The 144,179-nt window shown below is 39.7% G+C and overlaps 11 protein-coding genes across 11 annotated transcripts; 4 read left to right on the top strand and 7 right to left on the bottom strand.

Moving 5' to 3' along the window:
• Positions 1 to 6,391: 6,391 nt before the first annotated feature.
• LOC102705647 (alpha-galactosidase 1-like) lies at positions 6,392 to 11,513 on the bottom strand. The gene is made up of 15 exons (XM_015839479.1): positions 11,224 to 11,513; positions 11,038 to 11,096; positions 10,062 to 10,118; positions 9,946 to 9,980; positions 9,692 to 9,795; positions 9,530 to 9,605; positions 9,247 to 9,305; positions 9,065 to 9,130; positions 8,163 to 8,246; positions 7,953 to 8,017; positions 7,765 to 7,847; positions 7,557 to 7,647; positions 7,304 to 7,356; positions 7,041 to 7,184; positions 6,392 to 6,759 (listed from the first exon to the last, which is right to left on the bottom strand). The coding sequence occupies exons 1-15, from the start codon at positions 11,415 to 11,417 to the stop codon at positions 6,658 to 6,660; spliced, it is 1,272 nt and encodes a 423-aa protein (XP_015694965.1). The 5' UTR covers positions 11,418 to 11,513; the 3' UTR covers positions 6,392 to 6,657.
• An 18,418-nt stretch (positions 11,514 to 29,931) lies between these two features.
• On the bottom strand, positions 29,932 to 34,346 carry LOC102705362 (acetylserotonin O-methyltransferase 1-like). Its single transcript, XM_006658459.2, has 2 exons — positions 33,552 to 34,346; positions 29,932 to 30,234 (listed from the first exon to the last, which is right to left on the bottom strand). The coding sequence occupies exons 1-2, from the start codon at positions 34,344 to 34,346 to the stop codon at positions 29,932 to 29,934; spliced, it is 1,098 nt and encodes a 365-aa protein (XP_006658522.2).
• A 10,198-nt stretch (positions 34,347 to 44,544) lies between these two features.
• Positions 44,545 to 47,558, top strand: LOC102699601. Its single transcript, XM_015839132.1, has 3 exons — positions 44,545 to 45,118; positions 45,499 to 46,004; positions 46,449 to 47,558. Exons 1-3 carry the CDS (start codon positions 44,545 to 44,547, stop codon positions 47,556 to 47,558), a joined length of 2,190 nt encoding a protein of 729 aa, XP_015694618.1.
• Positions 47,559 to 53,352: 5,794 nt separating this feature from the next.
• On the top strand, positions 53,353 to 54,458 carry LOC102705090. Its single transcript, XM_006658458.2, has 3 exons — positions 53,353 to 53,432; positions 53,630 to 53,733; positions 53,849 to 54,458. The coding sequence occupies exons 1-3, from the start codon at positions 53,353 to 53,355 to the stop codon at positions 54,229 to 54,231; spliced, it is 567 nt and encodes a 188-aa protein (XP_006658521.1). The 3' UTR covers positions 54,232 to 54,458.
• Positions 54,459 to 56,847: 2,389 nt separating this feature from the next.
• LOC102699322 (60S ribosomal protein L44) lies at positions 56,848 to 59,245 on the bottom strand. The gene is made up of 4 exons (XM_006657603.2): positions 59,149 to 59,245; positions 57,439 to 57,618; positions 57,296 to 57,370; positions 56,848 to 57,196 (listed from the first exon to the last, which is right to left on the bottom strand). The coding sequence occupies exons 1-4, from the start codon at positions 59,149 to 59,151 to the stop codon at positions 57,137 to 57,139; spliced, it is 318 nt and encodes a 105-aa protein (XP_006657666.1). The 5' UTR covers positions 59,152 to 59,245; the 3' UTR covers positions 56,848 to 57,136.
• A 226-nt stretch (positions 59,246 to 59,471) lies between these two features.
• Positions 59,472 to 62,621, top strand: LOC121054988 (putative disease resistance protein RGA4). Its single transcript, XM_040526300.1, has one exon. It carries the CDS (start codon positions 59,472 to 59,474, stop codon positions 62,619 to 62,621), a length of 3,150 nt encoding a protein of 1,049 aa, XP_040382234.1.
• Positions 62,622 to 64,653: 2,032 nt separating this feature from the next.
• LOC102722874 (two-component response regulator ORR7-like) lies at positions 64,654 to 66,526 on the bottom strand. Its single transcript, XM_006657602.2, has 5 exons — positions 65,910 to 66,526; positions 65,569 to 65,615; positions 65,399 to 65,476; positions 65,153 to 65,223; positions 64,654 to 65,038 (listed from the first exon to the last, which is right to left on the bottom strand). Exons 1-5 carry the CDS (start codon positions 66,193 to 66,195, stop codon positions 64,951 to 64,953), a joined length of 570 nt encoding a protein of 189 aa, XP_006657665.2. The 5' UTR covers positions 66,196 to 66,526; the 3' UTR covers positions 64,654 to 64,950.
• Positions 66,527 to 84,504: 17,978 nt separating this feature from the next.
• On the top strand, positions 84,505 to 87,710 carry LOC102722592 (mitochondrial pyruvate carrier 4-like). Its single transcript, XM_006657601.3, has 6 exons — positions 84,505 to 84,646; positions 86,080 to 86,205; positions 86,592 to 86,690; positions 86,811 to 86,863; positions 87,177 to 87,250; positions 87,337 to 87,710. Exons 2-6 carry the CDS (start codon positions 86,154 to 86,156, stop codon positions 87,386 to 87,388), a joined length of 330 nt encoding a protein of 109 aa, XP_006657664.1. The 5' UTR covers positions 84,505 to 84,646; positions 86,080 to 86,153; the 3' UTR covers positions 87,389 to 87,710.
• Positions 87,711 to 97,225: 9,515 nt separating this feature from the next.
• Positions 97,226 to 100,558, bottom strand: LOC102722311 (probable aquaporin PIP2-1). Its single transcript, XM_015839619.2, has 3 exons — positions 99,842 to 100,558; positions 97,731 to 97,871; positions 97,226 to 97,633 (listed from the first exon to the last, which is right to left on the bottom strand). Exons 1-3 carry the CDS (start codon positions 100,454 to 100,456, stop codon positions 97,520 to 97,522), a joined length of 870 nt encoding a protein of 289 aa, XP_015695105.2. The 5' UTR covers positions 100,457 to 100,558; the 3' UTR covers positions 97,226 to 97,519.
• A 31,815-nt stretch (positions 100,559 to 132,373) lies between these two features.
• Positions 132,374 to 133,859, bottom strand: LOC102722029 (aquaporin PIP2-5-like). Its single transcript, XM_006657600.3, has 3 exons — positions 133,216 to 133,859; positions 132,968 to 133,108; positions 132,374 to 132,865 (listed from the first exon to the last, which is right to left on the bottom strand). Exons 1-3 carry the CDS (start codon positions 133,828 to 133,830, stop codon positions 132,755 to 132,757), a joined length of 867 nt encoding a protein of 288 aa, XP_006657663.3. The 5' UTR covers positions 133,831 to 133,859; the 3' UTR covers positions 132,374 to 132,754.
• Positions 133,860 to 140,839: 6,980 nt separating this feature from the next.
• Positions 140,840 to 142,239, bottom strand: LOC102721748 (aquaporin PIP2-4). The gene is made up of 3 exons (XM_006657599.3): positions 141,565 to 142,239; positions 141,319 to 141,459; positions 140,840 to 141,223 (listed from the first exon to the last, which is right to left on the bottom strand). Exons 1-3 carry the CDS (start codon positions 142,171 to 142,173, stop codon positions 141,113 to 141,115), a joined length of 861 nt encoding a protein of 286 aa, XP_006657662.2. The 5' UTR covers positions 142,174 to 142,239; the 3' UTR covers positions 140,840 to 141,112.
• Between the last annotated feature and the right edge of the window lie 1,940 nt (positions 142,240 to 144,179).

Genomic DNA, 144,179 nt, shown 5'->3' with positions numbered 1-144,179 from the left:
TTCGTGACGCATTTGATGCACAGGAGGACAAAAGTGTCTAAGAAAGGCGAATTGGTTGGACAAGATATACAAGCTAAAAGAAAGGTGGGCTGAATGCTATATGTCAGATGTTTCCAAAATAGGGATGTCAAGTACACAATTAAGCGGAAATATGAATAATGCTCTAAAGGGCCACTTGAATTCAGATCTTCAGTTCATTAGGCTCATCAACCGTGTGGAGACGGTCATCAAAGATAAAAGAGCGGGAGAGTTACAAGCTAAATATGAGTCTAGAAAGAAATGACCAGGGATACTACCGGTGACACCTATGTTGATACAAACAAGTAAGCTTTACACTCCAATGATATTTGAACTATTCTAAAGTGAATATGAAAAATCCATGCTAGCCTACACAAAAAGTTTATGTGTAGAAAATAAATTTATCACCGTAATCAGATCTTTTGATGAGACATTTACATCGGAAGAGGAGTGTAAGGTTCTTGTCAAACTTATTGATCAAACATGCTCATGTATATAGTTGCCAACCCTTTGGAGAATTGGTCCACTATGTAGACATGCACTACAACTCTTCATTTTGGTGAATACGAACGTGATACCTTAAAGAAGCATTTACGAAGTGATGGACTTGTTGTTAGTGATATGCCCTAGAGGCAATCATAGAGATGGTTGTATCCCACACTATGTTTACTTATTTATTATGCATTGTTCTTTCAAATAGATAATTTATTACTACCTCCGTTTCATAACGTAAGATGTTTGACTTTTTTGATTGCAACGTTTAACCATTCGTCTTATTCAAAAATTTAGTACAAATATAAAAAATAACAAGTTGTGTTTAAAGTTATATTCTTTTGATAATAAAGTAAGTCACAAGCAAAATAAATGATACTTCCATAATTTTTTGAATAAGACAAATAGTCAAACATTGCAAATAAAAAAGTCAAACATCATACATATGAAACGGAGGGAGTATTGATTAATGAATATGTGATTCGTTTATGACTCTTTATCTATCCTATAGTGCACAAACATGATTTACTCATTGGACAAATCTAACGGCTGAAATTATTTGTATCAAATCGGACGGTCAACGTTCCATCTATTATCCTTCTATTTATCGGCTCCCAAAATCATGTGCACTTTTCATCTATACTCCCTACATCAAATTTAATGCATTAGATCCAACATTCAACAAGTCATAAAAAGGTCGGAGGTAGTAATACAAATACCACCATGTCAGATCTAGGTCAAATCTTCGTCTAATCGTTCGTTTTTTTAAAGATTTTATGCAATCATAGAATATTATATGTCATTCTTATAGTCCATTAACTAATAATGAATCAAATTCATAAATAAATATTTTTTATATGTATATATATCAACACGAATGGTCAACCATAGACCCCTAAATCAACGACGTTAAATAAAAATAGACCGGATATTAATTAAACGATGTTAAACAAAAATAGACTAGATATTAATTAAATGATGTATTATTTATATGTTTATATATATAATCTAATATTTATATGTACGTTCGAGTTGACAATATTAAATAACAAGAGATATTTTCACACGGTAGTATTTGTAATACTCACTCGGTGTTTTTTATATGTATATATCAACACGAATGAATCAACAGTGTCAAATAAAAAAGGAACGAGTATAAAATAAATTTTATTATATATACGTATATATATTATTTAAATTATAAACATGTGTGTATTTAGATTGACTCATAGGTAATTGTTGGAGCTATTTTTTGACACAGCAGTATTTATACAACTCCGTTCGGTTTTTTAGGCGTCGTTAAATTTTGCACCTATGGTAGACCGTTTGAATCTTTTAAATGTGATTGCAAATATACAATTTCATAAGTCATTCATAAAATAAATAAATAACCTGTTTGGACCAAATTAAATTATTTATTTAATATATATGCGCATGTATCATCTAATATATTAGAAACTTTCTATGAAATATAAACTTGTATTAAAATTTTGTATATGTCATGCATAGACAAAATCTTTCTATATATTAGAAATTTCCTATAAAATAGAATTTATATAGTATATAGCTCAAAAAATTATGCTTTATATACACATACACGCAAGATATATGACTAATTGCATACAAGATTTTTTTTATTCCTGTTAGAATGTGATAAAAGAACATTATTCACTGGGATTACACAAATTTACCTAAATACTTCATTTTACATGAATTAGAAGATAATCCTAATTACATTGTAATAAGGACCGATGTGCACGTCTTCAAAATAATTTCTATTTAGTATATTTTTAGTATAGACATGGTACACATATGGACATGAAACTTATTTAGTTGTATATGACTATGGATAGATAAAATTGTGCAATATCTGAAACATAAACTTTATTTCAATCCTTTGATTTATATTATTAAATGTCACCATACGTTAGCACATGTATGTTTGATATATGAGTCGAATTGAGTTAAGGTGCAATTAGATCTATTTTGGGAAAAATTAATTTAACTAGCAAAATTAAATAATGCATGAGTGGAAATATTATGACATCGTAGCGTTAGTATGGATATATTGCTAGTGTTGTAAGTTACTATTTCTTCAAAGGTTCACTGATTAAATATAACATATGAAACAAATGTGATTAGATGATCAACACTTGTATTAATTGATGATCAGGTCACATAGATCATGGTATAGAGACACATGTCATAGAACACGATGTTGGATAAATCCAATATGAAAAACTACGAGAGTTATATGTGATGTGCCATCAGTATTCTAATTGAGTGTTGATGTATAATTCTTAGACTTGAGATTATTATGGATCCCAACATATGTAGTGGATTGCTTAGGGACTACTAAACATTATATCGTAACTGGAAAGTTATAGAAATAGTCTTTGAGCATACCATAAAACATGTAGTAGGATGTAAACAATTAACATGGAATTTGCCCCTCTATAGGAGAGATATCTCTCGGTCCCTCAGTGTTATAGATTACAAAAGTGTATGGCCATGCTAAAGGTGATTGAGGAGTCGATCACAAGTTAAGTAATATGTTAGATGATCAAGTGAATGATTAACCTATTTAAATGATGGCATATATCTAGTCTTAAGCTTAATTGATTTCACTGGGCAAAGGGATTAATACAAAGATATACTATAGGGTCAACCGATGTGATCTTTATCTTTGCTCAGCAGATCAATATATTGTACTAGGAGTTGATATTGGCACGTGGACTAAAAAAGAGTTTTCGGGTTACAATGGAGTATTCATGAACCTGTGGGTCACAAACTTAATGGGCTAGAAAAGGGGAATATCAGTACTAGAAAAAACCCCCTTTAGCAATATATATATGGCTAAAAGTTCAAATAAGTATTGTTAGAGTCTACACCTACGCATTAAATAGTTAGCAATAAAGAATATAAGTTGTAGTAATATATTTGTGCGCTGTTAATTTTAAATTTGGACAGTTTTATGTACCTCCAGTTTTATGATTTTATTATTACACCAACGCATTAAATAGTTAGCAATAAAGAATATAAGTTGTAGTAATATATTTGTGCGCTGTTAATTTTAAATTTGGACAACTATATTATATTATTATTTAAATATTATTGAAGAAAGACCAGAGACGAGGATCGAACCTCGGACCTCCTGCTTGTGAAGGGACAACCTACCCATTAGACCATGATCTTGATTTGTAGTCAGCCTAAGCGTGAGAATGTTCTAAACTATCTCGATTAGGTTTTTGAGCTCGTGACATATTTTGATATTATTCTAGTTTAGATTATTGACCTGTACCTGAGTATATACATGTACAATAATTTAATATTTTAACTTATAATAAAACGTATTATTTTGTCAATTTTCTCTTAAATTATTGACATGTAAATAATTTAATATTTTAACTTATAATAAAACGTATTATTTTGTCAAATGAATGTGAATGACTAATCCACTTCTGATATATACTCTTTATTAGAAAAGTTAAGTACTCTTTGTATCAAGTCTTCACACGTTGATTACTTGGTTAGTGACTTATTGCTTCAACCTACAGGTAGTGTGCTCGAGGCTGGACTTGTGCATTTTTATCATGCTATTTTTTCTATGAATGATTATTTTTGGCTATGGATGAGATTGAAATATGTTATTTTTCTGTTAATGAGATTTTTTTTTTGGCTAACTACGGATGATGAGATTAAAATATGTTATTTTTCCCATGAATGAGATTTTTTTCGATAACTACGGATAAGATTAAAATATGTTATTTTTTATATATGAGAATTTTTTAAAATATGTAATTTTTTTGTGAATGAGAATTTTTTGGCTAACTACGGATGAGATTAAAATATGTTATTTTTCTCATGAATGAGATTTTTTTGGCTAACTACGGATAAGATTGAAATATGTTATTTTTCTCATGAATGAGATTTTTTTGGCTAAGTACGGATGAGATTGACATATCTAGTCCTAAAAGTTTTACCAACACAGCTCATCCTTTACAACACATAACTAGCAATATATACTATTATTTATTGTCAATTGTGTAAGATGTTGCAACGCATGTGCTACAACGCGAATTATCCATTGCAAACTCACCTCACCTAGTAAGTTTTGCTAAGTTTGTTTCTTTACAACTGATGGTCAATGCGTTGGTATGCTAGAGAGGGGTTCTTGTTGTAGTGGATGTTGATCCAATACGGCTCAGTTTGGATAGTGATATGAGTAGGAAGGCTTAGTTCAAATAGGGATTTGAGTCAGACTCCTACGGGCCTTGCACGCTGGTTCATGGCGTGAGAAATCTCTAGCTGTCCTCCTCCCGATCCAAACCCTAGCCCATGCGAATGCTAGCACATCCACACATGACCTTCCTTCCCTGCACGTGTAGATACCACAAGAGGCTTCACCAGATCGTGGGGCTGATCGACAAAGTTGTGTCCTAAGGTGCATGCGTGTGGAGGAGAAGATCAGGCTAAAGCGATCCACTGCTTCCTCTACATCTACCAGCGTCAGATCACCGACACTACTTCAGCTTTTTAGTGCCTTCTTCAATTGCACTGCGTATCATGTGGTAACGATCCATGATTTATTACTTGCATGGTTTCTAGTTTATGTGATAGAAAATTTAGTTTTTTTTCTATCGTAGCCTACCCGTATCCCTAAACTCGTGGTGCAAGGTCAAGAATTATCCCAGACAGATTTTGAAGGGATATATTGGAAGATTCTAAATTAGATTGTACACTTCGGTATAAATATCTATGTGAAAAAGTTCACTTATCGGCTTCTTAAGCCACCGATTTTGAACAATGCTACACTATTGTACAAGAAGCACTTCATAACATCGGTAATCAGGTTGCGGAGAAAATCAGAGAAACTTCAATTGTTGATGCCTAACTTTACACAAAGAGGAATTTTAGCATCCTTGAGGAGGTATCAGGAGATACCACTATTTTCTATATAAAATTTGGTATCTCTAAATAACTTAGATATTAGAAGGTACTAAATTTTATATAGAAAACAGTGGCAGCTCATGGTATCTCCTCAAGGATAGGAAAAATGCTCTTACACATAAGTTCAACCAGGAAATTTGCTAATGTTACTAGTCTGAAGAAAAATATAAAGCCAAAAAGGTGGATCAAAACAAAACCCAAGTTAGGTCGATAAATTCAAAAAGATAAAGAAGAGCAAGGAAAATCACACTTTAGCTCATGAACAAACCACCACCACGCATATTATTAGCTCATGATTTCAAATCTATTAGAAGTTACCACCACCACTTCTTACTCCATGCTTCTCATGATTCAGTACTATAAAACATTTCGCAACATCTATGCTAGTTTTTCTTTAATCGTCTCTCATTTTTCTTTAGGGTTCACGTGCTGAAGATGACCAGTTATCATTATCACCCCTTTCATTTCTAAGACTGTTGATATTTTGCAAAAACATAATAAAGTGCTGCCTCTGTTTTACGACATAAGAAACGAATATAAATATTAATAAATCTAGACATGGATACAAACAAATATACATTGATTAAAATATAAATAGACATAACTAAAAAGTTATAGATATGGATGAAGTATATGTTAGTTTTATTATAAATATAATTTTATTGATAACGCCTTCCTAACTCCCACATATCTTTTTTAATTAATAATAGGTAATTTTAAAACGAAAACAAGTCAACTTTTACGTGATGCGTTAGAGCATTTATGCATGGATTAATTACAAACAGTGACTTAAGTAGCCATGCTCTTTTTTGACGTTGTGGATGCCGAACATTTCAGTTTCGAGAAAGTTAACGTTTTGTTTTGGTTTCAGCAAACTAATTCTAAATGCCCTTATTGATGAAAATAGAACACTATCGTTTTTTCTTCAGGTAATCGCACACATTCTGTTGGTATTGTTGTTGTCAAGAATGTGGAGTAACAAGTCTGGAAGTGGATGTATCATGTAAAGCAAAAGGAGAATTTTTTTTTTGTCTTAAACTCTTAATCTAGCTCATTTATTCGTTTCTTCTTGAACGGCTGCATGCTGACGACGGCTAAAGTTGCAGTCGAAGTTTTCAACCGATACAGACACGCATCACCGTTACAGACACACACTGCAACCGATCAGATTAATTCGTACAATCTCTAGCTTGGTCCCTACCGTTGCCGGACGACGGGTGTGAGGACGAAGAGCTTGCACGAGTGCGGCGCCACGTCCGCCGTCAGGCCGCCGGTGAACCTGCCCGGGGCGGTCTCATGCTGAACCACCGAAAAAGACAAAGTCATGAACACATATATGATATGAGGTTTGCTCCTGTCTAACAAAAAGTATTTCGAGATATCAAATCGTTTTTTTCATTGAATCTAGCTGAATAGGATGTGTACGGTTAGATTCAACGATGAGAAATAATTTGGTAACATAAAGTACCGGTACCTTAAGATACTTTTTATTGAACCGAAGCAAATCTATTTTGATATATGTACGAGTCGTCAGTTAGTCAGTAGCAGGATCGATCTGATATATATATATATATATTCACCTTCCAAACGTCCCTGGCCTCGACGGCGACACTGGGCCCGACACCGATGTCGCCCCACGCCGCCGTGATCGGGCGGCTGCCCGTGGCGCCACGGTTGAGCAGCAGCACCGCCGTCCTCTGCTGGGAGAGTGGCCCTGCCCATACCTGCACAGACAACACAACACCACGTCACCATCAACAATTCGACATGGAAATCTGAATGACTGGAACACGAAGATTTCTTGATGATTTCACAGCCACTATGCTATAAATTAAACACACACCTCAATTTCGCCGTCGTACTTCCTTACTTTCTTTCCCTGGACGCCCAATCGATCTGGGTGATCACATTGTGCATAAACATAAGAACGCATGATTGTTTTTAGTATCGTGCATTTTCATTGAAAACAGAACAAAACAGAAAAACATATTATCTACCTTGACATTTTTTTAACATACTCAGATGACATGCAATAGACAAGGCAATATCTGTTGGAGAGTTTATCATTTCCATTAGAAGGAGTAAGTTAGCCATACCTTGGTTAATTGCGATGACTTCAGGGTTGGAAAGGATCTCCAGCGTCTCCTTGGAGATGATCCTTATGTCACAACCAATTATCAGAGGAGCCTGCAAAAGTATTCACGGTAATATATAGCAATTAACCAAGAATCTCAGCTGAATGCAACAAGATTAAGCAGAGAGTAACAATGAGAGATTCAGAGATGATGTGTGTTAAGCACTAACCTTGGCAATCGCCCATAGGCTGACGTGCACGACGTACTCGCCGTTCGACATCCCTCCATTTCCGACCTCGAGCATGTCAGGATCTTTGAGCAGATTACAACGAGAGAGAGAGAGAGAGCAAATCAGCACGATGAACAGATGGAAAACCAGCAACGAGAATATGAAGGTGAGAGACGTTAATTAACTACCGTTCCAGCCGCCGGGCCTGGCGTAGCCGGCGTACTCGTCGTTGGAGTCGATGTTGCTCAGCATGCTGCTCGATCGATCGCTCACCCGGCAACGAAATGCAGCGCAAGAACACGTGAGCACGGGAAAGGAAGAGGCGTATCGTGATCGGCGATCGGCACCGGTTCACTCGCCGGAGAAGCAGTTGCTCGCGGCGGCGGTTAATTGGTTACCTGTCCCATGTGTCCTTGATGTCGCCGGCGGTTCTCCAGCTGTTCCCGTACCGGCTGCCCCATGTCGCCACCTTCATCATGCCCCTGCAGATCGATCGAGCTGATATCTCAGAACAAGTTTAGCTGTTCACTTTCTCACAAAATCAACATATATGTATTACTACGTACCGAATTTTGTTTTTCTTGAATATAGTCTGTTTGGAGCATTTTCCTAATTTTGTTAATTCTTTATGAAAGAAAACTTTTGGCGACGTGCGAATTTTGGTAGAGTTGCAAAGGTAAGATTATAATTAGTTTTTTTAATTACCCTACCAACGTTTGGTAAAAGCTGTAAATTTGTTATGGAGAAAACTGATTATAATCTGAACAGATGCTAAATTATAGTCACACCTACCATTTAGTAAGATAAATATACGCGGACGTATATATGTCCGGTTTGATGTATAACAATTTCTACAGTGTTATTAAATATGGTTATATCCCAGTTAATTATCCAATATTGGACCCCTCTCCGGTGCATTTTACTAGTATTATACTATCAGTATAACTAATCTCATCCATTGATTTAAAAGGGTATTTTGGTATTTTTTAATTAATTGATTAGTATTATTTTGTAATTTTGTTTTTTGACAATAAATATCACAATAAAAAGGACGATATTATCCCTTTAAATTTATACTACAGCTAATATTGTTGGTAGTATATTTTAATCACAGCCGTCCGATAAAATTAGATTAAATTTTATTGCCAGTAGAATGCACCGGAGTGAATATTTGGTTATGCCCGAAAAAAAAGGGAAGATTACAGATCGCAATAAACCAAACAAATCATCGAAATCATGTCAAGGAGTACATGATATATCAATCCTTTTAACACATACACGCAAGGCGAGTACACCATACCATTCGCAGATCGAGTAGAAGATCGGACGGCCGGTCTTCCTCAGAGAGGAAGCCATCCTGGGGAACCTAAGAATGCATGCAACAATTTAAAGAGACGTTATTCATGAGAAAATTAGGATGAATCGTTGATGAAAAGTTTCTCTTACGGGGAGGTGTTGACAGAGAATCTGTATATTATATACCTGACGGTTTCTGTCGAGCCGTCCCTGAAGCAATTGTCGTACTTCAAGTAATCTGCACCCTGCAGCTCTCGCGATTCAAGCACAGGAACATAGTAAAAAAAAAAGATCGAAATTTCAGTAGTTATTCTTTCTAAAAGGAAAAACAAATCCTGGACCTACTTGGACAAGGAATGGAAATTGGGAAAATAAATTCAAGACATGCGTCTATGTATAATTAACAGTAAAATTCAGAGTCAGATATGGCATTATGCCTGAAAAAATTAAGTTCCGTACAACTGATTACCCATGATGCAAATGTCTTGGCATCGATGTCCTCGTATCCCAGAGACCCAGGCATCGTGTTGCTGCAAGTTCTTGTCCTGAAGATTGCAGAAGCATCTCCATTTTAATTAGAATTCTGAATCAATTTTGTTTCATTTCTTGCGTGCATATATTGCTTAATTACCCAGCTGAAGAGTACAGGCCTAGCTTAAGCCCCTTGCTGTGCACATAATCAGCAATGGCCTTGATCCCCGACGGGAACTTGTTCGGATCAGCAGCCATGTAACCCTGATACTCAAAGATTATTAGTACTAAATAACATTTACTTATTTAATACAAGTCATGTGAGAAGAATGCACTGATATATATGATCATTAATGTGCAAGGAGAAGTACATGCAAAAGAAAAGAGAGAAAAAAAAAAGGAAAAATGGCATGCCTCTTTGGTCCTTTGGTTATTTGCCCAGCAATCATCTGCAGTAAATTAATTGAAAGCAGTTTGTTGACATAGTTATTAGTACACAATGTAATTAAGATCATAGATAATGTCCACACCTATGTTGACATAGTTGTATCCTGCCTTTGCAAGCCCGGTGGAGCTAAGTGCATCAACTGGTCGATTTCCCCAAATACATGTTAACAATCCACGTCAGAATAAATGAAATATTTCTCTCAAAAAAGAAATAAATTAAATAGTATTTTCGCATATAAAAATAATATATATTTCAGCAATAACTTATCTACGGTTACACAAGGTGAGAAACATTAGCCACATTAGATGAAAAACTATGAATAAAATATGCCCATCCACTTAGGTGGGACCGAGTAAAATCGACAAATCTTGCCATGGCAAAAATCGTTCTAGCAGTAATAAACTAGTCGGTAACCTGTCCATCCATATGAACTATTTAATTATGTGTTTTGTACCTACCTTTTTTTGAAAGTCATAAATCAAATTTGGAAGTAATGAGACTATTAAGCTACACTCTATTTAGAGTTTCCATCTTAATTTCTTTAATTCCGAAAAGGGAGTAGATAGATGGTTTTGTAAAATAGGTATACATAGATATACGGATTTAGATATACATAAAAATACTATGGATAGATAGTTGCTAAAACAGGAAGTTAACTGCCGTACGTTCTGTATAATTCCCTAGCTTCATACACCACTCTTGCTGTTTTTGGACATTAAATTTCGACGATGTTACATGGGTATATCCACGTATTTTGTTTTTTTAAAAAACCGTTTCCAATTTTGATTAGGGTATCAATTAAGATATGTTTAGCTCCGGTTTCTCCCTACTCAGACACCTTAGAGTAAAATTAATTCCACACAATATTGTATCATGCAAATTAAGTAACTGAGCTTTTTTGAGTATCCTTGAAATGAAACCTTAGGTACCGTATTTTTTCTACCACAAAAGTTAAAATTTTACACCACAGCTGCTTTCTCAAAAGTCATAAAATTTCTCTAAATAATCATGATAGATTTGTGCATATCGATAATGTTTGGTCATTTAAACATTATTACCAGTGGTCCGGATGGTCATCTCGTTGATGTTGCACCCGAAATGATTCCAGCTGCTCCACCTGAACAGCACGCACAAGCCATACGCCGTCAATGCACGCAGAGACAATATAGTGTTGACTGTCAAACAACCAAATCTCTTGATAACTCAAAAAAAATCAAAGAATCATCACAGGCTCTGGTACGTACCCCATCTGCGGCGTCCGCCCGAGCCCGTTTTGGACGAGGCGCCGGCGCCGGCGCCCAGCGCGGTCGTCGGCCGGGCGAGCAGCGGATGCCACTGACGCGCCGGCGAAGGGGACGGCGGCGGCGAGGACACAGAGCAGGAGGACGAGAGTCCGCCGTTGGAAAGCTAAGAAACCCATGGCCATGGCCACCTCCATTTCAGCAATTCCTTCTTGGATAGCTAGCTAGCTGCCCCCCCTAGCTAGCCTCTTGCTTGCTTTCCCACAAGCCACGTATGGTATGAGCAAAGCCAAAAGCGCTAGTGCTGCAACTGAGCTGCTTCTTGTCATCTTTCCTGGCCTCTTATAAGCAGGGTGGCGATTCCTGCTTCCTATTTTGCCGTCGCAACATTACTACTCCATCCTTTTTATCCAGAAATAATTTTGTTCCTCGTTTATCACCGGCGCCATAAATTTGCTGGGACCAATGCCAGCTACGTCACTGAGCATTTTATTTTTGTGCTAAAAGTAAAATGGTTGCCTTGCCATTGTTTGCATAAAGGGGTGATCGACAACATTTTGTGCATTGAATTCGTGCTGTTTTGGGTTTTCCGTTTCCTGTTTTTGTCTCTGGTGCAGCATGCATGGCGCCACCTACTTTTGCTTTCTGTTTTTTGGGTTTGTCACTTCTTCCTGTGTGCAGGCGCATGGGACGGGCAATTAACAGTCTTCATGGATGCCCGGTGAAGCTCAAAAGTAAGCTATTTAAACCGGCAGGCCAAGGGGTCAACAACTACTCCGTACTGCAGAGTGCGTTTTCGCCTACCACGTCTTATGGTTCCATTTGAAACACGACAGAAAAAACAACAGAGTATAGGAAAAACATAGAAATATAAAAAAAATCTAGGTAAAAAAAGAATGGAATAAAAGAAACTAGAGGAATAATGAAATACATAATAATTGTTTTCTTTCTGACCATTGTTATCCACTCAACTAGCAGACACCAGCACCGCCACCATTTTCCCCAAATCCAACGTGGACCGGCGGTGTGAGCTCCACGGAGGCGACATGTGGGCCGGCGACAAGATTAAGACCAACCAGTGAGAAAGCATGAGCTCTAGCGCTTAGGGAAGCAGCAGGCATGGCGGCAAGGAGGAGGCGAATCAGCCAGCGGAGCAAACTCGCTAAGGTCGCATTGTGGGAGCGAGCTCCGGTGGAGTGGACGAGGGAGCTCCGAGATTAGAGGAAGCGACCCATGGCTAAGCTTCCCGACAATGTAAGCTCGAGCTTACGACCAACTCAACAATGCATATAAGCTAGGACTCACAAATCACGCAACACTCTCTCACAATAGCGGGAAGATAGGGTAGAGAGAATATATTTTAATTCAAATGGATAGTCCATAATCTCAAGGTAGCTCATCTTATTTTATATCTTAATATACCAGTTTTACAATGATAGAGTAGTCTATACAAAGTTATAAAGACCACTATTGGCTCATATTATGAATACCCTCATACGTCAAGAGGGTCACCAGACCCCTGTCCATCCCAGATTACAAATGGGTGAATCATGCACCAAAACTACACTGCTAATGGATGAATCATGTACTCCAGCAGTCCAACTCTACTAACACATCAGTAGTGGTTCCTCCCAAATTAGCAATTTTGTTTTTTTAGGCAGATATCATCATGCACCACAAGGTAAAAGTAAATCAAGACGTTCAGCTATCGTTGAGCTCTCCACCCCTATCTTTTAACTTTGGGTTATGCTTATTACCTAAATTTTAAAATTTTAAACTTAATTTTAGAGTTGATTTTGAGGTATTTCACCAAAGTTTAATTTCCAACTTTGACTTTTATATCATATAACTTAGATATAAAACTTTTATTCATAAATTAATTTTCATTTGTAAATAGATCGTTTGGCTTTTTGTCTCGTGTTTTGGTAGAACTCCCATTGCCACTGCAAATCGCCTCCCATCATTCTAGCTTGCGAAAGCAGGCCACATCTGTGCTAGTCTCACAGCAACGTGATTAGCTACCTCGGCTCATCTTGTGGGACTCCCCGGATAGCAGTTCACGTTATCGTACCCGATGGGCATAGGCATGGGTACAAAATCTCGCCTGTAGATACACGCGGATCAAGTATTCGTAAATATGCGGGTCGGGTACATGTCTTCGCTTGCGGGTATCCGATAGGTGCACTGAATTCTACATAAATATAAATATCCTATCATCATGCAACATGTAAAGTAGTCCGTCCCATAGAAAATTCTAAAGCATATGTTGAATCCACATGTTATGTTTAGCTTCAGTGTGAAGTATGAATAATAATAATATTATTGTTGCTTATGAATTCTAGATTATTAACAATATGCATGTGCATGGTGAAAAAACACATGGTGGACAATAATATGCATGTAAGATGTGTTATTGTTACTTGATCTGATTAGTTAATTAGTTGATTAGTTGATATATACCGTTGTTGGTTAGTGGGGTAGAAATATGTGCTAGATTTAAATAATTTATGCTGCTATGGTCACTATGATATGATATTTAAAGAGATTCGATGGGTATCCGAGGCCTAGTGGATACCCGTGGACACGAGTGTGGCTATAAAACAATACCTACGGGTAACTCACGGACGGATAAAAATAAGAGTCGTAGGTACGCACGTGGGCTAGAATGCCCTTACCTGCACCTTACACGACCCGCTGCCATCGATCGCTGGCGGTGTGTCACGGTTAGCAGCATTTTCGTTCGTCCTAGATCGCATCGGCATCCAACCTGGCGAAGATCTTCGAGGGCGCCCAGCTCAAACCGATCGGTTGCCATATCGTCTTCCGCCTCAGATTTTAGCCAATAATCACACGGTAATATATACTTTGCAGACAGCGCATGCAAACCAACAAATACAACATCAACAGAATCAAAATCTGGGATTCGATCCCAGCCACAAAAATCCACTAACAAACTTGATCGTTGGAAGCGCACGAAAGTACAATGAATTCGTCAAAGCCAGGTTCACGAAGGATTCCTGTTTAGGTACCTCAGTGACGTATTGGCTGCCTGAAGTGCATCGTTGTCTCGGTGACTGTGACCAGCAATACGATAAATGGGGATTGCCCTATACCCTAAACAGTACCAACATAATAATAAAATTAAAATATATGTATAGTATTAATCAAGCTATAAAATAGTGTGAACTCGTTAATATTGTCAAATCACTTGCATTTCTAAAATGCAAGAAATTAGTTATGATTTATATATCTTCCACGTGATCAGTAAACTAGTACTAGACACTACCCTTATAATACAAACATTACTAAATCATATAGAACAGTTACTTATCTCTCATTATATGTTAGAAATGTTACGGAAAACAAGTCTCGAGACATCACATGGTTTACTTGTACTTCTTAATTTACTTACTTGACACGTCATCTGTTTTTTATAATTAAATTATAAAAAACATTCTAGTCATTACATCATCAATCTCCTTGCTCCCCAAAAGCAGGTCGGACACTGGTTGCCGCCGTTTTACCCTACATCACTATATCCCCTGGGTCCTACTCCTATATGCTGCTTAGCTCCACATTTGCTCTAAGCGATTGGGCTCAAGTGGTCCAGCCAATACAAACAAGTAGATCAGGAGGCCCATGGTGTATGATGGGCCACGGAACCAGAGACCATGGCCAAGAAACCCCTTCTATGCCTATGACCGCCCCCACTGCCATGGATGGGGGTTCTGACAGCCGCCGGCGTACTCTGGGCCAGGCGAGATTTGAATTTTTGAATTTTAATTTTATTTATTAAATATTTTACAAATTTAATTTTGCATTTCAAAAATTCAGAGAACTAATCTCCTGCCGCCCTCTAGGAGGGCGGAATGCTGACGTGGCAAACGGCCACCCAGCCGGGAGGGATGGCCAGCCACGGCATGTCGGGCCTTTTTACATTTAACTTCTTTCCGCACTCTATAAGGACGGCAAGGGGGTAAATGCAAAATTACCATGCTGTCTCGGGAACTTTTTGCAATTGAACCACGTTTTAATCCATATATGTATAACATATGTATTTGTTTAATTACAAGCACTGTCTTATCTTATCTTAGTGGTCATCATCTCCCTCTTCTATCTAAAAAACCAAAGGTCAAATCTCCACTTGAGCATAATTATTCCTAGACTAGAAGACCAAAGGTCAGATCCCCACTAGAGTATAGTTGTTCCTATTTTTGCCAACTAAAATGCCCAAGCAAAAATCAAAGAAAAACACGCTACTATGAGAATTTTGAGCTCTTCTCTCCAAGATAGAAGAGAGTGGGAGTGACCACTGAACCAAGAGAGTATTTGTGATTAAACAATTACATATGTTATACATATATGTATCAAACCGCGGTTTGATCATGAAAGTTCCCAGGTCACGCATGGATATTTTGCATTTAGCCCCTTTCCGCCCTCTGCAAAATGCCCCGGTGTGCCGTTGTCGGCCGTCCCTCCGAGCCGGGTAGCCGTTTGCCACATCGGTATTTCGCCCTCGTAGAGGGCGGTAGGAGGTTAGTTATGTGAATTTTTGAAACACAAAATTAAATTTGTAAAATATTTAATAAACAAAATTCAAAATTCAAAAAATTCTTGATAGTTTGGGAAACCAACCTTCACTGTTTACTAGTTAGACACTCATGGGTTGCTTCGGGAAAAAGTTCACTACATACACTGTTGGAATTTATAGTTTGGGCCTTATTGTAGCTATTGGAAAAATAATTCATAAGAAAATCATATAAGCCCACATAATAAAAGGTATGCATGTGCTATTTAGTCACACCTTGCTTTAGATGGAGACATCCTTATATAATTTTTTTCGTTTTTCAAGTTTTTTTTAATAAATAATTTTATTATTAAACATCGAAAGAAATTATTTTCACCATATGAACCTTTTGGCTACACTAGCAACGCTAGCGCGGCAAGCCTACCGCTAAACACTCTTCGTGTCTTCGTGACAGTGTTAGTTGTTATGCCAATGTTGATAGCGTAACCAAAAGATTCCAGCGGTGACAATATTTTCCTTTAGGTTTTAGTAATGAAATTGTTTATTAAAATGTTTAAAAATAAAAAAACATCCGTATAAGGGAAATTGGTATCCTAACCATTTGAGCAATAGTGTGTTAGAGAACTACAGACACGCTCGCTCGCCTCGCAAGGTTCGGGTGGCGCTCACCCGCGTGAATGATTCGTCAAAATAGTCTTCTCGTCCTTACGCAGATGTGGCCTCTGGAATTTGTTTTTAAAAGTTTCTTTATAAGTTCGGAGGTTATGTGTGACTTATCTAGTATGGTTACAATGTGTAGAGATAATTCAGGCGTACTGATCATGTGTCATCATCTTTCTATAACCATTGAGTTGACACCTCTATAATATGTGAAAAACAATTAGACTTTGCTACCTCCTCTGTACAACACCGTCATACATCATTTACTCTATTCTGCTCGATGATGTACACCAGCAGATTCAGATACCTGGTATCTTGAACCGTTGCCTTCGACATCATGCATGGATAGAGGGTGAATACATTTTTTTAGGAAGCGCAACGTGCAACTGCTCACTACTCGTCTACCACAACGTCTTTTCTTTCTTTAGCTACGGTGCGACGTCATCAATGTGTGTAGTTGCGCAATGTTCGTCCGACAACTACTGCAAACGCTCCAATTCATAAACCGATTTTGAATCGTCGGTATATTTCGGTGTTTTTTTCTTATTTAATCTATTCATGTATAATGCTTTATAATCTAGATTATTGGGGTAGATTACTGTAAACTGGATTATTATAAGCTAAAGTAGGTATGCATGGTAACATGGGTAATTAAATTAAAGTACCTAAGTGTAGTAAGTCTTTGGCCACTCAATTATCTGGAAAAAGCATCCTTGAAGAAGCTTATCAGATTATAGTAATCTTGGGCTCTAGATTATAATAAGTTGACGTAATAATCTATTTGTTTGTTTCATATTATTTCTATAATCCAGATTATAATAATCTTAAGCTGAAACAAACATGTCTTAGTTTACATGTCTAGATCGCAACGAATGGTTCTGTACTTTTAATGTTCAATGTCATTATTTATTTATGGAATAAATTAAATCGACATCTCCTTATATTTTCAATAATCCAAAAACCTCATTATTCGGAAAGTAGATTAAATATGACTGAATTTACCGATTCATTGAAGCTAAGAAAGTTTTTCAGTTTGCACTTCAAGAGATGGCACATCAGGTCGCTAAGGGCAAGCCATGAGGAGTTCTGGATGGTTAAAAGAAAAAGGAATTAAAGGGAGCCACTAACCTCTTTGTAGCCTGCATTCTTATTGTTCCCAGTGATATAGTGATTCTAACTAGATTTCTAATGTATATGGGATCAAAACCATAAGTGGATTTTCTCTATGCATGATATATACACAGTTTCTAATATAAATTTATATTTTATAGAAAGTTTTTAATATATTTTCATCACTATAGGGTAGATTGGATGATACATGTGCCTATATACTAAATAAATAATTTAATTTGGACCCAAACAAGTTGTTTATTTATTTTATGAATGACTTATGATATTGTATATTTGCAATAAAATTTGAAAAATATAAATGTTTAACCATAGATCTGAAATTTAAGGGCACCTAAAAAACCGGACGTAGTACAAGTACTTCTGTGTCAAAAAATAGCTCTTCTAATTACCTATGAGTCAATCTGAACACACACATGTTTATAATTTAAATAGTATATGTACATAAGAAAATTAGATACTGCTACTGAGTAGTTAACGCCTCCACTAATGGGTTTGGTTTTTATAATTCTACAGGAAGTTCGGAAGCACACATTTTGCTCTACGATCAAGTAATTAGAGAATCAGTCTCCACTTATTTTCTGCTAAACTATGTCGCCAGTAAAAAAGTCATGTGCATGGCTATAGAATGTACGTGCATGTCTGGATAATAGCCAACTAACTACAGCTCCATCGTGAAGATGCATGCAATGCATGAAATCCACGCACGGAGAAAACTAGACTCCAATAACAACTCAAAATTAATTTTGCCGTCGTTATCTCGAACGCATTAATTTTTCTATCACTATCTCAATCGTATTTCTTTCTGTGGGTCAAAACGGACGATTAGTTATTCCATTTATTATTCATATTTTTTTCTACATGGTTTGTGGATACAATTTCTAGTTTTCTATTTGGTGTAAAACCCAATACCCGTTCAAGTAAACTTCGTAGAGATAGACGTCAAATGCTTAGTGTAGGAGTAGTTACTCCTGTTAGTAGGATAGAGGCTTACTATGTACATATATATATTACAAAATTTATTTTATACTCGTTCCTTTTTTATTTGACATTGTTGATTCATTTGTTCCGATATATACATATGAAAAACACCGAGTGAGTATTATAAATATCACCATATGAAAAATATATCTCGTTAGTTAATATTGTTAACTTGAATGTATATATAAAAATTATATATATATAATACATCATTTAATTAATATTCATCTATTCTTATTTAACGCCGTTGATTTAGGGGGTCTAAGGTTGACCATTCGGGTTGATATATATACATATAAAAATTATTTATTTATGAATTTGATTCATTATTAGTAAATGGATTATAAGAATGATGTATAATATTATATGTTTGCATAGAAACTTTGAAAAAGACGAACGATTAGATGAAGATTTAACTGAGAACTGACATGATGGTATTTGTAATACTCCCTCCGATCATTTATGACACATCGAATTTTGGATCTATATATGACTCAGATTTAATGCATTAAATTTGATGTAGAGAGGATTGATGGAAAGTGCGCGTGATTTTGGAGCCTGCAAATAGAAGGAGGGTAGATGAAACGTGGACCGTACTATTTGATACAAATGATTTTAGCCGTTGGATTTGTCCAATGAGTAAATCAACTTTATGCACTATAGGATAGATTAATGCATTAAATTGAGGTAGGAAGGATTTTGGGAGCCGGTAAATAGGAGGGTAGATGGAATTGGTTAGGGGCAAGGGAATAGAGAAGTATATTTGCTTTGTGTCTTACTCAAGAGGGAAGCTTATGTGGTGTGTATGGTTAACTAGCTCTTATTTACTTTGATGTGCAAGAGTACATACATCTCCACCCACTCTTGGTTGGCTATTTATAGGCCACCATCCAACAGATTGGATAACTAGGTTAGATTGTTCTAGACATTGTCTTTTAAGCATGCAATATACATATGTATACTAGATTGTCCTAGAGAATTCCAAACCTTTTCTACTATTTGACTATTGTTTCATGAACATTTGAGAAACTAGAAGTTTACATACATTTCTAGTTATTACTTGATCCTTGCTTCATGAACATTGGGGAGGTTTAGCCATGCATGAGTTGGCTAGAAGTTTCAAGAAATACACTAGCTTCTCAATCATGCATAAGTGATCTAGAAGCCTCAAGAGATCCATTAGCCTCTTAGTTATTCATGAGTTAGCTAAAACCTTCCAGAAATGCTTTAGCCTCTTAGTCATTCATGAGTTAACAAGAAGATTTAAGAAAATGAATTAGCTTCAACAGGCGCTTGCTTGGGGACATGGGACTTGTCCTACTTCATGGAGCACATGTGCCTCGTCAATGTGGCCAGACTGTTCATATTCCTTGTGCTCTCTTTCATCAGTATGTTCTACTGTGAATTCAAAAGAAAGAGAAAATATATATATATAGCATTTTCTTGATCTTAATCTTTTTCGATCCCAAACTCGATCCTTGTGGCCATTGCAGTGTTGTACCTCATGTGCAAGGTGGGCCTCAAGTGCGTGGTAAAGAGCAACTGCAGGGCAGCCATGGCGGCCTGCTCATCCTACTGCCACGTGCTCCACTTCCTATGGCTCAAACTGCGGAGCACCAAGCGTGTGTGCCGCGGCCGCCACCGGTATGACGTGGAGGGAGGTTTCAGAGCCTGGAGCTCCGACGAGGAGGGCTCCTCGGAAGGCGGCGGCGGCGTTGGCCATAGGAGAGGCGAGAGGCGTGGTTCAGGAGGCTGGTGGACCAGAGCAAGATCAGGGGGTTGTCGGTGTCGAGGGAGACGAGGCAAGACCAGATGCAGCAGTCTCTAGGGTTGAGGAAGCCAAGCTTTAAGGAGAAGGTCACGGCATGGAGGAGCCATGGGTAGAACGAGTGGCATCTCCGTCGTGGCGGGTCAGGGAGGACGGCCACTTCCCCATCGCCGCACACTCACGGATGGAGTTCTTGATATTTGAACTTTTGTCAAGCAAAAACTTGCATCTTAGACTGGATACTACCCTATTTGAAATGTCTCACAAAGCTAAAAGTTTTTTAATGAATGTCGTTAACTTTTGAGCGTATGTTTGAACTTTTGTTTAGTTCGATGATATGACCAACGGTTAAATTGTATATACCTAAAAATCAATGTCACGGTGTAATAAGAACTAAAGCGAGTGCTGTATTTATATGACACACAACACTAGTATAAAACCTTCCATCCGCCTCTAACATGCCTATAATTAGTGGGCCGTTACGGATAAGTCATTGTGACAGGCCAAAAAATCGTTCGATTAAGATATGGTTGCACAGACATGTTAGATTAGCATAAAACTCAGGTCCACCACGGATGACACCTATCAGTGACGGTCCGTTGTTTAGGCTCGATTGAGATAATATTACATATCTCAATTGGGCACCAAGTTAGCGTCCATCATGGATAACTCTCATCTTTGTTAGGCGTAGATTATAGCACGTCACGGATAACTCTCATGTTTGATAGGCCTAGATTATAGTCTGTCGTGGATGACTCTCATCTCTAACGGGCCTAAATTATTTTTAAATATGACAACTTGAAACAACATTTTTAAAAATCAAATGATTTCAAATGGAAAAATTATCAACAATATAACTTACGAAGATTTACAACTTTTATTTCAGACATTTTCTATATAACGTTTTTTAACAATTTGAATTTGAATTTGAAAATATAACAACTTCAAAATAACATTTTCAAATACTAAATGATTTCAACTAAAAAAGTCATGAACAACAAAGTTTTATAACTCATCATGCTATATAACTTTTATTTTGGCCATTTTTCTATATAACTTTTTTTAAACAGTTTGAATTTGAAAATATGACAACTTCAAACAACATTTTTGAAATACTAAATGATCTCAACCAAAAAAGTCATCAACAACAAAGTTGTATAACTCATAAGATCTATAACTTTTATGTTTGTTATTTCTTTATTCGATAAAGTGTTGGTAATATTGTTCACTAAATTTACTTTAGTCTAAGGTTAATATTTGAAACTGTTTTCTTTAATCTAATGTAAACTATTACAAAAGTACAAGTTCAGCCAATCATGGTAATGCGTGTTCAATCATGCGATGCCCTAGTATCTGCCTTCGATCATGCCTTAACATAAAAGTGAACAGCGTCATAAAAAAAATACGGAGCGAGTAACATTTTTTATGCAAATCCTTATTCTCTCATATTCACTTAAGACTCTCTCCAAATGTCTTTGATTTAAACTCCATTTCTTCCTCTATAGGAAGTGAAAGCTCTTGAGAAATGAAACATCTGGAAAAATCTGTTTGTCACGACTTCTTAATCACCTTAAAACTGTATCAAAATGTTTGAAAAGGTTCTCAAAATCCTTTGTGAACTGTTCCTAACATCTAGTACAAAGAATGTGTCAAAAATAATTTTAAAATGGTCTATATAGTAAGCTTTTAAACAAATGGTGAACTTTTCGTCTTGTCCCCTTCTGTGCCACAAATTGAAATTCATGGTTTTTATTTTTTTAGTTCCTAAATGTTCAAACATTTAAACAGAATGGCCTAGAATTGGTATAATCAAGGCTTGATGGAAGTTGTTTGATGTAGCCCAAAATTGGTTCTAGATTGGCAATGAGAAATTTTTTATTGTACCATTGTCATGAGGACAACCAAAATGTTGCAAAAAGGTAGCATTAAGATCCTTAAGGTGCATCATAAGCATTGTGGCATTGGCCATAAGCCAGGCAATACAACAAAACAACCATAAGCTTAAGGTGCACCACGAGAGAATAAAAAAATCAAAAAAATATTCTCTCTCTTCTCTATTCTCAAATGGCTGGTTTGGCTAGTGTGAATGGGTCCATATTTATTCTCCATACAAACTTAAGCCATTGTATAGGGCCCTATCTTAAGGTTAGATTGTGCTACACACATTGGTGTTGCCCTCAATAGGTGCCTTCAATATACCATTGCAATCATGAAATCATGAAGGTACGGAACGTCTGTCTAGGATCAAATCCGAAATTTCGTTTTTTCATGGGACAGAGGGAGTAGCCCTGCACCTACTTAACTTAATGTCATAAAAAAATTGCTGAATTTAGACAATCTATAACTTATTCTGAAAATTCATTTACTAGTACTTGCAGGTGTCTTTAATATGTAATCAGTACGCTTCATAATTTTTTTGTTGCCTAAACTGTAGGCGCTAAGATTCTGATATATATCTATACAGCAGAATATAGGCTCATTCAGTAAGCAATAATATGTTTTCAGGTATTTTTACGTCTATACAGCGGGTGTTCAGAATTCTACAAAGGCACTGGTGAATCTACTCCAGAACTAAACCAACTAATTAACTTGTTTATTTTGTTTACATGACTCCACTTGACCAAAAAAGTTCCAACTTCTTAAAGGGGTACTACACTATGTCAGCATAAACCATGTAAAACTTGGTATTTTGAGCATATCTATAGCCAACAGTCTATTGGATGTGCTGGACAAAATGTATACTTATTATCATGACTTTAGTTTGCGAAAAGAAATTCTATGTCAGCATAAACCATGTAAAACTTGGTATTTTGAGCATATATATAGCCAACAGTCTATTGGATGTGCTGGACAAAATGTATACTTATTACCATGACTTTAGTTTGCGAAAAGAAATTTTTTAGGTGTCACATTAAACGTTTGACAGGACGTCGAAAAGAGTTTTCGGATAGAAATTAAAAAAATGTCATAGCTCGCTGGAAACCGTAAGACGAATCTTTTGAGCCTCATTAATCCGCCATTAGCACATCTAGGTTACTGTAGCATTTATGACTAATCATGAGGTAATTAGGCTCAAAAAATCCGTCTCCCGATTTTTCCCCTAACTGTGCAATTAGTTTTTTTTCTATCTATGTTACTGCTCTATTTAGGTGTCGAAAGATTAGATGTGATGTTTTTGGGAAAAAAATTAGAAACTAAACAGGTCTTTTTTTGCTCGTATTAGTGTTACTAACATTGTCAACTCTACCCCTGCATGAAATATCACATGACCTATTGCCTTTAGATCTAGCCAAACCAATATAATTATGGGTGTGTCACTTGCTTGAGCAGAATAAATCCAATAATTCAACTAGACCCACATGGTTCACTAGAATATTGTGTCCTGAATATTGAAAATTTACAGTAGTATACACACCTATAGGTCCAATGCAAAGAAATCATGCTACGCTAGAGATCTTGACGACACATAAGGGTGGTTATGTTTTGGTTGGTTGAGATAAAAAGCGAAATGATACATTTACAAACGAAAAATAATTTATTAATAAAATTTTTATATATGTATTCTTAATAATCTAAAAGCACCGGCTAAAAAATAAACTACAATAAAAATGCCAAAATTAACTTCGAAATGAAGGTTAAAAATTTAAATTTAGGCTTATAAGCAAAAACAGAAGCGAAAATATTAGGCCGAAGATATTCTATAATTTCCAGCCTGTAAAATTTGTGACGAAAATCTGAATGGTCTAAATTCTACTTTACGGAATCAGGAAGTGGCATCCCAAACTGTGTAGCAGATGTACCTAAAAATCCCTGCAGCCCCGAAAATTTAATTAGTTGCAGTTGACCACATTGCTTCCCACAAAAATTTCAGGCTTCACGACAAGTACCATGCACATACGGTGCACCGGCGGTATTATACTACTAGCATAATCGATATCTGGATCATTGGTTTATAACTTATTTCGGTGCTTTACTAACTTAATGATCAGTGGCAATGTTAACATTGTGATTTTATCAATTCTCCGTAAGAGATTTCATCCATTTATTATATCATGTCACTACGTAGCACGTATATTCTTTCGCATACTCGCAAATGTATGATTTTATCCCTATGAGCATATTTTTTTGACAATAATTCTCCTACATGTTTCTACTTCCGTTAAGTGAGGTGTTAGCAGAAATAGATCTGGCCACTGTCACTACATAAAAATAGATCAATGATTGAGATTTATTTCCATTGTTTGTAAACAGCGTAATAACTTGGCTCACGGGCTAATGATACTAATTCTGCGAATCTACTGTTGATAGGCTCCAAAAGTATTATCAGTTTTCGTGTTACTTTTGAGTGGTGCATGTTTGATTGATATCCTATTATATACATATAGTTCAAATTGTTTTCGACCATGCATGATGATTGCATCGCTTGATTGTTTGGTTGATGCCTGAGATAAATCAAAAGAAAAAAAAAACAGAGCAAAACTACCAAGGAACAAAAATGCGCATTTGCTGATGTTCAGAACAAACGAGAATGTTGCGAGGAAACGACGGAGATAATGACCAACGAACCAATTCCTACATATACCTCACTAAGCGAGGCCACTTGAGGCGATCTACAGTACTCATCCGTATTCGATTTTTTTCTACATATGTTTACCAAACTGCTAAACAGTATATTTCAAAAAAAGTTATATATAAAAGTTGTTTTAAATGTTCAGATTAATTTTCTTATTTTTTTATAGTTAAAAATAATTAATTATATAATAATCTGTTACTGCGTTTGCCGCGCCGGTTACCAAACTAACTACCGAACACTGCCTACGTTCAGAAACATGCAAGATATAAGCCATACTCTGCCTTGTAAATTTAACCATGGAATCATTGTAGCTACATTGAAACATAGGATTCAAAAGACAGACGAAAAGAAAATACACAGGTTTTGGCATAATTAAAATTGTAAAACAGAGAATTACAAAATATAGGAGATATACATGGATGGTTGTTTAAATAAACTGCAGGAAAATGCAAGAATTGGATAAGTGAGATAGACTAAAAAAAAATTCTCAGAAGTTAGAACTTTTGCTAAATTTCCTTAGAAAGTATATAAAAGTTGGAAACTACTATCCTTTATTTCAAAGTACTATATATGAAAAATTTTAATAGAATTTTGTGGTATACCCGGATATACATTATACTGTGTATTGTACTGTAAAGAGGTCCCGAGTTATAAAGAAAGATGTAAAAATAGAATATCAGGTCAGATCGGTTAGACATGTGTTAAGATCTGGATTCTTATCCATAGGTTATCGTATCTAATCGTATTTGAACTAGATAGGCTGTTATGTTAGATTATGTCTCTATCTCTAAGACCATGCCCCTTATTATATAATTATATAAGGGGTGCACGGGGTCCCTTAGGGGGACACAACTTATATGATTGTTTAACCTTTTGTTGCAATCTATTCCCACACCGAACTACAAACTTAGCAGAGTAGAATATTATCTCACTTGGAGAGCCTAAACTTGATAACCCCTTGTCTAATATATAATCATTGATTTCTGGTTCTTTTGTGTCACTCCATAATATTACTGTCAATCTCGATCGTCGATAAATTAGAATCTTACAAAATTCCTATACAAATCCTTTGATTCAAAGGGCTTAAAATATATCCAAATGAAAGAGGGACTGAAACATTTTTGATAGCTTGCGCGCTGCACTATTGTAGCTTCTCCATCTTTAGCTATTAATTAGAAGCTCCCCAAAAAGTCTTGAAAATATATAGACATATAGGTACGCGTTTAACGATCCTAGACATATTTCAATGTGGGATTATCTACGTTTTCTCAAATTCAGTTCACCCTTTCAGGGAGTACAACTTTCCTAACTGCATGCACGAGATTGGACTCAAGGATAGGTAAAAATCTATCCGGAAAGGTTGGAACTTGGACGCGAGTAGAGGTCGCTCGAGGAGGTGAGCATAGAAAAAGCAAGTTAAAAAGTTTTTTTTTCAAGCCAAGTGTTTACCGTCTCTGAGGAGGAGGAAGGAGAACTTTCTTAGTTTTAGCGAGTTTAAGAGAAGTTAAAGAGATAGACTATTCAAAGTGAGTACTTTGGGCAAAGGCGAGATCAAAAAAAAGCAGGGGCAAAGCTAGGATTGGCAAAGGGCAGAGCGGGATACCAGGGATGACTAGACTGGCCTTGGCTCTGCCCCCTGAAATTAATCCTCATCCTTGAAAACAAAAAAAGCAGGGGCAGAGCTAGGATTGGCAAAGGGCAGAGCGGGATACCAGGGATGACTAGACTGGCCTTGGCTCTGCCCCCTGAAATTAATCCTCATCCTTGAAAACAAACCCAGGGGTAATGTGTTCCTTGTCTTTAATCCTGCCGGATCTCTTACCCCTAACGGGGCACCGTTTTCACCAAAATAAAGTTAATATTCTCTCTATTAGTATATTGTATTATACAATATAATACATTAAAAAATGACCATAAATCTAAAATTATAAATGATAGTGAATACAACATCAATAATTATCAAATGAAAGGTTACTATCCCCGAAGGTTACCACAATAATTGTCAATACACCTAATATTTTGTATTTCTTTCATAATTTCACGGCCCCATGGTGATCCTTGCGAATGAAGTTTCTTCCTCGTCTCTAAATAATCCTGGGCCCTGACCCTAAATCCCCCTGGATGATTTTGGTCCCAACCCTGGCCTGCTGGCCCCGTTGAGGGCTTGTTCGGTTAGCTGCGAATTGATCCGTAAGGGTGAATCTCTCCCATGTTACCTAAACCCTATGGGGGTTAAATTCCTTGTTTCCCTTAATCCCTCTCTTGAATCCCTCCGTTCGGTTCAAACTATAATTCTGGCTATAAAACACCATTTGCTTTTGATCAACTAGCTGTCAACATTAATTTGCTACATATCATTAGGAACAACCGAACAACAAACATACTGCATGATCGTTAAAATATCCAGAAGTTTATCAGCATTAATTTGCTTTCTGTTAATTAATCCATCAGACATAACTTCTAGATAAAACATCCAGAATTTATCCAAAACAATCTATAAACTTTGTTTACTCCTAAACAACTGAACAATAGATGTTGCTCGTCAATAAATTGATCAACAAAAATATGGTCCGGATGCTACTGAAAATTGGAACCAATGAACATTGAGATATACATTTGTTGCTACTGAACAAAACCAGCATCTTGCAGAGTTCCTTTTCTCTAAAGCCTGCATATAAAAAAGAAGGGGTTATTTCATTTGTGCCCCTTTTTCAGGTTCTAATACTGAATTTGCCCCTCCTTTTTAGGGTTTTCGTCTTTGCCTTTACTTTTTTGAATTGAATGAACCAATTGCCCCTCCTTTAGATGGAAGGACTAACGGTGTTAAATAACATGTTAAAGGACTATTTTACCCCTGCACGAGAATATCATTTTGATATTTTTTTAGTCATTTGTATTGTTACCCTCTGCTCTAAACCATAGAAATATACAAAAGCAATATATTATTAAATCAAATGACATGTTTAAAAACTTGTAATTTTTTTAAAATATTTGACAGAGTTTCAAAACTATGTCAAATTTTTTAAAGAAAATCTTTTATTTTTTAAACTAAATATATTGGTCAACTAACTGTCAACATAACTTCCATCCAAAATAGGGGCAAATGGTTCATTCGGTTAAGAAAAAGAGGGGCAAAAACGAAAAACCCTAAAAAGGAATGATAAAATCAATATTAGACTTGAAAATCAGGGCACAAACGAAATTGTCCCAAAAAAGAAATATGCTTTCAGTTTTCGATGGTAAACTACAATGATTTAAGCTATGCTTATATGCAGTTAGCAATGGACTAGAATTGGACCTTCAGAACTATTAACTAGCAATATTTACAGCTAATGTATACATAACATCCATTATGTATGTAGATAATATCAGATGCTACAGAAAGTCTGAACCTGTTCAGCTGCTACGGAATTTCACCATACAGTACGATTCTTATCTAGATTCAAAACCTTTTCTGATCCACATTTCTGATCCACATTTTGATCTGGTTCTACTATTTCTAAATTCGTATCTAGACTCAGAACCTTTTCTGATGCACGTTTTGATCTGGTTCTACAATTTCTAAATTCTTATCTAGATAATAAAATGCTAAGATTTGCATATTGTTCTGCAGCATAATGAAAAAATGTTCTGTAACATAATGTAAAATTTAGTTTTAATGAGAATCATGACCTACACCTTCAGAACGATCGGCTAAATAATTTTTTTGGTAAAGGATGGCAGTAATAAATTAGAGAATCGAAAGAAACAAGAATCTAAAGGATGCAGTATTTTGACCAGTTGAGCTATCTAATTAAAATTGAAATTACCAAAACCGATGGAAGGGTAGTAGAAACAGGTGTGTTTGTGATGGATGAGGAACCAAGTGAATTACATCGCACAAGTACTTCTATGCGTAGTCAGCTCGGATTAATTAACTGTAATTAGATCAGCTCGATTGGATTCAGTAGCGGGCATCAATACATGAGGTGAGAGATCTTGCCCTCCTCGTCGGGCATGGTCGCAGAGGCAAGATGTGCCGGCGGTCGCCTGACATGCTCACAGCAGAACCAAGAACCCTAACCCTAGGCAGAAGATGAAGGAGAGGAGATGAGGGGAAGAAGGAGATACGTACAGGCGAGAAGGTGGCCGACGGAGAAGATGACCATCGGAGAGGCGGACCTTGTCCCGTCGCCGTCGCTCTACGTCGCGCGCGCCACCGTAGCCATCTTCTCCTGCGCCTCCACGAGGATTTGTTCCACACCTCAGCGGTCGATGTTTTTTTCCCGGCTCAAAACGAGGGGAATGCGCCGGGATGGGCTAGGTTAGTATCCCGCCTGGGCTGAACCGAACGGGCTTTTTTCTGTGGGCTGGAATTTTTCCCACACCGGGATGATCCACAGAGGTTTCAGCCTAATCCCAGTCATTCCCGGCCCAACCGAACAAGGCCTGAGCGGTCCCGCGTCTTGTCCTGACAGAAATTGTGCCAAGCCTAGAGACAAAGCCTATGTTTCATTTTTCTTTTAACATTTTTCACTTTGAGGTACGCCCTTGGGTCCTCCCTCATTATCCAAGACCTCCCTTTCGTGAATACAAAAGTTATGTTTTGAAGCCAAATAATTTTCATGAGTAAGGTGTTGTAGGTTAATTTGGCACGAGCAGGAAAAAAAAGGAATTAACCGAGTTGTTTCCTCGTTTGAGTCATTGATCAAGACCGTCTTGACACATAAACATCCCATAAACATATTCTCACCAACTAATTTCTCGAAATCTTAACCTCCCTTAAACATCCAATAACAGGGCCTAAGTTAATCTGCAAGACCGTCTTGACAACACACTGAGTTCAATCGACTCGGAGACATACAAACAAATAAACAATTACTCCATCCGTAGCACAATTTAAAACTTTCTAACATTATCTAGATTCACGTGGATGCTAATGAATCTAGACACATACATATTATATATATATAAATTATATAAGGCTAGAAAGTCTAATAATATAAAACGGACGGACTAACTGAGTACGTAGCTTTTATTGCTAGCTATAGTACGTAGCTTAATTGGTACGATGATATCCTATATGATTGTCGATCATGAGTAGATCTCGATTACGGCGAAAGGGCCCAGAACCGGTATGATTTGGCAATCGTTACTAAATCCAGCAGCACAAAAGATCTTTTTCCACTCGTGTTCATCCCGTTCCATTCCATTGATATGCATCATGAACAGATTCCGTGTGGCTTCCATCTCGCTGATGCCTTTATCCCGCGGCCCTGATCCTCTCACCATGTCCATGATTATCACCTTTCCTCCAGCGTTTCTCCCGGGAATGGCTTCCTTGCAGCGTTGAAGTATCTTCACACAGTCGTCGTCACTCCAGTCGTGCAAAATGTTCTAAAAGCAAGTATAGATAAGGTTTTAAGAAATGAAGAAAATGGAACAATTAATTGAAGTCGTGTCCTCACCCAAAAGACACAATTTGCATAAGCCGAACATAATTTCGTTCGTTGTCACTCATCTATTTTTTTTGTTATTAATACAACGGCTACCTTTTTTTTAAAAAAAAAAGATAGTACAAAAGCATACGCTCGTAACACCTAAATTTAATCAACTATACGTGTCATCTGCACATTGTACAAATTATATGTAAAAGGCAGTTAACTTATTATTTTCTCTTATCCGTATCAGAAAACTTTTTAGCTATACCTACATTCTTTCATTGATTAATGTATATTCTTTACATATATGTCTAGAATTATTTTTATCCACGTGAATATAGACAATGCTATAAAGTTTTACATTGTGAAACGTAGATAGTATAATTTTACCATAACTTTTACCATGCATGTTTTGGTTTACATTATCAAATGTTCACACACACGAACATATCTGCGTTTGCGGTTCTGTGGAATATAGCTAGTGATATTTCACATATTATTAGGTATCACCAACAAATCACATTTCATTTATTGTAAGTTTGAACAATGTTCAATTCGTTTCCTTTTAACTAACGGGTAGCAAACATATGAGTTGTGGGATATTATCTGTTATAGACTAAAACTGGTCAATCAAACAAAATTAATCACGTGACAGAACTGCTAGTCCCAAAGCGAAAAAAAGGCACCAGCATAGGGGTTATTGTCTGACTTATTTACGGAAAAAGTGGCATATTTCTAAATAAAAACTATTTGGTGAATAAAAATATATATATGTTTTATCATCGATCTAAAAGCCAAGGCTGAAAAATAAATTACGATTGAAAAACTCCAAAATCAAAAATAAATTACGATTGAAAAACTCCAAAATATACTTCAAATGTAAGGTTAAAAATTAAGAATTTGGCTTATAAACATTTGCAGAAGTGAAAAGATGATGGTGATAAATTTCAGCAAAGTATTAAGTACATTAATTTAAATAATAACAGCACCCAGAAACTGTTGGATTCTTTGTGAAGGTGTTGGTTTGTACTATTCCCTTTTATTTTTATTTAATACCCTTGACTTGTAAATGTATGTTTGATTATTTATCTTATTCAAAAAATTTATATAAGTATTACTTATTTTATTGTGAATTGATTTATTAAAATATCTTTAAGTATGACTTATAATTTTGCATATTTACATAAAATTTTGAATATGACGAACAATCAAATATAGATTTAAAAGTCAATTGCGTTAAATAAAAAATGAATAAAGTAGTTGCATTTGGGCTTTGTGTTATTATATCCGGGTTATAGAATAGAGAGTTTAATTGTTTTATATTTGTGAAAAAAATATAGGGCGAGCTGTTTCTAGCAAGGTGGAACGATATGGTTATATTCATTCTAGGTATTTACTTTACTTTTTTTTATTGCTTTTTTGGCTGTGTGCATCGTACTGATCAAAATTAAGATGCCTGATGTATATCTTTGTTAAATAAAATATCCATTATCTATTACTACCTCCATTTCGTAATATAAGATATGTGACTTTTTTGTTTACAACATTTGATAATTCATCTTATTTAAAAATTTAGTATAAATATAAAAAATGATAAGTCAAGCCATCCATTCTTCTAGTCGGATCATCATTGAATTGCACTATAGGAGACAATTAATCCTTTCTAACAAAAATTACTACAGAATGAAGACCAAAGCTAAAAAGCCAAAATGAGGGCGGCGTGTCCTTTGTTCGGTAGTGAGATTTAAAAGACCCTAGAGAGGTCAGCGCCAATAGTACCAGAGAGCTCCAATGACTTGTTAAAAGTCGTGCCACCTTGAACAAGAGTTTAGTATCAATATATATGGTTAGTGGCGCTAAGATCTTATTATAGCTCAGGGTTGAGGTTGCTTTCATAGAATTAGTTTTTCTTATGGTCTATTCATGAAATGTGTTGTATAAAAGGACTAGAACATCAAAATTTCAGCAAAGTATTGGTAGCAACTTGTTTTCTACACCCTTCGTTTCATAATTTAAGATGTTTGACTTTTTTTTGTTTGTATAGTGCCATGCAATGATGATCCAACTGGAAGAATGGATGGCATAGAATGTTTGTCTCCTATAGTGTAATGCAACGATGATCCAACTGGAAGAATGATGGATGGCTTGACCTTTTTAAATATGCATAGAATGTGGATCCAAAAGATCTTAAGTGGTGTTTGGGACGAGCTCATCGAATGTTTAGACGCTTATTATAAATAGTAAACGTAGACTATCAATAAACCTCATCTATAATCTTAGACCAATTTGCGAGACGAATCCATTGAGTCTAATTAATCCATGATTAGCCTATGTGGTGCTACAGTAAACATGCTCTAATTATGAATTAATTAGGCTTAAAAAATTCGTTTCATAGATTACCACTTATTTATTAAATTAGTTTTTTATTAGTCTATATTTAATACTTCAAATTAGTGTCCCAAACATCTGATGTCACGTGGGGCTAAACCATCTAAACAACCCCTTAATCCCCCGTATAGAACAACCCTATATAGATACCCTGAAAATCCATCAAATTGGACTCATTTTGTACTGATTTAGGCTTCTCAAGCTGACATGATTCCAAACAAGTCCACACACCCCCCCCCCCCCCCCGTTTCCTAATAATTGACACTATGTACTCTTCAAATCCAAACTTTCACCACTCAGAAACAGTGGAAACGATGCCATGTTAATTAAAATGGGGCTATGACCTAAATACAAGCATCGAAATTTTGTTCACATTGGTCCCATAATTTTTTGAAAAAATTGTGAATAAAATTTTTATAAATAGTTTCTTAGCAATCTAAAATAAAAAATAAACTACGATAAAAAAACTCTAATATTAGCTCCAAATTTAGTGTTGAAAATTCAAATTTAAGTTTATAAGCAGAAGCTAGCATAAGAAAAAAAGATTTGGGTCCAAGATTGTCAGTTATTAAGAAGCATATTGAGTAGTACCACATCCATCCCTAAATGTTTAACGCCATTAATTTTTTTATAAACGTTTGACTATTCGTCTTATTTAATTTTTTTTGTCAAATATGTAAAGCTATATACATGCACAAAAGTATATTTAACAATAAATAAAATGATATAAAAATAATTAATAATTATGTAAATATTTTGAATAAGATGAATAGTCAAATACGTGTATAAAAAATCAATGGCGTCAAACATTTTGGGAAGGAGAGAGTAGTTTTTTTCTTATTGCAATACGGGCAAGATATCAAAAAAGCAACCACATAGCAATACCTTGAGTACAACAGCATCTGCTCGTGGAACGGACTCAAACATGTCGCCGGCGACGAAGTGCACTTTACCATCACCGGTGACGGGCGCCTGGCTGACCACGTGAGGAAGGTCCAGGACGGTGCACTTGATGTGCGGGAACTCCCGGGCGATCACCTCCGTGGCCGCGCCATAGCCACCACCGACGTCGACGAGCGAGCTCAGCCCGCCGAACACGTGCCTGCCCTTGCCCGCAACGACGGCCTCGAGGAAGATCTGGCTTTCCGCGGCCATGGCGGCATTGAGGACGCTGTTCAGCGTGGAGTCCTTGGCCGCCATCTCCCACTGGGAGCAGCCGTGTGCCACCTCGAACAGGGACGACGACGACCCGGAGGCCGCCAGCGACGGCGGGGCCGTGAGCCAGTCGCGCAAGCTGAAGAAGGACGAGACGAGGTGAGGGCATACGACGAACTGAACCTCGGGGGACAGGCTGCGCGAGCCAACGAGGACGCGGCTTGCTGCGGTGAGCCTGTACGCAACAGCGCCGCCGCCGCCGCCGCCGTCTCCATTAATGTCTGCAGCCCCAATAGTGCTGCTGAAGATGCCGGTCGTGCTGAGCATCTCCATGAGGCGCTGGAGGTCCGCGAGCTTGCTCGGGTGCACGGCGGTGTCGGCCGCGATGTCGGCGAGAGAGGCGGCGCCGCCGCGGCGGTGGATGGCGCCGGGGACGCCGAGATCGACCGCGCACTTGAGCGCCATCGACTTGACGTAACCGAGCACGTGATGGTTGAGCTCCACGAGGGCTGCCACTGCGGGCATGTCGTGATCAGGGCTCGCGTCGGCCAACAGTTTATGATCCATGCTGCTGCCAGTGAGCTTTCGAGGGATGGATGGGTGCAACCCTGCAAATAAGGCCCTCTTGTCTAGTCTTGCCTTGCCTTGCCTTGCCTACCAATGGCCTGTTTGCCTACCGTATATATAGATAGAGAGAGGGAAGGGACATCTTGAATTTAATTCAAAGATAATACAACCGGTTCGTACAAAACAAAGACAAGTTGTCTACCGATCGATTAATCTATGTCCAACCAACCAACCATGGCTGTGTCCTCTTGTAGCGCGCTACCGTTCAGATTATTCCATGATTTTTGTTTATGGAACTGCTAAATACTGTATATTTTATAAAAAGTTTATACATATAAGTTATTATCTTTTTTTTAAAGTATAGTTTTTATTTTTATAGGAGTTAATTTTATCGTTTACACCATTAAATAATATTTTATCCATAAAGAATACAGCCTATACTTACTAATCCAAGCAACCCCTGCACGCTACATGCAAAAATATTTTATCATGGAGATAAATTTTGTTTTTAAATACGAATCACTAAAAATTCACTCTGTAGAAATGGAAACTAGGTTTTGTGCCTTTACCCGTATATGAAAAATTGATTTTCACAGACGGCCACTTAAGAAAGTATAGTGCATGAAAATATGGTATGGCTACAGAAATCACAATTCTTACGTATGCATGGTTGCGTTCTTTTTACATAAAAGATGAAGGAAGAAATATTATCTGATTTTTTTGATAGCTACTCTCTTCATTTTGTATTAAAAGACATTTTACTTTTTTAGTTTGACTTTACCAAGTTCGACCAAGTTTATAGAAAATTTAGCAACAGTTAAAATATTAAATTAGTTTCATAAACTATTAAAAATATTTTCATAATATGTTTTTCTTGTGTTGAAAATACTAATATATTTTTCCATAAACCTGGTTAAATTTAAAGAAGTGAGATAAACGAAGAGAGTATTTAATAGTATAAATAAGAAAACAAAACTATACTACAAAGATAAAAAGCTACTTTAGAAAAATGAGATAATGAACTTTTGCATAACAACTTTTTGCAAAAAAATATATACTTTTAGCGATTCGAAAAAGTGTGCATGGAAAAGGCGAGAAAAAAATCTAGGGAATAATTTGATGGAACAAACGCAACCACACATATGGTTAGTACTAGGTACAACCATAGTTTAATTACAAGTAGACATCAGAAGCATGTGCAATCGGAGGATAGTAAGGGCACGTGCAGTGCACGCGCCTACGTGGCGAGTGGCTCAGGCTCGCCACGTAGGCCCAATGCTCACGTGAAGAGAAGGTGAGGGAGAGTGGTTTCATGAGGATCCTTGTGTGTTCTGCAGGACACCGGAGCCTTGTCAGAGAAAAGAAAGTGTGTTTCGCACTTTTGCAGGAGCGGAGAGGAGGGCGCAAGTTGAGCCATTGAGTTTATCATCACTTTGCTCCGTTCGCCGCACTGCCCGCTGTTAGCCTGAGTTTCGGCTACCGCTGCCCTGAGCACCAGTTACCGCTGCCCCAAGCTTCGGTGATCGCCGCCCCGCTCGCCATCCCGCCTGCCTCCACCGCGCCTGTGATCCATGCCGCCGCAGGCGTCCCAAGCTCCGTCAATCGTTGCCCCTATCCCCCGAGTGCCGCTCCATCACACGACTGTCGCTCGACCACCGCTGCAGCTCGAGTTGGGACTCCTCCACCGGATCTGTGCCTGACAACCATCAGCTTGGGAGGTGGGAAGGGAGAGGAAGCGCGACGGGGAGCCGCCGCATGGTGGACGAGAGACAGAGCCGTCATCGATGGTGATGGAGGGGGCGGTTGAGGGGAATAACTTGAAGGGAAAACATGATGGATGTGGACTAGTGGGGGTAGTTGGGTAGCTTTATTAAGAATACTTAAATTTGAGGGTTTTTATTTTCAAGATATATACTGTTTTGTAAATAGAAAATATATGTGGGCTAAAATAAAAAAAAGGCTGGCATGAAAAATATTTGGTTCAGTTAAAGATACTAGCGAGTAGCGACGTGGAAAATTTTTATTTGTATGAGTGACCTCGTCCTAGTTGGATCCGGGGGATCCTAGATGGGGGCCACTTCGTACTGTGCATGCCCTGATAAAACATGTCCGCCGGCCAAGCTCCAAGTCGCTCCAGCCTCCTGTCAGTCCTCGCCGCGTCGTTGAGAGTACGCACATCTTCAAGCTCTTCCTCTGTCTACGCGGAGCTGCAACAGCGGTTCAAGGACGCGACTCGGCTGAAAAGAAGGCATCCACCCCCATCTTTTTTTGCTTGGGGTATATAGGAAAGACCAAGAGTCTGTTTGGTTGTTGCCCCGAAAAAAATTGTCTAGTCTAAATACCTCTCTAAAAAATATATAGATGATGGTTTCGTTGTCACCTTAAAGCTCCTTCTTCGTTGCCTGCCGTGAAGCATTCATGCACGCAAGTAGCCTGAGCCAGACCGCCAAAAGTGTATTTGAGGTTTTTTTTATTCTCCTTCATTTCCCCATCTTATTCTTCACACGGAAAAGTAAAAACTGTTAGATAAATTTTGTTCAAGTGACCAATGTACTATTATAATGGTTGCAAGATTAGTATATTTTCCTTTAGCGTTTGATTAGTAGCTAAAGATTTAAAGCTAATCCTAATTTTCTGCTCATGCAGCTGTGCTCAACCAAACAAGCTAATTATCAGGCCATCTGGCTAGGCAAGATTCATCTACTTATTAGCTGCGTCTCGGGCATACAAATTTATTAGCCACGTTGCTCAGGACACCAACCAAAAGGCTCTAATACATCTTATTTTGTAAAAGAGTGAATAGTGAACAGTGTAATCGCGTATCCTGTATTGTTTTTGGTAAACCCAAAACTATAACAATCAAGTAGTTTTGGTACTATTGTACGCTATTACACTGTTCGTTCTATTGGTATTATTGTTGACCTAACCGTATTTTTGTTGACCTAACCGTTCGTTCTATTGGTACTATTATACGGATTTTGTGATTACACAACAATCAATACACCATAATTAAACATATAGTAAACCATTTTTTAGTACTACCACTGTACCAAAATACTACTACCAAGTACAATTTGACGGAATTTAATACAATGAATCGGGATACACTCTGTAGCACTGACCGGTTTGTTTTAATAGCACCAAATATTTTCTCCCTGTTCTAGTTTTCAGCCCTCTGTCCATTTTTTTCTCGCATTTGTCGCAACGTCATGTCCAGCAGCTTATCCAAACCTCTCTTTAAATAACCATTAAAAAAATTATCTCACGTATCTGTTTGTGCTCGAATATATCATCCATATTACATCTTTCATATTATATTCAACTATATTTTACTAATATCAGCTACCATCTCCCCTTAGGCGTATACTACTCAGGAAACAGTGTTGCATCTCTATTTGGTACAGAAAGTTTCTCTCCTCTTATATAATTAAGTAAGGATGTGTTGTTATATAATTAAGTAAGGATGTGTTGGACGAATAGTTAAATCCTATTTTTACCCTTGATCGTCTATTTAATAGATGGAGTATGAGATAAATAAGATACTGACCGAGCTCTTAGAATGGACCGATGTTAACTCAACCTCATAGCGTATAGGATTCTATCTCTATTTAACTAGAACAACCTACTACCCTACTTCCAAAATGTAAGTATTTTTAGGACTAATAATATATTAAAAATTATCTTTTAGTCATGCTATTGGTTAATTGTTGAATTTTGAATTAGTTAGATTCCTTCTAATCAAATTGGATATAGAATCATTAAAATGGTTCAAATCATTGAAATCGGTGTATAAATATTCATCTTATGATATAAAATTTATATTCTAAAAATAATTTATTTTGGTATGGAGATACTACCTGGTCAGGTGAATTCAGATCGAGCTGCAAAATTGACTTCGGCCGCGTTCGTTAGGGGTGTAGCTATCTAGCGTAGAGAACATAGTAATTAGTTGATGATTAATTAATTAAAACCATGAGTTTATAATTCGAGCCATGATTTGTCTTTTTTGACGAAAAAAATATTTGTGCTCATTGTTTAAAAATGAATTCACATAATCTTTAGTCCTTCGTTTTGCAATTTATCTTCATAAGAGATGAAGTTAAGCACCATAGGAAGGCAAGAATCAATGTTATGAGAAGGCAACAGTAACAGTAACAGTAGCTAGAGGTAGAATATTAACTTGAACACACTTGAGTGTACAGCAGGTTTTTACAAGCATGGTTCAATGTTTAACTGAATCTCTTATGTAAAAAAAAGTCAATACTCCCTTCGTTTAATAATATAAGATATTTAACTTTTTTTGCTTGCAATGTTTGACCATTTGTCTTATTCAAAAAATTATGATAATATCATTTATTTTGTTTGTGACTTACTTTATTATCAAAAAACTTTAAGCACGACTTGTCATTTTTTATATTTGTACTTAATTTTTGAATAAGGCGAATGGTAAAATATTGTAAAAAAAAGTCAAACATCTTGCATTATAAAACGGAGGTAGTACATGATAGAAATAGTGCTTAACATGAACGAGAAGTATTAATTTTCACAGTGTACCAATATGACACTAAAATACACAAGCAACACACATATATGCTGAATCGTTCAAAGTATTATTTAATTGAGTATAGCAGCTCCAATATAAATATTTGTAAGTACTGATCCACTAACTGATCCCAAAGAGCACTATGTACTGATCTGGGCACAACTAAGTATTCAACTCTTGAGGTTGACGCCTTCTAAACAGCTAAACAAATAGTCCAATACCATCACAGTTGATAATAGGTTCAAATTTTGATTGATGAGGTTCATAGGTGCAAATTAGGATTTAGAACAGCTTACAAGTAAAAAAGTTCAATCGGAACACAATGGCAGGTATATATGTTCTAACTAAAATTTTGTATTTTTATTGAGATAACTTATTATTGATTAATGAATATGTGATTCGTTCATGAGACTCTTTATGTTGTATGTTACTGTTTTTTCAAAGGTTTCCTAATCAAATATTGTATATGGTACGATTGTGATTCATGATCAACACATGTATTGATTGATGATAATGTCTCATGGATCATGATACGCAGATACGAAATCGATATTGTGAACTCATGTTGAAAAACATGATGTTAGATAAATCCAACATAAGATACTATAAGAGCTATATGTGATGTGCCATTTGTGTTCTCATTAAGTATTGATGTATAATTCTTAGACTTGAGATTATCATCGTTCCAACACCTGTAGTGGATTTCTTAGGGACAACTAAAAACTATGTCGTGATTGGGTAGTTATAAAAATATTATTCAGTCATACTACGAAACATGTAGTGGGATATGAATAATCAAGATGAGATTTGCCACTCTTTGGAAATATATTTGTGGGCTCCTCGATCTTAGAGACTATGGAGGTGCATGGCCATACTAAAGGTGATCGAGGAGTCCATCACAAATTAAGTAATCTATTATAGGATGAAATGAATGATTGAGCTATTCAAAGGATGGCACATATCTAGCCTTGAGCCTAATCGATATTATGAGGCAAAGCGATTAATGCAAATATATATTATAGCTTCAGCCGATGTAATCTATATGTTTGTTTAGCGGGTTAATATGTTCTGCTGGGAGTTGTTGTTGGCACGTGGACCTAAAAGGTGTTTTCGGGTTGCAACGAGGATTCATGAATCTATGGGTTGTAGAGAATCAGGGAATTAAATATTGATCCAATATAGTCTCAATTTAAATAAAGATCCAAGAAGGACTCCTGTGGGCCTTGGAGGCCCAGTTTCGGGTCTTATATATACAGAGGCAAAGGGGCTGGTTCTGTGTGTGAGTAAACCCTAGTCATCGTCCTTCGAGCCAACCCTAGCAGCACGTGGACGCTAGCATGTCCACGCATAGGTTCCTTCTCTAGACGTGTGGATACATGTGGAGGCATGGCTACATTACGGTGCTAATCGGTACTGTTACACAGTGAGGTGCATGTGTGTGGAGGAGAAGGTCGAGCTACTGTGATCAACTACTTTCTCTACATCGACACACGTCAAATGACAGTCATTTTCTGTGGCTTCCTAGCACCTTCTCTTGTTCTATAAAATGTCAAGTGGTAACGATCTATGATCCTTTGCTTCGTTTGTTTTTGGTTAAAGTGGTAGAAAATTTTGTTTATGTCATTGTAGTATACACATATCCCCATAGTTCCACCCACCTAAACAACAAGCATTGTCACCCACACTACTCTCGAATCCCACCAATAGTACCCTAGCTAGTGCAGGAGCCCAGACACTGCAACGTCACTTTCTAAATAACAATGACACCTAGTGTTAACGCCAGATTTTAGCAAATCGCCGCTATGGATTAATCTGTGATTAAAAACCCAATCAGACAGGAAACACAGCAATCGGATAGAAGACCAAGCGGAATATGACTCGGATTCAGCCGATGGAGTTCGATTCGGATAAGAAATACAGTCCGATTAGGCCTAGAATGTTACAGATAGATTCGAGAATAATCAGAGTCCGTGTAATTTAATTTTATCTGTTAATTCGAGTTAGTTTAGATTTTTCCTTTATCTCTAAGGTTGTTAGAGTCCAATCGGGACTTGTGTGTTAGAGATAGAATCCATCTAGGAGTTTGTTATTTTTTTTATCTATTAGGAGTTGTATGTCGTGTCCAACACGGCCTAGCCTCAACCCAAGGGTATAAATATGTATGCCCGGGGTCATTGTTTATCATCGACATCAATCAATAGATCAATTACTCTCGGCGCATCGCCACCCTCCTAACCGAGGTTTCAACTCCGGTGGAACTTGGCACCTGACGTGGGGCTGCATCGTTTCGATCTCCGACGGATGGGTAAGTCCTATGTTTCGCCGGGCCACGGTAATCGTTCGACTAGATTAGAACTGTCTCGGTTCAGTCTGATTTTCTAATCTAGTTGAGCAATTGCTAGTTATCGTGTCAGTTTCAACTTAGATCACTTTCGTGTGTTGAGTTGATCTGGTCAACCACCTTGGGTGATCCATGTCGGTTTGATGTTCGCTATTTGACGTATTCAATCTAGTACTGTCTTGGTTAGGTCCGATATAATAGATTGGGTTTGTCAGATGGTTTTATATCAGATTGATGTATTTTACTCACTGTTTTATCGGAGTACCAGCCGATAAGTTTCTAGTCATCGGCTCATTGGCTTGATAGCAATCTAGAACTGTTTAGTATCTAGCCTAACATTGCTAGGCGTAATCTTGAACTGTCTCGGTTGAGTTCGATCTTCTATGATTATTCTTAGCAATCTGGGCTAGGTATTTTATAGATCTTGGTTGTTTGTCCGCCGTCTATAGCCGAGGATTTTTGCCGATCTACGTGCTTACCATATTTACATCAATAGAGTAGCCGATTGCTTTACTGCATTATTTCTATACCAATCGGCTTGATTTAGATTAGATCGTCAGTTATTTATGTTGCATCGGCTTATGAGAATTACATGCAAGTTGGTTTTCGCCGATCGTAACACATAATTCATTGTTTGTTCCAAGTAATTCGTCAGTTTATTTATTAGCCTTATCGATCTTCATGTTTTCTATAATCACATTGTGACCGACTGCATCTGTCTTGGTTAAGTCCAATCTCTGCACGTCTAGTTCGATCTGGTTATAGGGGCTCGTCCGATCGACTGAGATTGATAAGTAACTTGGTGGATTACGTTGGTCTAATATTTTGTTTAACTATATTTCTATTGAGTCTCTGGCCGATCCAAGCTTTTTACAGTCGATTGTTTATCCTATCGGCTAACCGTTGCAGCATCAACATCTGGTCGGCTGGATTATTAGTTATTAATTGACTTGATAGCCGATCGGCTTTTTTTACTATTCATCTTGTCAGTTGCAGGATCAAACTGACTGGCACGCCTGCGCATAAATTTAGGTCCTGCACTGGAATGGTCTAAGATTGATTCTTAGGCCTTCGTGTGTGACGCGTCAACGTTCACATTTTTGACGTCAACAGCTAGCCAGCTTGGGCTTGCCTTCATCCTCTATTGAACCAAGTTACTTACATAGAGCAGTTAAAACAATGTCTTAGCAAAAACCAAAACCCTAGAAGGAGAGGATGATAAAGAAGAATAGGTGCTAAGCTCACATATTGGTGAAGATGGGGACTTGGAGGAGGTCGTCGTGCTCAAAGTCACATGAGTGTAGTGGATGAGGCTAGCAGGGGTGAATAGGAGAGACGTGTCATAGGCTCTGTCACGTAGTCGCTCACGAAAGAGGGAGGCAGCGGCGGTGGCCTCGCGATGAGGAATGACAAGAAAAGTTTCTGACCTCACAAGGCATGGGTTATTTCCCCAAGGTTTCTACGTTGATTGGGTTGGGAAATGACCTCCTCATGTGCTTCCAAATGGCCAAGAAACTTGGGCTGTGTAATTTAAACCCAACGGCGTCACTGCCACTAGAAGAGATGGTCTGCTTGGAGAAGGCAAGGTCCTTGGCATAGATGAGCCATGGAAAAATTACTCCATCCCAAAATACCTCATCTTTAGTCCTCCTTGTTTGTCCCACAAAGATGTCATTTTTTGAGCAATTATAACATTAGAGTTTGGTAAAGTAGGGGATAAATGCCTTGGGATTGAAAAAATTAGGAAACAATTACATTAAAATTTGAAGGATATTTCAGTTTTTGTAGCTTTGTATTGGTATATGTGAGGTGGGCTAAATATGAAGTCTTTTTTGCGACGGGTAGGGTATTGTATATAAGAGAAATATGATAGGAACAGTAGTCCTGCCATGGCTATGTAGGCTGTAGGGGAGAGAGACCGGAGGTCGGGGACGATAACCCTGATGCCGGAGAGGAGCCGCGGCAGCGCTGAGATGTGGCAGCGTGCAAGCATGGCGAGGGAAAAGGCTTGAGCTGTAGATGGCCCGTGAGGCCAGGCAAACATAATTGTCTTGCTTGATTAATTTCCCAAGAGTCTTGAGGTATTTAAATTCCACCATACACAACCCTACCATAACTAAATTGTAAACTTATGGAAAGCCCTACCTAAGTCAATTAAACTTATGGAAAGTAATCAAAATATCTAAGGAAAACAATATCTTGGACTTTCCACTCAATGTGCGCCATCATCGTGCATATGTGAGGAGGGGTGGTGCTGCTTGGGCCACGGTTGGCTCAGGTTGGGCTGTAACAATATATTTTCCTGATCATATATATATTATACATAGAAGATAAATACTTAGATTACTAGGCAAGTTACGACGATTTAAGGGCGCATTCAAGAGAGAGGGTTCTTGTATTGGTATCTTTGACATCACCAACACCTATGATGTGTCCACTAGTATAGATCCTCTCATCTGTGACGGCCCAAAACATGTTTGGATTACTTGGGCCGTCAGAACATAGACATCTCAATCGGGTCTAAAATAAGCCCGTTGTAGATGTAATCGCACAGCTGTAAGTCAGGTGCGTATGGTTAGAGCCCGTCAGAGATGGTACTTATCTCTGACGGGCACAAAGGTAAGCCCGATTGAGATTGTGCAAGTCATGTCAATCGAGCCAAGTTACCAGGCCCGTCATAGATGACCATCATCTCTGACGGACCCGGGAGATTGCCCGATTGAGATGACCATGCGCCCGTCACTGATGGTTTCTATTAGTGACGGTCTCCTTTGCTGCGCCCGATTGAGATAATCGGTGGCCCGTAAGAGATCTCGGAATATGGCCCGATTGAGATAATTATTTGCACTCTATAAATACTCGGCCCGGCTGCTGTTTGAAGCTATCCCACTGTTCACAATTTTGGTGGGAGGTGTAAGGGGACGAATTTTTGTAATTGTTTTCTAAAGAGAATATGAAAATCATAAAGTAAGTATAAAGGTTAACTAATACCTTCTTTAATTATAAGCACTCTAAAATTTCAAGCATGCAAATAAATATTAACTAATATTTTGCTTTTTTTAGCGATGGTTCGAAGTTGGATGTATGCGACTAATTTGAAGCGGCATTGCAAGGAGTATAGAGATGGCGTATTAAGTTTTTTGAACGCCGTGGACAAGGATAGGAAAAGAAGAAACAGCAAATACATCTGGTGTCCATGTAGCGATTGCAAGAATGAGTCTAAGTTTGAAAGCAGAGTGGACGTGCACTCTCACTTGATACGTCGGGGATTCATGAAGGGATACACACGTTGTGTGAAGCATGGAGAGGAAGAATCAGGAAGTGGTGCAGTTCCTGAAAGAAGTGGTGCAGACAATCATGAAGAAGGAGATGAAGATGAAGATGAGCATGATATGTTTATAACGTCTCCATTGGGTGGTGAAATGGTTGATGTGGAATCGAATCTGTTGCAAGACATGTTACGTGACGTTGAGTACCCGGCATACAACAAGAGAGATTCTATGAAGTTGAACAAGTTGGTCAGTGACTCGGCGACACCTCTGTACGCCGGATGCAAACCAAAACATACCAAATTGTCAGCTACCTTAGAGCTAATGAAGCTAAAAGCTAGTAGTGGATGGACCAACAAGACTCTTATAGAACTACTGGGAATAATGAAGACGATGATTCCCGAAGAGAACACATTGCCCGAGACGACATATGAAGCAAAGCAGGTTCTATGTCCCTTGGGGTTAGAGGTTCGTAGAATTCGTGCTTGTCCAAATGACTGCGTATTGCACTACAAGCAATACGCGGACTTAGATGCTTGTACTGTCTGCAAGGCATCTCGGTACAAGAGAAAGAAAGGTGCGGCGGTGGGAAAGAAGTCAAAGGGGGTGGGCCAGTGAAGGTTGTGTGGTATCTACCCATCGCTGATCGTTTCAAGCGAATGTTTGCCAACCCCAAGGAAGCGGAGATAACACGTTGGCATGCCACAGAGAAAAGGGATGACAGATTACTAAGACACCCAACTGATTCGATGCAATGGAGGAATGTCGATCGAAAGCACAAAGACTTTGCAGCCGACCCTAGAAACATAAGGATAGTTTTGTGTATGGATGGCATGAATCCTTTTGGAGACATGAGCAGTTCGCACAGCACTTGGCCAGTTCTTATTGCGAACTATAACCTCCCTCCATGGTTATGCTTCAAAAGAAAATATATTATGTTGTGCTTGTTAATCCAAGGTCTAAAGCAACCCGGCAATGATATCAACGTGTTCTTGGAGCCTGTTGTCGATGATCTTGAGATTCTTTGGAAAGAAGGCGTGGAAACATGGGATGCAGATAGTCAGGAAAACTTCAATCTAAGAGTTCTTTTGTTCAGCACCATTAATGACTACCCCGCACTCAGTAATCTTTCCGGACAAACTATGAAAGGAAAGAAGGCTTGCTCGGATTGCTTGGAACATACACGGAGCCGATGGCTGAAGAAATCACGAAAGATGGTCTACATGGGTCATCGGAGGTGGCTCCCTCTAAGTCACGCATTTAGAAGAAAGAAGAAAATTTTCAACGGGAAGAGGGAACTTCAATCTGCTCCAAGGGATTTGTTCGGAGAAGGGGTCCACAACATGGTGAAGGACATAACTAATGAGTTTGGAAAGAAAAGAAAGCGTGATCAGACAAAGGACAAGGGTATGTGGAAGAAAAAATCAATATTTTGGCGGCTAACATACTGGAAAGACCTTGAGGTGCGTCATTTCATTGAACTTATGCACGTAGAAAAGAATGTGTGCGAGAGTTTGGTTGGACTGCTGCTCAATATGCCTTGGAAGACGAAGGATGGGCTGAATGCACGACTAGACCTTTAGGAGATGAACATTCGTAGTGAACTTAAGCCTGTTATGAATGAAGCGACGAGTAGAGTGTATCTCCCACCTGCTTGCCACACTCTGTCGAATGATGAGAAGATCGCCATGCTATCATGTTTGGCAAATATTAAAGTTCCATCCGGGTATTCAGCGCGGACCAGCAAGTACGTAAAATTGGACGATCTAAAACTGGTAGGGATGAAGTCTCATGATTGTCATGTGCTAATCACACACCTCTTACCAGTTGCTATTAGAGGGATTCTGCCACCAAAACTCCGCCACACGATCCAACGACTATGCGCCTTCTTCAATGCAATTGGTTAGAAGATTATAGATCCTGAAAACCTAGATGGGTTGCAGTCTGAAATTGTCAATACCCTTTGTCACATGGAGATGTACCTTCCACTCTCTTTCTTTGATATCATGATCCATCTGCCTGTTCATCTGGTGAAGCAAACAAAACTATGTGGCCCTGTATTTCTAAGAGAAATGTGGTCGTTCGAGAGGTACATAGGGGTTCTGAAGTCATATGTCAGAAACAGAGCAAAACTAGAGGGAAGCATCATTGAAGGTTACAAGACCGAGGAGGCTATCAAGTTTTGTGTTGATTACATGTCTGAGGATGATCCTATCGGAGTTCCAGCGTCTCGTCATGAGGGACGGTTGTTAGGTGTTGGCATAATAGGCAGGAAAAGGATTGTCCCCGATCAAGATTCCTATGCGCAAGCTCATTTCGCTGTACTTCAACACATGGCTGAAGTGACCCCATACTTTGAGGAGCATCTAGAGAAGGTCCAACTAGAGAATATGGGTCGGTCAGACACGTGGATCAACAGAGAGCATAGTACTCGCTTCATTGAATGGTTCAAGAATCGTATCGCACGGTTGACCGATGGCCCAAGTGAGCTATTGCAAAGGTTGGCAAGGGGCCCATGTTGGGATGTTGATACATGGCAAGGCTACGATATCAATGGTTACACATTCTACACCACTACACAAGATGAGAAAAGCACTGTGCAAAACAGCAGCATCCGTATAGATGCATATCAGGATCAATCTGGATCAAACATATGCTATGGCCGCATTCAGCAAATTTGGGAACTTAACTACGTAAACTTCAAAGTATCTTTGTTTCGTTGTACCTGGGTCAATATACGCACAGGTGTGAAAGTTGACAAGGAAGGATTCACGTTGATCGATCTGGCCAAAATTGGATACGTCGACGAACCATTCGTGTTAGCCAAGCAAGTCCAACAGATTTTCTACGTACAAGACCCTGCAAACAAGCGAAGAATTGTTGGGGTTGACAACGTCGTGGATGAGGAAGAATACAACAAGAGCCTTCATGTCAGACCTCAAATCAACATCGAAGACAATCCTGAAGACGATGTGGCGTACGCTTGTTCGGACCATTCAGAAGGCATATCTTTGTAAATGAACTCTATGTGCAATATACCTTGCATCTGTGCGTTAATGATATGAATTCGGTAAGTAATAGCAACTTCAAACTATATATGACATACGGAATTTTATCGTTCTATGATTTATAAAAATGTAATAGCAAATTTAGTCTTGGTATGATTTTCTAAAATTAAAACAAATTGTTTTTGTTAGTGAAATTTAATACAAATTTAATAGCACTTTTACTATAAATGGTTTTCTACAAACTGTTTTTCATGTAATAGCAATTTTAACAATTTGTATGATATGAATTGTAATAGTTACACTATCTTTGACGGGCGTTGACAAAAAGCCCATCTGAGATTTGGTCATCTCTGACGAGCTGTGTAGCTAAGCCCGTCAGAAATGACTTAGGCTCTAATGGGCTTGGCTCGACGCCCATCAGAGATAGAAAAGGCTCTAACGGGCTTAGGCACAATGCCCATCAGAGATAGGCTGATTTAGGGTTTAGGTGCCAGCCCACCCTCCTCGCATGCTCACTCTCACTAATCCAGATCTAGCCCCCTCACGTCGCCGCCACAGAGCCCTCCCCACGGTGCCACTGTCCCCGAGGCCTCCCCACGTCGCCACCGTCCCTAACGCCGGCCACCTGCTTCCCGGGGCCACCGACGCCCTCCCCCACGCCGGCACCGCCGTCCTCGACCCCTCCCCACACCGACGCCCTTCCCGATGCCGACGCCGCCGTCCCCGACCCCTCCCCACGCCGCCGCCATCCCCGACGCCGGTGACTGCCATCCCGAGGCTGTCGACACCCTCCCCGACTCCAGCGCCGCCGTCCCCGACCCATCCCCACGCCGACGCCCTTCCCGACGTCGGCGACCGCCATCCCGAGGCTGCCAACGCCCTCCTCCACTTTAGCGCCGCCGTCCCCGACCCCTCCCCACGCTGACGCCCTTCCCGACACCGGCGACCACCATCCCGAGGCCACCGACGCCCTCCCCGACTCCGCCACCGCCGTCCCCGACCCCTCCCCACGTCGACGCCCTCCCCGACTCCGGCGTCGTTGTCCCCGACCCCTCCCCACGTTGACGCCGTCCCTGACGTCGGCGACCGCCATCCCGAGGCCGTCGACACCCTCCCCGACTCCGGCGCCGCTGTCCCCGACCCCTCCCCACGCCGACACCAGCGACCGCCATCCTGAGGCCGCCGATGCCCTCCCCGACTCCGGCGCCGCCATCCCCGACGCCTTCCCATGCCGACGCCCTCCCCGACTCCGGCGTCGCCGTCCCCGAGCCTCCCCACGCCGCCACCGTGCCCGACGCCCTCCCCGACTCCGGCGCCGCTGTCCCCGACCCCTCCTCACGCCGACGCCCTCCCCGACGCCGTCCCCGAGCCCTGCCCACGCCGTCCCTGACGGCGACGCCACCGCAGGTGAGCCGCCTCCCTCCTCCTCCCGCTCGCTCATCCCGTGTCGCAAGTAGATTTATTTTTTTGTTTTGTTAGTCTGTTAGTCACCCTGTTTGTTAGATTTGAACTTCTTAACAATTTAATTATGCCAATGGATGCTTGTTCTCAGATTGAAATATATGAAAATACAAATAGTGGTTGTGTCCAATTGATTATGTCGTGAGCAAACGAGAATTTTTGGTTAGCCTTAAAATCATCGCATCTAGTCTCCTAAGATGTGTAACACATTTGGTCTCCGTCTTCATGCAGTTTGACGGGCAATTCTTAGGCTGAAGTTGACTGGCATGCTAAGGCCAAAGAAAAATATGCCGTTTGCTTACTTCGTTGTTAATATGTCGAGATGTCAAGTAGAGAGCATTGTAACGGCAGTTACTATAGGCTAGTTAATGTACACTCCGTGCTGAAAAATATGACCTTTCGCTGGTAGTACGTAAATATCACGTCCACCTCATCGCGATGGTGGTGCACACGTCTTGAGGGACATACAAATCAAACAAGTGTCAAGAAATGTGCACACCTGTCGCGTGAGGTGGACGTGATATTTACATCCTAGTAGTGCACGGTCTGAATTTCCATCATGGAGACATCATTAGTTACCCTGTAATAACTACCGTACACAATGTATATGAATCATTTTGGATTTTAGGTGTGTATGTCACGACATAGTACTTACGACATTTTAACATTGCCTAGTAAGGTAGATCTAGGTCTTATTGCACAACGGTCCAATAGTTTTTAACATTCCTATGGTACAACAGTTAAACAGAAAATGACGCAGCAAGAATCGTCCAGTACAACATCGAGTCGGGCTTGTAGGAGCCAGAATAGGATTTCTAAGGAAGTCTACACCATAACGGATGTGGATGATCTCGGATTTCCCATAGCTCCTCCAAAAGCGGTCAAGAGGTTCTCAACTATATGCGGAGTCCTAGGTAGGCGAAACTTCACAATTACGAAGGACCACATTGACCAGGTCCCACAGTCGGAAAAAGAGGAGTCCTAGAGGCAATTCAAGGAAAGTTTTGAGTACCCCGGTGAGGCCGAGGCTAGACTCAAGAAGCAGGCTATCCACGAGATGGGCAACTTGTGAAAAAACTTCAAGACCACGTTGGTGACCGAGTACGTCATGAACCCCGCCAAGGTCGAACCGTACGCGAAGTACCCGTTCATCACCAAGGAAGCGTGGGAACATTTCTATGCCACGAAGTCAACGCCTGAGTCTCTGGTGAAAAGTGCAGCCTATAGGAATCTACAAGCAAGAAACATTCACCCGCATCGGCTCGGGACGACGTGTTATCGAAGATGGGCGACGCATGCAAGGAGTTGCATGGGTACTACATGGAGAAAACTAATGCAAGGAGGAAGAATAGAGAGACCTCGATGACGGGGCAACATGATATACAGCCATTCCTCGGGCCTCCGGGCTTCATCGTTGTAGACTTCAGAGATCTATGGGACCTCTACAGGTTGCGGTCGATCGACACCAACTACTTAAGTGCTACTCCTTGTAAGTATTGTTGCGTATGAAATATGGTAATAACAAACTATATATTACGCTCACTCGGATCCTTTTCTTGCATATAGGTTGACTTGGAAGCATGTCCATCGTCATGCACCCCATGTTGCCTTGCTCGATCCGTCTGTCGTCAACGAGACCACTATGAAGACCGATCCAGCTAGCATGGTAGAGTATTTGTATGATTGCTTATGGTCCCGTCAAGACAAGGACTTTCTTATGTGCGCCTACAATCAACAGTAAGTGTGCACCCTACTTACCATGAAAGGCGATGACATGCATATCTCTAAGTACTTAACTATCAATTTATTTACATCGTAGGGGTCATTGGATTCTTCTGGTCATAGTGCCGAAGTAGAGTTTGGTTTACTACCTTAACTCCAACATCAAAAAAAATATATATGATTGGATGGTGATCGAAGCTGCCTTGAATGACGCCTGTGTCAAGTACATGGCAAAAGGCGGAAGGCATAAGGACGAGCATCCCACACTCGGTCACAAGAAAGACTTCCTAATACGTCAACAAGTCGGTGAACAGTGTGGGTTCCACGTCTGCCATAACATGAGAAGCTTCGCAGACAAGGTGGCCTTGCTCGACCTTGAGGTGTGTGCTTCGGTTGTTTATTTTGTACGTAGCACGACAACTCGCAACGTATGTAGACTAACTTCGCGCCTTGCATGCAGGATAAACTTTCAAAGATGCCGAAAAACAACTTTGATATCATTCGAGAAGAGATAGCACGATTCATGCTTGATGATATCTTGTCAAGCAAGGGAATGTTTAGAGTCAAGTGCTAGCTAGCTCATCCATGAATACTTCCACATTTCCAATGCTTATGACAAACATCTATTTGTGTAATTATATAATCATTGAATTGTGTTGAACAAGAGTTGTAATTAAGTCCATACTTGCGACATAAATTTACAATGTTTTGACAATTACTGCACTTAAGTTGATCTAATATGTATTATTTGTTTTTCTAGATTGTATAATGTCTCGGTTACTAATTGATTAATTGATTACATCTTAACTTGTTTTAGTTCATAACTCTGCTTTGGTGGGCCATAAAGCATGTGAATGTATTTGTATAATATTTTGTGAATTGCTTTTGCCGTGATGGATTATGTGAGTGGACTGAAATGTGTATATATATGTGATGGGAATGGACCGAAATCTGGGTTGCTGGGATCGATAAATCTGTGTATAATCTGTATTTTCGTCGCAGGCATGGCTAGTAAAGGCCTGAGGCTAGCCAAAAATACAAATTTTATTTTTTTACTAACCTACTGATTACTGATGGGTGTACAACCTAAGCCCGTTAGAGATAAAGTCATCTGTGACGGGCTCTAGAATAGACCGGTAGAGATATAGTCATCTGTGACGGGCTTAAGGCTTGAGCCCAATAGAGATAAGGTCATACGAGCCAGGTCAATTTTGATTCCTCACGTGGGTCAAATCTATCTGTGACGGGCTCCTTTCTCGGCCTGATAGAGATAGGTACTTATCAGTGACGAGCTTTTATGTTAGCCCGATTGAGATAGGATATCCGTGACGGGCTAGATCTGACTTGCACGGTTTGGTCAAGCTTATCTCTGACGGGCATATAACTCGGCCCGATTGAGATAATATCCATCCGTGACGGGCTTGTGCTCGATTGAGATGTTAGCACACATCAGTGACTTTTGCTGACTGACGAGAGCGCTACCCGATACAGATGATGCTTTTAGCCCGTTAAAGGGATCCCGTGCTAGTGGTCACTTCCTAGATTTGGCAATGTCCTTATTGTTGTTCACAAGGTCAACTACATAAAAAAAACTTATGCAACATGCTCTATGAGGACCTATGGATCATCTTAATAACCTATATATATATAGCTCTGGTATGCATGTATTTAGGGCTACTATGCCGGTATTTTATGCAATAAAGAGATTTATTCCTACTCAAGAATCGCAGCAGCAAATAGGCAAGGCAGCTAAAATCCATTGTATTGAAAGATTTACTTCGTACGTTTCCTACTACAAGTCACGTTCAATTTATCATAAGTCAAAAGTTTAACAAAATGTATAGAAAAATGTAGCAATATTTCTAACAGAAAGTATATGTACTATAAAAATATATTCAGCAGTGAATTCAATAAAATAAATTTGGATATTGGTCTATCTTTTCAAAAACAAGATCATACTTGAGAATATTTTACTTAGAATAAATCCAAATTACTACCTCCTTATTTTAATTCACACTTTTGATTTTTGATACCCGCATTTGACCATTCGTCTTATAAAAAAATTACATAATTATTAATTATTTTTCTGTGATTTATTTTATTATTGAACGTAATTTAAACCTACTTATAATATGGTATATCCGTATATGTGTATATAAAATTTTTGAAGGAGATATGATCAAATATGGTATAAAAAGACAACAGTGTGAAGTAACAAAAACGAATAGAATAATTTATTATAGTACAATTAAACGGAGCGAGTGCAGATCATCTAACGGGCAACGAGAGAGAGAGTTGACCTCCGCGGAGATAGATGACGGGCTCCGGCCGCTGCTGACGATCCATGGATCGCCGCCGGCGAGATAGGGTTTCTTCTCCTATCTGTCCGTCGACGTCGAGCAAGGAAGCAAAATACTACAAGCCCGTAGCCCGAGACGCCGATCGATCAGACACCATGTGGGCCGGCTACTTAAGGCGGTTGCCTTGTCGGGCCAGATCCATGCCCAATATTATTACACACTGCAGCGCATGTACCGCGTCGGTTTAGCCGCTTCGTCCCTGCAGACTGCCCTACCGTGCAACCACCACCACCTCCGGCGAGTGCCAGTGACGAGTGAGGATGGGTAATCTCGTCGGCAAGGCCGCGAGCGGCGTCGCCGGCATCGTCTTCGAGCCGTTCCGGTCGCTCGTCGACTGCGGGTAAGTCCTGTACGCCTCCCGCAGGCCATGCAAGATATATATATCGCTGTTTTTTTTGGTTTCTACTGAAGATTTTGTCCTTTTTTTTCCTCCCGGGAAAATTTGTTCTGGAAATGCCATGACATAATGCGTGGGTGTTCGATTTTTCATGTGCATCTCTGATGGGATTTCGCCGTGGTTATCGATCTGCTGTGTAGTGGCGTTTGCTCGGGGGGATCATGGGACGTCTCCTGCTTCATGGAGCACCTGTGCGTCGTCAGTTTGTTCAAACTGTTCATATTTCTTGTACTCTCGTTCGTCAGTAAGTTTCAGTTTTCTTTTTCCATTCCTTCTTTGAATTCATCAATGGAAGAGGCATTACCTGTGCCTTGATCTTTTCCATCCTCTCTCCACCGATGCGTCATGCGTACGCGCAGTGCTGTACGTGATGTGCAAAGTGGGGCTCAAGTGCGTGGTGAAGAGAGCCTGCAGGGCGGGCATGTCGGCCTGCTCGTGCTCCTGCCACGCGCTGCGCTTCCTCTGCCACAAGCTGCGGACCCTCAAGCGTGTGCGCGGCGGCCGCCGCGGGCGCCGGTACGACGTGGAGGAAGGAGCATGGGGCGGGTCGGGCTCCGGCTGGATCAGCTCAAGCGAGGAATGCTCATCGGAAGGCGGCGGCGACGATTGGCGCCATGGCAGAGGCAGGGCAAGAGAAGGGTGGTCACCCGCGAGGGGGAGAAGGCAAAGCAGGATGCGGGAGTCTCTGGGCCCGAGGAAACCGAGCTTCAAGAACAAGACCACCAGGAGGAGCTATCCATGACATGAGAGGAGTGGGATTGTGGTAGGCCGATGAATATGTTTCTCAAATAACTAGATGTCTCTAATGAGAGGGATTTTACCATGTTTACGAGACACGAAGGTGAGATAATATGTGTCATTTATCTGCAAGGGGCAATGTACATTAAAAAAAAGTTATAATAAGTAGCCTTGATGTAAATATGATGGTATTAGAATATCAAGTGTGTCTTTCATACACATGAAAAACAAAAAGGTATGAGAAGGTATTAGTCATGTGCGTTGATTAGTTCCGTTCGTACATATGTTTAGGTGTTTTTGATCTGTTAGGACTTACGAGAAAGGTTGGAGGTGAAGAATCTATTACGAGGGATAGCTTGCAGTGGAGGCGTGGCTGAAGGTAGGGGCGTCGGTGGAGGTTTGTGCCGGAGGAAGGTGCAGCGGAGGAAGAGATCCCTGAGGAAGGTCTCTAGCACTACCTGTGGTCGCTAGATATAGAGGTAGCAGCACGGTGTCCATTTGTCACGTCATGGAGGTCATGGAGGTTTAGTTTAGGTTTATTACGCAAATCTTCCTCATTGACCTAGGTTGGTTGCCGTTGGTTATATAAATCTTCTCATTTTATTTGTTATTTCATTCTTTGATTACATAATAATATCCCATACAACACATGCCATGTAAGTCGGTGACTAACTAGAAAGATTTTTCAAAATCCTACAAATATGATCTTTACCACATAAGTCGGACCGAAGTTTGGAAACCGACTACAACAGAGCAACCAAAGATTGAAAACCTAACCGAGAACGTAAATTTTGTCCCCACCATATAAATAATATTTTACGGTACCTTCCTATCCACTTACACGATACCTTGCAATCCACTTACGGGATACGTTGCGGTATCTTCATAGTCTGTGTGACATAATTATCAATGTGATCAATTACTTGTTAACCTTTAGTGTGTTTGTATCTCTAATACCTTTTGTGAGGTATCTTTTACAATGAAATGCCAATACCGTAAAAGGTCTTCTCTAATTATTATGTGGTATAGTGGTAAGGTTTCAAGCATTAACTAATATATCGATCGATTAAAATGTATATAATATTATGAAACGCAACGGCGTGAGTAGCTAGAAATAGATTTTCATCTCTTCGTCGGACATCCACATTTTTTAATGTCACCTAAACAGTTATTACAACATTTTACAAAAATTGATAAGATGGATTAATATGAGATATATCACTTCATAAAAACACGCATTCAATTTCTTCTTATATAAGATACAACTATTTATACATGCATCCACAGTTAGTTTGTTATTTTTATTACAGCCTCTAAAAATCGAATTTGAACATGTAAAAATCTATCTTGTCATTTCTTTTCAAATTTTTTAATCACTTTTTAGGTAAAAGGAGTGTTTTTCTAAATTTATTGGTATAATTTTTATATACATGTTCTTATCAATCTAAAAACAAAGACTAAAAAATAAAATTTAATTAAAAACTAAAATCAATTCTAAATTTTGGCTTATAAGTTTAAGCCAAAAGATGATACCCTGGATATTCAGTCGAGTCAAAATACTTTACCAACAAGTTAGATAGTCTTCAATCGTGCATTGGGGTGGTAGCAAGCAGGGGGTAGATTAGACTTGAGCCCCACGCCTGCCCTAAAAATTACAAAGAAAATTTAAAATTTATCTAAAAGATTTATATTCTATTGTTGAGTCAGTGTTAATAAATCTATGTTCCGCCCTGACCGAGAGGAATGTTAATCTAAACATTCTTGTTTGTGAAACAATTTTAATCATTCGAGTTTTTGTTTCGTGCAAATATTTTGGAGTTGAGCGCGCAGCTAAAATTTCACTTTAAGAATACGAGTAAGTGCTTTAAGCACTTGAGGTCGAGGGATTCATCCTATAGACAATTTTTCATATTAACAACCTGAGCAAGTGTTTTCGGACATGTTTGTTTCAAGTTATGATTATTATACTATAAATTATAAAAATAGTTTGAAACAAGCAATTAGATTATTGTAATAGCTTATTATGATCTAAAAACCCAGATTATTAAAAATCTAATAAGCTTCTTCAAGGGTGTCTTTTTATTCTGATTATTCAGTGACTAAATACTTACTACTTTCAACTAATCCATTACATATTTTAGTTTAAATAATCTAGCTTATATTAATTTGACTTAATAATGTAGACTACCTAAGTGGAAATAAACAGCACCTTAATCACTCGAGAAAATATCCTTAATTTGCAACAGCTTTTGCAAATTCATCGCTGATTTTTTATATAGCAGAAATGCAACAAATATGACCATTATAGTGATATTTTTGTAATTCTCTAGTGGTAGTTTTACAATGATAGTTTAATTTGTTCTTGTTTCAACCCGGTAGAGATTGAATTAGTGTTTGTACAGATATATTGATCTGTATTATCTTGTTAGTATATTTTAATGCTCCCATCGCTATTCCAATAACATGAAAAAACAAACATCCCTGAAGGATTAGCATTCATTCCTCAGTATTTTACCCATACCCTACGTTTAAGTCTATGACCCCCAGGTAGCACGGCCAACCACTACATAAATACGAGAGTATTTCATCTTTTTGGTCGAGCGTGATGAGGCAGAGATGCTGATCGAACGACTCGCACGTCGCAATCAGACGCTATATCCAACCAAACCAAAAGGAAATATACAAAGAGATCACTTCATCTAGTTGATTCACGGCAAACATGCAGAGCCAGCTCGATGTATCAAAAAAAAAAGTCAGATTAATCTCATCACGTACATGCATCAAAAAGACCAGACTGGAAACGAACGGGTATATCTTGTAGGAGTATTACATAAGTAAACCCAGCTGGTGCTTCTCAGCAGAAAGGGCAAAGACAAGAACATTCGTAATGCTAACTCCTGGCACACAACTTAGAAGAGTGAAGTTCCCTTGCCCTTCTTGTCTCCACCGATTTCGAAGTGCTTGCACCTCTGAAATCAGATTGCAACAAGGAGAGTCAGATGCTTCTAAGAAACTGAATGCTATAGAACGGAGAAAATTAGAGATGACAAAAGTATTGATGAAAAGACCTTGATCGGGTGCTGAGAGTAGTGCTTGCAGCTCTGGCACTGCAGCTTCAGAACGATCTTCTTGGTTGTCTTGGCCTGAAATACACCAAGTATTAAGCAGCCAGAGGTAAGTAAATAACACTGGGAGCTGCAGTATATCAGACCTTCTTGTGGAAAACAGGCTTTGTCTGCCCACCATATCCGGACTGCTTCCGGTCATAACGGCGCTTCCCCTGAGCAGAAAGGCTATCCTTACCCTTCTTGTACTGGGTAACCTTGTGAAGGGTGTGCTTCCTGCATTCCTTGTTCTTGCAGTAAGTCTTCTTAGTTTTCGGCACGTTCACCTATAAAACAGTAATAAAATATTCAATGCCACAAGAATATGATGACATGAAGCATAAAAAGTGCTCACTTTCTCATTTTTTGTTGAGCACTTCTCTCATGTTTTGTTTGCAATGTCAGATTAGCTAGTGTCACTATACATGAAATTGCAATACACATCGGAAATAAAAGCATCAGCTGAAAAGCTACATCGTGATCATATTTAAGAGAATGAAAAACAATTGTCTGATAAATATACACTTACATTACAGATTACACTGGTGAATTCAGGTGATTTTAAGAATGCCAAAAAGGACATGGCTAACAAAGAACTCTTAGCATTTGGGAAAGAAAATCCTAGATAAATGTAGTAAATTTGACCTCATGTTCTTTCACATAAATCAGAAACCATGCTTAACTTAAGGCTAGTCTACTAAAACAAGGGTAAAATTGTTCATAGCAGGGTAAGATCTTGAGGTATGAACAAGGTGTCCAAAACATATGAACTACTTTTTGGGATTTCCCTCTACAAACGGAACTTTTCTTCGAAAATAGCAATTGCAGAGCAGTGCTGTTACATAATAGAATGATGTTGCTTACTGAAAACTAATATCTCAGGCATGACATACTTTAGTCTTTAGGACAAATGGGGATATCCAACACCCAAAAAAATCTATATAAAGGTTAGTGTGGTAAAAATTTTGAAATGGGCTTTACTAGATCATAAATTGGTTTGTTCTAATGCGTTAACACCAACCCACACAACAGCAAAATTAAACTTAAAGTGGACAAGACTAATATGAATATATGTCCACAACCATATTTACTTTTTTGCAGTATACAGGTTAACTACCAAAATATATAGGTTTGTTCTGTGCCATAATCCAATGCTCAAAGTACACCAATAATCCACTAGTAACTTATTACAAACAGTTTTGGTAGAATTCAATTTTAAGATATACTCTTCAGGACAACAAATAGCAATAGATTTCTTCTATGTAAAGAAAGATAGTACATGTATCTTTCAATTTAAGCTTTTTGACTAAGCTCAAGTTAGAAAGTTCCATAATATAGGGACACAAAAAGCAGCAACGAGACCGTGGTCTAGCATCCTCAATTGCAAAAACAGATGAGCAATATCAAATAAGTAAAAAAAAATACTAAACAACAGAGACCATGAGCCATTCATCTTGGAAAATTGAGATACACCAATGGGCTACAGCTAAGATTAGATGCAAAATCCCCAACCCAGACATCAACCTCTATGATAAATTGAATTCACAATGCAGCTGCCCAAGGAACACCATGCTTAAGTCAGACGTAAATACATGAAATCTAGCCGCCGGCCAACAAGCAACTGGCTAACGCAGCGCAATAACCTGGCCGATTCTGATACTGCAACGCTCGAACCAACACCAGGACCAAATCTGGCAACGCAATTAGCTCGGCCCCAAGAAGCATCCATGTGCTACGACAACCGCAGCTAAAGAAATGGCGAGCAACGAGCGAAATCTATGCAGGAAACAAGGACGAGGATATGGGGAGAGGCTGACCATGGCTACCGAGTTCCTCCTCCCTCGCCGCGCTGCACTGGCGGCGGCGCGAGCTCGGTGCCGAAAACCCTAGCACTGCCGAAGCGAACGTGTCGGCGTCTTCGCCTTCGAGGGATATAGAGGAGGAATTGACAAAAGGGCCGGCCTGTTTGTGACTTGTGGGCCGTGGGCCGATCCGACGGCCCATAACGACTGCCTCGCAACAGAAAAAATGTTTTCTTTTTCTTTTTGTCCCCGCGAGAGAAATCGATGGGCTCGTGGCGCGAATCCACGTCCGTCAATGGAGATTTCCTTCCAGGGGGCAAAGCAACAAGTCAACGAGAATGGCGATGATCCTGAGCTCCTTGGCGGCGGCATGCGCCTCGAAGCTCGCGGGTCTGATCGCCGGCAGGATCGCCGCCGGTCTCGGCGTGGAGGGCGACGTCCGGAGCATGCAGCGCCGGATGGAGCGCGTGATCGGCGCTGTCGCGGAGGCGGAGCGGCACGGGGAGGGCAGCGCCGCCGCCGCGTGGCTCGAAGAGCTCAGAGACTTCCTCTACGACGCCGACGACATACTCGACCTCTGCAGGTGCCGCGGCGGCCGCCTGCTGGCCGACGGCCGGCCACGCTCCGGGGCCGGGGGGCCACTGGTGGCGCTGAATTTGCTCTCGTCCGTGCAAAGATTGCAGGCTCGGTTCGTGATCGGAGCTCAGATTAGGCGCCTCAACGGGAGGTTCGAGGAGATATGCAAGGATAGGCTGTTCTTGGGCCTCGCCGTCGATGATCCCAAGGCGGAGGACGGCGTCGCTCGCGGCGCCGGCCGGGTTCGAGCGCGTACGAGCACCCCGCTGCTGGACACCAACGTCGTGGGAAAGGAAATCAAGAGCGCGACGGACGAGCTGGTGGAGGCGATAATGCGCGACGACGGCCATGGAGAGGTGGAGGTGGTCGCCGTCGTCGGGATGGGAGGCATCGGCAAGACGACGCTCGCGCAGCGGGTGTTCAACAGCCGGAGGATCGCCGGCGGGTTCCCGGTGAGGGCGTGGCTGTGCATCTCGAGGGAGTACTCGGAGGCCGACACGGTGAAGGAGGCCATCCGGTGCTGCGGCGGCGACTACGGCCGCGCCGAGACGCTGGCGGAGCTGCATCCGATCCTTCGCTCCACCGTCTCCGGGAAGCGCTTCTTCCTCGTCCTCGACGACGTGTGGGACGCCGGCGTGTGGACGTCCTTGCTCCGCCTTCCCTTCCACGGCGCCACGGGGAGAGTCCTCATCACAACCAGGGACCAGGGAGTCGCCGCCAAAGCCGGCGCCGGCCACAGCCATCAGGTGAGGCACCTAACCGCTCACTCCGGCTGGGAACTCCTATACAGGACGGCGTGCCTCGACGCCGACGAAATCCAGAGCCTCAGAAGTGTAGGCATGGCCATCGTCGCCAAATGCGGCTTCCTCCCCATCGCCGTCAAGGTGATCGGAGGGCTCCTGATGACGAAGCGCAGGAGCAGAGCCGAGTGGGAGAGGGTTCTTGGCAGCGACGCGTGGTCCATGGCCAAGCTCCCCGAGGAGTTCAAAGGAGCAATCTTTCTGAGCTACGACGACTTGCCGTCACGCCTCAAGCAGTGCTTCCTCTACTTCTCCCTCTTCCCTGTAGACTTCGTCTACTGGCGCTGCCATATCTGCAGGCAATGGGTCGCTGAAGGTTTTGTCACTGAGTCAGGAGAATCCACCATGGAGGAGCTCGCCGAAGAGTGCTACTATGAGCTGATCACCAGGAGCATCTTGCAGCCACACCCAGGTTATCTCGCCGATCAGAGCAGGAGCACGGTGCATGATGTGTTGAGATCATTTGCTCAGCATCTGTCGAGGAGGGAGAGCGTCTGCGGGGACTTGCAGGCCGTGAATGGTTCTTCGCCGCTTGTCAAGCTCCGGCGGCTGTCACTGATGAACTTGGAAGAGGTAACGACGCCTTGCAAGGCAATCTCCGACAGCTGCAAATGTCTGAGAACTCTGTTCCTCATTAGCATCCAAAATGTTAATAGTAGATTGATGGTAAGGTTTTCCAGTCTTCGAACTTTGTTCCTCAGTGACTGTGGAATCAACAAAATTCCTGAATCGATTGGAGATCTGATGCACTTGAGATATCTAGGCTTTGAAAGTGTTAACATACAAGCATTACCGGAGAGCATCAGCCAACTTAGGAATCTGCAGTTTCTGAATGTGAAGAGGTGCATACTGCTCAATGCATTACCAAGAACACTTAGTCGCATACATAGTTTACGACGACTTGGAATTGAAGAAACACCGATAAGATTGGTACCAGAAGGAATTGGAAGGCTGCATTCCCTTGTTGATTTGCAAGGGTTCATAGTCACTAGTGCAAGCAGTAGCAGCACAATGCAGCAAGGGTGGATCTTGGCAGAGCTAGAGAGTCTCTCGCAGCTCAGATGGCTCCGTATTGATAATTTGGAAAGGGCAGCAATTGACACTGGAGCTAGCCTTGATAATAAACGATATCTGAAGAGATTAGAGTTGTCATGTACTGTAAAACCAAACAGTGATGATAACCCCTGGGATAAATTTGAGGTTGAAAAGATCGAAGCAATATTTGAGAAGCTGCTTCCTGCAAATTGTTTACAGGACCTTCTCATCAGAGGATTCTTTGGCCGAAGATTTCCAACTTGGATGGAGTCATCTTCTCTTTGCAACGTGACATGGCTAAAACTTGTAGATTGCAAGTTCTGTCCCAAATTTCCACCTTTGGGTCAACTACCCCATCTGACATTCCTTAAGATTGTACGCGCAGAATCTATTGTGTCAGTTGGCTCTGAGTTTTACGGCCAAGGAGGAGGCAGCGTATTTCCCAAACTTGAGTTCTTGTGGATTGGAAAGATGCCTAAATGGGAAGACTGGACATTGCAGATAACACAAGAGACATGCAATTCTTCAGTTCAGCTATTACCTTGTCTGCGGCAACTTGAACTGAAGGACTGCCCAAAACTCAGAGCTCTCCCTGAACAGTTGAAGCATGCCAAGAAGATGCAGAAGCTGCGCATAGAAGGAGCCCATGCCCTGAACAAGATTGAAAACTTTCCTGAACTTTCAGGCTTGCTGCGCATAAATGGAAGCCACTGTCTTGCAAGCATTTCAGACCTGTATCAGATCAAAGAGCTCTATGTAGCTGACTGCCCTGCACTACAGGTTGTGAACAATCTGAATGCGCTGAAGTGGCTGTACCTCGAAGACGAGTCGATGGAGCATGTCCCAATGTGGTTGTCGAGGCTGGCTGAGAAAGGAGAGCCGCTCAGCGAAGACGGCCTCGAGTTGGAGCTGCATTGCAGCACCGCCATGCTTGATAGGTGCCTAATGGGACATCAGGACTGGACAATCATGAAGAGGTTCACAAGTGTTGCTGCATATTGTAAAGAAGCTTACATGTGCTATTCTAGACACCCGGTTAGCTACCACACGAGCAAGAATGTCTCAGACTCAAAATAGGAATGCATCTGCTTAATTAGCTGTCACATTTTCAATTTTGATATGTAAGTTGCGGCAGTTTTAGGGGCCTGTTGGGCAGCTCTGGAATTATTTTCAGCTGTACTGGAATCGTAACACCCGTAATTTCTCATTACCCATAGTTTCTCAGTGTAATCGAGAAGCGTAGTGGCCGGTGAGGCTTATGTCGAACGGCATCCGACGAGGCTGCTGGCCACGCAAATCGACACCAGGAGGTGACCAACCGTGCGCGCGGAGGCCGACAAAGTAGAGCACCGCGTGCCGCGGTGGACACAGAGCAGCGGAGCGAAGGAGCGGCGCCGCAGAAGCGTAGGGAGGCGCAGGAGGCAGATCGGATGGCGGCTGCGGTGGCGGTGGCGGCGTCGTGCGACGGCGAGGGGCAGAGCGAAGGCAGGTAGACGAACCAAACATTTTTCGGGAAAGAAAAAGGGGAAGGCGTGGGTCTCGGAGGCTACCCTTTCTTTTCTTACGGATTGGGCCGAAACCATCCGTAAATTTGGTGGGTTACTTCTAGATGGGCTAATTCTCAAAGAAAACTTGATGGGTTACGGTCCATTAACCAGTGCTCCACCGAAATAAAGCCGTCAAATCTTTTTGGGCTTGCAATTTATTTATACCGATTTTAAGTCGGAAACAGAACATCCAACTATCCAAGATAGCCCCTTTTGATTTCAGTAACGTAATAATTTTGTGTTTACTATGGGGCGTTTGTTTCATTGTCTCGCATTACCGCATCGAGATGTCAGAGCAATCCTAATACAAACATTAGTTATGATTTCTATATCTTTTCTATCACTAAGAAACTATTACTAGACATCACTCTTACGACGTAAATATCACTAATTTACATTTGAATTCTCATCATGTCTTTGGGTATTATGTACAAACCATGTCTAATACAGACATGGTTTCATTCTCTTTTTTCATTACCTCATTTGTCACATCATATTTTACACATAAAACATCTTATTTAATTCTATAGACAATATCCTAATCACTACACTGCGAATGCCCTCAACCCACGTTTTCTAAGATCTCTATTGTCATGCCCTTAATTTTAAAGCCAACGATACCACAACTGTGTCAAGCGTTGTCAACTATTTCTTGGACACACTTTCTCACATGGCATAACTTATCTAACTTTGTTGTGTCAGGCTTAGACATCAACCAAACATTCCCATGTTACTAATGGATGATTTGATTCCATTTTGTTGGACTTGTGCTTAGGTGCAACATCTGGCTTAGTAATGGTGGTCTAGTGGAGCACTTGATCTATTGTTAGTATAAATGTATAATTGTTTATGATTCCGTATATACTCCATCCATACTTTAACACCTTTTACTTTTTGGCAAATATTTGATCATTCATCTTATTTAAATTTTTATGTGAATATTCGTAAATGTAAGTTATAATTAAAATATATTTACTAATAAATTGAACGATAACAAAATAAATAATAATTATATAAGTTTTGTGTAATAAGACATGTACAACAAAAAGTGGCTCCATTTATTAAAACAGAGTAGATGTTTCTCTCCCTCAGGGAAGAAAAAGATTCCACGTATTTCTAATGATCCCCTTTTGCTGTTGACTATTCTGAGCTAGGTCTAAACATGTAATTTCAATGGTTCGGTTAGCTCGACGAGCATGACTGCATGAGTAGCTAAGCATAGTGTGTGCTTATAATCTCGATGCTGAAATGTTCGATCTTGTCCCCCCGAGAGTCTTGAATGTTGTTGAACAAGTAGAAATAGAATTGGGCTGCAGTCTACATATGCCAAAGTGTTTAATGAGCATTCAGGACTGGACCAGCATTACTGCAGTTCTTTCATTGTTGCTGCTTCCTGCAGCGGAAGAAATGTACTGTCTGTACTATTCGACATATATACAATTAATTACAGAAGTAACTCAAAGTTATGAATGCCTCTGTGTACTAGTGAGAGCGTTTCTTTCGAAAGCTAAACCTGTCACAGACCGAAAAGCTTCGTACCAGCAGTCTTAACAGAGGAGTTCAGCTAATTAATGTAGTTAGCTCCAGAACAGAAATCATGCTTTGCAACAGTGATCAATCGACAAATACACATGCCATTAGGTTACTACTACAAGTAGAACAGTTGCCTACAGCTACAAGAAGACAAAACCACTCAACCAGCTGATCAACCCAGAACACCACCATAAGATCTTCCTAGTCTACATTCCACTGCCTACATGGCTACACCATCTACAACTACAGTGGCACCAGCACCGGGTCACAATGGCCGGCGTCGACACCGGATTTCGCCGACGGCGGCGGCCGCCGGTCAGTTGAGTTCACTGCAGCATCCGGCTGGATATGCGGGAGATGTCCGCCGGCCGGACCGGCTTGAGCAGGAAGTCCTCGGCGCCTTCTTCCAAGCATCTGGAGGTAGCAAGGAATCGCACAGCATTGTGATCATGTCAGAGATAACACCTCGCAAGAATTAGAAAAGAAAATGTCACGTTTGATCGGTGACGAGACGACGAAGTCGAGCACCTGCTGATCCTCGTGGGCACGTTCTCTGACGACATGATCACCACCGGGATCTGCTTCAGCTCCGACGATTCCTGCTTGAAGAGTTTGGTTTGTTATTTGGAAGCTTTGACATGATCGCGCGGGCAACGTGGTGACGAGCAGATCAAAGATTTGTTTGGGCCTTTTCTTTTCAGAGGCTAATTATTAATTAATTAATTAATTATGTGGTTGCGGTGATTCAGTTCGTGTTGATTAATTAATAATTACCTTGACCTTCTTGAGCAGGTCGTACCCGGTCATCTCCGGCATCCAGTAGTCCGTGATGATCATGCTCACATTTGGTTCCTGATTAAACGTTAAGATTTTCTTAGAAATGAGGGCTTGATTTAATTTGCTACAGAAAGAAACAAGAATGCAGAAGATGTATACCGACTTACCGAGCCGAGTATCTCCAGCGCCCGCTTTCCACTGTCTACGGCAGTCACTGCATGAACAAAATTACAACGCCATCAGAACTGGCAATACTGTACGGTTGTTTGTACATAACCAAACAAAGTCAAGAGAAAATCTTACTCCATTTATTAAACTTTCTGGTTCTGTTTATATTCATATAAATGATAATAAATTTAAGCATATATATATATATGTATATAATATTGTTCAATGTATGAATTTAAATAAAACAATAAATTCCTATCTTATGGGACGAAGATAGTATTAAAAAATAACTTTAGATGGAACACGTCGCCAAAAATGACGAAGGCACGTATGTGCTTACCACGGTACTTGGATCGCCGAAGCAGCGCCGTGATGATGGCGCGGTCGACGGAGCTGTCATCGACGGCCATCACGTACGGCGGCGGCGCCTCTGCCTCCTCGTCCTCATCCTCCGCCGACGCGTTGTCGTCCACCGGCACCACCTGCGCCATCACCCAGTCCTTGACAGCACTGATCCGCTCGTCCTTCTTCCCCTCCTCCCCGTCGGCCACCTTGCCACCACCTCGGCAGCACCCGCCGAGGTCGCATCCTCCGGCCACCACCACCGCCGGCACCCTCATCTCCATCAACGACGGCGGCACAGTACGTGCTCAACCTCGATCTCAACTCGAAACAAACGTAACAAAGCGACAGGTATCGAAGACGTGACACGCTCGACAGCAAACTGAAGTGTATAATATATAGCGGAGCAACAAGAGACAGACAATCAATACGAATCAGAGGGAGAGCGGAACAAGGAGGATCGGTGTCAGAGGCGTAAGGCAACCGGGGCGATTCGGGCCCAGGCGGATCACATCGGCGCGGTGAACGGATCTCTCGTACCTTGTCGGTGGACACAGAGGGTATCGATCGATACGCGAGTATCTCCCTGCGGATCGCGTACGCAGGATCGACGGATCGGCAACGGATCTGTCCGCGTACGTACAGCTAGCTGCATCGTAGAGTATCTCGCGCGCGAGAGGGGAGAGCCGCGGCACGTACGTACGGCAGGCGGCGGCAGGGAGAGATTGGGTGTCCGCGCGCCGTGCGCGATCGAGGGGGCAGCGTGGTGGGGTTCGTTCCGCTGCCGCGCGCGAGGGCAGCAGGCTGTGCTGTGCCGGGCGGGGGCGGAACGGGGGGGCATGTGGCCCGAGCAAGAGTGAATGAATGTTAATCACGGCAGCATCACGGATCCGCTTGCCGGCTGGGGCGCTCGATCTCGCCCCCACCGAATCTCGCCGTCTCGCGGACCCGCTGTCGTGCGCGTCAGCGGCAGCGGAATCGTCTCTCTCTCTCTCTCTGTTTTTTTTTTTTTTCCTTCAGACAGGGCAAACGTTGTTGGCTCGACCGACGGTTCACTGGACCTATCGTAAGCCGGTAGTGAGGTTTTATGATGGTTATAGGGATGTACCCAAAAAAAACTTGTTGATGAAGGTAATTTAACTTATCTCGGCGCGAAAAACGTAGTACTAAATTAATATATGATTAATTAATTATTAATTGTTAAAAAAATATATAATAGATTAAAATGATTTTTTAAACAACTTTCCTATAAAAATTTTTTGCAAAAAATACACCGTTTAGCAGTTTGGAAAGTGAACGCACGGAAAACGAGGGTGATAAGTTAACTTATATAAACGAACGGACACGGCCCATATCTCAGAGTCTACTCATCTCATTTGTCACACTAAATTATAACAATTTTGTAAAATGTTGCCCTCGAAAAGAATACATATTTGACTTACCATGTTATTTAAATAGTTAAACATGTCTGCTCAATAGTCAAATCTAGCAATTAATTCTCTCACTAGTAAGATTGCTATCCATGGTCCCATATAGGTAGGACCCACCAGCCGGACACGGTTCCTCTGACTTAAGTCAGAGGGACATGGATCCTTGACATGTGGGCCCCACTGCCCACGGCCCACATGTCAGCCCCTCTGACTTATCCAGTTCCCCCACCAACCATCCTCTCTTTTTCTAAATTTTAAGAGTGAGGACGAAGAATTTGTTAGAGTGCGCATTAAATTTGAAGTTGCCAAAACTAACTTGAATGGCTAAATTTAGATTTAAAAAGTTAAAATTTAGTTATTCTCTTTAAGATGCTCTTGGCTCGTTTGGCTCTGGTCGTCTTAGATTGGTTTGTTATGAATTATCGGCAGCCGAGCTAGTCTTTCAACTAGTTATTCATAATAATGGCTCGTGAACCAAACAAAATTTAGTGTATAAAGAAAAACATATCAAACAGAACTTCAGTAGGTGACTTCAACATAATAGTAAATAGTTTTCAAGAGACCCACAAGTTTACAGCAGCCATCTTAGCTCAAACTAAAATCTTAAAAAGTAGTCCTCCGTCTGCATCACCGACCAGCATCATTCTCTGCATGTGTGAACACTGATGGTCCCTATTCTTCTCCCTCAAGCAGCGTTGTCCTCCGTTGGCGAGCATATGGCCCCGACCTCCATCTTCTCATCCTGCGCGAGCGCCCCGAGCTAGCACCCTTGATCACCTGCATCCTCCGTCCTCGACCCACACCGGCTGTCGTCCTCCGCCCACCAGCACGCCCCAACCGCCGTCCCCCTCCTTCGAGCGTCGCCAGCTACCGCCCTTCGCCCTTGAGTGTCACGCCGGCTATCGCCCTCGGCCGTCTGCCAGGCCGGTCCTGAGGGTGGGGCAGACTCAGGCCTAACTTACCTGGTGCGAAAAACGTAGCAATAGATTAATACATTATTAATTAACTATTAATTATTAAAAAATATAAAATAGATTAATATGATTTTTTAAAACGACTTTTCTATAGAAAGCTTTTGCAAAATATACAACATTTAACAGTTCGGGAAGCGTGCGCGTGAAAAATAAAGGAGATGTGCGTCCGAACACGGCCTCAGAGAGACGGCCGCACCGGGCCCCAAAATTTTGGGCTCCCATATGTGATTAGCGATGATGGGTGCATAACGATTGCTATTATTTATTCACTTGTTTATTTGATTAATTCACTTATTTTTTTAGTTTTATAATTTATATATATGACTTCACCAGTACATTCTCTTTTTAAATTATAAGCTCATTCTTCAAGTCATGTCATTAAGGGAAAACAGACAATTCTTTATGACTACTAGAGAAAAAAATTCAAATACAATTGAAATTGATCGTAGTGAATGTCTTTGCATTTAGAAATATTAGAAAAAAAAATTCAAAGGGCTCTGCCAATGCTACTAGTTTTCTTATATAAATATTGATTTTTAATACACTTTAAATATTAATCGATAGCATTAGGTATAAAAAGATTATTCTTGTATGTTATATTTAGGGCCCCGTTTCCAGTTTCGTCTTGGGCAACCAAAATCTTAGGACCGGCTGGCTCTCCCCATGTGAGCATACCCCCCATTGGCAACCACTAATTAGCATGCTCCCCTCCTTTCAATATTCTGATACATCAGTGGCCTGCGAGTCAAATGAACCAGCTCAAGCCTTAAGTTGTGTGATGAGCCGAGCCAAAATAAGGTCTCGTGTAGTTTCCAAAATTTTTTTTCAAAAACATCACATCAAATTTTTGGACACCTAAATAAAGCATTAAATATAGATGAACCAAAAAACTAATTGCACAGTTACGGAAGAAATCTTGAGACAAATCTTTTGAGCCTAATTAGTTCATGATTAGCCATAAGTGCTACAGTAACCAATATGTGCTAATAACGGATTAATTAGGCTCAAAAGGTTCGTCCCACGGTTTCCAGGCTAGCTGTGAAATTCGTTTTTTCATTCGTGTCCGAAAAACCCTTCTGACATCCGGTCAAACATTTGATATGACATTTCTTCTAAAAATTTTCCCAATCTAAATACCACCTAAGTTTTTAGCTCGTCAGAATAATAAGCCAAGCCAAGCTATCCTGACTCGATATGCACCTAGTTATATGGAGTATCAACTTGTGATGCTTGGCTGCTGGCAGATTTGCTGTCAACGGGGGCGGCAGTATGTACGGAGTATATCTCTAGTGCAGCACCGGCGTCGGCAGCGTCTTCGGCTTGGTACGCCCGTATAGTACGTACGAAACACTAGAACACGAGCAAACATCTCCCTCATGCCCGTATGTGGGGCCAGCATGATCGCCTTGCGGGGATCGTCTCTGATCTGCTGCCTCCGTATCACTCAGAGGAAGAGTAGTGGATGAACAGTACGTGCGACTCTTTTTATATATAGATGAAAGGTCCAGCGTACGTATCTGGAGGTGGATTTTTAATAAATCTCACTATCGAGGAAATGCATTGCAGAGGATGTGGGTATCCTCCCTGTTGTGCTTCTACTTCACTGAGACAATGTTGTAAACAGTGGTATCATATCTAAAACACTATGACCATATAAACATACGTTGCCAATTAATCCCTTCACTTTTTTATTTATTCGATATCATTTGTCCTTTTAGAGAATTTCTCATAATTATTAATTATTTTTTGTGATTTGGTTTATTACCGAAGACACTTCAAGCTAAACTTATAATTTTGCGGGGTTAAGACTCCGGTGCATTTTACTTGTAGTAGAATTTAATCCACACCGTTGATCTATTTTTTATCGGATGGTGTGATTAAATTATACTACTAACAATATTACGTGTAGTAGAAATTTGAATGGGTAATATCGTCCTTTTTATTGTGATCTTTATTGCCAAAAACAAAATTACAAAATACTACTCTCTCCGTTTCTCTCCGTTTCATAATGTAAGATGTTTGACTTTTTTACTTGCAATGTTCATTTGTCTTATTTAAAAAATTATGAAAATATTATTTATTTTGCTTGTGACTTTCTTTATCACCCAAAGAACTTTTAAGCACGACTTGTTATTTTTTTATTTGTATTAAATTTTTGAATAAGACGAATGATCAAACGTTGCAACCAAAAAAGTTAAACATCTTACATTATAAAACGGAGGTAGTACTAATCAATTAATTAACAAACTACCAAAATATCTTTTTAAATCAACGGATTAGATTAGTTCTACTGGTAGTATAATACTACCAGTAAAATGCAGTGGAGAGGGACCCTTTGCATATTTGCAAAAAAAAAGTTAAATATTGGATGATGTTAACTCAATAAAATAAAAAAAAATGAAGAGAGAGTACAACTTCACATATATTGAAGTCTAAACTTACGTATAAGTGAGTGGCTATATGTCCGCCAGGTGATTTTTTCTTTGAATCATATGAATGTAATATAGTATAACTGTAGTGTAACTATAATTTAACTAACATGTATTTGCAAGTGGAACGAGTATATACCTAACATATAAATCTCATGCCAATAAAAAATATAGCTTAATGTTAGTTACACTAGAATTACATGTAAGTTAAATTTGTGTGATTTTGAGAGAAAAAAATCACTGGATGATTTATAACAAAACCATTATTAAAAAGATAAATACTTCCTCCGTTTTATACCGTAAGATGTTTTAGTTGTGTTTATATTTATATATTGATTAATGTGCACTATTTGTATATATGAATCTAGATAAATAAGAAAGTGTTACATTATAAAACGGGGTACTATTCAACATATAGTATGTCATGAGTTTACCTATTGTTATGTGTCAACTAATACATGCCCGTGCGTTACAACGAAATATACTGGCAGCCCATTATACATGTGTGCAAGTGGTGGTGGAGGGATGGGGAGCACACCCGGCCAATGACAATTTGGGATAACATGGTCATCGGCTGCACCCTTCAGATCTATGCCACGAAAAAGCAAAGCAAATTTGGCTGTTATGTATCCTTGTTGTCCCATGGATCTTGTGCCTCCTACTCTAGTGACGAGGACCGCCATGGCCTCGGTGGTGGCAGTGACATCTGAAAGAAACTGATGGCGATGATGATGGAGAGGGACGGGAGATGTGAAAGCACCTTGAGATCGAATTGTCAATGTCGCCTAGGGGATCGAATAGGCACCACCTAGCATTACAAAAACTTCATAGGGGAATTGGTATTGACCGTTCATTCCAGGATTACATCAGATAGCTCGCGTACCGACAAAGTTGGGCATAGAGTTGGATAGTATGACGGGTTCAAGACAATCTAATCGCTTGTAGAGAAAAATAGAAAAAAAGGAAAACTCAAAACAGTCTAACTAGGAACAGACATTCTAGCCTACACAGAAAACAATCGAACCCCTATTGAGATAAACTCATAACACACACAAATCACACAAGTATGTGATATTTAATAGATATAAATTAGATAAAGATCACCAAATAGCTCAAGAGAGAAAGTAACAAATACAAGGTAAAAAGAGAACATGAGACACAATCGTGTTTCCATAATTAACTTTAGAACCAACTATTCCTACTCCCTGTTAAGCAAACTCTTATCGAAGTTGGGGTATCTTTGAACCAGTTTTTTCTTCAAGCACATCTCTAGTGAAACCTTGGTCTCTAAGTCACCATCAAGGCCAATCGCGTGCTCCAACTTTCCTTCTCTATCACAAACTTGGATGCCATATGACTACCTTTCATTTGTCTCATTTGCTATACCAAGATCCCATCAAGGTGAAGCTCGGATTCCACTCACTTTAGCACTTCCCTTGCAGAGGTGAGGTAGAACCTTACAATATTCTTTCGGGCACACAACACACTTGATTGCTCATGTGCTTTTTCTTCATTGATTGTAACTGCTCAAGTTCTCCAACTTGAAAGACACCACTCTCTCTAATAATGCACATGCTCTAGCACACTCTTGAGATGGTGGGAGATCAACTGGCCTTCTAATCATTGCACCAAGTACACCTTCAATAAGTATTTGAGGCTCATGGACTAGCAGTTAGCTTCCTCACATTAAAGAGGGTTTGAAAGTCTTCAAACAACCCCGTAACATTGTCCTTATATTGCCCCCCAACAACTCTAACAAACCTTTTCTAGCCATTGCATAAGTCTACCAAAATTATATAGGATCGGATAGTCCAACACCATATAGGATTGTCCGACACTATGCAACTTTTGCAATGGTCGTTGACAACTAGTCATTGGTATATAGAGTCAGAGAGTATAACAACATGTAAGACTGTCGGGTCATGTGTGAGCTAGATTGTCTGTTCAACACCAGATTGCTAGGTGCATTCTTCTCCTTTGTCTGACTTCGCAATTATACAATCACTCCAAGACTTGACCAGACAATCTGGCACCACCCCAAAATATATGGCTTGGTATTTTCTGACTCCTACCAAACAAATCGCTCCAGCAAGTGCCACCTTGATTGTTGAATCAGATATCGAATAATTTTCTCATTCTAACTTCAAAGATTGTTGTTGAGGAACTTGATGATGAGTGTTTTGCAAATCTTGCTTATGAGTCTAGTGATGCCTACCAACAATATATGACACTTGGTGATCTTTTTGTTGGTCTTGTCCAAGTTGACGATAATGCACCATTGACTCTTAAAAAGATAGTTAAGTCCTCGCTTATTAAGTACCAATTGCCCTTATCAAATATACGTGGATAAGGATTCAGTGGTGCTAGTAACATGAAGGGTCATGTTAATGGATTGATGAAACTAATTATGGAATAGTCTCCTTCCTCTTAGTATGTGAATTGTTTTGCCCATCAACTTCAATTAACCCTTGTAGCTATAAGGAGAATATGATTATGCATTGCTCTTTGGGCAACTCGAATACTTATTGGGTGTTCTTGAGATGTCTTGTAAAAAGATCCCCATGCTTTGCATATCCCAAGTTGAATATATGATTGAAGTATTGGAATTGGGTGAAATTAAAAATGTCCAAGATTTGAATCAAGAGATGAGCTTAACAAGACCAAGTGAAGACCTTATACCTCTAATCATGTGATATCCATTACACCTCTATCATCTACAACCTAGTATTAACTGAATTAATATATAATGGTAGGTGATACACGTTGGGATCTCACTATATAACTATAATGCAACTCATGTATCTATAATATGACAGGCTTTAGGAGCTCAAAGCATGCTAGAATTACAATGTTCTCTTATTGCACTTGATGAATGAAATATATGGATAAAAATGACTTCTGCAATGCTTTGCAAAGGAGAGAGAGTAAGATATTGTGAATGCCATGGACTTATAGAGTTCGAAGGTAGAACTCAATGTTTTGAGAGAAGATGATGGATGGTAAGAATTCCTTTAGAGCATCACTTCTTTTATGAAGAACAAAGTTAAAGTCGTTGATATTGCTTTAAAGTACAAGCCTATACAAAGATCAAGAAATTTTTCGAAAGATGCCATTAATTACCATTGATTTCATCGCAATATATTTTTTTGTGTCATTGATAGTCAATTTCAAGAGTTAAATAGCATGTTTGATGAGATAAACACATAGCTATTTAGATTGATGGCATTATTTGGTCCAACCAATTCCTTTTTTGTTTTTGATGTTGACAGTTCAGTTAGGCTTGCTCGGTTCTATCCTCATGATTTTGATTTAGAAGAAATGAGACAACTTAGTTTTTAACTTAATCTCTATATTAGAGATGTGAGTAAAGATGAAATTTTCATAAATTTTAGAAGTCCAGCAAACCTATGTATGATGCTGTAAAGAAGGTTGTTCATTATGACCTAATTTACAAACTTCTCAAATTGGTGCTTATTCTCCTTGTTGCAACAGCTAGTACTGAAATGGTTTTGTATTCAATAGATTATATCAAAAACAAGTTATTAAGAAGCAAGATAGGACACAAAATAGTTAATTAATTTAATGCTTGGTTATAATTCTGTTTGCATGTTAAGGATGAGGAAATCATCACCCCTTTTCAAAAAAAAACAAGCATCGGAAAGTTATTATCTAAATTATAAGATTTTTGATCAATTTTCTATTTTCTATCTTTTATATATTTCATACGTGGAAACATTTGTCGACTAGTAGTTTAACGCTTTCATATGTCAATCAATTTTAGTTTATGGTGGATATTATAAACATATGAAATTATAATCAATTATTTGATATTATACATATCAAATAGTAGGCTTATGGTTATAAGAAAAAAATTCACCCCCTCCCTATTTCGAATACCCAACTTTAAGATCTTGGGCCTACCATATATCGTAGATATGATAATCTTAAATTAGAAAAATTTCGAGCATGTCAATCTGTTTTTACTCTGCCCTTTAAAATAAATATTCAACTTTTGGTGAGTTCTGGCTCACCTCTTAGCCCGTGTTGTCAACCATCATCTTGCCCTTAGTTTTTCCACTTTTTACGGGTGCTAGCCCACAACTATGACGGTGTATTGGTCTCATCAATCATTTGTCACTTATGAGAATACATCATTCATGTTGGATTGACATCCAATGGTTGTAATATATCTATGATGGACGATAATTATCACCCATTACAGATGAGTTTGAGCTCTTATAGTTCATAAGTTATAACCTGTACGTGATGTGTATAATGGGTGGAAAAATCAATTCATATGTTATAATCCATCACTGATGTAAATGGTTGGCAAAAAAAAAATTGCTTGGATGTTTTTTATCTAATACATGATGAACTAAGTTCAAGAAATATATTTTAATGCACAGACGAAATAGATAAAATATTAGAAAGTTGAAATGTTGATTAATTTAAAAATTCTTTAAGAAATGCTGATAAATTGAGGCTTTTACAACTTTTTCTTGGATGCTTGCCATGCATTGATTGATAAAGGTATGTGGATTGAGCTTAGAGGAAAAGCTTCTTGATTAGCCATGGATGACCATGCTTCGAAGTATAGCGTTGAGCATGTGGCCTATGGCACATTTTTTTATTATATATGTGTATGTGCGTGTCTTGAACTGTGGATTTAACCGCAAAAAAACAAATATACAGTGATTCAAATCCTTACTGCAGCCGTACCGCTGTTCGTCCCGGGGCGCTCGGGTCAGCTGAGCTCGCAGTGAACAGGAGTTAATAAAATCTCGCGCGCAGTAGCGTCATCTACACACCTTCGATAGTCCGCACCGCAGCGGCTGAATACACACCGTGTACGGAGCAACTGCATGCGTTTTGGTCCACCAGAAAATTCAGATAATGCATCCGCCTTCGCCTTGGCCGGCCGCTTCCGCGCCTTTTCATTCCATTCACCCGTAACATTGTACTAGTCATCCTGGGATGAACTCGGTTCAGATACTTTCCTTAGCCGGGATGACTTTTGGAAAACGGACGACGGCGTAAGTGTTGATTGATTTATATCTTTCTGTCCCTTATGGCATGTACAAGTGGCTCTTATTGTCGTCTTTATCGCTGCATGCTTGTTGACGTGAAAAAGAGGCGATAGGGAAGAGAAAAGTGATTGTTTTGCATGAAGTCAGCAAAACATCGACTTTTGGCGCATAAAACAATGAGACAACCAGAAAATCTGTTTTATACGTGTGCTGACTCTGTTCAGAGGCGTTGATTAGATGAAATGTGAACAGAGAATTAATTAGCCTGTAATTATGAAGATTATGAAGAGTCAACTTGAAAGAGTGTCCTTTGTATAAGAAATTTTTTCTACTGGTGTGACTTGAGATATAACCTATAATAGACTCTACTATTGAACATGTCAGGAACATGCCCTAACAGATTCATGATTAGATGGCCATTTATGTGATAGGAGGAAAACATATCAGTTATACGAGAAACCCCATACGCCCACCAAAGCACTATAAAAAGAAGAGATTTTTTTATCATTCTTGAAAAAATATCTCAATATATCATACTTTTTAATGTAAAAAGTATGATACCTTAAGTTACTTTGAATCTTAAAGTACCAGAAATTTATAATAAAATTCTTAATATTTTGAAATACTTTTAAGGATGGTAAAAAGTCCTAAAAAGAAAGGTGCGCTCGCGGTGACTGACATACTCCATCTAAAACCTGAATTCCTCCTCCATCAAGGAAAGCTATGAAAAGTGCTTCGTGAGGCGACAAACTTAAGACGTTGGCATCCCCGAGGCCAAAGACATCAAGCAAATCACCGGCGATCAGATCCGACCACTAAAAAAGAAGAAAAGGGAGACCAATATGATAAGAGGGGACGGAAGGGACCTATCGCTTAATCAACATGTCTCTATGAAATCTTCCGCATTTAAATAAATCCATCATCATGTATAGACTAGGGTATTAATGTTGTAATCAATCGTACAGACGTAATTAATCTCTAACATTAAGGATATTTTTTTGGATAGTCTCGAAAATAGATTCCGATTCGGGTATTTATTTTTAGAAATGAACACCAATATGGTAAGGTCATTGTCCGATGGAAACCAGATTTAGTTACAAACTGTGTGGATATTTGTCCAGAAAATTATTCGGATAATTTCGGGAAAATGTCCATTCTATAATAAGTTACTAACTATACTTTATGTCCATAGATCTATCCCATATATATATATATTACTAACAAACTGCATGTAATGCACTAAGATTATCTTCTTGTTTTATTTTAGAATTAAATTATAAAATATAAATTTGTGATTTTACGATGGAGACAACTTCGTATGTGTTAATTCTAAATTTAAAACTTTTTATTTTGGAAAAGTAAAAACTAAAATCCATCGTAGTAAAATCTAAAGAGTCATATTATTTATGATAGTCTGTTTTATTAATATAAATAATTAAATATGATAATCTATGATAATATATAATGTATGTATAGTAACTATATATTTCTTTGTACAAAGACAAGTAATACTATTATTTTTACTTGTTTGTATGATATATCACTATGTATATACAATTAATAAAATTTAAACAACTTGATCTATTCTTTAATATGTAATAAGGTTATAATTATTTGAGGAGTCTGTTCTAATGGCTTTTATATACTGATAAAAATTGTTACCGTATTCATACCAATTTGTATTCGTTTTGTATCTATATTCGATATTATTCTATTTTTATGTATAGGGTTTCGATTCAGACTTTAAAAAATATGACAACGAATATAGTAAACCTACTTTTCACCTGTTTACTGCCCGTTTACATCCCTATTCATACACACAGACAGAGGCCGGTGGCCAGGGAGATCTCCCTCCAGGATACTGTGCAGGCACAAATGGTACCCCTGTTCCAAAATAAATTTATTTTCTAGTTTCTAGATATCATGTTTGACGGTTCATCTTATTTGAAATTGTTTTACGATAAATATTTTTATGGTTATAAGATGATAAAGCATAAATGTACTTTACGTGTGACTAATTTTTAATTTTTTTTGAAATAAAATGAATAATCAAATACTAGCCACATAATTAAAAATAAAGTTTTTTCGAACGAATGTAATGGGAGTTATCTACCTATGGTAGCGTACTAGTAGTACCACAGTACAGCGAGATGAATGCCTTTCTGTGGAAAAGCAAAAATGCACGGACCACTTGAGGGATTATATACGAGAGTTCATCAATTTGGTTCTCCTAACGGCAACACGTGCTCATCTGTGACTAGCTGTTAACGGTGTACTCCTATGTCTGTCTGGTGTGAATGCGTATGTCTGCTCAGCAGTCATGAGACGTGTATTAAAAGCCAACAACTTTTCTTCTCTCTGTCTAGTTGTCAAAAATTTTTCGTCAAAAACATTATATTGAATCTTTAGATATATAATACATCATTAAATATAGATAAAATGAAAAACTAATTACACAGCTATGTGAAAAATCACGAGGTGAATCTTTTAAGCATAATTAGTCCATGATTAGACATAAGTGCTACAGTAACCCACATGCGTTAATGATGAATTAATTAGGCTCAAAAGATTCGTCTCGTGGTTTCTAGGCAAGCCGTGAAATTCGTTTTTTTCATTCGTGTCTAAAAACTCCTTCCAAAATCTAGTCAAACGTCTGATATGACACACCAAAATTTTCATTCCCCCAACTAAACACCCTCTAACTTGTTGGGGAGCTAACATGACCATAGGAACTCTCTGATGAGCTTCGATGTCTTAAACACGAATCCAATAAGATATAATGATCGTGTGAGCTTGTTTCTTACGCTTAGCAAAGACTACACTAAGTTAGAAGATGTGTGGTCTAGTAATGGTCTTACAGCTAAGAGCACTAATAACTCCTTGCTTGGATGTCCGAACACTAGGCCTGCTAAAAACTATGGGTGGGGACTAGCCTAGAAAAAGCCCGGCCAAAAAATCCAGGCCCGACCCCTGGCCTTTCTCTGGGCGGGCTAGGTTTTTTGGGTTTTCGAGGGACGGTTTTTTTTTTTTTTTGCGTTTTCTTCGAAATAAACATCTGGTTTTTTGGATTTTCGGATTTCAACGTTGAGGCCCGAGCCTAGCCCAGTGCATGGTCCAGCTTGCGTTTTTTGGACCTGGCCGGCTGGGCCAAAGTTGGACAGGCCTACCCTGACACCAAAGAACTTGTTTAGGTGATTTTAGAATAGGGAGCAGCATTGATCAAGGACTATAATATACGATACACCTTAATACCCATTAATACCTATAAAATCATAAAATTGTCATCTTTATCCTCATTTAAAAGAACACAGGCTGTGTACTAAAATCAACTTAGATCTGCATAGCACTACCGTTAGATCCTCCGTTCCAAGATGTTTTAGGTTGTCGGCCCTTTCTTCCTGAGCGGAGGGAAAAATAATCGCCCCCATCTTTTCAATTATGCTTGTGTTTCTAAGCCAAAAACTAAATTTTTAACTTTAAATTTGGAGTTTAAATTAGAGTTAATTTTGCAGTCTTTTCACCAAAATTTATTTGCTAGCATTTTCTTTTAGATCGCTAAAAATACATATAAAAATTCTATTCACGGATTATTTTTCGTTGTATCTTTGAGTCCGATTTTTCTAGGTTTTCTTTCTCGACTTTTATATGCACGCTTCCAAAACCATGTTGTGTTAAGATTGAAAAAGAAAATAATATAAAATAGACTATTCATAAAATGGGCTAAGGATACATTCAATTTAGATAAAAATTTTCAGCAAAATGACCTTTTTTTCTAAACAAAAGGAGGTGCAATAACAAAGTTTTGACTATCTCTAAATCCAAACTTTAAAATCAAATCATTACTTTCTCTTTAAAAACACTTTCTGTTTGCACATTTCTATAAACTGCTCAGCAAAATGCTCTACAAGGCTAAAATTTATCCATTTCAGTGTTATTAGAAACAACTAATCCATTTTCGTTGTTAAATGAATAACAAGTTGTTGTCTTTGCAATTTCTTGTCATCTAGACATAGGGTCCCTGTTTTTCTTAATCTTATTTCTTATAAAATGATCAAACATTACAAATTTCAGTTGTTAACGCATCATCATTGCCACTGCCAAAATCTTAAATCTTACTTTTTTTTCTAGGTTTATTTTGTTGTTTGAATTTCTTTTTTTCTAAAACTATTGGGGAAGGAGGCAATATTACTAATTACTAAGCTAATTGCATGGTTGCACGACAATATAGGATTTTAGTTCTTTCTTTTAGGGAAAAAGGAAGCTGAATCTTGCAGTTGTATAAGGGGAGAAAAGGAAGTTAGTCTTTCAAACAAATAAAGAGGCAGCGATGGCTGACCAGGGCGTGGAAGAGGCGGTGACGCACCTGGCGTTGAGGCGGCGGTGGAGGACCTGGCTTATCACAGAATCTATTTAGTTTTGTCAAATTATGGTTTATCATTTTGCTGCAAGTACATTCTACATTCCCAGATCCCAATCTATATAGCTGCACTTTTATGCATGCTTGAAATTACATTGGCTACTGCTTGTACGAGGAGCTTAATCTCGCCTCATCTATACATATTATTGGCAATAAAACTATGATCATGATTCATCTGGAATATTATGTTCTTGGTTCTCGCTGCATAAGTAAAAATATTCATGCGCAGTACGATGCACTTTGCATATTACATTCACAATTAAGCATGCAAGGAAATAATTGACATTTTCTTGATCAACACCTAACTTTCTTCATGTCTCTTTGTTTGTAATTGTTTTACTTTTTTTAGCAGCTTATTGTCAAGTTTCTTGACAACTATCGTCATAAGCAAGGTTGTTAAAAAAAAGAACCATATACACCTCTGTGGAAAAATGCAGATATACCTTCATTATATTTTTTCACTATGCAAATATGATATTCTCCAGCCAAAATGATTGTCAATCTACAACCAAATTGTCCCAGAGCTAAACTGATTGACATGCGGAATTAGATTCACAACTTGTGTTTAAGAACTTCAAACGTATTACAAATTGTTTTTATTCATAATTATTGTTATTTCATATTTTCTATATATGTGGTAATATCCTTATTTATAAAGATAAAAGCTCTATAACCTTGAGTATAGGCTGCAGCTACCTAGGACACAGAGGGGGCGGCGAACGGGGTTGGAGGCATCCGATCCGACAGGGACAGGAGGGCATAGAAGGGCGGGAAAGAGGGTGGCGGGGTGTGATAGGGTGGCGGCGGACCACGGACCCAGTGAAGTAGGCGGCGGTGAGTCCGAGCCGTGGACGTGTGACGTTGACGACTAGGGTTTGGGGATGGGCAACGGACGTGTGACGACAACAGCGACGTCTTGGGTTTAGGGATGGGTAAATGAGGTGAGGAGGTAGCTGGAGAGAGGAGAGTCAGATCGACCGTCCAATCCGGTATAGATTGATTTAGACAATTGGATGCATCACATGATGATGATGATGAGTAAATCGTGTTCGTCCACTATAGGGTAGATCAAGCTGAGTCTAAATGCATATAATTGGTATGTTAAGTTGTTTAGCAAGAGGCGTACGTCTACAACACAGATGGTTGGTTGATTAATGTATCATAACTACAGTGGTCATCACCGCAAAATGGATATGAAGAAGACAGAGAAGTAGTTGTAATCCAAATGAAAATGGTCGCCGACGAGCCTACAATAAATTTGATGTGAGAGCGGGGGATGTGGATGGCGAATTCGTCAACACTCTTGAAGTTGAACCCAATTCCCCCCCCCCACACACACACATGCCGTTGAAGTTGATGTCCCCGGCAGTGGCACCCTCGTACTTAGTGTCATTGTCAACAATGCCTGATTTGGAGGAAAGATCGTCGCCGACGACGTCGGCGTAGCACCCCCACAACCCTCGTGTAGGCATGCCAGTGATGAAGGTCCTGTAGGCGCGTAGGCGGTGATGAAGGGCGTGTAGGCGCGCTGGGCGGAGAAAAACAAAATCATCGACACGTCGGTCAAGGAGGTATACTAAGCGGGGAAGTCGGCACGACGACGAGGCATGGGGCGCAGTGGGTAGAGATCTCGCCGGCAACGTCTGGTCGTGGATGTGCAGTGATTGGCAAAATCGTCGGTTGAGGAGGCGTACTAGGCGGAACGGTGACAGGGTGTGGGGGCGCAGTGGGCAGAGACCTTCACCGGCGACTCTGGGCCGTGGATGCGCAGTGGGCAGCGAAATCGTCGATGATACCCGTGAAACCGCTCCCTCTCGAACACTCGGCGCGGTTCTCGAAAAATTCGAACTATGTTTTTGTGCTAGGTGTCACGTAAGTGTTGTGTCTAGACAGTTTGGTGTGTACTCTCTTATCCGATGGTTTAGATCATATCCAACGGATTGGACAGTCCTCACATGTGCGCACGCTATAAGGCTATTCAGTGCGTACACACTCAATAGATTTTACACAACTGTAAGCCTACGTGAATAAGAGAGAGAATGTAAAATAAAGGAGGTTGGTTCTTATGCAAGAGTTAACTTTACACATGCTCCAAGATAGTTGCATTAAATACATAAGTGAGAGAAATAGATAGAAGAAAAATATTAGAGCCAACACTATATCTAATCTATTATACATGTTAGCTCTAATATAAACTTATAGCTAGTAGTTGGCTCTACCATTAAACTTGCTCTTATGAACTCTGAAACCTTGGACAAATGAACAACACCCATTGAAGTAATCACCCCCACTTTGTTGGATCTGGATCCTCTGCCTTTATCCTATAAAGGTAAAGGAGCACACTAAAACATGTCTAAAGCTATCATGCGGAACAGTCATTTACATGTCACCAAACTCTGTTTGGTCTATTGCAATGATCAATCTCATATGTCCATCACAGATCGGACTGTTAAAAATAGTCCAAAGTCACAGTACCATGCATCTCACCTGTGCCCTCTAAAGGCGGAGGATCCGGATTTCACTTTGTTACTCTCGTCGTTTTTGTTTTGGAATGGAAAAAGTCCACCAAAGGTCTCCGAACTTAAAGGCGAGTATGTTTTTCGTCCCTTAGCCAGAATACTAAAAATGTGTACCCCTAAACTTGCATAGTCCATCCAAAAAAGGTCCCTCTACAATATTGACTCACTTTTTTGGCTGGTTTTTTTTAAAATTTTTTCTCTTTCCTTCTATTCCTTCCTCTCCTCTCTCTTCCTCCGCTTCTCTCCTATACTAGGGCTAGGGTGGACGGTGATGGGCGAGCGGCGGTGGAGAAAAAATTCTCCCATTAATCTCGTTCCTTTTTTAGTTTCAGAATGCATGCCCGTATACGTATTGTATTGTTCCGATGTTAGAAACTCGACGTCCAAATAATTGGTGTTAATTGATAGTAAGTGTTCACACGATGCATGCATGCATGGGTGCGATGGTTCCGTATGTTCTCCTTGACGCCTCCGACGAGAACCCTCGTCCGGAGAAGTCGGCACCGATGAACATCGAGTTGTCCTTATTCGACGTCGTAGAGGAGATCAAGGCCACTGTCGGGAAGAGGTGCCCTGCCGTGGTATCCCGCGCCGACATCCTCATCTACGCCATGCGCGACGCCAGCACCATTCTCAGCAACGATCGCGTCAACTTCGACGTCCCGGCGGGTCGCCTCGACGACTTCGTCTCCTCTGTCGATGAGGCCTAGGTGGAGAACCCAGACCCCACACTCACGCTTCAGTAACTCATTGACAACTTCACCAGCAAGAACTTCACATAGAGAAGATGGTCATACTGTTCGGTGCGCACTCCATCGGTGACAGGCATTGCTCCTCGTTCGCCGCCCACCTCGTCGCACCACCGGACTAGATCACTCCGGCGGTCTGACCTCGCCTCGCCCCATCTCGCCAGCCCCTGCCGCCAGGGACGGAACAAGAAAATTTCAAAGAGTAGGGCTAAGCTAATGTAGCATTAACTATTTTTAAAAATTATATGTTAATTTTGTATAATTTTAAAGGGATTATGGACCTAGGCCTAGTACCTCCCCCGCCTTCCGTGACCCACCGTCCGCACCTTACCCCCCACCGTCGTCCACCCCAACCCCAGGATAGGAGAGAAGCAGTGAAAAGAGGAAGAAGGGAGAGAGGGAAGGAAGGAAGAGAAGAGAAGGAAAAGAAGGAAAGAGAGAAAAAAATTAAGAAACCTAACATGTGGGACCCAGCTGACGTCACCTCAGCAAAACCAATTAAAAATAAGTCAATACTGCCGATGGGCCTTTTTATGACGGATTATACGAGTTTAAAGGTACACATTTCTGGCATTTTAGCTAATAGACGAAAAACAGACCCCTCTTTAAGTTGAGGGATGTTTGGTGGACTTTTTTCTTTTGGAATTCCAGACGGTAATCAGGCGTCAGAGCCTATGGGCTACCTCACCGGGCCTAGGCTTGTCCAGCCTGATTAACCAGAATTAAGGGCCTGTTTAGGGGAACTTTAGATTCTGAGAAGCAGCTACTTGGTAGTCAGCCTGAGAATCTGAAAAAGTTTCTAAACCCAGCTTCTCCTTCTTTTGGATTCCTAGTTCATTTTTCAGAATATATAACTACAGATTATCAGAAGATGTGAATCATTTGGGACAGCTTCTGGTAGAAGCAGCTTTTGAGATAAGCTGCAGCTGGGAGAAGCTCTCCCAAACAGGCCCTAAGCCCGTTAGCTCTCCGCAGCGCGGCCCATACCATGTAAAAAATTCACCGGAGCGGTTGGCTGATCCAGGCCCATTTACCACCTCTAAGTGGTCGGTGACGAACAAATCACCGGCCGCGCTCGGGATCCGGGAGCGCCGCCTCGTCTTTGCCTTCGGGTCGGTGAAGAATTCACCGGCCACTGCCGCCGCCGCCGGCGCCACCGCCTCCCTGATTCCGCCACGACTGTTCCCAAGGTTCGGTGTACCCTCTCCCCCTTTCGTCCTTGCTGTTGTTAGGTCTCTGGATCTGCGCCTTTCACTCGCTCGCTGCGGATTTTTCTCCTCGCATTGCGATCTGCGGATCTCCTGCCTTGTTAAATTTCCTGTCGATTAGGCTGCTGTGCTAAGCTACGGCCTGCGGAATTATTGTTTATTTATGTGGCCGATTTGTAGGCTGATCTTCTGGGTACAGCTTAATTTTTATATGTTGTGGGGCTGTGGATTTTAGTTGTTCCTTTGAGCCGGTTATTGCTTTAACACGCTAATCTCGCTAGTTTATGTGTTGGATGCTTCTTGGTTTCATTTCCATCACTGGATGAAACAGTACCTCTCTCATCTTGTTGATATTTATCTTTAATCTTTCACTGAAAATTTTGACCTGCCTGCCTGTGATTATTCTTTGGTGTCAATATTCCAATTTACTGCGTATCCTTTTCATGTTCTTTGTGGTGTTATGTGATTGTTTGCAGTAGACAGTTTACAATGGTGCTTAAACTCATCATTGGTCATTGTTTGCCAACCTGCAGAAAAAGGCTGCATCTTTTTCCATGCCTAGTATTAGTCCCTAATTGCAAAACGAACTTCACTTTGAATGGAATTCAGGTGGGGAAACTCTTTGCCGTGGTGAACAGTTCAGAATTTAGAAATATAATGTTGCAGACAGACCACACCTTGTAGCACCAGTATTGTAAATTCAGAATATAGAATACAAATAGAAAGTATTACTTCCATTAACTAGAAAGTATAGAATACGAGTTTAAAGTTATTATGCTTTATCGTATTAAAACAGAGCACTACACATGCAAGGTTTATTAAGACCGACTACAACATATGAGATGCTAAAGTAGCTCTGATGTGTTACTATGTTCCCGGCCGTTGTGAAGTGATACCGATGATGCAAACATACTGTGAATTAGGTAAATACATCCTGTGGCTGCCAGTGAGGATTGCCATGATGTGAGATATACTCAGATAAGCTAGCAGGTTAAAAACAGGAAAGGATATATTTTCATTACTCTCCTGCTGCCACATGGGATCACCTAGTCCATGAACCAAGCTTATAATTAGGACTGTTCAGTGAACCTGGTTTTCAATGGGCTATCAATTCATTAATCTTCAATGGCAGCACGTTCTACTGCTGCTGTCTGGACTCTGCAGTGATGCTGCCTGCAGTGGCCTCTGCTGTGGTTTTGAGCAGATTGGCTAGCAGCCCGCTTTTGAACTTATAAACGGAACTCCATGTGATACTAATAAGTGGTGGTATCTCAGAAGTCCGAAGTTGTATTTGCATGTTCTGGTTGAGATTCATCTATACCCTATTGCTTTTGCTGTGTGGGTTGCTAGAAATTAATCTAGTTTCATTTATGACATTTGAGATAACATGATTTTCCTTTTCTTTCTGCTTATAGGGAACAGTGGAAGTGTACAACAAGGGAGTGCAGGCAGATCCTGAGAAAGGACACAGAGGTCTTTATTAGCTGAAATGGCATCAAAGCTTCAAACCTTTTGGAACCATCCTGCTGGCCCCAAAACTAGTTAGTTTCCTTTGTTCTTTTCTGCACTATTTCCTGGCTGTTCCTGCCTATCTTAGATTTTGGTGTATAATTTCTGATCCTTGTTAGAACGATGATCTCTACTTTTATTGTGTGAACATGGAAGTAATACGGCGATGCTATAAACTCCACAGTAGCCTGTATATAATATTTATTGGTTTATTATTTATTTGACACCCTGGTCCACATTCTTGGGTATTTGATACTGAATAAACCATTACTATGGAAGTGCAATCTTGCCTTTTCAAGTGAATTTTTGGATTAATGCAAATGCCTCATACCTTTTTATTTCATTTTTAGGGAAAATGGGATGGATATATATCTGATATTGGTACCACTATAACTTAATGTGACCTTGATTATTGCAGTTCATTTTTGGGCTCCAACATTTAAATGGGGTATCAGTATTGCCAATATTGCGGACTTCGCTAAGCCACCTGAAAAGATATCCTATCCTCAGCAAGTTGGTATGTTTAGGCTGTCCAATTAACCCATGATATTCCCTCATTCCATATATCAGGGTCATATCAATTTGTTGTGTTGCCTTGTGCATTGTTAGCACGCTTATTCTGGTGTATGGCATGCAGCTGTGACTTGCACTGGAATCATTTGGTCTCGCTACAGCATGGTTATCACACCGGTAAGACCTTTTCTTGTCTATATATACAGCAGGTTGAAACTTTCCGCTGTAGTGATCATGTGGCCACTTTGTTTGCAAACTATATTTCGTTTCAAATGTGAAGGTATATACTGTATGCTCCCACTGGTAAAAAAATGGAAAATGAGTCATCCAAGTTACATTTCGAAGATTTTGTTGATGTCCAAAATGACATGTATTCCTGACAAAGAAAGAGATTTACACATTTAAATATCCTGAATCTTACATAACTGAGCACGTGTTGTTGTCATTCCATGTTTCCTGTTCTCTCTTTTGTAATGCTATAATGTTGCAGAAAAACTGGAACCTTTTCAGTGTTAACGTTGCAATGGCTGGTACAGGCTTGTATCAGCTTTCTCGTAAAATAAGGTTTGTAAAAAGCTTATCTAATTTTCGACATTGTAATTTGATGTCTTGTAAGAGTAATATTGTATAACATTTACATTCATTTGCAGGAAAGATTACTTTTCTGATGAGAAGGATGCTGCTGCATCATTGGAAGGATAATGACGACAGACTAGTATAACTGATCGAATACCCTGCAGCCTTCCACCCAGTCTCAGTTTACTTTAGAGTCTGAGGTGCAGAGTTTGTTTCTATGTTGCTTCTGTACTTGAACGATGTAAAAAAAAAAAGTATCCCTGAAATCCAAATAATCATTTTTGCATTTTGTGCAAATAATATGCATATACTCAAATATCCCTTTCCGCTATGCTGACAGTGTCCATTCAAATCTGTACTGGACAAACTTAGCTAACAGCAGTCAAGGATCTCCATTGTTTTCAATCAGAAGCCACTACTGTTTTCTTAGAAACTAGTTAAATATCTGTGCTTTGCTACGGATTTTAGGATGTGTTATCAAATTTTCTTATATAAAATAGTCACCTTAATTTGAGTTTATATGTAGATATCAATCTATATTTAACTGGTTTTTAATATTAAGAAATTTGAGGGCTAAATTATAAAATTGCAGTAAGGATAGGTGGTGTAGATAATGTATGGACTGCAGTTTCCCCTGGATGCAGAGTAACGTGTCTTCGTTGGTAGAAAAGCAGTTTTAGACCTCGATTTACATTACCTGCCATTACTTGCTGTCATTTTTTTGGACACTTCGTGGTGGTAGTTGCAATGGCTTGCTCAATTGAGCATGAAGTTGTTGCAGACTCCAGAGGCGATCGTTTGGAACATAAATAAACTTGTTATGGTTAATCTGAAATGTTGATGTTCCCGAGGAAGAAATGAAGACAATAACCTTCTGAAACATCTTCGGTTGTTTCTTAGCTTTTTGATTTACCGGGCATTCTTAGGACAGACGCTATACTTTCAGAGAAGAGATATCATACTTTTGCAGCATTCTAAGGCCGGTACATGTGTAAATTGTGTATAGTCGTTTGTTTCGGAACAGAATAGCAAGTTCCTTGCAATATGACTATATGTGACTTTTCCTATTTGGTGAGTTTGGTTTTTTTTTTTTTCTATACTATTTAGAATACGCAGTAGTCATTCTCACCCTCTCACATGCAGCGTGCGACCATCGACTGCATAATAGACTAGAAAAAGAAAACAACGTAAGTATTAGTTTTTGTAGTCTATCTTTAATTTTAATTATACGTTGCAATGCACGTTACCGATATGAAGAGAGAGAGAGAGAGAGAGAGAGAGAGCTGCAGCTTAGCTGGTGATCCATGGCCCTTCTGATCTTCGTGTCCAGCTCCCCCAGACTTGCTCTAAAATTCCTGTCATAAGTTGGTAATAATTCCGTGCCAACCTCCATTTGATTAGCGATGGTTACCAGTAAACATCCCCACTTCAAATCTTTGAACATGTTTTACTTGGAGCCCACTCCTTTGCAATGTGACGGCCCTTCAACAAAGTACAAAAGTGACTACCAAACAAACCTTAGAAACTAAGCACCCAAATATGATCTTCCATCGACACATTTGGCCATTACTTGATATACCTATATACTACCTAGTAAAATTTTAAAAAACAACACTTCAAAAGTAATATTTACAGACAAATCTGTCAATATATATTACATTATTACGAGATAGCGAGAAAGAAGACGAAGCTATCACGTTTAATCTTGATGTGTAGGATTGTCATATTGATTAGAGAAAAATAGAAAGATATGAACCACTTGAGTACCTGACCATGATAGGTCCAGGTTATACAATGTGGGACTGACAAATTAATTGAGGAACATGAAAGCCCACCGGCATTTATCCAAACCCAGCAAATCAAAAATTGGTAATGAAAAAACATTCTGACCTTTGCTCAACGAGCTACCGCCAATTATTACATGACCTATCCATGGAGGCCCCTGTCACTAATTAGTGGGGTTGTTGCAACGTCCTGATCTGATGATCCAATTAATCATAGGCCTGAATCAGACGGCCCCTGCTCAATCATTAACACGCTCTGTCACGGATTGAGTTGTCCTTAAGTACCATGCTTAGCTAAACTAACCTAAAAAATTTGTTCTCTCTAACCATCCGGAGAACATGCATGCCAGGCACTGACTGACGCATGCACGCTCCTCAGACCTCACACATTTTGTTGTGGCGTTAGTTGTATCAACTAAACTACTACTCTTTTTAGTGAATATTTTAATAATAAATCAAGAGAAAGAAGGCTCATCAACAGTTTCCTGACGTGTCAATTATTTTTGGGAAGCTGCCCTTTCCTGATACCCATGTGTATTTCCAGAATTCCAGGTAGCAGGAATAAAATCGGCATAGAATAGTGTTTCAGTTTTTTGGATTTGACTGACATTCTCATCTGTTTGTTTTTTTTCATACTTATAGGCTAAAATTTAATTTTTACATTAAACTTGCAGTCAATTTTGGGATTTTTCTCATCGTAGTTTATTTTCAGCCTTGGATTTTAGATCGCTAAAAACAAGAATATAAAAATTTTATTATAAATTATTTTTTATTTGTAAATATGAAGTTCGGTGTTTTCCATACCCTAAGGCTAATGCAAGGTATGATTTGCACTGAAACTAGGGGTGGATAACGAGCCAGCTCGGCTCGGTCTGGCTCGTTAAGATAACGAGCTGGCTCGGCTCGGCTCGTTATTATAACGAGCTAAAAACCCAGCTTGGCTCGGCTCGTTACAAAGCTCGAGCTGGCTTGTTAGGCTCACGAGCCATGCATGAAAAGTTAATTTAAACAATTTTTTAATAGATTATATAAGCAAATTTTTAGTTCAAACATCCAAATCATATCAAATTGTATCTAAATATTAAAGTTTGAACCAAAAAATTACATGGTGAACCTATAAAGTATTGAACACATGCTTTCCGTGGTGGAATCAATGAATGCCGATGAATCACGTATCTTTGGTCTAGCTCGATAGGCTCGCGAGCAGCTCACGAGCCAGCTCGAGCTGGCTCGTTATCTCTAACGAGCTAAAATACTAGCTCGGCTTGTTAGAAAAATAAAACGAGCCGAGCCAAGCCGAGTCGAGTTTGTCACGAGTTGAGCGAGCTAACGAGCATTTCTGTCCACCCCTAACTGAAACATAATCCAAGCATATTCGTCTACACAAGGATCCAAATCATGCAATGACACATGCCCTTTCTCTGGCAAGCAGCTGTCCATCCATAATCCATAATTTGGAGAGAGAGATATATATATTCCCTCCCAAATATGGTTGCAATGATTTCCAAAATCATAGTAATTGTAATGATAGCACTCCTATGATTTATTTTGCCTTCCCAATAATTAAGAGCTCATGCTGCACATACTGATTTTTTTTCTTAAAATAGGGGGGTGTGGTGGAGACAACTTATGTCTCCGGCGTCTGCATTTTTGGCTGCACAAAAATCTCGAAGTTTGACAGCCCAATCAAGAGGACCTTATGAAAAATGTGACCAAAGAGTAAACGTGATGTTAACCATGTAGCCAATTAGCAGACCCAAATATACATGATGGATGGCAAATTTCCCTAGTGGGTACTCAAGGTGTGTGTCATAGTCACGGTACCCTAGTCGTCATGATGCTACAACATAGGCGACGAACAGAGCTAGCTGATACACAAGAATACGACGTGCTAAATATCAAGATATTTATGTCAATATTTGTACCAAATTGATTAAAACATATTTCCTCTATTTTATATTGAAAGACATTTTAATTATGTCTATATTCAATAATATCTATACAAATCTAAACAATATTAAAAATTCATGCATTGCCACTCGCATCTTTTTATTTATATTTATACTTATAAGCCAAAATTTGAATTTTCAACCTTAAATTAAATTTAAAGTTGGTTTTGAGATTTTTTCATAGAAGTTTATTTTTCAGCTTTGGCTATCCCCAATTATCGCTAAGAATACGTACACAAAATTGTTATTTATAAATTATTTTTTGTTTACGAATACGTACAATCATCCCCTGTGAAATAAAGGCAGTAGATTCTGAGAAGTCATATTAAAAAACTAATGTCATAATCCAAATATATATTATATATGTAAATATGGATCATATATCTAATAGTTGGTTCTTTATTTTCGTCATAGCTAGAGATGATGAATTGTACTATTTTCAAAAAGACAAGATATTTTCTCTGTTCATAAATAAATATAAGCATTTTTAGGTTTTTTATAGAGAGATTAAGGGTAAAGAGAAAATATCATTAGCTTATGCACTAGATTAGTGGAACGGATTGTTTGCTCCACACAAATGAAAATGTGCTTTCTCATAAACTTTCTTTTGCTACAAACTCAATGGCATATTATGAAAAAAATAACATATCAATGCAAATCGTGGAATCGGTGTAAACTTAATGGCATAAAATATATTTATGATAAAGTTTAGGCAAAATTTGCTACAAGGCATCAGAAAAACGTGTAATTAGCCGGTGAACACCGTAAGATCACGAATTTGCTGCAGGGCACCATAAAAGTGTGGTAATTAGCTATAGGGCACTCCAGCCAATTTTTTATTATTTTTGAAGTCAAAAATTCTAAAAATGACGAGATTGCCCTCGGTGGCAAACCCGTTATGTCGACTGGGTCTAGTCAAACCAGACCCAGTTGGTCTCGACTCTGCACCACACCCGAACCCTAGCCTATAGGGCAAGTGAGCAGTGGCGACGGCGGTGACCCAGCGGCGACGAGGGCGCATAACGGGTTGGCCACCGAGGCAATCTCATCATTTTTAAAATTTTTAACTCTAATAATAATAAAAAATTGGTCGGAGTGCCCGGTAGCTAATTACCATATTTTTATAGTGTCTTGCAGCAAATTCATAATCTTACAGTGTCCACCGGCTAATTACGTGTTTTTTCGATGCCCTGTAGCAAATTTTGCCTAAAGTTTAAATGGTTGAAATATGATTACGTTGAATTGTCTCATCGAATACCGAAACCAATGGAGTGATTGCCAAACGGCATATTTATGAATCAAAAATAATTTATGAATAAATATTTTATATATATGTTTTTAACGATCTAAAAGCTAAGGCTGAAAAATAAAAGCTAAGGCTAAAAAATAAAGTACGATAAAAAACCTAAAATCTACTCTATTTTTAAGATTGGAAATTTAAATTTTAGTTTATAATCGTAAGTAAAAATGAAAAGATGGGTTAGGAGGAGTACTTATTTTTATCTTACGTCTGCGATGATGTTTGGCCAAATTGTCCTGAGTTCGACTGGACCACTCCATCAAAGATCAATGCAAAGATTTTTGACTTTTCAACATAAAACTCCACATTTCTCTGCCTTCAAATCACCCTTTTGCTCTTTTGATAGAGAACCATGCATGTCCCGGACATTGCCGAGGACTTTCAAAAGCAGTACTATTAAAAATTTTATTTACTCGTTTTATCTTTCTCTTTTTCAGCAGCAGCAACAAGTTCAAAGTCAGTAGTACTCCATAACAAACTGTAAATTAGCAAAAGGGCCTGGGATGCCTGTATCCCAGTGGTTACAAGAGACTCGGTAGCACCTGAGGCGTCGACAACGAAGCGTTCGTGGGTTTGCGTGCGTGCGTTCCTAGAGGAGATTAGGGAAGAGTGTGCGTGCGTTATGAACGTTTGCGCTGTACTGTGTTCTTAGAAAAAATAACAAACTGTAAATTACAGTATTAGTCCTAGTAAAAATCCGTATAACCATCGCTGTCCTTTTTTCTGCAGGCATATGCAATTGACCCCTGGAGTTCAGTACTCCAAGTACAAACGCTCGTACGTGCCGAAGAAAGTAGAAATGGCCCGAAGGACGAACATCATGCAGGATGGAGCTAATACTATTTACTGTACTCGAGCCCGTGCCCTCAATTTGTACATTTTGTTCTTTTAATTTACAAAAAAATCCCTAGAAAACCATTTTTTTTCATAAATAAATCACTTCCTCAATGCCCAATGATTTCAATGCCTCAGCGCCAAACGTATTAGCGCTATGCTAGAAGCCCCACGACAATTCTGTCTGGTGCTTACGTGGCAAGAGAAATATCGTACACAAGCGAGCCAATTAATTTTCCTCCCATTGCCACATAAGAACATAAATTTTTTTCTCTACTCCCACCAAGGGTTTACCTTACCACGGAGAGCTCCGAGCCACGGCCTGGCGTAGCGTGATTATTATAGTTTTTTAGTGGTTTTGGATGGTTCCTTGTCACGATAATTGTGATTATCGCGATAACCGTCGTGGCGGAGAAACCGTTGGTTTTGTGAACGTTGCTCCCACCCACTCCCCTCTTCAAATCCAAGCCATTTTTAAGGGATTTTCATCGGATTTTATGGGGAAGTTGGCAAGCAAGGTATCATATTTTATTCTCTCTTTTTTCTAGTTTGTTGGTTGATTTGAGACATTGAAGTAAAACCTTAGGAATTAGCTTCATCCCAAAATCATGATCTTAAACATTGCATTTCTTGATTGGCATGTATAAAACTTCCTTATTGGTCTGTCAAAAAATGAATGAATATTGAGAAGGCACTGAACATATATAGATAAATGATCATGCCATGGGTATGAAAATAATATAGATGAGCAATTGTTGTCATTATGTCATTATTGTTTTTCTTACCATTTACTTTAAATATGTTCAATTCATCCAGGTCCAGGTAGATAGAGCGGTTCATGCCTATTGTGACGTTAGAGTGATCGAATTTTGGGAAAAGTTGTAGTAGGACAGAAATATTGTTCATGCATTTAGGACGGGATACGATGGAGGCATTTTGATCAATGAGCGGAGGCCGGAGCTAGCGCTCGACACATAGGTATGTCGAGAGACAGTTTTTTTTGGAGAATAATTGTTTGAAATATTTGTTGTATGCGTGATGAAATGACACATATATAGCCTTGGTGCGTACGACACACAGGCGTGGGTGAGCATGTTGGCAGGATGATGTGGTGATGTGCTAACGTTTATAACTAGCGTTGGGTTTGCACGCTAACTTTCTGTCGTATACCATAGTTACCATATGCACATGCTAATTATAAAAAAATGACTATAACTTTCTGTGTATACATGTTACTAATAAATTGCTAACTCGTACTCCCTTCATTTCACAATGTAAGGCTTTTTAATCTGGCCTAGATTCATATGAATGCTAATAAATTTAGACACATATATAAATTATATATAAAATAAGTGAATCTCAATTTAGGTCTCTAAGGGGGCGGAACCAGAAAATACTTAAGCTTAGGACTGAGCTAACATGGTCTTGATCATTTTTTTAAAGTTTGTAGATAATTTCACATAATTTTAGTGTGATTTTGAACCTAAGTCTAGGACTCAAGCCCTAATTGCCCCGGGCCTGGTTTCTCCAACGGGTCTCTACATGTGTTTGCTTCTAAGATAATACTACACTTGAAACCGGCTCTAACTTAGATTTAAATGAGTCTTCAAATTATCTTTATGTTGAGGTGAAAATTGTAATTAGTATCCGTCCCATAATAATTTCGTTTTTCGTTTTTCCGTGTCCAACGTTTGACAATTCGTCTTATTTGAAAATTTTGTACAAAAACTTAAAAAATTAGTCACGCATAAAGTACTATTCATGTTTTATTATCCAGCAAGAATAAAAATATTAATCGTAAAAAAATTTCAAATAAGACGAAGAATCAAAATATTGTATCAAAAAACTGAAAAATAATCTTATTTCGAGACGGAGCAGACAGTAACAGAGAGTTTTAGAGAGCGAGTTGGTGTAGGAGATTGGACCAAGGTTGGCACAACCCAACGCTAAACCCAGGGACCCTAGTACCTTACCGTCAACCTTGGGCACCTTGGTGGTAGGGAACAAGCCAAACTAAACCATCACGGTCAAATCTTTTTATCTTTGGGTTTCATTGTAACTTAAAGTTTATTTTGGGGGTTTTTAACGAAATTTATTTTTTAGCTTTGACGTGTTTAGTAGAAAAAAAGCAAATAGAAAATAATTTACGAATAAATTTTTTATATACGTGTTCATAGCAATTTAAAAGCCAAAGCTCTAAAATAAATTTTAGTGAAAAAACATCAAAATCAACTCTAAATTTAGGGACCCTTTGAATCACAGGAATGAAAAAACGGAGAAATAGGAAAAATATAGGAGTCTGACATGAATGTAGGTGTAAAGTAAAGGATTGCAAACCACAGGAAAAACACACAAATGACCGTTTAATTGGACCACAGGAAAAACACAGAAATTTGAGTAGAGATATAAACTCAAAGGATTTTTTCCATAAGGTTCAACCTCTTATTAAATTTCTTCTAAAACTTATATAGAAAGATGCATTCCATAGAAATTTCATTGGATTTCATAGGATTTATTCCTTTGATTCAAAGGGCTTTGTAGGAAAAATTCCCATAGGAATGAAATCCTCTAAAATTCATATGAAATTCCTTTGAATCAAAGGGGGCCTTAAGGTTAATAATTTAATTTTTAGACTATAACCCTAATTCCAAAGTCAAAAGATGACGGTCTATAAGCTTACTCTAAAACATAAACCAAAAGATTGGGCGTCTCATCAGTGCTGATATTTTCGGATAGCAGCATAGCATCAGCCAGGGAAAGGCAGCTGCAAAATTTTCAGAGGGGCAAAAGTACAAAGTGTAAAGTACAGGAGATGCAGTCATGCAGAGTGAACGGCGCCGGCACATGGATTCCCTGCGAAATCCGTCGACGTCGCGCCGGTCAAATTTGAACGTTAGCTACCGGCCGGGGAGTAGTACTGCGCTGCCACACAGTGTTTCGCGTCTGCATTTACCAGCAGTGCACAGTTGCCAGTCAAGAGCTGCAGCGTGACAGCGTCTCAGCCTTCGTCATGCAGCAGCAGGGAGATCGATTGGGCATGGAAATTGGGGTGTTGCAAGGACTTGTTTGAGCTTTTCTTGACCTGAATCTGATGAATCTCTCTCCAACGCAGGCCTTGGATTCGATCCGTTCTGCCATCTTTTTTTCTTCACGCATGCAGCAGCAGCACGCCCATGTCTTCTCTCTTCTGCGTCATGATACGAAAGGGCCTTCTTTTTACGTCACTGAAAAAAAAGGCGTGCAACACATCACGGTAGATGCAGCCTGTGCCTCACTGAAATGTGGGCCTCCGATTGTCAGCTTCCTTTCGTGACGAAAATCTTTACAGCAATTCTGGAACGGCATATTTGCGATGAAAAAGCTCCTCTAAAGCACCCGAATTTTGGAGGAATTGATCTACCTGAATTTTAGAGGAATTTTCGTGATGACAAATCTTTACAGCAATTCTGTAATGGCGTATTTGCGATGAAAAGCTCCTCTAAAGCACCTGAAGTTTAGACAAGAATTCCTCGTTTCAGAGGAGGTAGAAACTGTGGGGGGCAAAAGAATGGCCCTGAAAGGCCAAAGCAGAAATGGAAGTTTGGCACTTCATCGCATAGTGCCAGGCAGAAGTGGACAATGTGGCAACTCAGGACAGCTGGAGATGACGAGCCTCCGGGGATCCACAACACATGCCATGATGAAGTGAATGATAGGCCTTAACAATGGTGACAAGTGACAACTATATACTAGTATTATGCGATGAAAGGGCGTGATTGGAAGTGTTTTGAGATCCATGGATGGAGCTGGGAAAGCATCACAGATGTGTCTACTCTAATCTCCATGCTTGATGATATGAGTAGTCATTGGGTAGGTTGGCTTTGGGTTTTGGGAACTGAAACCCTAAAGATGATGAGACTGGACAGAAATAATGGTGTCACTTCTTGTTTACCTTTGCATAATAATCCAATTGATAGATATGCAAATCAAATCAAATTCGGAGCGTCCAGATTCAGAATAGCAACTGATAGATCTCATACCAATCCAGAGAGGCAGAGACACGCGTATATGCAGAAAAGAGGCAAAGAAAAAACACATAGTAATCACAACGAACCACTTGATAAACTGACTGATATATTTCAGATAGAAAGAGGCAGCACATCGATGCTTTTATCGTCGCTAAATTAAATGGGAATACAGGCTAAATTAACATGGCATCCCTTCGATCAAACAGATTACAACACATGGAGAGATGTTCTTCCACACAACACGACGAGAGCAGCGGCGAACTTGAAATACTTTTTTTTTTTGGTACTTTCAAAGGGAGAATTCTTAACACCAGAAAACCTCATCATGGCCAACCTTGCTTCAACGCCTTCCAGCCATTAACCACCAATGGCTCGAGCTCTCCTTACGCGTTGCTCCTGAAGGAGCCGAGGGCCTTGATGGCGCCGGCCCGGAGGATGTACTGGTGGTAGAACGCTGCGATCGCCGCCCCGACGAACGGGCCGACCCAGAAGATCCACTGCACCGGAGACGAAGAAGAAATGTCAAGAAAGCGTCATTTTGATTAAATTGGAGATGAGATGATCGATAGAAATGCAGTCAGTAGTCGGTCGTACATGGTTGTGCCACGCCTTCTCGTTGTTGTAGATGACGGCGGCTCCGATGCTCCTCGCCGGGTTGATGCCGGTGCCGGTGATCGGGATCGTCGCGAGGTGGACCATGAACACGGCGAACCCGATTGGCAGCGGCGCCAAGACCTGGAAGACAGCCACACAAACGCAAGCCGAAGAAGAAAAAAATCTCAGATATTAATTACCACAGAATTGCACATGTTAGGCGAGTAACCAAACGAAACTGTCGTTTCAACACACAGTGAAGCACACACAATTGCAAACAATTCACAGAGTAAATTGTGCCTCTGCCAAACTAAACCCACTCATCCCCAAGCGCAGGACGACGTTTGTCGGGTGCCTCAACCACATGACCATGTTAATGAACATCAACATCGAGGGACTGTCTATCAGGGAGCAAAGTTAGTGGCCAAAAGCCCAAAAAAGGTCATCTTGTCACGTAATGCCCCTTCCAATAAGGAACTGGACCGAACAAACTAAGCTAGAGAGAGCACCCAAATCTTTTGGCTTCATTGAGGAATTAGCGAAACTGAATATTTGCATATGAAAAATAATATATGAATATATGTTGTTGGCGATTTAAAAACTAAGACTAAAAAATAAACTACGATAAACATATCTTAAAATCAATTTCATATTTTAGGTTAAAAATTTAAATTTTGAATTATAAACAATATAAGCGAAATGATAGGGTGAGTCTCAGTGCTCCTGCTGCTTTTTTGGCCTTAGCCAAGCTAGGTGAGTGGGGCATTTCACCCCCAAACCACACCAGAGTCACCAAGGCATATTTTGACGGGATGTGTGCAAATCTGCAAAAGCAGAGCACCCAAAGCTTCTTCACGCCTTGTCACCTCCACCAACACGGCAATGAGAGTCATGCCCAGGGAGATGCCCACCGCACCACCTTCACAACTCACATGTTCACCACTTGACAGATGACACCACGTAAAGTGACCTACATATGTAGTAGTAGTAGTAGTATCCGTTTCTTTTCACTAGGAAAAACCACAATTTTCACCTAATAATATTCTCTTGTTTTTAGTGGAGAACTACCAACCAACCAACCAGGACAAAACAACATGGTGCAAGGGGAAAAAATGGTTTTAGAAGGGGTAAATTTGTACCGGCGGTCCTGCAAAAATTCATCATGGAGATCACATGAAAACCGGCCAGCCGGGGTGCACGGACCAGCTCAGCCGGTCTGGACCATATGCAGGACACCGAACCAGCTCAGCCTTTTGCTAGGGCCACACAAGATGTACTACGTCCGCACGCGCCCTCACAGCCATGCTACCGTGATAGCTTTGCTTTGCAACAGTAAACTTAAGGACGGAAACGGCAGGTAGTTTAGGGCCATCCGTAGCTTAACAAAATGAACTAAGTTTCACTATAAAAATAAAACTAGTTCGTTTAGTTAAATTAGAGTCGACCCTAAAATACTCACGGATCGACCCATGGCCATCCTAAGTAAATTGTGGACATGGCCAAGATAATTCTACAGTGATACTAATAAGTTTGTTGAGTTTTTTAGTCCTCTCTGTCATGTCCTGTGTGCTAGGCTCATCTTGAATGTTCTACTACTAACATAGGAAAAGAAAAGGAGAGATTTTTCTTCAATTATGTGGTGCTAGCTAGTAGCTACTGTACTGGAGCAATACGGGGTAGCACGGTAAGGCCAAATTCAACAGTACGGTGTGCTCAATAATGTTCATGTAGTACTGCAAACTGGAAGAGATCTGAAACTCGGTAAATCTAGGCATGCAAGTGGCTCTCTGTCGACAAAATTTTAAAGCTTTTTTGAGAAGAGAAGAGAGTTTTGGAAGCAAATTATTGCATCTCTTCAATATTCGGTTTCTTTTTATAAAAGAGGATGGGGATATTCTTCCACTGCTTTCTAATCCTTTTTGTTCACATCTGTCATTCTTGCGATCTAACCAAAACCAAGAATACTGTTCGACTTCCTACCAACATGCATGTTAGAGTATACTAGATTAAAGCATCTACCGTCACTTAGGCTTCAATTTAAGCAAAACACAATTTTTTCGAAGGAAGAAAAAGGAAATTGGTGGAAGTAGTTAACTTGCTCCGATGCTTACCGGGACGTGCGAGTCGCGGGCGTTGCGCTTGGGGTCGGTGGCGGAGAAGACGGTGTAGACGAGCACGAAGGTGCCGATGATCTCGGCGGCGAGGCCGGTGCCCTTGGAGTAGCCAGAGGCGAGCATGTTGGCGCCGCCCTGGTACCGGTTGTAGTAGGAGCTCTGGAACGCCTTGACGAGGCCGACGCCGCAGATGGCGCCGAGGCACTGCGCGACGATGTAGAGGATGGCGCGGACGAGGGACACCTTGCGCGCCAGGAAGAGGCCGAACGTGACGGCCGGGTTGATGTGGCCGCCGGAGATGCCGGCGGTGCAGTAGACGAGGATGAAGATCATGCCGCCGAACGCCCACGCGATGCCGAGGACGCCCACGCCGCCGCACGCTGCGTCGGCGCCGCCCACGGCGGAGTCCGTCTGGTGCTTGTACCCGATGACGGTGGCCACGGTGATGTAGAGGAAGAGCAGCGTGGCGATGAACTCGGCGATGACGGCGCGGTACAGCGACCAGGAGCCCAGCTCCGCCGCGTCGACCAGCGGCGCCGGCGGCGGGTCCGTGTAGTCCTTGGCCGCGAACTCGCCGGCGCCGCCGCTCTCCATCACCTCGTCCTTCGCCATGCCCAGCCTTAGCTAGCTAGCTCGCTCTCGCCGCCGCGGGAGGAGTGACACGACCAGCCTTGCAAGCGATTGTGGAGGGAGCTTGAGCTTGTCCGAAAGAGTGAGGAGGAGGGTAGTATTTATGGAGCAAGTGAGAGTAGGTGAGTGACAACGAGGCACGCTGAGACTGTCGTGTGGGCCCACCCCCCTCAGCTTGATGATGAACTATTGCTAAACAAACACACTCGAATTCTGTTTAGGAGTACCTTTTTTTTTTTTTTGCTTTGATGTCCTGGAACAGAAAATTTTAATTTGGCTGGCATTTTTTTATTTAAATTTGCTGATAAGATCGGATGGGCCTCTTTGGTTTTCCTGCTCCAATGCCTATGACTAGTTGCGATAAGCTACTGTGTGCCGGGGCCTGGGGCTTACGTGCTTCCACCCAGAGGGATATATCCAAGGCCAGAATTCCCGGGTCTGTTTCTGTTGCTGCGAGTAGAAGATTCGAGAGGGGAGAAGTGAAACTAGGGGGGAGAGGATTTGTTGCGTGATGCCGTGACAAGGAACAGGATCGATGTACCCGTGACCATCGAGACAAAATGATCGCGTGTTCTTATCTATTATATATATAATATATAAAGCAATAAGAAAAATGAGCCCTCCACGTCATCTTACGTGAACTAAAATTCTGATATTACACGAAAAAAAGAAGATAAAAGTAGAAAAGCATGTCTTTTGGAATAAAGCAGATATCAATTGAACAGAATTAGATCAATCGGACATGTCGATCCATCTGCTGGCCGGGTCGGATGTGATCATTATTTGTGTAGCGGTGTTAGTACGAGTGAGTCATGCATTGATCAGGACATCAGCATGTTGGGTTTCAGATTTCTACAAAAGCAAAAAAAAAAAAAACGGACAAAAGAACAAGTTTTCTGAATCGGACGAGAAAAATGAAAAGAAAACGAAAAGATAATGTTTTTAATAGGACAAGAAAGAAAAGATTAATTAAAAATAAATAAAAATAATAAAAAAGACTCCATGTGCAAAAGTTTAGAAAATCCAAATCTCGGATATAAAGAAAAGAGTCCATGTGTAAAGTGTGTAAATACACTTTAGAAAATCTAAATCTTGGATTAAAAGTTTTAAAATAATTGATACTGAGGAGAGAGAGTCCATCTATGAATATAATTTGGAAATATCTAAAATTTTGGTTAAAAATAGAAAAATTAAGAGAAAGAGTAAAATTTGAATTATAAATTAACTATTATGCAGAAAAGAGTTTAGGTACAAGTACAATTTAAATACATGTAAATGAGGTTATATGTAAAAATATAATTTAAAAAACATAAATTCAAATTAATAATTAAAAAGTAATTATTCTCAAGACAAAAGACCATATATATATGTACAATTTACAACAATACTGGCCACGCAATATGCGTGGGGAAGCCTCCCCTCTCAGGGGCTAGAAATTGTGAGATTAATCGAAGAAAAAAAATAAAAGGTCACGTTTTTGTTGAAACGGACACGTACACATATACTTTTAAAATGAACAAGTATTTTATCAAATCGTGAGACACCAATTATGAAAAGCATGCAAGGGAGGAGTGGGAAAACCAGTCATAATTAAACTCATGCACAACCATAAATTATAAATAACTTCAGAATAAAAACATAATAACAAAAAATAATTTATATTGAGATCAAAGTCCATGTAGAGGTACAATTTAGAAAAAAAATTAAAGTAATTTTTTAAAGAAATTATTATTGGAAGAAGAATGTGGAAATATAAGAACATTTGAAATTTTATAGACAAAGAACTTATTATAATAATCTTATATCAAACATATAAAACTATACTGTAGGAGTTTAAAATCATAGTTGTTTTTATTTTTTAAGTAATAGAACGTAAAAGTATATATGTAGTTATGTAAAAAAATATATCAATGCTAGCCGCGCAATTTGCGTGGCCCACCTAATTTGTATTTTAAGACAATGGCGTGTTTATTGGTTGCAACTAGAATGTTTTAATAGACGTCTGGCTATAATTAAGCTGAGTTCTTTACCCCTCTCTTTTTGTTTTGGGGGCAAGGGAGTTCTTTCCCTCTCGAACGTCTGGTAAGTATGACAGGGTATGCATGGTTAACCGTTATAAAACTTATTTGGAAAATAGATCACGCGTTTGTTTTGTTTTCAATTGACATTGAGAAATCTTCCCACAACGTAATTAAGGAACACAACAAAATTAAGGAATAGTTGGAGTTAAGAACTTATTTCACAGATGGCCGGTGACCTAAAGACCAAACCCTAAGATTGAGTATCTCAGCATGGGATATCTTAGTGGTAAGAACATTTTTCCTATTTTTAAGAAGGTACCATGAGGTACCACTGTTTTCTATGTAAAATTTGGTACCTTCTAGTTCTAAGGTACCAAGAGATATCAAATTTTACATAGAAAACAGTGATATCTCCAGGTACCTTCTTAAGGATAGTCAAACTGCTCTGGTGGTAAACCCCTACCATCGTGGCATCGTGGATGAGTTGGTAGGCTAACATGGTAGTACGTAGGGATGGCAATTATACCCGCTTACCTGTTTACCTGCTGGTAAAAACCCTAATAGGGTCGAGTTTGTTCCCTATTTAATACCCGCGGGTATTTAATTGGGTCAAAAGTAGTACCCAATGGGTACGGGTAGACACTACCAATACCCACTTCGCCCGTTTACCCATATATAATACCGACAGATGGACCCAACCATAGAGGTATATATATATAAAATTTTAGGGTTTCATCCCCATTAGTCCATCACCCAGCCGCCAGAAATCCCAGCACTTGATCTAACCTCCCTACTGCCGCCGATTGCCTCCCTCCCCTCGCCGCCGGCACCGCCGATCCCCTCGCTCCCCTCGCAGCCGGCGCCGGTGGGCCGCCAGCAACCCATCCCCTCGACAACAACGACGCCGTCCGACACCGTCGCCCTCCTAGCGACGCCGCCGCCGGCCGCCCCCGTCCCATCCCGCTTACGCCGCCGCCCGAGGGCCGAGGCTGTCGAGTGCCGACCCCGTCGCCCGACGCTGTCGACCCCGTCCAGCCGACGCCACCGCCCGACGTCGCCCTCCCTGTCCCCGCCGATGTCCGACGCCGCCCCCTGTCCCTATCCCGCTGACGCCTCCGGCCAAGGCCGCCGTCCCCGCTGACGCCGACGCCGCCGCCCAGTTCAGATTTCAGGAGGTGAGGGCAGCTTCTATATTGATTAAAATCCCAATTTAGATTTCAGACTTGCTTGATAAATTTTGCATGGTTGTTTGGTTCTAATTCCTTGCAAACTGTCAAGCGATGGAAACTACGAGTAGCAGTCCCCAACGTGAACAAGAACAAGGCTCTCAAGTGTCTCCTCCTGTTTTGGTCACATATGGAGAGTTGGATTTATTGTATTGAAGTATTTCGTTTGAAATTCTATTTATTGTATTGAAGTATGCCATTTGAATTTAAGTTGGATTGTTAGAACTATATGCATTTAGTCTGGTGGCTATTATATATGTGGCTGTTATATACAATATTCTTGTCATCTTGTGGCTGTCAACCTGTGGATGTATAAGTTTTGGGCGGGTATACCTGCTGGTATCTTGTACCCATGTAGAGGCGGGTAAACGGGTATGCCCACGGATAACGAGTATGGGCGGATTTCTTCTCCGTGACGTAGTAACGAGTATACTCGCGGGCATAATTCCGGTTGACGGGTACGGGTATGGGTAGTTACTACCCGTGCCCATCATACCCGATTGTCATCCCTAGTAGTAGGTTAGCACTAGGTTCGAACCTGATGAGGCCATCATTTTTTTTTGATATACACAATAATCCTTCGATGATCATTCCAGGTCCAATCAAAAGAGCTCATACGCGACAATTGAATTTAGCGGTGAGCTTGTTCGTAAGTTCTTTTTTATATGATTTTTAGAATAGATTGTTATCTAATGATTATATTATGATTAGAAAAAATGGAGATGACAGGGAGACACTTAAAGATGGACTTAGAGGCATGGAAGAATAGCAAGAGCGTCCAAGTTAAGATGGAGACCCAAACTAAGTCGACTTTGAGTATGGTTTGAATCTAGGATCAGTCCGCACTAAAACGGGCGTGCAGGTTGCATATGTACTCAGATTGGAGCATTCTTTATATGGATGGAAATCTAAGAAGATAATATTTCTAATGGTTTTGCTCCCATGTCCAAATTCCTTACGTGTCATAGGAAATCGACCAAACAAGTTGACATCCAAAAAAATGTTCTGGTGCTTTGTCGCTGAACTTTGTGTCTTTGGAACGTGTATCTAGTCCATTAGTGTTGCGTCAAGGGGTGTTTGTACGACCTTGAACTCCATATATTAGTAGCTATCGCCATAGTTAGGGTTTGGATTTTTCTTAGATTAATCTGTCAAGAATAGTTTCATCGATCCTTTAGTTTGCGAGACCCCAATTTGTGAGTTTAATTATTTATCTGTAGTTTGATCGTAATCTTTTTTATTCTTGTTTATGTTCTTCGATTCGCAAGCAGGGATCAGCCTTCTCGGTGAGGTCAATCGGGTTTCAACACAGTTAATAGCCAGACGAGACGTGGTGATGCGATTACGGGGCTGAAGAGTGTTTTGTTCATAAGCCGGATCGACTTGTATCACAACTCCACTAAATCAATTGATTCTCATAATCTTTCGGAAGATCATGAAACCTTGTCCACTTGGCAACGCTAGATTCAACGGGGATGATGGCATATGGAAGAGCAAGGAGTCAAGATGTTGGGTCTCACGACACTAGAACTCGAGACGCCGCCATAGCATAATGATGTCGTTGCCCTCGTTGAGCTCATGGTTAACTCGCCTAGTTTAGTTCCAAGGCCATAGTGCTTAGTTTAGGAAGTACGTCCCAGAGCCAAAAGAAGTACCTACCATGTTGGCCCATCAGTTCGGACCTGAAATCACGTCGGTAGGGACATTAGCGCACGATCTCGTTGGCATTGAAATAACATTAATTATTAGACTTGGTGCTAAGTTCGACACATTTCTTAAATAATTTTTTTGGCAGAGTCAATTCTTCAAATAAGTTTTCTAAAAAAGCTATATTGTCAAAAAAATGGTATAGTTCCCGATAATAACTGGCATTTTGAGCACACGTAATTTTTCCTTTTTTGTAAAATGTACAAGAATGCAGACGTTGTCTGCTCATAACGTGAGTATACCGTTAACAACATATTTGACTTGTGGTTAAGAGACTTATGTGGAAAATAAAGCATGACTAAGGCAATGCAGTTGTAGTTTCTTTCTATAAATTAGTTTTTTTCTTCTTCTTTTTCGAAATAATTATCGATGTAAATAAATCGGACTCTTACAAACCTTGATGGTATAAATATGTTTAGCTAAGGGCCTCGTAAAAAGAACAGTACAACTTCAGCGCATCGCCACACTTAGTAGTAGTTTTCAACAGAGCTCTCTGGCTAGGCTGCATCGGCCTTAATTTCCAGCACTTAGTGAGTTATAAGCCAGATATAAACTTTCTTGATTCAGTCCAATATTCTAATCAAACTTATATGGTTGCTACTTATCATATCGACTCAATTCAAGTTACCGTTGTTTCTTGATTTTTTTTCTGGTGAACCACTTTAAGTAATTTATATTGACTTTGATATTTACATCTTCAATATAGTATTGTCTCATTTAAGTCCAATATATCAAATTATGTTTATCAAATATTTTATATTAAATTGATTTATGTTGCTCATTGTTTCATGGGAGTTCTATCCGATGAATCATCATGTTGTCATATAAAATTCGAGCCATTGTTTCATTAGATTATTAATTAGCGTGATCCGCTGAATATTTAATCTACTATTACTAAGTATAATATTATGTTATCTTGGTTGGGTCCGATCTATCAAAATTATTCTTAACAAAATATATTGATTATTTTAGCAGACATGTTCTTATTGTCATTCGATAATAGCCAAATAGCCAATATGCATAGACGCATCATATTGATAATAAATAAAGATCTATTGAATTGTTAATTTATTCTTACAAAGTATAATATATATAGTATGGTTAAATCTGATCCATTAAGATTATTTTTAATAAGACATATTAGATAGTTTATAGATTTAAGTTCATTATTAATTGATTGTAGACGGTGACTTTCATAATACCTCACATATTTATTACTTTCATATTGAAATAAAGCCGATTAATCTATTTCTATAGTTATCGATCAATCGGCTAGTGACAACAACATCCATCAACGCATCGGTCGATTGGCTATTTAATCTAACAAAATTATCTATATATTACTTGTTAATTATAGGGTCAAATTGATTGGCTCTTCTCTACCTCCGAAACTTTTGGACTTGCACTAGAGTTTAAATATCTTAGGCCTCGAGCGTATTGGTGCAAATTTAGCGTCAGTCATATACTCATCCCTGCAAATATATACACTCACAGCCTATTATCATCGACGTCTCCAAATATTATACCAGCCATACCATAAAGCTCATGACGCGAGTATACTCACCACTATGAACATATATACAGATGCACAACCTATTGTTATGCTCCGAAGATTAGCCTAATCATATCTTAAAAAATTACGAAGTCGGCAATGATGTAAAAATTCATGCAACCTTATCAAAATATAGGATGTAGGGGGTGTTTGTTTATAGGGGCTAAAATTTAGCCCCTAGTCACAACGGATGTTTGAATAATTATTAAAAATAGTAAACATAGTCTATTAATAAAACTCATCCATAATCTTAGGCTAATTCACGAGACAAATCTAATGAGCCTAATTAATCCTTGATTAGCCTATGTGATGCTACAGTAAACATTTGCTAATTATGGATTAATTAGGCTCAAACAATTCGTCTTGCGGATTAGCTCTCATTTATAAAATTAGTTTTTTATTAGTCTATGTTTAATACTTCAAATTAGTGTCCAAACATCCGATGCGACATGGGACTAAAAAGTTTAGCCCCATCTAAACAACCCCTAAACCCACACAGATTCCATCACATGGAACCTAACGAACTAACATACCCTCACTTCGCAGGCACACACTTCTGGTGTTATAGAGGGAAATATTCCATCATCAAAAGAAAGCCACGCATATTTTTAGTAGCACAAAATAAATTAAGTGGTCTAAAAGCCCAGATTAAAGAAACACAGAGAACTGTGAGATCATAACCATGATCTATATTTTGTGATGAACAATTGGCTTGTAAATTGATAGAATTTGGTTTGAAACGGTTATGGTGTTGGTGTGAGTGTGTGTGATTAATGTGGGTCAGGTTGCGATATCTGTGCCCAGAAGCGGTTGGTTTGTCTCTATGTGTGCAGGTGACTTGAATTCAACTGTGGTCAATGGCTGTTAAGGACCACGACTAGGTTCAGGGAGGAACCGAGGTCTGGATGGTCAGGATGGACCATGACTAGGTTCAGGGAGGAATCGAGGTATGGATGGTCGGGATGCCATGTAATATGGTTGGACTAGAGTCGTGATTCTCGAAGGTCAATATCGGTCAACGGCGGTGTGATCGTGACTAAGCTCAGGGAGGAGTTGAGGTCCGGACGATTGAGGATGCTGGGTGATGATATTGAATACGAGGTGGCACGTGGTACAGGAATACCGTGTGGGATGGAATCGTAACGGGCTTCACGGGTTGCATGTGTAAGCACCGAAAAAATCGTGAAGTAAATTGTATTAAAATTGATGAAAATTAGACGAGAAAAAGGAAAGGAAGTTTTGCTACAGTACATGTCGCTACAGTAGTAACGGGTTACTGTCAGTCGGATTACTGTAGCGCGGCTGTTTCCTGTAAGGGTACGGGAGATCGATCTTGCGGTGGTTGGTTTCTGCAGCAGCAGCGGACGACGATTGAGTCCGTATGTGTCTTTGGTTTGGCCGGCCGTGCGGCTGCTTACTTCGAGTAGGAGTCGGATAGAAATTCGATGATATAAATAGGTGTCGAGAGTATGTTTTTATTGTGTTTTTGGTGAGATTTAGAATTAGAAAATTTAAGTTGAATAGTTGTTGATTCTAGATCAACAATTTTAAGATGAGCGTTGTTGGTGCGTTTTGTAAATTCTAGTTGATGCAATAAAGTCAAGTTCATTCGATCTACGGCTTTCATCTACTAGTGATTTTCTGGATTCTGACGATCTGATCGGCGCTGGTGACTTTCTGGATTCCGACGATCTCCGACGATCTGATCGGCGGCACAGGAGCGGCGCGATCAAGGTAGCGGTGGCATAGGAGCGAGACGATCAAGATATTCTTCGACAGAGGTAATCTTTTTTTCCGCAAAAGATTTTTGGGTTTTAGTTTTCTTTACCATTCACCCCCGTCTGTAGGTCTGTTTAACTCTGTTTCGATCAAACAAAAACAACGAAAAAATATTAATTTAAAACTGAGTCATAAATTCAAATTGAAACTAGCTTATAATCAAACGACCGAGGGGTCAGATAAAGCGGTTAGCTAGCTAGGCTGATGTGATCACGGGGATTTTATTATATATTCCATGTTCTCGCTGTTTGAAGGAGGTGCGCTCCTCGCGCGGATTTTATTAGGTTATCACGGACGGGGTCGTACGTAACGTAACCACCATAACCGCAGGTCGCTCCCGAACCGATCGAACACAAAGGGAAGGAGGAAGGCATAGCAAAAATCACACATGGCCGTGCCTGTGCGTGCGTCGCAATGAATAATATTCGCCACGCACGATTAATTGCACTGATTCCGTGGCGCGCCGAGCCCAGTCGATCGAGTACAGTACGTGTGCACGGCACGGCAGGCGCGTCCATAACGGCGGTTATGCATGCTTACGCGCGCCAGCATGTTCGTGGTAGGGGCGCACCGCACGCGACGCGCGGCCATACCCCCCATCCGGTCGATGCCGTCAGGTCGCGCGTGGTCGGTTCGACCGAATTCGATCGATGGCGATAGCTCTCGCGACGTCGCTCGCGGCCGCCGCTGCGCAGGTCGCGGGTGCGGGTGGGAAGCCAGCCAGCCTGGTCCACCCTGTGCGGCGGCGCGGGGTGCGGCGTTGTGAATACTTGTGATGGTGGAATGGAGTGGAGTGGAGTTGTGAATACTTGTGATGGTGGAGTGGAGTGGAGTGGAGATGTCACCAGCATTGCGAGGGGCGCGCGCGGGGCAGGAGGAGGTCGAGGGGGGGTGGGCATGTGATCGATGGGGGTGGGGTGTACGGGCGGCTGGGTGGAGGACAAATCAGCAGCGCAGGTTGCGTTGCAGCAGCAGTAGGTGGGTGGGTTTTGGGGGGCTGGGTGGTGGTGTTGTGGGCAAGTTGCGGCCGATCGATCGATGGGGGCGGGGGAGGGATGGACCGATCTATTATCACGTAGCGGTCCATCCATCTGCCAGGGGGGAGGGGATGGCCGTAAATCAGATCACGGTTGGTTGGTGCCTGCGTACGTCGTGCTGAGTGCTGACACGCTGGCATCCATCCACACCACGCCGCCAGCCCGTAATCCTCGTCTCTGCAACCACGACAGAATTTTCCCCTTGATTCGTTTTCGATCGTACAGTTTTTTCGTGATTCATATGGGATTGGGAGTTGTTGTTGTATGCTTAATGCCATTTTAGAATCGCAGGATAAAAAAAACCAGAAAATGTAGGAATGTAACTAGCAAGTTTTCCTTGGCCGTGTTCGGCTACCTTGGCAAGTTAATTTCTTTCATTTTTCGCGCGCATGCTTCTCGAACTACTAAACGAGGTATATTTTACAAAAAAAATTCTATAGAAAAATTGTTTTAAAATATTATATTAATCTATTTTATATTTTTATTAATTAATTAATCATGTACTAATCTATTACTACGTTTTTTGTGTCGGGGTAAGTTAACTTACCACCCCTCAAAAGAACGCGGCCCTAATCCTATAAGATACAAACTCACGAGAAACAGCGAGAGACGCCATAGGAAAAAAAGTTTTCAAGATATATAACCTCTTATCTATTTTTTCTATGGATAATCCTAAACTTTTCTATCTTGTCGTATGAATCAAAGGGTCTATAGGAAAACGAAAAACTTAAGAAATTTGAACCCTCTAAGGTTCCTTTGCTAAATTCTTGTCAATTTCAAAGGGCCCTAGCCTCTAAGAGAGCCGACAAAATGATGTGGATATTTTCATGGGATTTATACCTTTATGCTTTCAAACAGTATATATGTTTGCTTTTTTTATAGTCCCTCCCTATTTTTTTATATAACGCCGTCGACTCTTGGGTCCACGTTTGACCCTTCGTCTTATTAAAAAAAATTATATTAATTATTTTGTTATAATATGATTTATTATTATAGAAACTTTAATTACGCATTATAATTTTATATATTTTGATATAAATTTTAAATAAGACGAATGATCAAACGTAATTCTAAAAGTTAACGATATCATATATTTTTAATATGGAGGGAGTAATAGTTTAGCGATTGCACACGCTGGGCATGCACTTTTTTTCTGCGAAGTCGGTTAGCGTAGCAGTTGCGGTTAACACGAAGTACCACATGCATCAATGCATGGCCAAATAGCACAATCTACAGGTAAGTATGCCGCGATGTGGCCTTTAATGGCTTGTCTTTTTCTCTGGATTCGCCGATTAGCCGATCTGTCGGGGTGTGCCTTGTTCCCTTCACCCGTTTCCTTCCGTAGCCGGCGTGTAAAGTGCAATGCATTCCTCTACCCAGTTCAACTTTCCACACTTTGTTTTCCCCTTTCTTGTGATGATCTATTGATTATTCTTTCCATGTTCAGTTGGTGTCTCAATGTAATCCGTGTGCAACGCCCCGCTAACAAACATAGGACTAGAAACAACTAAACAGCAAGCCGTTAATTAAGTTCCTGATTCCTGAGATGCTGATGAAGACCAAAGGGCTCTTTCGCAAGTGAAGTGAGAAACTTTTTCCTTTTTCTTTCTGTGTGCACGTTTTCTAAACGGTTGAATGGTGTATTTTTTTAAAAAAATATATATACGAAAGCTGTCGTAAAAAATTAAATTAATATAATTTTCCAGTTTATAAAAATTTACTCAATTTAATTATATGCTAATGACTTTCTTTGTTTTACATGCGAGCTGGTTAGACTCGCCAACGCCATTTGCTGCTGCGAACGAGCCTAAGGCCTCCTTTGATTCAAAGGAATTTTATAGGAATTTTAGAGGATTTTATTCAGATAGGAATTTTTTCTACAAAGCCCTTTAAATCAAAGGAATGAACTCTATGAAATTCTATGGAATGCATCTTCCAATACAAGTTTTGGAGCAAATTTAACAAGAGATTGAACCTCATGGAAAAAATACTTTGAGTCTATATCTCTTCTCAAATTCCTGTGTTTTTTCTGTGGTCCAATCAAACGGTCATTCCTATGTTTTTTCTGTGTTTTGCAATCATCGGTTTTACATTTATATTTCTATCAGAATTTTTTGTTTTTCCTATTTCTCTGTTTTTTCAACATGTGATTCCAAGGGGCCCTAAGTAAAGATCATATGTGCCACGTCTGTCTTGGAGTGCCCAGTTTGATCCTCCTGAGTGCAGAGTGACACAGCAGCAAAACGAAGCAGTTGGCGCAAGCAGAGGCCAAAAAAGAGGGTTACCGCCATCGTGGCCGTTAGCTGTAGTAATCTCTACCCGTGCACTGGTGCACTGCACATATATGCTCCCGCCGCTGCTGGCTAGCTGACGCCGCTAGGAATCCAATGATTTGGTCCCTACTAGCTGTCCTGTCCATACATGCGGCCGAATCAGCGTCCAGCCGAGCCGAGCGCGCCGCCCGGCTGTACTAGCTATTAGGTCACGGCACGTCGCGCCAGGGCGCGCGCGCGGCGCGCGATCCCGTCCACCGCGGCGCACGCTTCTCCCTCGCTAAACCGCTGCTTGCTGTCATCCGTCCCGTCCAGCGGCAGCACGTAGCCACGTATGGTCGCGTGCATCGATCGGCGTCGTGCTAGGGTGGTAGGGATGAAAAATGTTTGGAATGGTCGTTAAACAGACTAAACTATATTTATATCCGTATTATTCTTTTGGAATTCTAAACGGTAACATAGAAATGAAAATAGCATCAGAAGTAAGATTATTTGATAGGAAGACTCCAAACTGGTAATTTATTTTAGGATATAAACTACATGCATATTAAATTGATAATAAGTTCACAGATTCAACTATAAGTAATACGTAGGCTCATAAGCCACGGTACAACGAGATACGCAGATATAAAAGCACACAAGTAAAAAAATACACCAATAGAAAACAAGAAATTGAAGTTGTGGCACATAAGCCTTGTGAAAATCAATATTTATCCATATTCGTAAACGGTAATTACGGAAATAATACAATTTACCAACAAAACGATCAGTAAATTGCAAAACCATTTTCATATTATTTGCCATTACCATTTCTAGTTTTCGTCAGACCAATTTCGCTTTCTTCTGTTGGTAATTTTTAAAAACGATACACAACTTCATTCACCTGCTTCGTCGGATCCTCGGAAGTCGCAAGGTAGGCAGCGTCGCTTCCCGGGGCCCGGCCGGGGGCCGTCACGGCGCGCGCAGCCACACGCACCGGCCGGCCAGTTTCGATCCATTCACCACAACACGGCTGCTGGCGCTGCTGGTTAGTATAGTACGTGGCGCGCCGCGATTTTCCCAATTTTTTCCTCCCGGCCCCCTCCCTACTCGGGACGCTCGCATGCACCACGTTGATCTCGTGCTACTGCAGCCGCAGTTCCTCTCCTACACCTACTAGCTCCTTCGCGGCGTCGCGTTGCTGCTACAGTAACCGGGACGCTACTCGCCTGTGCGGTTGCACGCGACGGCACCGACCGCTCGCACGCCTAGATGCTCGTCGTGATTGCTATACCAGCAGGAGTACTTCTCTTGTCTACGGCTTCTCCCCCGCCCCCCCCCCCCCCCCCCCCCCCACACCTTTTTTTCCCTTCGCTTTCTTGGTTTCTGGCGATAGCGGTGTCCACCTGTCCACCGGAATCCGACATGCCAGATTCCCATATCTCCGGCGGCGAGACTACCAACGTGACACCGTCCCCGATCACACATTAATCCTTTGCCTTGGACTCGTTGAGAAAGCTCAGTAGCCCCGACTGCTAGCTCTAATTTATCTATAGTTAATTTATACAATAGTTACCTATAAAGCATTATTACATGGTCCCACATATTATATACACATTTTGTCTTAGAGCCCGTGTGCAGCTGGCTATAAAATAGTAGCCCATCTCTCTTCTCTCTTCCCTTTTATCTCTCTAAAATATGTTTATAGCTGGCCTACCTACTGTTGTCTTGCTCTGACAGGACTACCGTGAGTACCCTGACCATGAGGTTACTGTTAGTGGTAATAATTGAGCTTGGTAGCTGTTACTCTCATGCATTCCAAATCAAGCCATAGTAAATATGCAGTCTTAGCCCTTTAAATGGTGTTTGAGATAAGGAACTTATTTTTAGTCTGTTGTCCCATTGAATGTTTGGACACTTATTTTAAATAGTAAACATAGACTATTAATAAAACTCATCCATAATCTTAGACTAATTCGCGAGACGAATCTAATGAGCCTAATTAATCCATGATTAGTCTATGTTGTGCTATAGTAAACATGCTCTAATTATGGATTAATAGGCTTAAAAAATTCGTCTCGTAGATTACCACTCATTTATGAAATTAGTTTTTTTATTAGTCTATGTTTAATACTCTAAATTATTAGTGTCGAAACATTTGATGTGACATAGGGATAAAAAGCTTAGCCACATTTAAACAACCCCTAAGATTATTTAGTACAACACTGCTATTAATTATTTACGATCACGTTGCGTCGTGAGGATCGATGTGTCGTCCATGCTTCTTGGAAGGGCTGCATCCCGACCAAGCAGCGATAAGTTGAGATGTATTAGAGCCCGTAAAATAGCAGACTATAAGCTAGCTATATATATATATTTTAAAGAGATAAGAAGAGAGATGGACTACTAATTTGTAGCTAGCTGTATACGTGCTCCAAAATAAAATATGTGTATGATATGTAGGATCATGTATTAATGTTTTATTATATGAATTAGCTATTAAATTGATTATAAATAAATTGGAGCTAGTAATTGACTATACTATTGAACTTACTATAATAGCCCTATGATGGATCGATCATACTATATGTAGTTATTTCCTTAGTTAATTAAGAGCAGGTACAATAGCAGGCTATAAACCAACTATAAGCATATTTTAAAGAGATAAGAGAGGAGAGAGAAGAGTGATAGACTACTAATTTGTAGCCAGCTATACACGGGCTCCAAGACAAAGAATGTGTATGACATATGGAACCATTTATTGATGTTTTGTAGCTAGCTATTATATACATTGACTATTAGGTTGGTTATAAATGAATTGGAGCTAGTAGTTAGCTATACTATTGAACTTGCTCTAATAAGGCCTTGCATTAGTTACTTGGTCCGAGGCGCGGGGTGCTGACATAAAGAAATTAGTGAAGCGCGGTGGCCGGCGAGCGATAAATCCATATCCAGGCCGCGCCACGGCGGCGTACGGCGATAGCTAATTCCGGATGGCAACGTCGGCCACTCGTAACAGTTCTGCGGCTGTGCTTGCACAGTCGCAGAACGGGAACACTCTGCCTAGGCATAAGCATGCAAACGTGCCACGTATATGTGCGAGGCGTTTTTTAGTTAATCCGCGTTCGGCATGTACTTCTAAGTTAACTTTCCACCTCGTTTCTTTCTTCCGCACGCTTCCCAAGCTGTTGAACGGTATATTTTTTAAAAAATTTCTATAGGAAAGTTGTTTTAAAAAATCATATTAATTTATTTTATATTTTTTAATAATTAATGATTAATTAATCATATACTAATCTATTACTCCGTTTTTCGTACAGGGTATGTTAACTTATCCTCCACGAAACGTTATCATAATAGTCGTCACGTTAAGCGGGATGAGATGACTTCACCAAAAGTTTTAGGTAGTAAAATATTTATTATAAAAGTTTAAAAAATAAAAAATTTTGGAGGTAGGAGGGCAGTGTTGAGGCAGAGGTTGGGGGAGAGAGAGGACAAAAGAAGGGAGCAGGAGGGGAAAAAGAAGGGAGGAAAAGATAATTAAGGACTTAAGTGTAGGTATCTGCTCTGTTATTTAATATGATCATAGTATTTACATAGCACGTTGGCGTATTTCTATTCACTCAAGTAAAAATAAAATGCTGAACAAACAAGCGACAAAATCTTACAAATATTAGTGATCAAACATTCACGAAATGTATTTGTTTTTATAACGACGTAACACGTAACGTTAGATTATTCCAGCTTATGCATTGTGGATTATATCGGTCATGCTTTCCAAGTTTTATCAAAAAACTATCTTCATCTGTACTTTTTGTAGAAATACTTTTTAAATCAAAATTTCTAACTTACAAAAAATATTTTCGTGCTACTATATGAACTAATTTTATCCGTCATATATTGTGGAATGAGGAACGAATTATACAGTTAACATTTTGGCAAAGAAAATCCTAATTATGGTTTCTTGTACATGAAAAATTAAATGCAGCTCTACTCCATCAAACAAGCTAGCTATCAGATGATTCCAATCTGAACACCCCAATGCCTACACGTCGATCTGCCTATTGGCGAGAGATTAACTGCTCATTAATCACTGGTCAGCACAGTCAGGATGTCCTAATCAGTCACTCATCTAGCAGAGTCAGAAGCAAACAAACCGTGCTGTTAAGGTAAGAAATCGACGTGCCTTTTACTTTAGCCCCCGATCGAATTTCACGGCTACGGCACGAGAAAAAATGGAGCGCCCACCTGCCTAAGGACAAGGGAAAAAACTACACGGTGATTATTGTTTGGCTGTTTTCGGAAAAAAAATCAAACGACATATTTACAAACCAAAAATAATATATAAATAAAAATTTTATATACATATTCTTAACAATTTAAAAAAACCAAGACTGAAAAAAACTTTAGTAAAAACACTTAACATTAACTTTAAATTTAAAGCTAAAATTTTAAATTTTAGCTTATAAGTATAAGTATAAATGAAATGACAGGAGCTCGCGGATGGTTTGCTTGCAAGGCAGACAAGGTTAAGGGGAGGAGCACTACTCGCCGAAAGCTGCTCACGCAAGCGAAGCCAATCTACGCATGTGGGCTGGGCGTGCATCGTTGTTTCATTGTGGTGGTTTGGTTTGTTCGCTTTGTCGGTCTCTCCTTTGAATGGAACACTGGTTGCTGCTTCACTCAATAATAATCTGGACACAAGTGGGACACTAGAAGGAGCTGATATAAATGTAGCGAGAAAAATGTACGGTCGTATGACCTTATTTCTACGTTGTATCCTATATTTTCCATTACTTATTCCGTATATTATCCTGTATTTTCTTCTTAAAATATTAGGGACCATTTTTTTAATCTTTATTCCATAAACATTAAATCAGTACTATGAAACCCCCAATTGGTGAAGGACGGATATGTGCCGATTCATATAGAACCGGCACCTTTTGACTATTTCTAGTCTTCGGAGATGTTAACGCCAAATTTTGGTAAATTGCCGCTATAAATTAATGTGCGATAGACCAAATTGGATAGGAAAAGGAGGATCGAGTGAGATAATAGATTCAAGACAATACGAATTCAGCCAATAGAGTTTGAATTGGACAAGGACTGGAGTCCGATTATATCCGAAATCTTAGAGATAGATTCGGTATTAATCGCTGTCCGTGTAAGTTAGGTTTGTTTTATCTTAGAGTCTGTTTAGGATTTTATGTCTAATTAGAGTCCAAGTGTAATAGGTTAGTTATTAGCACGGATCCGTATCCGGTTAGCTTAGTTAGATTCCGGGATATAAATAGATGATCCCGCAGCTTTGTAAAAATAACGATCAGTTCAACTACTCAAATTCGACGCATCGCCAACCTTTTCAACAGAGCGAGCTCTCGGTGCGAGGTTTGTTGGCTTTATAATATAAGTTTGTGTTCGTCGACCCGTCGGTCGGCTAGAACAGAACTATCTTGATTAAGTTCGATCTTCTGCCTAGTTGGTCGATGGTTTATCTAGGATCTTATATTGCTTTGACCTATTCGTAGTTTGAAACAGTGGTAAGTTCTCGATCAAGTCCTCGTGAGTTGCTTTATTTGATCTGTCAATATGAATTCGTTCAATTTAATTTTGTCTCAGTTTAGTTCGATCAATCTAGTTGACTGTGTTTGTATTGTCAGATTGGATCAAGTACTCGTGAGGGCTTATAGCTAGAGTTCTAGCCAGTATTATCCCAAGTAATCCGTCGGTTTATTTATTAAACTTGTCGATCTTCACGTTTCGTATAGTTATATCATGCTTGTCTGCATACTGTCTCGGTTAGGTCCGATCTATGTATGTTTAGTTCGATCTATCTATAGGGATTTGTCTGATTGGCTAAGATTAGTAAATAGAATGATAGATTACGCTGATTTGATATCTGATTACTTGTACATTGCAGTATCTTACGGATTTCATGCATGATTACGTTTAGATCTGAACTGTCTCGGTTTAGTCCGATCTTCTAGGTCTAACGCGAGCATGTATGTGTTTGGTAATTATTGTTTCATATCAGTAATCATTATATCAATCCAGATTAATCAAATTCCATGTTTAGTCTCCTATCGGCTGCTGATTATGTATGCAATAAGCACCAGATCGGTCCGGCTGAATAATCTTAAGACTGTCTCGGTTAAGTCCAATCTTTTAAGATTAGTTGATTGATTGAAATTTTTGGTGATTATCCTACTCTTGATTCAGCCGATCGAGCATATTTCTATCTACCATCACGAAATTCCTATAAAGTCGATCTTCTAGCTCGTTGACTAGGGTTCTGAAACGGTATCAGCTATCCGGCCGATAGTAACTTTGGGTTTAACTTTTTTATGTTATATCTTGTCAGTTATAGGATCACACGCACAACAATCTAAGAATTAGGTCCTGCATTGGAGTGGTCTTAGAGTAACTCTCGCATGCCTTTGTGTGTGATTTGTTGTTGTTATTTTCAGCGTCAACACATTTTTGTCACGTCCAATAAGACTAGTGCTAAAGAAGACCCAAGTCGAACCAGTGAACATTCAGGACAGGGAAGATGGCCGCCAAGGAAATCAGCTCGGAGAACATCGTCCCTGTCACGATCGACAAGTTAACTGAAGAAGCAGAAGACTATGATATAACGACACATGAAGAGCTATCAAAAGCTATGTCTGAAGTCATTCAGCATGAAAATTTACTCGGCAAGTTTTTAGAACTTGAAAGACTTTTCTCCTGCTGCATACATAGGAGTTTGTAACTTTTACAATGGCCGGGCTCTTTCTTCAACTGAAAGTCCTTAATCTCCCTGTCCGTACCATTGTGTATCCATGGAATCCAGTGGGTGGACACATATAGTTCTAGACCCTGCTAGAAGGGAGGAGGAGAGTGATTAGAAGCATTAGGGAGACCGGGACCAGGATTAACTAATTAACATGTGTACTACTACTACGCGCTGCCATTGCTTAGGGTCCTAATCAACGGAGGATGGATAGAGACAGTGGGCAGTAGCTTTTGTGGCCAGGAGAGCCACGGCGGTGTTGTACCGCCAATCCGTCCGCCGTTCACCCACGACGCGTCCACGTCGCCGGCCGGCTGGCCGCCCGATAGAGACGTATTTTGTAGATAATGCATTTTACTGATAATATTATACGATGAGTAAAAAAAATAATATTTTATATTTTATTAATTATTTGGTTAGCAGTATTTTATAATTTTGTATGTTTGCTAAAGATAATAACAAAAAGGATGATATTATCTCTTTAAATTGCTACTACACATAATATTATTAGTAATATAATTTAATCACAGCCGTTTGATAAAGATAGATCAATAACGATATATGATTAAATTCTATTACCAGTAAAATGCACCGAAGTATTATTTTTTTTATTTGGCTCTCGTGTCGATCGTCTCTACCTTGCCCCGGATCCTCTGCGTCGCGTCCGGCGTTCAATGTCGCTACAACTTGGGATTGCTATCAGATGGTGAACGGCATCTGGGGTAAAAATTTTGTAGGATATTTTCTTTATATAACTTAGGCTATTTTCGTTGAGTACTAATTTGCTGAATAGCTGAATGGTTGAACAGCTGAATGATTTTGTGATAACTGTTCGGTGGTAACACAAATGAATTAAGTGATATTGTTGAAAAACGAATTAGAAATACAGTTTCTGATATAAACTCATATAGAGGAAGTTATTACGACAATCACACGGTTCAAGAGCTTGATAGTGTTTGAGAGAATTAAACTCACCAATTATGTAATGACATCTCTTTCTAATGGAGGTTTGGTTGCTATGCTATTCTGGTTGTACAATTGGGAGAGACAACCAAGTGAAGCACTATTTATACTATTACATTAGAGATTTGCTCCGGTGCAATAAAAAGTACCTCGAGATACCAAATCGTTTTTTATCATTGGATCTAGTTGAGTAGGATGTGTACTTATAGATCCAACAATCAGAAATAATTTGGTACCTCGAGATACTTTTTATTAGACTGAAACAAATCTCATTACATTAACTATCGATAGTAAAACCCTAAATCAACTGTCGTGAACTTTTATTAACGATTTTACTAACGATAATAATAGCAGTAGAATACACCATAACCAGTCATCACGTAAATATATATGCAACCGTAGAGGATCACCTTAGCTAACATAAGTAGCACCAACTAAAGGATAAAGCACACACCACGGGTGTAATTAGTGCGCCCATAATTATAATATACATGCCAAGTGACAAACATCCTGGGTGTCCAATCCTGTTCACTGCCATAGGCTCAATGGAGTTAAAGCCAGATCTTATGCAGACCAAAAGTCAGCAAGTGCTGCTGCTGCTGCTCTTCTTGCATCTTATCTCTCGGCATGCAGGCCACTACTGAAGAGTTCGTCATCGTCAGATAGATTGGGATTCTGATTTCCTTCATCCATCGACAAGAAATTTACTACTATTGATCCACCCGTGGTGGGTGCTCCACGACCGACTCTGGTAAAAAAACAAGAAGAATAAGATCTTGGGGGGTGTCTGTTCCTGTCTCGGTTGGAATGTGCGATCCCTGACTCTGAATCCATCCATCAGGAGAGAGGAGACGACCGGAAGAATTTTGGGCGATAGGGATGGCAACTTGCAGTAGAATTTATTTTGTCTATGCAGATGCGTAGTATGGTTAAATGTCGTTGGGCATGGCTGTGGCAAGGACTTTGAGCTCGTACAGTTGTACTGCCATAATTTGTTTTGACTACTCGATAGATCAAAATCATAATGACACACATAAATCTTGAAGATACTCCAATGGCCAGAAAATTCAGCATGAAGTTAGCAAAAAGTTCCCACAACTTACAGATAGGAAAAGAAAAACTAACAGAACCCAATTAAAATATCTAAAAGTCATTAACTACCATAACCTAAGCATTTCAAAAGCCATGCATTATTCATGCTGTGGAGTAGTTCTTCACTCCTAATCTCAAACTGTACTGCTACAACTTGTTTTTTTTCCTTTCCCATATCTTGATTTGCTTATAGCCAAAACGTACATAGCAAACGCCAAAACACACATAATGCAGTAGTATGTAGTGCTCCCCTATATATTCAAGTGCAAATCACAACGAACCTAGTCCTGTTGGTCGGCAGACTTTGTTGCTGATGCGACGATGATTCAGACATAAACAAGTTCTCCTCACCCAAACAGTAAAGTACAGTACCTCGCAGCCTGCCGACTCTTCTCTATTCGAAAGTGACAGAGCTAGCTGCAACATATTTTTCAATGGGGGCAGCAAATAATTGAGGTGACAAGCATGGCAAAATAGACCACCGTCCCTTGCATACGCACCAGAATGCTCTCCATGCATCTCCCCAGAAAAAGCCAAGGCATATAATTTTGGTTGCTTTTGTCGCCTGCATTCCTTCCCATCTCTGGATTGAGAGCTCAATTGTCGATGTGAAGTTTGAATTGAAGTTTTGAAACTAAGGAGGGATATTGATAGGGATTGGTTGACCAGTTCATTCAAAAACTTAGGCCGTGTTGGGCAACCTAGACTATTAAGCCATAATTTTTTCTTTTTCCGTACTCATATTTTTCAAACTGCTAAACGGTATATATATTTTTTAAAAAAGTTACATACGAAAGTTACTTTAAAAATTCTGATTAATCTATTTTCCTATTTTTTTATAATTAATTAAAAATTAATTATATACTAATCTATTATTATTACGTTCTTTTACGTACGACGGTTAATAAACAAACTTCCGAATGCTGCCTTAAGCTGACAAGAAAATGTGTAGGATGTTGTTTTGGTATTTGTGGGGTGCTGATAAATTTGCAAGAATGCTGAGCTCAGTTGCATCGTAAGCTGCCGAATTAAGGCAGACGGTCGAATCTCCACGAGTAAAGAAGTGAAACCTAGGCATAAAACAGCTGGAACTAAACGGATATCTTCTTCTTTATTTCTTTTTTAAACTCGTGGATAGCATTAGCATTATCGTAGCAGGAGTATTATTTTGAGAAGACAATGACCTGCGAGCTAACCGGAGCCGATAGTGAGCCGCCTGAAGAAACCTTTGTGTTACTGGGAAGAGCCGAAGAGGAATAGAAAAATAGTAGTATTTGGTAGGCCAGCAGTGGGCATTGCTGTTGCTGGTAATGGAATGATGAGGTTATGAAGTTGGTTGATTAATTAACCAACTAATAAAGGTCACTGTAGAATTAGAACAAATCTCATGCTAGTATCAGGCTCCAGCCAGCCACAAGATATTCTGACCTATGACCTTGCTGCTTTGCTATCCTTTCTTTATTAACCCTAAACACAGAAAATCAAGTATTGAAATTAAGAGTGCCAAGACAACTTCTCCACTTAAAAACTCTTTACTATGCATCCAAGAACCATCAGGGATGTTACAATTACACAATTGCCCGGCCCAATTCAGTTTCCATGGGCCACCTCAATTTCATTGAAACTCTCTATAACTGGATCATTGAGCCAACAAGGGCCCAATAAATGATGGAAGATCAATACATAGTAGATTTTATAATGGAGCATAGTACAACACTCCGATCATTGTAAAATATGAGGCATATTAGCGTTTTATACGGTCTCCAATATTATAGTTTGACAAAATTTTTATAATATAATATTACACTAAACAAAATGTCCATACGTTATAATGGAAATACAAGGCAAAGAAGACAAGGAAACATATAGATGCATCACCATAGGACAAAGGCGCGAAAGGAGAAACAAGGTCGGTGGTACCAAACCCAAACCCTAACAAGGGAGCATGAGAGGAGGAGAGAACTACACCTAGAGAATAGGGTGATTCTGATATAGGGTTGGGTACCTATATATCTCCATATTTAAAATTAGCAATTGTACATAGTAATTTAAGTATGTATACCAAGCTACATATTCTAATCAGGATTTTGGGTCCATAATATTTAATCTAAATTTATACTTTAGAGATATGTTTTTGACGAAGATGGAATATGTACGTATCATATGTTTTTGATGAAGATGGAATGCAATATTCATCGATGATCAAAATCTCAAATGTTAGATAGTCTCATATGGCCACAAGGGCTATTTAGCAAACGTTCACGTGCCCTAGCCCCACGAGAGCACTTGTTGTTTCCCTTTTTGGCATCTATTTGGTTTTCTTTTTTGAAAAGTCTATACATGTAAGTTTGCAATATCAAAGTTTGTACAATATTCGACTCCAATTCGGACTAGGATTCGATCTCCAATTTGAATACATATGTGTGGGATACCTGAATATAGGGTATACCATGTATTGTACTTATCTGTGTAGAAAAGGGGTTCTGAGTTGCAAAGACAGATGTAACGATATAATATTAGGCCAGGTCAGTTAGTATACGGTCAGGCTTGGATTATATCCCTAGATTACCGTATTTAGTTGTATCTGGGTCGGATAGACTCATTCTCGTAGATTAGGTCTCTATCTCTAAGACCCTGCCCCTCGGTATATACAGAGGGAAGGGGATCCCTAAGGGGGGGTGTTTTCTAGATTGTTAAACTCATTGTTGCGATCTATTCTACACCAAATAAAACCTTAGCAGGAGTAGAGTATTATCCCATCTTGAGAGCCCACATGGGTAATCCCCTGTCTACTGCATAGCCATTGATTTCTGCTCCTTTCTTGCCACCCCATAGAATATGCCGATCTCGATTGTCGACAATATGTTTATCTAGCTATTAAAAATTTATATGCACAAAGTTTATATGCTTAATGTTTGCACATGTAAAGTTTATAAGCTAACAATTTAAACGTCTAAAGTTTATATGCTTAAATCTTGTGTGTGTAAAGTTTATATGATTACAGTTTGGTCTTCGCACAAACATTCACTAGATAGACCCACCACGCATGGATTGTTGTTTCTCTATTTCTGTTGATATATGTTCAACATATTTTAATTCATAAATATATAGAAGTATGTATGAATGACATGAACATGAGTGATCCACTGCTAGCGCTAAACATGTATATGCTACTAGAAAAATAGTTATCTAACAACATATTTTGCACGGATGATAGAAACACACATCGGAGGATGAGGAATATCCTCTAGATGCAGCGCTGCTACCACTGCCACTGCTGCCGTTGACATTTCCCCCATCACCAATGCCGCTAGCATTGCTAAGGGTCAACACGTTAGAGAGAGGAACTAGTCGTACAAGTAGTAGCCGGAAGCATATAAAATAGTTGATCCTCTTCATGCACTGCGCCAAGAAGAAAATAATCCTTGTGCACCAGGAAGATGATAAGAGCAGTCATGCCAGTGGCGTTCTCCAAAAAACATGATCGCATGCCTACACATGCAAGTACTCAACGAATGGAGTTTTGGAGGCTTTCTCATTTGAGGTACTCGTGCGCGCGAGTAAACCAAACCAGAGACAACAGAGAGCAGCACAATAGAAGGGTATAAAAGGGAGGTGGCGGAAACACTTCAGATTTGACATGGAATAGGGAAAGGAAATGGGTTTGGGAGATGATTCCTAACCTCTCTTTATCGCCCATGCTCAGCCTGCGTTGGAAGAAACCAAGTGAACGATTCAATCATGTTGGTCTTTAGAGATATAAGAAGAGGAACAAGGGTGCTACAGTCATTTTCCCAGTCAATTAATATTCAAAGAAATGAACATGATTAAAAAAGTTGAAAATGACAAAGTAATTGAGTTGTAAGGCAGCAATTTTACGAAACTAATGTTAAAAGTGGAAATTGTGCGAAGCTGCGCAACGGGAGTTGGAAACATCCAAATCTCTCATCATCAATGTCCAATATCTAATGCATCATTAACTAAACTATATTTAGTACCCCTCCTATTTTTTTATATGACGTCAGTTAGTTCAATTTTGAACTAACCAACTTCATATATTTAAACATGGAGGGAGTATCTTTTAGTTTCAGTGCTTAGTATCTTAGGCCTCATTTGGCAGGCTAGAATCCAACCTTGATTTTGATACATTCATTAGGGATAAAAGCCCCCGAGAAACTCCACATGCTAAATTACATGTGCGTTTGGAAGCCCACGAGTAGAGGAAAACCCAACCCAATCCAGTTTGATTCCATGGGAAAGGATCCTGTCCTCACGAGGGCAGAAGTAATTTTCACTTCCTCGCTTCACTTGCAAGTCACTGCGTCCTACCTTTCATGACATTCCTGCCACCATAGCCATTGCACCAACCTGATGAGAAGCCCTCTCCTCCTCTCAGGAAGCTGCAATCCCTCCTCCCACGCGAGCTTTGCCACCTCCTTCTCCACTCTTGCATGCACCGCTGGCAGTGAACCTCCCCTTGACATGTCACCTCCCTTGACAAGCAAAGACCTCCTCCTCCACACCTTCCTCTTCGAGATCATACCCCTCAACTAACCTCTCATTTCCTACTGTTAATCTTTCTGAATATAGAAAAATCACTTATATGTTTGTGTAGAGAGATATCATTTGTTCCAAAATTAAGGAGAAGTTAAAATATTCCCTATTAGTATGTTCAGTGGTTAATTTTTAATTTTAATAAATTGATTAGGTTATCTTTCTAAGTATTTGATTGGCTCTACCATCATTGCAATAAGTAAAATAATTGGAATCAGTTTAAAAATACTTATATTATGATATAAAAACTAAATCACATAAATGCTTATATTTTGGAATGGAAGGAGGGCCAGAGGAGATGTAATGTTGGTGTTGAGATCCCAAACTATTACTTTCCAGTACAAGAGAAAGTTTGATGTTCTGGAGAGCATTAATTGCTCTCTTATGTTCCACCTTCCTATTCTCCCCTGATTTGTTTCCTTAAAGTATAATTGGTGTTTCTACTGTTGCCCCTTCAGATATTACTATGAAACTTTCCCTATACTCCCTCCGGTTCTAGAATTATAGTCATCCTGGAGAAACTGTGAATTTCAAAACTCAGTGTGTTATGTTATTTTACGTCCATTTTGGACATCTTTATCCTTGCACGTGCGTGGATGCATTGGCTTCTGCGGTTTGACGAGCTCGCTCTTGAAGCGGCATTAAACCGCAACGCGTTGCCCTCCCATCTTCCACGCTGTTCTTTAAACCGCATCATGGCCGTCCTACTATCCCATCTCTCCCCCGCTGCTCCGGCACTTTGGCTCACCGCGCGACGTTGCAAGCTGCATGGACATGGCTGTCATGCTTGACTCGGAGGAGGAAGACGCACCAGAGGATGAGCGCAATGGTGTCGCATTGGACGACGGGGCACCTGAGATTGAGGAGGAGGACGACACACTTGCATGCGAGTGCTTTGGGAGTGTACATGCCGTTGACGACCGGAAAGCCTACTACAATGCTCACCGCCTTGCTCAGCAGAAGTCATGTTCACGATGTGGTCTGGTTCACGATGTCTATGCGCTCTCGGCATAGATTATCTATGGCCTTGATGACTTCGATTGTGAGCTTCTGGTTCCTAATGCCAGTGTATTTCACATGGACAGCGAGACCATTCTACTACCTAAGCACGTTCTCAAAGTGCTCGATGATATGTATACACAGAAACAAGCTGCAAAGGAAGATGGCAAACAAAATATCTAAAGCATCGGTAAGTAAAAAAGTTAGTTCCAGTTTCAACGGTTCATACATTTGCTAGTTCTAATCATGATATGATTAGAATTTTCTAGTTCTAATCTTTATCTAATTGTTTCCTGCAGCGAGAATTGCCTTTTCCTCGTCAACTATTGATCTCTCACAAGCAATTTGCAGTAGAAGCCGACCTAGTGTCTCTAGTCTTTTCTAGTTCATGTGAGGAATTGTGTATTTGTTCGATCTAGCAACCTTCATAGCTTCCTTCATAACTAGATGAATTGTGAGCAAAATTCTATTAGCCTTCTCTGGACAATACTCATTGAAAGATTGTTTTAGTTATGAAAAAAATTGTTAGAATGAGTATGCAACATAATTAACTTGCATGAATGTACTAGAAAGTTTGCCTCTTGCACAGTTGGAGAAAGATCCTGGACTGTTCTAGCTGATTTCCTGTATTGAACGGCTTAAATTGCACGAAAGAATTCTAGATCCAATATATTGAAATCCAGAGAATTTGGAGGGTGACAAACTAGTCTAATATCGAATCCTCCTTGTTTAGCATCTTGGCAAAACAAAGGGTCATTAACCTCCAAATGTCATGGTGCATTGTCTTGAACAATGTAGATAGGATTGTGAATATCCTCTCGTGGCCATTTGGCCCTAATAGCCGACAACACCCTTTTAACCATGAACTCCCTAATAACATCTCTTGTGATATGAATAATTGGTTTAACTTCCCATGTTCCGTCTTATCTATTCACGCTACTCCTCTTAGCACGTTCATAAGTTACAAGAGGGAAGCATTCGATTTTTCCATTAGAAATACAAACTTCATTATGAAACCTTGGTCGAGCTGAGACAACCAAAAACATTAGACATGGAATGTAGTTCTTACTTTTACTACAACAATGTGGATCATATTCCTCGGGTAGCAAGTAATATTTTGCAAAATTTTGTGTAAGGAAAAACCACTTCTCATTGATGAATACATGATCAAATAAAGCTTTGAACCTTTGATCATTATGTATGCTATCTGGATAAAGCATATCAACACACCAACGTAGCCTAGTGTTCTTGTTTGCATCAGTTAGGTAAGGTTAGATATTGTTTGAATGATGCCTAAGTAGCCCTTTATGCATGTACCGAATCAACTTTGCCTTGCTAGCATGGAGGCGCCTGCTCACAACTTCTAATGGCCTTCTTTCATTGAGAGGAATATTGCATAAATGTTCCAAATCAATAGGAATATCCTTACGGCCCGAACAACCTCTCTTTCTACTTTTTACATTGACCATAACGTCTTGAGCTAGTGACTCTTTTCCTCTCTTTTAAATATTCTAAACAGTACAAATATGCAAACCAAATTGAGATGTAACCTCTCGTGTAACCATCTTCCCTAACCTTCCTTGTTACTTCTAGCCAATAAAGTTTGGTAAATTAGTTTTCTAAATTCATCAGTACCATCTTTCCTTCTACTAGGACCTAGAAGTTTAAAATAAAAATGTATGGGCATGGCATTCAACACAGGTACAAGTGGACAAAAACACATGTCGAAGTTCAAGAATCAAAACGTTGCACGGGAGCCTCCATCTCTAATCCATCACTTGTTTCCTCAGTAAAGCCCATCACATCACTGTCATCATCACCTAAGCGTAGAATAAGCACTGCCAATCAAACACAAGTAAAAAATGCAAATCAAAAGCACAACGGGCAAGTTCGAAGTAAAGGTTAAATCCACCTACAAGACTAGATTTTAGCCAGTACTACTAACAAAAGCACGATAAAAAAATTTCAAATAACAAACTGACCATATTGAGGTGCTTCAAAATTGATGGCACTACCATCTAGTGGCAAGTTCAAATTGATGAAATCATCTTGTTCCTCCATTTTTAAATCAAATCCTATTAAAGAAGACTAAGAACCGATGACACACTGAAATGATAATTGCACGGAAACTAAAGAAAGAAGAAGAAGTAAAGTATTACTGATGTCATGTTCCACCTTTGGAGGTTCCAGGTTCAAATCAAAGCCTAGAAAAAACTATGCCATTTTCGGTCCCTAGACGATGCACTACTGGCTTGCTTGCTTTGTGTCTAAATAGGCTGAGATGAAAACAAGAGGGGAGGGCACGGTGAAAAGAAAAGCAGGCACACAGGATGGGAATGAAAAAAAGAGTGGCATGCATGGTGCGAATGAAAAGAAAAACAACGTCATGCAAAATACCAGTATGCGAAAAGCTAAACCACTTCATCTCCGGCATGCAAAATAACCAAAACAAGGCATGAATCAATCCTGCGACCTCGAGGACCCATGCTCACTACGCTAGCTAGTCCGATGGAAGACAATTGTTGAATGAAAACAGCCCTAAGAAGTAGTTAATACGGGCAAACATGGAATAATAGGCCCATATTAATTACGTCATGATATGCTAAACCATGTTCTAAACGACATCTATTCCAGAGCCGGAGGGAGTATGCGGTTAGTTGAATTAAATGTAGCGGAAATGCATCGTTGAAGGAATTAGAAAGGGCACAGGAGATTGCTGAAATGCTAGAGATGAAGGTCAGACATATTATAGAGAAAATCTAAAAAATACTATTGACAAACGTCTAAGTCTAAGAAATACCATTGACGAATACGAGTTTTAAGAAATGCTATCTTACAAACGAATTTGTCCGAGAAATGCCATCACTGTTAGGGTTCCGTCCGTTTTTACCATTAAATACACAGTTCATACTATAGCACTTAACGAAAAATTTAATGGGCCCTAACGGCGATGACATTTTCCAGACAAATTTGTTTGTACGAAGGTATTTCTTAGAACTCGCATTCATCGATGACGTTTCTTAGAATTAAGTGTTTGCCAATGGCATTTGTTAGACTTTCTCAATATTTTAATAAATATATATGTGATCATTTTCTCTTAACTCCAACATCTTGTTTGTGATCAGAAAAAGATCAGCACAGTGGCAGCGGATGATGAGTACTTTGAGATCCATCCTGATTCCATCCTGATTCCTGAACTCGAGCAAAAGTTTGATGACGAGATTTGTAACGATTATTGGGGATGCTGAACAGAAACTGTCATTTGTTCCTACTGGACCATCCAATAACACTTACAATATTCCATTACATATGGAAGGGGCCATGCTGAAATTCGAACTAGCTAGACTCTTTTGTTCATTTGTTGGACCTTGTAATTAGGGTTTCCATTACCGTGGAGCTTACCGTTACTGCTCTTGGCAACTGGTTACCTCACGGTAACCATGACAAATTCATATATATAAATATGAATTTAAATATAACCACAATAATATGTGGCAAATGTACAATTTGATATGGTAGGTAACCCATGGTAACCAGAGTTCGCTGAAACTTATAAAGAAAAATTGAAAATAAATGGAAAACATAGTAAAAATTCTAGAAAATTGTAGATAGCTCAAGAAAAATAATGTAACATTGAATTAAATTGCTGGCATAACCATTAGTATATATTTTTAAGAGAAATTATATTCCAAACCATGTGCTGTTTTTAAAGTTACTTTTTCTAATTTCACTTGAGCCCTAAAATATAAAGTAAACTTTGTCATTTTTAAAAGCTTTTTACATCAAATAGCAATAGAGATGGGCACTACTTAGAGAAATTTATTTGAATTTTTAAAATTTTGAATTTGGACAAAATTTATTAAACCATACCGCTACCGCTATCCAGCGTAACGTGCGGTTACGCTCACAAAGATTTTGTTTTGCATTTAGTGCATGTTTGGGAAGCCTATGACAGTTGGATATTCTCACAGAATTTTCAAAAGTCCGAAACTCTCTTAAACAACACTAAGCTTCTGAAAATCTGAAGTTATACAATCCAGAAAATGAACTAGAAAATAGAAGCTGGAAAACCCAGCTTTTCCATATTATGAAAGTTGGCTTCTCATCCGCTGCTTGTCAGAATCTCAAGTTCCCTAAACAAGCCCTTAATCTCCTTCCAAATCTCGATTTGCTGGACGTGACATGTATATGGACTTGGGTGGTTGTGTTTTCATCCATCTAGATGCAATCTGTTTTACTGCTTTTTGTAGCGCCATTTTGTGAGGGTTTATATTTTTGTTGCGTGACCATTACCCGAGTTGGACATGTCAAATCAGCTTAAGATCAACTGATGCTAAAATGTCACCATGATTTGACGGATGAAATAATAAAAAAGTTCATCCAGGAACTAAGTACCACCGACTGACCTATTTGAAAGCGATGTTAGAAGATAAATTCAGTGCACATCTAATAATTGAGCACAATAGAGCAGCAACACTACCGACCACCGTCATGAACTGCTGAAAAATATTGAAAAAGTTTTGGGGCAAATATTGTTCTTCCCGGTGTCTATGTAAAGTAATTTGGGCCAGAGAAGGACCTGTGAATCAACAGGAGCCAGAAAGAAAGGAAAACCTCAGTGATGTAATGGTGTTAGCCATGAAAGATGTTATTGCTTTGTTGTTCAGTCTCGGAAGATTAAGATTAGCAATGTCGATGTTAATTACCCACTAATGGAAGGATATTATGCAAGACAGGAACATGTTGGATTAGTTTGTTAATGATGATAATAACAAAAAACTTGATGATCTCAATGCACAATATGTGGTCATCTAGGGGGGCATCTACGACGCAGATGTTTGTGCGAGGACCAGGTCAACAAATGTCTTTTCACTTTTCGTTATAAATCAAAATTTAAATTTTTAATTTTAAATTTATAGTCAATTTTGAGTTTTTGACCGGATCTTATTTTCCATAAATTATATAATTTCCTTTTTGGTGCTCTTGTTGGGTCTTTCTCAAATATGGGTTCCGTTTGTTAGCTTATCCATGCAGTTTTAGTTCTATCGGTATGCATTTTACTTGGTCCTAGGCTTGCACAATTCCATTCAGTATTTGAATAAATCTTCATGTTTTTTCTGGCTTACTAAAATCACCTGTTGTCTTATGGTTGGTTCTATTTGTTTAAGAAAACATGCCTGGTGGGAATCCACGAATTCCTTCTGAAGCATAGATAATTTAATTTTTCAACCATAAATTAAATTTAGAGTTGATTTTAGAGTTTTTTCACCAAAGTTTATTTTACAGCCTCGCTGGATCACTCAGACTACATATATAAAAGTCTTATCCATAAATTATTTTTTATTTACACATATGACATTTTTCCTTAGTTTTTCTTGTTTTTTACGTTGTGGTTGATTTTTCCCCCTACAATGGTTTTCGTAGGTCCAATTTCTCTCAACATCTATGCAATGGAATCCCGTGATGTTTTGTACACAAAATCAATCGAAGAAGTGACACATATTTTCGTGAAATTTAACTATTTGCCACTTTTAGATTTGGCAATTAGACAAATGCCACTCTTACACTTATTTTTTTTTGCCATGGGAAATAGAAACTTTTTTAACTTTTTGCCACTTTCTGCACTTTGTAGTGCCACATGGGCATGCCAACATGGCAAGGACGTGCGAAATTACCATGCTGCCCCTTATTATGATAGTATGCAATTAGCTTCATTATAAAATTAAAACAGAAGTAATATTCAACGATTAATTAATAATATTAATAATATTTAATTGATAATATTAAGCAATAATATTTAAAACAAAATAATATTAATTAATTAATATTAATTAATATTAATTAATATTATGGATATTAATCAATATTATTAATTAATCGTTGAATATTACTTCTGTTTCAATTTTATAATGCAGTTAATTGCATACTATCATAATAAGGGGCAGTGTGGTAATTGTGCGCGTCCTTGCCATGTGGCACTCCAAAGTGCAGAAAATGGTAAAAAGTTAAGAAAGTTTCTCTTTCTCATGACAAAAAAATAAGTGCAACGATAAAAGTGGCATTTGGCTAATTGCCAAATCTAAAAGTGGCAAATAGTTAAATTTCCCCATATTTTCTTCTCATCTCTTGCATTCTCCCACCATAATTTATTAATTACTAGCTGATTTTTATGTTGAGACAAAGAAAGGTACACAGGGACATAGCCACGGTACAATGGTTTTTCCACAACACATTTGCAGGCTGCAGGCTTCACTTTTGACTGAAGTTACTGCTACTTCTGATCTACCAGTGCTCCTTGCTCACTCCGTTCTTCCACAAACCAGGAGCTAGGCGTTGCTCCGGAAGGAGCCGTAGCTCCTGGCGCTAGCGCGGAGGACGACCTGGTGGTACAACGCCGCGATCGCCGCGCCGATGAACGGCCCGACCCAGAAGATCCACTGCGTCACAAGATCGATGAACAGCAGTGCAAATGTGAGTTGATGATCATGCGTTTTTCCTTTTTTGTTTAATGGTAGCAATCTTGGAGGAGCTGAGCGTACCTGATCGCTCCATGCTTTGCTGTCGTTGAAGACGACGGCGGCGCCGAGGCTCCTCGCCGGGTTGATGCCGGTGCCGGTGATGGGGATGGTGGCCAGGTGCACCATGAACACCGCGAACCCGATTGGCAGCGGCGCCAGGACCTTTGATTGATTCATCGGAAAATTAAAAGAGAGGCGATAATCAGATCGAGTTCTTGCAATGTGCAATTAATCGCGAAGTTGAAGCGTCGATCGCCTCCGATGCTTACCGGGACATGGGAGTCGCGGGCGTTGCGCTTGGGATCGGTGGCGGAGAAGACGGTGTAGACGAGCACGAAGGTGCCGACGATCTCCGCGGCGAGGCCGGTGCCCTTGGAGTAGCCGGCGCCGACCTCGTTGGCGCCGCCGCCGTACCTGCCGTAGAACCCGCTCTGGAACGCCCTGACGAGCGCGACGCCGCAGATGGCGCCGAGGCACTGCGCCACCATGTACAGCACCGCGCGCACCAGGGAAACCTTGCGCGCCAGGAAGAGCCCGAACGTCACCGCCGGGTTGATGTGGCCGCCGGAGATACCGGCGGTGCAGTAGACGAGGATGAAGATCATGCCGCCGAACGCCCACGCGATGCCGAGGACGCCCACGCCGCCGCACACCGCGTCGGCGCCGCCCACGGCGGCGTCCGTCTGGTGCTTGTACCCGATCACCGTCGCCACCGTGACGTAGAGGAACAGCAGCGTGGCGACGAACTCGGCGATGACGGCGCGGTACAACGACCACCGGCCCAGCTCGTCGACGTCGACCAGCGGCGCCGGCGGCGGGTCCTCGTAGTCCCGGACGCCGCCGGCGCCGGCCTCGAGGGTGGACACGTCGACCTCCTTGCCCATGGTGACCGAGTGTGCAACAAATGCTTGGAGCTGCAAGTGTTTGTGTTTTTGGAGTTGTGGCTGTCATGAGATGTATTTATAGGGTTTAAGGGTAGTGAGAAAATTTTAAAATCAAATTACGATTTTTTTCTCTTATGTTTTTGGAAAGTATGTACTGCTCTTGGCTGTCCACATTATACAGCAAACTCTGTCAGCTGTGAGCCTATGAACTCTGTAGCATGTACAATTCTTTTTAGCACAACATTAATTATTCTGCTCTGTCATTAGCTGCACAAAGCCACCACATATGGCAGTTGTTTTTCTACCAAACAAGATGATCTGGAGATGGTGTAACTTATGGGAAAGTATTTTTATTAGGATATCCACTCTTTTACTGTATGTCACCTAAATTAATACGAGACATATCACGCAATAAATATGCAACATCAAATTTGACTTCTGCAAGTTGTAATAAAAATAACAAATTTAACTATGAATATGTTTAGTCTAATTTATTTTTTAATTTAAACTTGTATGTTTGTAGGGGTGATATATCTTATATTAATATGTTTTTATTTTTAAAAATTTCGGAATGACTATTTAGATGACATATGAGAAATAAGTGATTATCCGACGATGCCAGTTACTTCTCCAAACAAGATGATCCGGAGATGGTGTAACTTATGGAATACTATGTCCGTTTCAATGTGTAAAAATGTTAGATTCAAATATATACTAATAAATCTAAACATAAATACGTAAGCATCGCTAAAGCACTTTATATTAGAAAACAGACGAAGTATGTGGTATAATTACAAATGGGTTTACACACTATGCCTCATTTGAAACGAGGAATTTCAGGAAGACTATAGAGCCAAAGAAACCTTAAACACCTGGGATCGGTGAGAATTAACGGTGCCATGTCAGCACTTTTTTTTTGCAAAAAAAAACTCCATGCAATTATCAGTAATTACACGTCAGTCCCCGATGCTGTCCACGTTTGATATCATGTTAGTTACTACTCCAGCGTCCTAAAAAATTTTAGAACGCTCCACATATACCAATACAAAGACACAAACACTAAAATATTCTTCACCTTTTTAAATTTTAACACAATTGCTCCTTACTTTTTCAAATATTAAGGCACATATCTTCCCCCTTTACCAAACCATACAATAATTGCTTAAAAACTAGAGGCTTCAGGGAATAAATAAGGGAGATAAAAAAATCTTTCTAGAATGGATGGAGTATTACAATTCTACAAAATTCATCGTATCAAAACTTCTTAAATAGAAGTAGGTGACGGTAACTGGCTCGTGCTACTCCAAATTTGCGTCAGAGAGAGCGCGCGCATTCGTCCTTACTTATACTTAGAAAATAACTAATTTTTTTTAGGATGCATGACCATATATAGTCGTTTATTATCGATGATTCTTTCGAATGGAAGAAAAACGGATGAGAATTGTAGCAATCAGAATTCCATAGAAAATATCACTGTAGATGCCTTTGATTGGTGCGAACGAACAATGGAAAAAGCTGAGAATTTTTCTCCTTGTTTTTCCACTAGCTCGTTAACACGTTTAGGATTAAGAAAAATCTCCTAGCTGCTATACACTGTCCATTGAAGTAATGTAGCCCACATTTTTATGAGCAGATGGAAGACGTAATTTACTCAATAATTCAAACAAAAAATTGCGTGGTTTTTTTAAAATAAAATTTATGGGTTTTCTATCATCTATCTCCCATATTCCTGTCATATTTCTTTATTCTTTTCAATTTCTATTCTATTCTTTTCTTTCCCGTGTTTTAAAAGAAGCATCAACCTTAAACTGTGTTCCTTTAAGAACAAACAAGCATTATTTTGTAGGCGAGATTATTATACTCGCCAAGTCCTAAAATAAATTTATTTTGCTAATTCATCTTTCTAGTATTTTTGGCACGGCTGGAGACAGTAATTTTCTGCTATAGTTGTTCAGACATGTAATGAAATTGCTGTTAAATTCCTGTACGTTTTCATCACTTCTCCTAATCTGTCTGGATGAGAGTTTAAATAGCTACTTAATCTGTCCTAAAATACAATTGTTTAGTACTGGATGTGATGCTATTCAGTACTATGAACCTGGGCACACGGTCTGTATTAGGAGGTGTCAAACACTTACTACTCTCTTCAGAATATAAGGATACAAATCTTGCACCGAAATATAAACATGGTTACGTTGATTTCTATAATTCTCATAATATTAATGAATTTCAGACTAGTTAGAAGCTTGGAAAAAAGAATCTAACCATTCAAAATTCAAAAAATAATAACTGAAAATGTTATCTTTTGATTAAACCTTAATATTTACTTAACAATATTCATATTTGTTAACAAAAGGAGCAGGCAGAAGTATTTCCGGACCAAGGGAATAATAATTGTACCGATGGTACAACAAAATTTTGCAACGGGAGCCAATTCAAAATTTTAAACTACCACTAAAAATGAACTGTCCCATCCTTTTACTTATGCATATGACTATAAGTTAAAATTTAAATTTTAAAACTTAAATTTAGAGTTGATTTTAGGGTTTTTATTATAGTTTATTTCTTGGTTTTTGCTTTTTAAAGAAGATGTATATAAAATTTTACCCACAAATTATTTTTTAGTACTATAGTTGGTTTCAGTTATGCTTCCACACTGCCCAGTATTATTCGAGCCTCGTCTTTTTTACTTCTGCTTATGTTTATGAGCTATAATTAACCTAGTTAGATTTGAGAGTATTTTTATCATAGTTTATTTTTTAGTCTTAGCTCTTAGATCACTAAAAAAACATATATGAAAAGATTTATTTATAAATTATATTAAAAGATTTATTTATAAATTATTTTTTATTTATAAATATGTCGTTTGCCTTTTTCACAATCACCCACTTCAAGTCTTCAACTACCTCAACAGATAATTGTCGGTGAAATGATAATAATTTAATAATTAATCCCGTGATGACCTATTGTTAGTTTGGACTTTGGAGGGCCGTCCAGCGCCGACTTCGATCCTGAATCTCTCATCATCATTCTGCATCTTGCTCCTTTCTGGGCCCACCACCAGCATCATCTATCGTTTCATCTAGTCCTGTGGCTAGATTGCACTAAAAACTGATCTCATGAGCTAACAAAGACAATGGAAAAGCTTAACCACACAATTAATTAATGAATATGCACCATTGTGCTTACCTGGATGTTGTCATGCTGAGCCGGACATTCAATTCCGTCCACAATTAAGCCGGTTGCTTCTGTGCCATGAACTCTGCTCGATTTAATTGTCTCCTGCATTTTTTTTCTCAAAAAAAAAGTTATCTCCTGCAATCTACCTGCTTCCTGCCTGGTGCCTGCTTTGTTGCTACTACGTTTTATATTGTAAGATTTTCTAGCGTATCCTAAATTCATATAGAAATTAATGAATCTAGACATATATATATAAACAATATACATTGGTTAATAGATGAATCTAAATATAGCTAAAACTTCTTACATTATATCAAGATTTACTGTTTGCCTAATTAGATATATAATTAGATCTAGCTTTCTCTGTTTGGTATAGTGTATGCATGCGCCGACCAAATGATGTAGATTAAGCAAATTTACATGACCAAAAAAAGCTGAGAGGAGTTCAGTTCAATGGATACAACCATATTAGCCCATGGTTAACACTTCTGAGCATTTACCATTAATTGGATGGAGTCGAGAGTTTACTTGCAATTGCCGTGTAACTTGTCGGATGCATTATTTGGCTATTCGAAAGTTGTTTGAGCTAATTTATAACGCCAAACAGTATGTTAGGGTTACAGAGGGCCGGTAAAATACCCTTCCCTAAAAAACAGAATGTTAGGGTGTGCTTTCTCTTTTGTGTGGTGTACCAAGTTAATATGAGTCATCCATTGTGCATTTTTACTGCTACTAACATATTGCCTGTGCGTTGCAACTGTATTTTATTTTAAAAATATCATTAACATATTATTAATATTATTTTTTGGCATATATCATCTTTTAACAGATACATATATTTGTTATTGACATGTGGACCTATTGGTCACATGGTTTTTTTCTCGTAAAAAGTAGAGTTGGTGTGAGTGGTTAATATATGAGATCTATAATTATTTTCTCTTAAAAGCAGAGTATCGATTAAAAAAATAGGGAGTTATGGTGGCAATGGTGGTGGCAGATTCACTGCCACCAGCCACCACCATTAGAAAAGTTTATAGTAGTATAGATAAAAGCCTCTAGTGGTGGTGACAGTAAATACCCACTCCCATTGTATTTTTATAATTTACCCCCTTAACTTCGTAATATTAAAACTCAATCAAATCTAGATGGATACACATAAAATAAAATTGATATGAATATTTCCTATATAAAAAAGATAGTCACATATTTCATGAAAAATAATTATCTATTTATTCTAGAAATAATATAATAAATTTTTATCCTTTGCAAAGCATATGCATTCAACTAGTAGTTCAAAAGGCTCGTAATACTCTTACCTCATGTGTGGTAAGAGTATATATTGCCATTTAAATTTAAATTTAAATATAGCAAATAATTGCATTCTAACAAGGAAAACGGCAATATTTCTTTATTTAAATACCACTAATTTAAATTATAGAATTATTATACTAGTAAAATTAAAAATATGAAATACTCGTAATATTTTCATGCATTTAGTTTAATAAATTATATAAACCAAGTTCAAAATAATTAGGATACATATAGTAAAAGCAAATTTCACATGGTAATTTTATTTTTTTTCAACAGAATATAGTGTCTCTAAATTCAATCATGTCTATTTGTCTTCAAATAAAAAGGTATTTGTAAGAAATTTTATGTTATGTTTGAATCCTTCCGAGAATTGGAGCCTCCACTATTTCTAGCAATATTTATAAATGATGACTTCAATTTGAGACATGTTTGTCCACCAAAATTTGGCTAATATTGCCATGCATATGTCAACCTGGATCGTGGGCCGGTACAGCTAACCAAACAAGCCAAAAATTCCGTGGAGGAGGGCTCCAGACCCGAAATTTTTTTCCGTTAGCTATGGGATCGGACTGATTGGAGGGATACTACCTTCCTTTTTGGTTAATATGAATGAAGATAAATTTACGATTAAAAATATATTTCTTGTTTATCATGTCAATAGCCAACTATTATATGTTCTACCCATATGAATAACTTTAGATGATGTGGCATATGTATATATGCCAACACTTCACTATACTATTAAACATCCTCTTAGTTAAGCAAAATTTGCTTTGAGACGTACGTAAGCTTTTCTCTTTCTTCATTTCTTCTCATAACCTTGCAAATAAAAGACACCTTGATCCTACTGAAATTTACGTCAAATATGTTTATGTGGCAGGTTATAGTTTAGGACCTAGAGTTATAATAGTTATAGAATACAGCTGAAGTTAGAATCTGTTGTAAATTCTCTCTTAAATAAAGATACAGACATGCTGTAAATGCGTGACTTTAGCAAAAGTGTGCATATGGATGGCCGTCCTAGCCAGTCGAGGGTTGAGGATCGTACGTACCTAGATACTGTAATTATATTTAGATCGAAAATAAGGGCTCGTAATTAGTATTTCGGCGACGTAGGCTACTGCCAAGCTCCGTTAATAAGGGCACGTATAAAAGCTCTTATTGCCGTCTTTATCGCTGCATGCTCGCTAACGTGGAAGAGAGAGTATACACTAGTACTAATATGCCTGGAATTAATAGCGCGTCAGTCATCCACGATGGGCTAAAAGACAGACCAAAAAATTGTCCAATTAAGATATAATCGCACATACATACATGTTAGATGGGCATAAAACTTAGGTCCGTCAAGGATAACACCTATCAGTTATGGGCCATAGGTTAGGCCCGATTGAGATAACATTACATATCTTAATCAGGTACCAAGTTAGTATTGTCACGGATGACTCTCGTCTCTGACGGGTCTAGATTATAGCCCGTCACGGATTACTCTTATCTTCGATGGGTCTAGATTATTTTTATATATAACAACTTGAAACAATATTTTTAAATACTAAATGATAAATAATTTCAAATAGAAAAAATATCAATAACAAAGTTGTATAACTTATGAAGAATCTTTACAACTTTTATTTTAGTCATTTTTTCTATATAACGTTTTTTTAACAATTTGAATTTAAGAATATGACAACTTCAAAACAATATTTTTAAATACTAAATAATTTCAACTAAAAAAGTTATCAACGATAAAGTTTTATAACTCATCATGATTTATAACTTTTTATGCGGTCATTTTTCTATATAACTAAGAGTTTGAATTTGAATTTGAAAATATGACAAGTTCAAACAATATTTTCAAATACTAAAATATTTCAAGTAAAAAAGTCATCAACAACCAAGTTGTATAACTCATCAAGATCTATAACTTTTATATTTATCATTTCCTTGTTCGATAAACTGTCAGTAACATTGTTTATAAAATTTACATATTTGTGTTATAGTTTATAAAACCAGATGAGAGATATATGAATTTTATGAAAAATGTTACTATCGCCTTGTGGGATGAAGAAGTGATTAAATAAAATTTATAGATCTTGATCGTTTATACATCTTTGTTGTGGGACGCTTATTATAAATAATAAACATAAATTATTAATAAAACTCATCCATAATCTTGGACTAATTTACGAGACGAATCTATTGAGCCTAATTAATCCATGATTAGTATATGTGATGCTACAGTAAACATGCTCTAATTATGGATTAATTAGGCTTAAAAAATTCGTCTCGCAGATTACCACTCATTTATGAAATTAGTTTTTTTATTAGTCCATGTTTAATACTTCAAATTAGTGTCCAAACATGTGATATGATATGGGACTAAAAAGTTTAGCCCTATCTAAACAATCCAATCCTTTAATATAGAGCACATGATATGATTTACCATTGAACATGCCTAATAACTTTAGATTTTCTATCGTGTACTTGCGCATTTAGGTACGGATGACGATTTCAGAACCAGTTTTATAATCACATCAACTCGACATATCAATTTATTGACTTTTGGTTGACATGGATGGAACTAGACAACAAACTGATCGAAGAGGGACATTGCAGACACTGAAACACACACTGCACTGCAGGCTTCACACTTGGACTGAGGAAGCTCTGCTTCTTACTAATAATGACAAACCGGCGCTCTCTTCTCTCCGTTCGCCTTAAACTCTGAAGGGAGAAAGAGCCCAAATCAATGGCGGCTTGGCCATGGACATCTTTATCACCAGGCTGAGCTCAGCTAGGCGTTGCTCCGGAAGGAGCCGTAGCCCCTGGCGCTGGCGCGGAGGACGATCTGGTGGTACAGCGCCGCGATCGCCGCGCCGATGAACGGCCCGACCCAGAAGATCCACTGCGTCACAAGATCGATGAACAGCAGCGCAATGGCAGTGTCAGTTCAGGTTCAGGCCAAAAAATGTAATCTTGCACAATCTGGCGGTGACGTACCTGATCGCTCCAGGCCTTGTTGTTGTTGTAGATCACGGCGGCGCCGAGGCTCCTCGCCGGGTTGATGCCGGTGCCGGTGATCGGGATCGTGGCCAGGTGCACCATGAACACCGCGAACCCGATTGGCAGCGGTGCCAGCACCTTGGTTCACCAAAAGGAGGAGAAGCGTTCGATCAGCTCGAGTTCTTGCATGCAATGTGGAACAGTGGAAATCGCTGGGTGCAAAGAGTTAGTTGATCCGCTTACCGGAACGTGGGAGTCGCGGGCGTTGCGCTTGGGGTCGGTGGCGGAGAAGACGGTGTAGACGAGCACGAAGGTGCCGATGATCTCGGCGGCGAGGCCGGTGCCGGTGGAGTAGCCGGCGCTGAGCTCGTTGGCGCCGCCGCCATACCTGTCGTAGAACCCGCTCTGGAAGCCCTTGACGAGCGCGACGCCGCAGATGGCGCCGAGGCACTGCGCCGCCATGTAGAGCACCGCGCGCACCAGGGACACCTTGCGCGCCAGGAACAGCCCGAACGTGACCGCCGGGTTGATGTGGCCGCCGGAGACGCCGGCGGTGCAGTAGACGAGGATGAAGATCATGCCGCCGAACGCCCACGCGATGCCGAGGATGCCCACGCCGCCGCACGCCGCGTCGGCGCCCGAGGCCGACGCGTCCGCCTGGTGCTTGTACCCGATCACCGTCGCCACCGTGACGTAGAGGAACAGCAGCGTCGCCACGAACTCGGCGATGAGCGCGCGGTACAGCGACCACTTGCCCAGCTCGTCGACGTCGACGAGCGGCGCCGGCGGCGGGTCGATGTAGTCCCGGGCGCCGCCGGCCTCGAGGGTGGACACGTCGACCTCCTTGCCCATTGCGAGCCTTTGGCTGTTGCTGAGAGAAGAAGGCTGGAGCTGCTTGAGAGGTATTCAAGTTTTTTTTGTGCTGTGGTTTAGTGGCTGTGCTTGGATGTATTTATAGGGGTTTACGTGCGGTTAGTGGAGGATTTTTCTAGGGTTTATGTCTCAATGGTTTTCCTGAAGTGAATTGGCTTATATACATTTATGATTAGACAACAAGGTTTCTCTCCGTTAGCTTTGATTTTTATTTTTGGTCATGGTAGATGATTTACTGTATATAAAATGGTGATTTTTAAGAAGTTATTGGATATGGCTTTTTCGTCCTGATTTGCTGGACTAGCTTTTAAGCTTTGATCTTAATATTGATACCATCACTACATCAAATTATAAACGCAACACCTGTTAATTGTGTGACTTGCATATGTTATTGACCATTTAATATTTATGTGGAATATAATCACTCATTCAACAAACCATATTTCAAAAATAATATACTCAACTTGAGTACAATAGAAAATAATGGCTACACTAATTTTTTGTGTCCTACAATTAATTACTTCTTTATTTATGATACAACTATTGAAGGACATCACATATATGTATATGAATTCACCATGTGTGTTACTTTCCTGTGGCAACCAAGTTCTTTTTTAGATACTGGATATGATCATTTTGGAACCATGGATGACAGAGCATCTCAATGATTACCTTGTAGTGTTGGGATGGCCGTCCAACACCGACTTAATCCTCATGCTGACGTCACCTCCCTTCCCTTCTCCCGGGGCCCACCAGTATTAGTTCGGATCATCTTGTGGCCAAGATGCACTGGCAGTCTAGCATTCCACAAAAAAATTGTTGCATCGTTTTTTTTAAAGATGGCATAAGTTAGTTCACTCTCAATAATTAAGTAGGAGAGGCAAAAGATTAGCCACGATTAATCAGTGTGGCAGCTAGATATTGGTGACATTGCTGAGCCGGTGGTTCAACCCCATCCACAAAGGGAGAGAAGTGGGCGCCGAAATCAAATCTCATGTCACCTTTCTGCATTTTTTGTGTTTTTTTTTTTGCCCTGCCTATTTTGTATGTGCATGGCTACCATTTTGTTGGCTTGATTGGGTTCTTTTCTGGTCTATCTGAATAGGTTTTGTTAGTGGCTTTGTACATCTATGAGAGGGGAAAAGCTAGTAGCTGCTACCATGCGTGCATGAGCCAACCAAAGAATGAGAATCTTAGGGGAATTTCACATGCAGTGACAAAAAGTTGTGATGGGAACTTGGATGGATCCAACAAGATAGTGGTTAGATCGATGGGCTAGTGTGTGGTTTTTTACCATCTAAGGTTCTCTTTTATAAAATGTGTATTTATAATCTCTTTGAAAATGCTTTTAGCCATGTTAGAGAACCTAATGGTTTTTTCTTTCTCCAAACTAGTCCTAATGGTTTTTTTTAATTATTGAACCTTTTTAAAATTATATTCTAAAAATAAATTGTCACAAAACGTAATTTTGAAAATAAATGTTTTGACCATGTTAGAGTAAATGATATGACAAGATTCTCGCCCCTATCTTTTCACTTCTCCTTATGCTTATAAGCCAAAAATTTAAATTTTTAACTTTACGTTTAAAGTTAATTTTAAGGTTTGTTCACTATATTTTATTTTTCAGTATTGACTTTTCGATCGCTAAGAGTTACCTGCCTTATACTATAGTGACACTATACGTAGCGTAGCATAACAATCGTGCTTATCCATGGCAATGCTGGCCACATGACGAAATAGTTAAAGCATTGCTACACCGGATCATTAATCGATGTGAGAGTCTTATTTTGCTACGTCAATTCATTAGCGTCGATAAAATGTTCATATTTAAAATATAAGTTCTTAAATATTCTGTTTTTAAATCAAATAATATTTTTTAAATAATAAATAATATTCTCCAAAGGGATTGTTTTCATAAGCCATTCTCGGTTTTCTGTGCATGGGAAGTAAGACCTTCTTTCAACGCATAAACATTTTCCAGTTCC

The sequence above is a fragment of the Oryza brachyantha genome, chromosome 7, assembly GCF_000231095.2.
Source record: "Oryza brachyantha chromosome 7, ObraRS2, whole genome shotgun sequence".
Taxonomy (NCBI): Eukaryota; Viridiplantae; Streptophyta; class Magnoliopsida; order Poales; family Poaceae; genus Oryza; species Oryza brachyantha.
The sequence above is the reverse complement of the archived record's forward strand: the minus strand, read 5'-3'. Positions and strand labels throughout refer to the sequence as shown.

Coding starts and splice junctions, on each gene's coding strand:
- LOC102705647 (XM_015839479.1), bottom strand. CDS start 11,417: ATGGAGGTGGCCATGGCCATGGGTTTCTTAGCTTTCCAACGGCGGACT. Junction 11,097..11,223: donor GGGCGGACGCCGCAGATGGG/GTACGTACCAGA, acceptor CGTGCTGTTCAG/GTGGAGCAGCTGGAATCATT. Junction 7,185..7,303: donor AGTACGACGGCGAAATTGAG/GTGTGTGTTTAA, acceptor TTGTCTGTGCAG/GTATGGGCAGGGCCACTCTC.
- LOC102705362 (XM_006658459.2), bottom strand. CDS start 34,346: ATGCCCGCAGTGGCAGCCCTCGTGGAGCTCAACCATCACGTGCTCGGT. Junction 30,235..33,551: donor CAGATGCTGTTGTACTCAAG/GTATTGCTATGT, acceptor ACTTGCTTTTAG/AACATTTTGCACGACTGGAG.
- LOC102699601 (XM_015839132.1), top strand. CDS start 44,545: ATGAAGGGATACACACGTTGTGTGAAGCATGGAGAGGAAGAATCAGGA. Junction 45,119..45,498: donor TCGGTACAAGAGAAAGAAAG/GTGCGGCGGTGG, acceptor TGTTAATCCAAG/GTCTAAAGCAACCCGGCAAT. Junction 46,005..46,448: donor CATACTGGAAAGACCTTGAG/GTGCGTCATTTC, acceptor GCAATTGGTTAG/AAGATTATAGATCCTGAAAA.
- LOC102705090 (XM_006658458.2), top strand. CDS start 53,353: ATGGGTAATCTCGTCGGCAAGGCCGCGAGCGGCGTCGCCGGCATCGTC. Junction 53,433..53,629: donor CGGTCGCTCGTCGACTGCGG/GTAAGTCCTGTA, acceptor TCTGCTGTGTAG/TGGCGTTTGCTCGGGGGGAT. Junction 53,734..53,848: donor TCTTGTACTCTCGTTCGTCA/GTAAGTTTCAGT, acceptor GCGTACGCGCAG/TGCTGTACGTGATGTGCAAA.
- LOC102699322 (XM_006657603.2), bottom strand. Junction 57,371..57,438: donor AGCCTGTTTTCCACAAGAAG/GTCTGATATACT, acceptor GGTGTATTTCAG/GCCAAGACAACCAAGAAGAT. Junction 57,197..57,295: donor ACTCTCAGCACCCGATCAAG/GTCTTTTCATCA, acceptor ATCTGATTTCAG/AGGTGCAAGCACTTCGAAAT.
- LOC121054988 (XM_040526300.1), top strand. CDS start 59,472: ATGGCGATGATCCTGAGCTCCTTGGCGGCGGCATGCGCCTCGAAGCTC.
- LOC102722874 (XM_006657602.2), bottom strand. CDS start 66,195: ATGGAGATGAGGGTGCCGGCGGTGGTGGTGGCCGGAGGATGCGACCTC. Junction 65,616..65,909: donor TCGGCGATCCAAGTACCGTG/GTAAGCACATAC, acceptor TTGTTCATGCAG/TGACTGCCGTAGACAGTGGA. Junction 65,477..65,568: donor CGCTGGAGATACTCGGCTCG/GTAAGTCGGTAT, acceptor ACGTTTAATCAG/GAACCAAATGTGAGCATGAT.
- LOC102722592 (XM_006657601.3), top strand. CDS start 86,154: ATGGCATCAAAGCTTCAAACCTTTTGGAACCATCCTGCTGGCCCCAAA. Junction 86,206..86,591: donor TCCTGCTGGCCCCAAAACTA/GTTAGTTTCCTT, acceptor TGATTATTGCAG/TTCATTTTTGGGCTCCAACA. Junction 86,864..87,176: donor ACAGCATGGTTATCACACCG/GTAAGACCTTTT, acceptor ATAATGTTGCAG/AAAAACTGGAACCTTTTCAG.
- LOC102722311 (XM_015839619.2), bottom strand. CDS start 100,456: ATGGCGAAGGACGAGGTGATGGAGAGCGGCGGCGCCGGCGAGTTCGCG. Junction 97,872..99,841: donor CCCGCGACTCGCACGTCCCG/GTAAGCATCGGA, acceptor GCTGTCTTCCAG/GTCTTGGCGCCGCTGCCAAT. Junction 97,634..97,730: donor AGAAGGCGTGGCACAACCAT/GTACGACCGACT, acceptor TCTCCGGTGCAG/TGGATCTTCTGGGTCGGCCC.
- LOC102722029 (XM_006657600.3), bottom strand. CDS start 133,830: ATGGGCAAGGAGGTCGACGTGTCCACCCTCGAGGCCGGCGCCGGCGGC. Junction 133,109..133,215: donor CCCGCGACTCCCATGTCCCG/GTAAGCATCGGA, acceptor AATCAATCAAAG/GTCCTGGCGCCGCTGCCAAT. Junction 132,866..132,967: donor GCAAAGCATGGAGCGATCAG/GTACGCTCAGCT, acceptor CTTGTGACGCAG/TGGATCTTCTGGGTCGGGCC.
- LOC102721748 (XM_006657599.3), bottom strand. CDS start 142,173: ATGGGCAAGGAGGTCGACGTGTCCACCCTCGAGGCCGGCGGCGCCCGG. Junction 141,460..141,564: donor CCCGCGACTCCCACGTTCCG/GTAAGCGGATCA, acceptor TGGTGAACCAAG/GTGCTGGCACCGCTGCCAAT. Junction 141,224..141,318: donor ACAAGGCCTGGAGCGATCAG/GTACGTCACCGC, acceptor CTTGTGACGCAG/TGGATCTTCTGGGTCGGGCC.